Raw genomic sequence first — 121,896 nt, forward strand, 5'->3', positions numbered from 1 at the left:
CTCAACCGACCCTCATTGTCAATTGAACTGTAGGCAAGTTTTTTCCTCATTGATTTCAGACCAAAAGATCCTTTTATTTACTGAAAAATATAGTAACTATATAAGACACAAAACACGATCATCACACATTGTTCTGAAAAAGAGCAATATAAAAACCACATTACCCAAATCATAATCCGATTGGTTGAGATATTGTTGTGTTACTTTGTTGTTTGTTGCTTTAAATTGCGAGTACAAATATTTCTTCGATGCCACCCATATTAATTCAACTGTTTCAGAAGAAGGATTATGTGAAAAAAATATTTCAATTTCCACATAAGGCACCATGAAAACTTAAGTTCAATGATAGCTTTTATATTTCTCATGCTACTGTGCCTATTGTTAAAAAACAATATTTTACTATAAGCTGGTTCCAGTTGGTTGAAGATGTTTAGCTTAACAGTGTGTGACTTGTTCTAATATTTAGAAACGATAGCAATTTTGTTCGTCAGAAGATTTTTTATTCATGCTCAATCTTTTCAGATAAATGATGATTACGTGAAATTTAACACTGTGTTTTTACATTAATAATGGCCATGTTGGTATACGCAGTTTTGGCTCAGATTAATTAAACATTGAGTAAAGTAAATCACTACTCAAAAATGTACTTACTCATTATAACAGTTTTGAACAGAAAATGACAGCTTCAATGATATTATTCTTGTCAGCGCAGGATTGCAGATTACTGGATTAATGAAACATTAGAGGACGAAACGTCCAACAGCAGTGGTATATATCCAATGGGTGTAAAAACTCCTCATAGCTACCTGGTTATAATTAAGCACTCCCACCTGCGTTCACTTAAACAAAGATTATTTCAATTTTCCCATTGTGACTTTTCATTTATTATAGCAATATTCCAGCAATATGAGCATATGGCGTATATATTTCCCAATTAATTTGATAATCCAATACTTTTTCCCATCTTAATTTTGCTTGATGGAGAGTAAAATATTCAACTAAGGTGAACATTGTCTAAGTGAGTTGGAACCTTAGTTTCTTTGTAATTTCTTAATTCATCAACGGAGATTTTTAGAAAAATATGTTATAAATCATGTCGGTAACGAAACACTGACTACTAAGCTGATGATACCCCCTGGGACTAACAGTCCATCAGCTGTGATATAGACCTAGTACTCGTAAATGAAATTAACGCTTTAAAAATTCCATCCGAAGCGATGTTTTTAATATTACGTTCACCATGGAAAACTTATTAACCTTCATCATGGAAGCTATTGAACCAAGGTTTTTTAGTAGTTAAATTAAAGTTATCCCTTCAAAGATTTACAGTCGCCATCATGAGTTGGTTGACCGTTATGGAATATCTGTCACAAATAACCACAGATTTGTAGCAATTCTACCATGAGCAACACGACGAGTGCCACACATGTATAATGATCTACTGACCCTTCCGGTCACTATCGGATACAAAATTGAGAATTTTACAGGTTTTTGCAAATTTTGCATCAGAGGACATTTCTAACCAAATCGAATTAATTTGCATCTGCAAGACAATATATAGCTTCCAACAGATTTTAGGCTTGGGAAATGATTGTGATGTTAGGAAAAATCTTATCGAATAAATTCTTGGTGACAGTCGAGCTAAGGCACAGAAACGCAGCCGCCTTTGACAGAAACAAACCATAATGGTCAACAAATCAGTCAGTGAAGAAACAGTAAATTAAACATTGTGTGAATAAAATTCGCACTTGCAGTGGTAAAAATGATCCTGTATTTGCGTTCTAGCGCCACTTATAAGAAATATTGTTTCGATACTTATTAATTTTGTATGTTATATATCGCATAAAAGCGTTTACTAAATCTCCATATAATACTAACAACTTCAATATCACTAAACTAAGCAAATTCATTTCATCACAGTTGGGCATAACATGATATAATTCGGTGTACTTTATTTCAAGAATATACTTTACATGTCCAAATGTAGCTTTTGAAATCTCTTTACTTTTTCTGAAAAAGGAAGAAAAATGTTTAATGAATAAGGGGCAACAGTAGTTTACCAATGTTCAAAAATTCATTTTGAATATACAATTAATAGGAAAAACCCTGAGGGAATTGCAAACGGAGCTTAACCGAATATGTCAACAGGGTATTCGTCACCTGCTAACATCTGCCATGCGAAACAATACTCAGTCAATAATGTCTCAATAGTGAATAGGACATCACCGCTAAATTCACAGATTAGACGACTATTCTGACGTCATAAGACCACAAACACATATCCGTCGTAATTGAAACACAGACATATCGTATCGGTATATATAATCGTTATGATGACTGTAAAATATGAAAACAACACGTTTAATAATTTCATGCGTCCGAGGCGCTTTTCTGGATTTACCTTCATCAGGAAACGCTTAAAGCCAAATATTTGAAATCCAAGGATGAATAAGTACCGAAACCGTTGAAGAGCTATATGACAAAAATACCTAAAATAAACAGTCAAATTCATCTAAAGTCAACTTTGCCTGAGGGAGTTGAAACCTTAGTTTCTTAATAATTTCAAAATTTAAAAACGGACAATTTTAGAAAAGTTTGTTAAATCATGTCAGTACCGAAGTACTGACTACTGAGCTGAACTTGTGTTGTGTCGATTTAAGTCGTCCTTCTTCAGCAGGTTGACGAAGATTTTGCGGTTGGACCACAGGCAATTGGGACAGGATTTCGGTATTGTATTTTTCGTTGTTTGCACTCTCAATTCAATTATCTAATTTTGTACAACGAATACACTACTAGGTCTATCTTTCTCGTCGCGATAGTATCACCAGCCCAATAGTTAGCACCTTGTATTGACAGAACCATTTTTTGTAAATTTTCTGTTTTATCAAATTTTGATTTATTCGAAACACCAATTAAGGTGTTTCTACCGCATGTATGGATGTCCTCAACCGTATTTGGCAAAACTTTTGGGAATGTTTGGCTCGCAATGCTCTTAAAATTCGATGTTAGAATTTACTTCCAACTTTTTTATTCGAGCGGCACTGATGAGTCTTATGTAGACGAAACGCGCGGTTGGCGTAGCAAATTACAACTTGGTATCTTTAGTAGCTTTTGACAAGGCCAAAGATATCGCATAAGTTTGTTATTATCCAAGTTTTTATTCATTTAGGAATTCGTTGTTGCTCGTCATATGAAAGGCAGTGAGACTGGATGAGTTGGCTGTTAGTCTGAAGAAGTCCTCTTTGTTTGCTTGTGTATTTGAGTTGCCATCTAGTTGTAATTTAACACGCCTCATTTCATTTATATATGTTAGCGGCAATAAGTAAAATTAGGCATTAAGCTTAAATCCTACGCAATAAGCTAACGCCTAGGCATTAAGTTATTGCCTGAAATTTTCAGGCATTAAGCTTATTTCCTGAAATATAATGATGACTATTCAACCTAGCAATAAGTGAATTTTGGGATTTTTTTTTAATCTTCCAAGTAGATATACAATCGGTAAAATGTTCTTGATTTAAAGTATTTTTTAAATTGTATTCCAAATATTGATATACACTTGGTCTAATTTAACAGATTTTACAATGATAATTTTTTAACTTTTAACTTTTAGAATCCACAGAAAAGATGGCAACTATAGACTACTGCAATTAGAAAAAAAACGTATGACATTTTTTTTTTACCTTAGGGGACTTTGAAAGATTGATAAGTAGAGTAAAGGAGAATGATGAGAAAAAAAATCAAAATTTATTTTTTTCTTTATCGTGGTACTTTGGAAAGGGAACATTTAATATTTATGCAAATATTTACATCGAACAATGTTTTTCACTTTGGGAAAATTGTAACATGAAGAAAAGGTATGTTAGAAAAGGGAGTAGAATGGAAAGCCATTTTATCCGAAGAGTTCAACAGTAGAGGACAGGTTGATTTAATGGATTGCCAATTAAACCAAAATGGAAACTATAAATGTCTTAAACCATACCAAAATCAACTTACAAAAGTTTTTAACATTAGATTTTGTACGTCAAAATGTGCTTAAGTGGAGGTAACTTTTGTTTTAATTAAGGGTTTCATATTTTTAATGTTTTTATTTTTTAGTGTGTCCCATAAACTGCATTATCACAATGGTCGTGAATTTACAGCTTTGGTTATACCCGAGTTTAAAAATAAAGTGGTCAGAACTGGTGACTTTATTTCAAGGAGTTGACATTTTAAACTTCAGTTCTTATCACGTTAGTATGTACCAAATGTGTTTGAATTTTGAACAAATGTTTTTTTATTTACTCGCATTTACATTTTAGGCATTAAGATTAATGCCTGGACACATTTTTCAGGATTTAGGCTTAAATCCTAGGATTTAAGATTAATGCCTAACACTATTTAGGCAATAGACTTATTGCCTAGGCGTTAGCTTATTGACTAGGATTTAAACTTAATGCCTAATTTCACTTATTGCCGCTAACATATACACTGCAAGTAAAATATATTTGATAAAAATTCAGCTACCTATTTTCCAACTGGATCTTCACATATACAAACATGGTGTACGCAAACAGCGACCTGTCCGCTTCTGCAACTACAATCGTAGCTGATATTACAAAATCCTCTTCTCTGCTTCAGGCTTTGAAAAGAAATAAAAGTAAGGATTAACGACATACACATTAGTATTCTTTTTAAGAGAAGGCTTGGTTGTGGGTTTTGAAAGGTGTAATAGTCAAACCGTGTTGAAAGGTAAGCTTCAGTAATCTACTGATGAAACTTTATTCTAATTCAAGTCGATTTGAGGGATGCATATACCTACAATACCTCTTATCAAAACAATCAGCCTTCTGGTAACTATTGTGGCAGTTTTGCAGGCAAACTTAGAGCTTAATTTGCGGCAAATTGTTTCCATTGAAGGCGACTTTTTACCATGCAAATGAAGGTTGTTTACATTTACCGCAAACTTTTTATAGCCTTATAAAGTTTGAGGCAAACTTCTGACAAATGTTTTATAGCCTTATAAAGTTTGAGGCAAACTTCTGACAAATTTTTTATAGCCTTATAAAGTTTGAGGCAAACTTCTGACAAATTTTTTATAGCCTTATAAAGTTTGAGGCAAACTTCTGTCAAATTTTTTATAGCCTTATAAAATTTGAGGCAAACTTCTGACAAACTTTTTATAGCCTTATAAAGTTTGAGGCAAACTTCTGACATTTTTTTTATGTGAACTTACTGTGAATTAAATATGTTAATGATGCATCATTTTTAAACATAGGCTGAAAAAGATAATTATGGATATTGGTTTCAATAAAATAACAAAATATCTTAATATATTCATCTAACTAACATCTCTGCTAGTCATTGAAGAAATTTGAAATTAAAGTATTCCATTCATTAAGAAACACAAGTGTGCAGTTTGTTTCTAATTTAACTTCCGTTTAATAATTATTTGCCGGCATTCCTGAAAATACTTACAAGAGAAAAAGGGGTAAAAAGGTTGGTAACAAAAACAAAATTTTATAAATAGTTGCAGATAAGTTGATAATTCTTGCATAGTACCGTTATTTTGTATGTTTAGTATGCATCCGTCATAACATTTTAATACTGGTTTGGTTTTTGTGAAACAAAAAATGGGGGTTCATTTGACATACATGTATATATTTTGGTAACATACTATTGCTCCTCAGCTTTCATGCATAACTAAACAATAGTCATGCTATATATCAATCTACAATGACTTACAGAAAGGTGAACAAATGCATGGCCAACTCCAGGTCATATACAACAAAGATATTTATATAAATCGTTTTAGATATTCATTTATATTTTACATGAACATACCTACAAATTCACCTCCCTCCAATTTCAAATTTGATCAAACAGGATGTCTGTTTTCATTGCATAGAGCATGCTCAATATAACTAAGAGTGTTATATATTACTGTTTAAGCCTATTTCAAAATCTGGTGCAAACTTAAAACCTGCTGTAAAGTCTGCGGCAAAGTTAATTAATTTTTTAGAGATTTTCTGAGTTTGCCGCAAATTATTGCATTTGTTCGCCTATAGGTCACCGCAACCGGCGATAACTTGTGAACAATGTTTATGTATTCTGGGGAATTAAAATGTTTGAAGCAAGTACCTCACTGCAAGGTTGAAGCAGACATGCTCCGTGTTGAAGGCCGTACCTTGACCTATAATGGTTTACTTTTATAAATTGTAATATGGATGGAGAGTTGTCTCATTGGCACTCATACCACATCTTCCTATATCTATTCTCTTTTCATAAGGAAAGTGAAAAACTGAAAAAGAAAGATATCCGTAAATCAAGCAAAATAATACAAATCCATTTCACTGCACTTACATGGGACCATATGCCACCTGATATTTTTTTTAATGTACATAATCATACGTACAAATGTAGTCCGTGATAAATGATATTCAAAGGAAAGCAGTAATTTCTTTAATTCAATGTAGACTACTTTTTGAAAAGCACTTTTTCATTAATAATGTATCTGAAATTATTTTCTTATCTTATTTTTCAATTCTTCATTAAATAAATGATTCCTTCATAAAGATATTAAGCCGCAGATATTTTTCTCTATCCATCACTGTTTGAAATAAAATAGAGAGGTTTCATTATTGTGAAAGCAATGGCTATTTCTTTTGGGATAAGGTTTAAAACTTCTTAAACACTGACTGAGTAATAGTATGAAATTATATATTAACTATCATTCTAGTTCTTATTTCAGTTTTCACCTTGCTTCTGTGTCTGTGTCTGGTGTCTTGTCTTGTGTCTTGTCTTGTGTCTTGTCTAAAAAAAATAATGAAATCGCGGTGAATTCATTGTTCTTATTGTGAACTTTCATTTCTTGCAATGTTATGAAGACATCTGACTGCATAATCACTTCACAAACTATACGGTTGCAATTCTGATATGGTTGAATGTCAGATTCGTAACTATGTCCCAATTTTCTGATCTTACTGGAAAATTTAACGCTTCTATAAATCAACGTACACTGTCGTCTATCTAAAATATGTCCCTGTTTATGTAATATTACAACTTTTGTCATGTCTTTTTACTTTGACATATGATGGTTTATGACAGAATCTGGCTTAAATCAACACCTATGTACTTGGTGGTTTTTGTCGCCTTTAATCAACATTTTACTTGTTCCTAATCACTTGATAAAACTTATCAACGTATTTTATAGGAGTAACAAGACGGGTGTCTCATGGGTATGCAGTTTCTGCTCCACATGAGCACCCGTCGTTTTGTTCATACAAGTACAAATCTGATAATAAGTCTCAGTCGGTGATGCCACAATGGAAGAAAAGAGAACGGCATTCTGGTTACGACAATTGGAACACATCCTTGGTCATCACTGACACAAATATATTCCATAACGGTCAGCAAATTAGTGGTATATATTTTTTAATTTGATATATATCCAAATCATTGAATTTATTAGCGGATTACTTTTTAAGCATAGTACGGAGACATAAAAAGTATGTGCAACTACGGTACCCATTATTCGGAACTGTCATGCTCCGGAAAAACAAACTTGTCATACTCTGATTGATATGTTAATTTTCTGTAAATTTACTATTTATATAAAACGTTGAAATATTCAAAACACTAAGGTTTTTCTATCCCCGGGTGTTGATTGCCTAAGCCGGCACAACTTTTCGGAATTTTCAAAAATTATTGCTGTTCATCTTTGATTTGGCTTTCCACTCTTTTAATTCGCGCATCTGTGATGAGTCTTATGAAGACGAAACGCGCCTTTGGCATACCAAATTATAAGCCTGATATCTTTGATGAGATTTTACAACCCCAGGGTCGATGCCATTGCCGGTGGACATTTCGTCCCCGAGTATATCACCAGCCCAGTAGTCAGCTCATTAAATAGTTTGATAAAATGTTTTGGAGTGTTGGGTCAATTGCAGAAGTCTGTTTATCATCTGCTTTTATCAAATTGGTTATTAGCGTCACGGATGAGGCATTAACAGCCGACCAAATGCAGGTAGTCAGCAATTTAGTGTGTTGTGTTCAGGTCCTTTTGGTTTTAATGCTCTCTGAAAATTTATCTTTTCGGCTTTCCAAACTCTTGGTCACTAGCGTACCTGGTGAAGGTAATTCCATATATACTTGTGCTCACGGAAATCCTATCATTATGGTTAAATCGTACCATTCTTCGCGCGTTGTAAAATTACTACAAAATTTTGTTAGGAGTGTTGTGTCAACTTTTGCCGACTTAAGTAGTGCATTTAGCTTTAATATTTTAGTCTTGCATATGTGTATCACCGTGATACTTGGTCCTTTTATCTACTGCGCTTCATTTACGGAGTGTAATGGACAAGACTTGAAATGATCTATGAAAACACCATCTTTGAAGATACCATCGAGTAAATTGCTTTACGTTTTGAAAATGACTATATGAATGACCGTCATGTAAGTGTGAGCTTTAGAAAAGTGAAGATCAGTACATTGGATATTTCATATTCCTCTAATAAGTTATGATTCAATGTTTACCATTAAATCGATTAGTTATTTTCTTTACGTCCCAATTCTCGGTAAAGAGCAAAAATGTACACGAATATCGTTTGGTCATTATGTTAAAGCAATTTTGAAGTGTATATTTGAGGACTAAATCATTGAACAGTTTGATACGTTCTCAATAAAACTTACCCGGACAGCCGCATAATTTCTGACAACCAGCTCTGTAGGCTTTTAAGATACATAAACTCTTGTCTGAACAATTACCAGACAAGTCAACACAAGCAACTGCTAAGCCTATAACAGTATAAAAAAACAGTGTATAATAACAACTTTTCCTATTTTTTACTTTCTATATAAATGACTAAAAATCATTAAAAAATACATATATCAAAGTTACTTACTAATACAACAGACTAACACAAAAGTCCGCTTCATTGTTCTTCAATATTGTCCTTATTTGCGTCGTTCACTTATCAAAGTTTAACTGTCATTTACCTGATTTCTTATCTTTAAACTATGGCTCTGACATGATTTATAACAAAATTCTCTGTTGATAAAGTATGAAATTAAGTAGAAACTAAAGTTCCAAGTCCTGCAGGCAAATTTGATTTTAGAGGAATTTCTGTATTCTTTTAAGATTGATTTTGGTCATAAAACTCCTAACTACGTTTTTTTTTCATATTTATACATTCCTGGCTTTCAATCTGTGTTGGTTTGAACGTTCTTGATGAAAGTAAATCTCGAAAAGCGCTTCTAACGCACGAAATTTAAAAAGTGTTAAAAACGTTAACTGTCCTAGTTTTACAGTCATATAAAAGAATTGGGACCTAAAAGAGCCCAAAAGCTTTTATAAAAAGATAAAGAGGTTATCTCGTCCCATAGTTTCTAGAATGTGTAAATTGATATATAGAATTAAGAGATTTGGTAAGGTGGTTAATAAGACAACTATTCACCACAGTCCAAAGAACGTAAACGTAAGCAGCTATAGGTCACCTGCTAACCTGCATCAGACAGTGGTGTAACAATACAACATAAGAAAAAACTGTAAAATTCAGAGGCAATTGGCTCAATTCAAAAGATCGGTACGAGACACAAAAACAACTAACATAAAACAATAAAAACAAAGCACAGAAATAAGAGTACTCGCAGTTACTGAAGCCTGTTCACAGCCAATACAACTAGATAAAAAAAATTCCGACCAATGAAATTGTAGGATTTGATGGTTCTTAATTGTGAAGAACTAATATAAAACATGTTCTTATGAAAGGATTATCCTATAGTTTACATACAGTTCAAACAAAGATTTTGGAATTCAATCCCAAATGAGTCCAGAAATATGGCCTCGTTTGACCATATCTAGCTGGTGTGGTGGACAAAATTGTTTCTGCAGTACCAGCAAATACCAAACAGTACTGTCTCACGGCATAGTTATATTCCAGCTATCAGCTTTATCTGCCTTACATTGTTGCTATCTGCTTTACGATACTTGCTTATTGGCTAAATTTCATGCTATGATGCTTATTTATAATAGTGATTTATGTCTTGTCATGCTTAAATTATTATTTGTGTGTGTTTATGAGACATTTTAAAAGCACTTTTGGTCCATACGCTTTTCTATTTAAATCTGATGCTTATGTATGCTTATTTTATATGACGCTAATGTGTGCTAATCCTTTGTAATAGTTATGTATATATATATATATATATATATGCACGTTCATGTATGCTTATCTTTCTATGTTGTGATGTTACACTATTGTTTCAGGTAGGGTGAAGGTTGACGCCTATTAAAACGTTTAAACCTGCTGCATTTATTTGCACCTGTACTAAGTCAGGAATCTGATGTTCAGTGGTTGTCGTTTGTTGTTGCGGTTCATAAGTGTTTCTCGTTTCTCGTTTTTTATATAGATTAGACCGTTGGTTTTCCTGTTTGAATGGTTTTACACTAGTCATGTTTGGGGCCCTTTATAGCTTGCTGTTCGGTGTGAGCCAAGGCTCCGTGTTGAAGACCGTACTTTGACCTATAATGGTTTACTTTTACAAATTGTGACCTGGATGGAGAGTTGTCTCATTGGCACTCATACCACATCTTCTTATATCTATATATTATGTCTATATGTCGTTTTAAATAGATTAAACTTTGCTTACTATGATCAGAGACATATAATACAACACATGTCAGGGTTGTAAAATTTTTATTGTTCATTTCAAAGTGGAAGTGTAATGTGAACAAATAAGGTATTTTTCTTTTCTTTTCTTTTTTTTTATATTAAACTGGCTAAATATTGAAATTGTTCATGGACACATTTCCTTAAACCAGTCCTTCATTTTTGTGCACTATGAAATTTATAGCCTGCTTTTTGTGGGGCAAATTATTCATTTTTCTTTCTGTTTAGGGAAAAGTTGTTTATTTTCTTCTATTCTGAATTCATTTTTTCTTTTTCTTTTTAGGATGCCAATGATGAACGAAGGCAGTAAATTTACAAAAGGAGTAAAATTTTCATAGAAAAAGAAACCTTCTACAACTGGTCGTAATATTATGAATAAGCTTCATGCATCTGTTGTCGTTTCAGACTACGCTTCTCATTCAAAACATGAACCATATTCATATGAAGACAAATATTTGCTGAAATTAAATCGTATGAGGACATTTCAATGGTGACTGCAAAATAAATTGAATTTGTGTCCGTTGACTTACTTTTCCAGTCTACCTGACTACTATAACTGTATATATATATATATGTGATAATAAAAGATATATATATATATGTGATAATAAAAGATTTTATTTACACCAAGGATTTGTATATGTACACATAAAACAATCTTACTTTTAAACTGTCATCTCCTTCCCCCAGAAAAAAAACAAAAACCACTACACATGATTGTCCCGTGGAAATAAGGCTATAACCTTTCACAAGTAGTGTCTTCCATGTTGCTTTGATGTGTTACCTCGACTCCCACTTAAAAGTTTTGTTTTCTTTTTAGATTTTTGTTGCACAGAGGACACACATATCCATGTATGTATGCACTATTGTTCAATTCAGTGTTTTTTTGTATTTTTGGCTGGTCTCTCGCTTATGTCTTCGTCACTATCACTAGCAACAAAGAGTTCGTTATCAGTTTATTCAACTCGGAGTATATCTAAGTCATAACTATTAAGATCGTCATCCCACGAAATAAAATCGGACTTTGCCATATTGCGTGCACATGAATGAAACTTTATTCAAATGAGAAATTAATTGTAATTTTCTTTAATATTAATCCTCAATACACACTTAGAACATGTAGAAACCACACATTTACCGACAATCATTTAAAAAAACAACTCAATGCAAGCCAATAATGAAACTTTCAAAAACACTTAGAAATCATACATTTACCGACAATCCTAAAGAAAAAACTTAATGCAAGCCCAATTAATGATGAACACGTTGTTACACTCCAGGATCGAGTCTAAACTCTTTCAAAAAGTAAAATTTCAAAAATTATAAAATTAAATATTGTATTTAAAAACTGATTTTTATTTATTTGTTAATTTATTGTTAATCATGATCGGCTTTGTCTTTTATTCTTGATATTTATAAATCATTAAAATTTGATTAATTATTTTATTCCACTGTTTAAACATATTGATAGTTTAATCAATATTTGATTGGTTGAGACTATCCCACGTGTCATTGAACAAATCTTCATATTCCATTCTGAGGATCATATTACCCTCTGAAATGTTGGGATTACTTCGTGCGACGTTACGCGCGGTTAATGTACATAACGTTTTGAACTTCTTATTCTTCTTAAAATAGCGATAGCAAAAATCATCATCGTGTTCAAATTTATTTCAGACGATAAAACAAAAAGACTTATAATTAAATTTTGATCCTTACTGTTTATCAATAGGTATGTCGTGTTTAGTTTGACTTACAAAAACAAGCGGATAAGAAAAAAAATGTATGCAAAATAATATTTAATGTATTGATAGTAAACAAAGCATAGGCAGTGGAAAAAAACATGCATTTCCCTTTGCCTCGGGAGATATGAAGATTTGCTCACCCTCGAAAAATCATATTTCCCTCGGGCAGAGCCCTCGTGAAATATGAATATTCTTATGTGAACAAATCTTCATATCTCCCTCCGGCACGGGAAATAAATGTATAGTGTACAAGGTGTCAATTAAAACTCATTTTAACATGTTGTGAATCACCTGGTCATCGAATAATTCATACATGTACCTAATATACATGTCACACTGAAATTATGTCTCTGAGACAGGTGTATATTCAATAGAAGCCCATTATGAAAATATCAAATAAAAATGAACACACAATAAAATTAATCGGCTAAAAATTAATCAACTGCTAATTATTTTATGTCAATAATACAAAATTTAATTCAGAGTTATAAACAAATTAATCCAAATAAAGTAATTAGACATGAACCCAAATTATATAGATATATAATTTGATTATGATAATCTTAACACTGAAAGCCGGTGTGTTCCATAATCAGTTCATGATGTTATTTCAGAACATTCATCTTTACTTCGAGTACTTTTAATACTTTTAATTACCTAAGAAGATCTCGCGAGGATTTCCTAGTGGCCGGGAGATATTAAGTTAGTTCGCCGAGTTGCGAATCTCTTGTATTATATGTCTCTGCTATGATGTTTTGTTTAAATGTTATAGTCGGTTGTAAGGTCTTTTATAATGTCGTGTTTATTGTTTTGAAAGTGTACTGTAGCGAATATGAATAAAAGTTACTTACTTATAAATATTACAAGTACAAATCCTTGCTTATTATGATCTATTAAGGTAGATACATGGTATACCGCCATCTTGGACTGTACAATCGCAGTACAAAATCGGTCAAGTTATTTGCCCAAATCTGCAAATTTGGAGACAGATTTGCAATTTAATGGTTATATATATATAGACTGTTTATTTATATAAGGAAAACTTGGTAATTTATTGTATTATACAAAATATTTAAACAAATATCAAATTTTGTGTATTTAGAATCATTTTTTTTCAAATAAGCCATTTAAGGGGAGATAACTCTTTTAGTAAAGAATATATACTGGACTGATAGGGAAATTTTTTATTTTTACTTGAAGCAAGAAAACAAGTTCGGTGACACCATTTTTTCTTTATATTTTCTTTAAACATTTTATAAAACCTATATTCTCACAATTTATTTCAAAATTCTATCTCATAGAATTTTTTTTATGCACACAAATGCTTTTTTTCATGAACAATCTAACCAAATTTAGGCAATTTTCAACGACTCATAGCTTGGAAAATATCACGGTGACCCATACTTTTTATTATATTTGTGAAAAAAAGCATAATAAAATCTTCATTTTGGCAAAGTATAAGAAAATTCTATCTAAAAAAATATATACTTATGATCTACCTTAAACTTACTTTTTATATATCACCAAAATTTAGTAGGACAATTATCAGAAACTAGTTCAAGTTTGAAGAAGAAGAAAAAAAAACTGTCAATAAATATATATAAAACAGAGACGGAGAGTGTGATTTGACGTGAACTTATATCATGATTACAGTATAGTTTATAATTATCCATTAGTTAAATTGTCTCGACCAGTCTAGTCATTCCTGTTACCTGTTACCTGTCTGGTAGGTTCACCCTTTCTAAGGGTCACTCCCAATGGGATTTATTTAGGTTAGTATTAAATATGTACATTATTTACAGTTGTACATTTAAACGTTTTAAAATATCAATACCTGTACAGTAACACCATCAACCAAGAAACTCCTACTTTCACTTGATAGACTGATATAGTTCATATAGATAAATTTAGCTCTTGTTCACTGTAAATGGGGAGATAACTATAATTTGTCAACAACCGGTAAAGAAGTTTTGTAGTCTTATGTAATCAGGTAATTGTTTGTGTCACAGTGATATGTCTGATAATGTCATAGTTGCTAATGTCATTTATTCAATAGTAATAGTATTTTCACCATAAATAGGATCAGTGAAGCTACAATTTCATATTACTGTACAATACTGGCAACGCTTCGCTGCCAAGTACAGTGAAAGTTGCATGAGTCAAATACAAAGGCCCTTTTTCTTGTCTTCCCCGTTTGTAGCAACACATTTAAGCTTATTTTCCAATATTAAATGTGTTTTACTTACAGTTACACTCATGGTTGTGTGTGACATTGTAAGGAATTATATACATGATCACCTTGGCGATCACAATACTGGCTGGTATGTCAGTATTGTTATATAAAAGGCACTGGATACGGTTACATGGAAATGTAACAATAATAAAATAATTATTGTTACATTGGAGACTAATTGCCGGAATACAGGGTTGGGTAAGGAACCGATTAATTACGAATGTAACAATAATATTTGTGTCTACGGTTACATTGAGTTATTGTTACATTAAAGAATGCCACGATAATAAAAATTTCTTAAAACTCTAACCTCTGTAGTTTTGTTGCTTAATTCTTTGATATGTACTAGATAATATTTGTAATAATGATAATAATAATAATTTATTTATATTCAACAAAATGTGTTTAAATAGTTTTAAGTATTTTTATTTAATTGTTTTGATGTTCTTAAAGAAACTGATCCAGTTAAGTAGTGCCAGTGTCAAAGGCGAAAAATATAGTTCAATGGTTCATTGTTAAAACTTTGACTGAGAAAATTGTTCACTTCTATGTATTTAACTGCACACCTCAGTACCCTTATTACTGTCATTATACTTTGAACAATCGGAATGAAGTGATTCCTATTACCAAATTTGTTTTGGGTGAAAAATTTAAAACTTCGGATGCGTATAAATCGAAACTAAAACAATATCTAGACTCAAATTTTTATCTTCAAAAAAGTGCAGAATGGAATTGAACTATATGCAATACAAACGTATAAAATGCCGCATCACTGGTTTGTAATGGCTGCTTGGATCGAGTGGTTTCACCAACAATGCGTCGGACTAAAACATGCTCCAAAAACAACATACTGGATTTGTAGAAACTGTCATTGTAAATAAGAATTTCAAAAATTGTATGCAATATTGTAAATATCAAATAAAGATTTTAAAAATTGTATGCAATATTGTAAATATCAAATAAAGATTTTAAAAATTGTATGCAATATTGTAAATATCAAATAAAGATTTTAAAAATTGTATGCAATATTTTAAATATCAAATAAAAGTTTTCAAATTTTATTTTAATAAATATTTTTAGTCCCATCGTACATTGCAGTATATTGATGACGATGTAACAATAGCGCAATGTAACCGTAGACACAAATATTATTGTTACATTCGTAATTAATCGGTTCCTTACCCAACCCTGCATACTGGCAATTAGTCTCCAATGTAACAATAATTATTTTATTATTGTTACATTTCCATATAAATTATATTGCTGATATAAACTGATAAAATTGTTATTACAGTATTATTGGTTTTTCTCTCTCTTCAAAATATACTACAAGACTAATAATCACAAAATGACTATAGTACATGAGAATACCATGTAGTTGTTCCCATCCTTGTATTTTGGTCTTTTGTAAATAGTTATCTCATTTGTAATCATACAATGTAATAGATATCCTTATTATTATACCCCGCTTTAAAAAAGTGGGGGTATACTGTTTTACCTCTGTCTGTCTGTCCGTCCATCCGTCCGTCCGTCCCATGAATATTTTCGTCACATTTTTCTCAGGAACTACATCATAAGGATTTCTGAAATTTGGTTTCAGGGTTTATATAAGTCAGCTATACCGTGTGATGCGTTTTCAGATTCATCACTCAACAACTTCCTGTTGACAGTCAAGTATTTGGGCGGGGGTATCATCAGTGAGCAGTAGCTCGCAGTTTCACTTGGTTTTTTTTATAAGTTAGGGGAATATAACTGCCAGTATATGATGTTTATGCATTTTTTTTAAATTTCTGATTTTAGGATGAACGTAAAGTATACTCTACCAACTTCAAGTTTCCTGGATCCTGATGTATGTATTCCTGTATGCAGTATATTAACAGATTGATAAGCACCCTGTTCAAGATATTTAAAATGTCAGAACAACAGGTAAGAACATGTAGATATTTACCACATAAAGTACAACAGAAAAAAGAGTAAGAAGATACATAAACAAGAAAATCATAAGCATAAAAGATAGTCAGGGTCTTTTATAACTGACTATACAGTACGGGTTTGGTAATTATTGAAGGGTAATTATTGAAGGCTGTACAGTGACCTATAGTTGTTTACATCCAAGTCATTTGGATCTGTCGGATAATTGTCTCATTGGCAATCCTATCACTTTTCTTTTTATAATGGTAAGTTTAAAATAAAAAAGCCTAACCCTTGACAAAAAAAGATAAAGACGAAAATATAGAAATATACATAATTTTATTATACAGAACAACACAGAAAACTAAAGATGAGTAACAAAACAAAAATACAAATCCACAAATTCAATTCAAAGTGCTTAAAAAAAATGTAGGATTTGTACTATTATGAATCCCTTGTTTATCATTGACTCAGAGGTGTCGTTTTTATATCAGTTTTTTGGTTTGCATGTGTTACAGGGTTGCTTTCTCTGATGTTTACCCTATATATCCTTTTATTCATTTTCAATATTTTAATGATGGTCACTCCTCTGATTTCAATGATTCATTATTAATGAGTCAGTATTATGCATTGTTGACATGAGAGAAATACAGAGACACAACTATTACATTTTGTGTACCTTATCAGTTTGTCAAATACAGGTCAGCCCATTAACTGTAATCTTCTAATGTCCTGATAGATGTAATGCAATTATATGTTCACACTTTCTAAATATGAGAGAACTTCATTCGCTCAAAACACTAAAGTAACAAATCAAAACAATTGAGTTATTGATAAAGTTTAAGTTGCTGAGGTTGAAAAGATATGCAGTTAAGGTGGTTAACAAACTTTCAGAGTCAGCAGAAGGTCAACTAACAGGTGCTTTTACACATTTATAGGAATGTGCTTTTGACTTTAAAAATGTAATTGTATTTACACATTTATAGGAATGTATTTGTCATCAAAAGATCATCTGAAAACATATGTAAGCAATAAATGAGATTTTATAGAAAATTACAATGAATATGTGAAAAACTTTATGCTTTTGGGGGTGTAACCATTTTATATTCGGCCCAACAAAATGTAGGATATTGCAGGAAATCAGTGTGTACAAAACATGATTTTAAATAAGCTGTACTATCAACAGGTGAAAATGAATATCTCCTGGCCCCCCCAGAATATCAAATGGTCTCCCCTTTAACATTAATGATAATAATATTTTGGTTAGGCAATATCTGACATGGAATGTCATCCTCTGAAGACTTTGGAGGAAGTAAGAATTTGGACAGGTGAGGGTATTCCAAACAAGATGAAGCAGGGTACAGAATGTTTAAGAGAGAGGCCCCACACTGATGAAACAGTACCAAAAACACTTGTTTGTCATGATATGAGGGGAGGCTATCTTGAAGACAGGTATATTTTATTTCAAGGTGCATACGTCACTGTAGAAAAAAACCTAAAAATAGAATCTTTTCATCTTACATGAGTTTTTCATACATGGTTTGTTTTGTACTAAACTGATCAGTTTGTATTTGTTTATTAACATATCAGAAAATGTTTTAGAGAATCTACAAGGTCATGTAGTGTGTGCATCCAGCCATTCAGTTTTTCAGGATTGCAAAAACACATTAAATGTCAATGTTATGTAGAAAATACTTCAAAAACATGCCTAATAAAAGGAACTGAACATTGAAAGAATTTTTAAATTCCAAAGTACAATTAGAGACTAATTTTGGGCTTGAAATTGAAAAAAAATCAGTATTAGATTTGTCCACTGGTCAATAGCACATAGCGAATATCACTCCAGGTTTTATAAGGAATTTGTAGACTTTGTATGTTTGATAGAATATCCAATCAAAGTGGAATATAATTAGTTTGAAAAATTTTTATAACAAAATTCTTGTACAAAACATGATTAACACTAACTCAAATTTAACCAGGGATAATAGTGTTACTTATATATGTGTACTTGGAAGAGACACGATAAGCATTAATCTAGTGATATAGGATTTGTATTTGATCTAATAATTCAAGATTTTATCATTTTGATAATTGATATATTGAACAGATTTATCCAGGGTGACAAGAATGAGAGAAGCTATAACTTTTATCAATGGCAGCTGATTGATTCATTTGTTTACTTCAGTCATCATTTCATCACAATTCCACCAGTCACATGGATTAACGTAGCACATAGAAATGGCGTGAAAATGTTAGGTAATGTATCCATCACATGGATAAATGTAGCGCATAGAAATGGCGTGAAAATGAAAGGTAATGTATCCCGTCACATGGATTAATGTAGCACATAGAAATGGCGTGAAAATGTTAGGTAATGTATCCTGTCACATGAATTAATGTAGCACATAGAAATGGCGTGAAAATGTTAGGTAATGTATCCCGTCACATGGATAAATGTAGCACATAGAAATGGCGTGAAAATGTTAGGTAATGTATCCCGTCACATGGATAAATGTAGCACATAGAAATGGCGTGAAAATGTTAGGTAATGTATCCATCACATGGATAAATGTAGCGCATAGAAATGGCGTGAAAATGAAAGGTAATGTATCCCGTCACATGGATAAATGTGGCACATAGAAATGGCGTGAAAATGTTAGGTAATGTATCCTGTCACATGGATAAATGTAGCACATAGAAATGGCGTGAAAATGTTAGGTAAATTAAGATTGGTTAATCTCTAGGTGAATATTGGTTGCTCAAAAATCAAAAAAAAATATTTGTAACTTCTCATAAGTTAAATCTAATGAGAAAAAACAATATCCAAAAGTAAATGCTTATAAGTTAAACCCTCAAAATTTTTCTTTTATTGTTACTTTTTCTTTATTATGAATAAATATGACTGATGTATAGAAAATGACAGTTGACAGCTGTACTACTTATATAAATCTTTAAAAAAATGTTTGGACTTTCATAGTGTTTCAAAGTTATAAGCAGTGTTCTGTCTGATATTATTGCCATGCCAGCTTTTAAGTTTTTGTTATCTGTTAAAAGACCTAGCTGGCACTCAAAAGTATGAAATTTCTAATTTATTGATATATATGACAAAAAGCATAATGTTTGAAACTTTATTCAACAGGTTAAAAAAACATTACATAGTGTGAAATTGCCATTTAATTTGTCACTTATATACCTACTTTTTTTCTTACAGGAACTTTGATAACAGAATGGAATGATGGGTACAAAATATGTGAAGAATTTTTAGCATCAGAATCCTCATACCAAGCACTTGCAGATCAAATGGTCAAAATTACACAGTTTTACAGATTTGATGGATGGCTGATCAATATAGAAAATAAAATTGTGGTAATTTTCTTTAAAAAAAAGTTTATAATATTACAATTAATGCAAGTCATGCATTGTTTTAGATTTATTAAACGATATTCTTGCATATTTAAGCTTGAGTGTATGTGAGTTAAGGATAAAGTATTATTATAACTTTTGTTCTCGGCTCCTGTCTCAATTATTTTAGGTCACAGTCCATTTTTTATTTGCAGCTGAACCATTATTGTATACTTTTGATCATAATTTTAGAAAACAATATGGCTGGCAATGTTGCAGTCATTTGGCATTAAAATTTCTTTGTTTGGCTTCGGTAAATATCTATAGCCTTGATACATAATGATTTTGGGGCCTCGGTGGCCAAGTGGTCTAGGTAGTTTCTACTGTAATTACTAGCCAGTCAACACTGAGGTTGTGAATTCGAACCCCGCTCGTGCAGGTGCACTCGACTCCAATCTTAATTGACTAGGATTGTCAGTTTTCCTATCAAAGGTCAGTGGTTTTCTTTGGACACTCCGGCTTCCTCCACCAATAAAAACTGGCTGCCACGAAATAGCCCAAAAGCGGTGCTTAAAAGTGGCGTTAAAACACCAAAAATCAAAAATCAAATCATAATGATTTGTAATAATCAAGGGGAGATAATAAAATAATTTAGCTTTGGAACTCTTTCATCTTTCAGGTCTCCATTCTAATGTTGATTAGAACTATGGTAGTTTCAAACTTTCAGTGGGAAATGGGGTATCCACTATCCAGACAACTTCTGGATCTAAATATTCAACTGTACTTCAAGCTGTTATAACAGTTGTGCTACCACAAGGAAAAACACTCAACTATGCTAAAAGAGTAATTATAATAATTATAAAAGGAATTGATTTCAGTCTTCATCTTTAAAAAGTGTTTTCTCAAGGTATAACCCTCAATTTTGAGGTGCAAATTATTTTTGTATTTAAGGAAGAAAAGGTTCCTTGTTTATGTAAGTTTGTGGAATACCTGACAGCGAAGCTACATGAGACTGTACCAGGATCTGAAGTTATATGGTATGATAGTGTCATTAATACGGGAGCACTGACGAGGCAGAATGCACTCAATGATAAAAACTGGCAAGTAGTTTTAAATAAACCTTTGTAAAAGAAAATTAAGACTTCAAAAGATTTGTATTATTAAGTAATGAAAATGCTGTCTTCAATGATAGACAAAGTCGACTTTAATCTTTATAAGTTGCAAAGGAATTCAGCAAAAATAACCAAAGATCTACATGTACTGTCTACACAAAATTCCCTAAACAGAAAACTGATTGAGAACTGTAATAATTGAGAACAACTAGTTTTTTCACTTAGGATAGTCACATTAACATTTGACAGGGTTGACTATTTTTCTCTTCTTTTTAACACAGTCAAATAAGAAAAGGAACGAAGAAAATGCAAAATAAAAATTCAGATAATTTTTTTTAACTCAGTATTATCAGCATTTCCAATAACAAAACTTGAGTTGATAAAGATAATGCTAGATAATATCACAAAGAATGCAAGCCTACTCAAAGCATTATATCTGTTTATTAAATATGATTTTGTCTCATACTTAAGTATTAATGGATATTTATTGATTATGATTCTGTCTCATACTTAAGTATTAATGGATATTTCCAATATGTTTATTCTAAAAGCAGACATCTTATAATATCTATTTTAAACATTTTGGGCTCGTTTTGGACTGTTGATATGTAAAAAATGATTTTGCTAGTTTTTCTGAGAGCTTCAAAATGTATCCTTACACATAAAAATGCATGTAAAATTATTGGTAGTTTAGACATACATTAAGTTGTTTGGTATTTCAGTATGTTCTTCAATGTTTGTGATGGTATTTTTCTGAATTACAAATGGAACTCAGAAAAGCTACTCAGTTCCATGGCTCTAGCTATGTCTAAAGAAAGACCTCGTGATGTTTATGTTTGATTAGATGTATTTGGTCGTGGTTGTTTGGGTGGAGGTGGATTTAACTCCATTGAGGTTTTGATTACATATTGTATAACCATTTAGAGGAGAGCTATCATATATTTTGGTTTTTTAGTATTAATCAGTGATAAAGTAAGGTGATTCAAATGCACAATATGTAAATTGAAAAGAGAAAGATATCCTTTATTATTTACTTTAGTTCAAAATTTGTTTTAATTTTGAATTCCTCAATATGCTGACTACACAGTCAAAATAGGATTTTTTTTTTTCTGTTTTACATGCAAAAAACATTATGTAATTAAATGCTGAAACTTTTAAATTGTAGGCATTGACAGCAATAAGGCAGTATAATATGTCTGTTGCCATATTTGCCTTTGGATGTGTGTATGAGTGTTGTGGCGTTGACAACTATATTGATAATGAAAACAGGTATGAATAATCAAGAGAGAAATTAAAATTTTGTATATCAGTCAACCCAAAATTCTATAAACAGAATGATTTTAAATGGTTATTTTTTAGGGCAACCCAATTAAAATCGACAAAACACATTTTGTACCATGATAATTACTCGATGAACATGATTTGTCTTAGTATTTTTATTACTCACTTATGGCTCTGTGTCCAAATGGTGGACACATTTTCGCCTGTGTTAGATGTATGACAAAAAATAACCGAGGTAACCCCAAATCTTTTCATAAATTAATTGTAACCCTTATTAATGGATCTAAACTGATCAAAACAGCATGTGAAGTGCAGTAATAAGATTAAAAGGTATGAAGGGTTTATGACAATGAAACAGCATCTCAATGACCCAAAAACTTAACACATCAACATTATGATTGCTATTTGGATGAAATAAGTGAAAAACTGTTGATTACAAAATTAGCTGGAAAGTCACAATTTTGTAAACATTAATGATAAAAAACATGAAAGGTGTTGTTATTAAGTGGTTAGTAGTGTGCTAAAGGTGTAATACCACCAAATCATAGTACGTCACATCCGGTTGCATACGAAAATAGGTCGAAAAAAAATATTCCCTTGAATTTGACAGTTGTAGGTAATTGATCCTACATTTCATTGCAGTAAAACATTTCTGGGTCATAAACATATACTTTGGGTATTTCAAAGCACCATTATTTTTTTTATTTGGGGTTTCTATAGAATATTTTGGAAACTTGAGGTTACATGGTTACTAAAGCTTGTACACAGGTTAAAAAAGGGGGAAAATTTGATTGGTTAACTTCCAGTGATGGTTATTTTCTTATATGCAATGAAATGTTATGTGAAATTTTTTCTATAGTACTGGACAGGATAAAACTTCACTCATGCCAAGTATTTCTTTATTTGAAACAATGATAAATTCTGCACAATTTTTTGAAAAGTGCAAATTTAACAAAGACTAATAGGGGAAAATCAATGGTGGTATTACACCTAATATGGGAAGCTGTACATGCACCTTTGACCTAGTGAGTACTCTCATGTGTTAAAATTTCTTGCTATTTAAGTGAAATATTACAAATAATGAAATATTCTGAGTGGATTGAGTCTCCAAAACACATTTTATGAGAAAATTTCCTTGAAATAGGACTTTACCCTGAATATTAGTTGACAGAACAAGCCATACTTAGAGTTTTGGGGAGCCTTTTCTCCTTATTTCTTATATTCTGTTATACTAGAAAAATTTTCCTAAGAAATACTTTAAAAACTATATAGTTTTAAGTAAATGAAATTATTTTTAAAGCAGTAACAACAAATTATTCACCAAAAGAGAAGCTTTTTATGTCCCTCTCTGGAACACGGCGTAAATTTAAGTTTTACGTAAGGACTTATTGAAACCTCCTTGGAGACAGTAAACTTTTATACGGATAGTTCATTCAGCTTGAATACTTCAATTAATCATTCATTATAACATTTCTATCATAAATGAGTGAAAGTTACCCCAAAAATTTTATTTATTGGCCTAAAAAGTAGAAATTTTGAGGAAATGAGAGGTATAAATGGACCAAAAGAGACCTTATAAGGAAGACAAAGATGTCCATTAGTAGTATTTATCATCCTAAAGTCATCTTTTGTATCAATCAATTTTTTGTAGGCAGATGAGATAAATATTTGATCATTTATTGGTCCACACTATATTCTATCATGATGCGGCTTGGTTTGGATTTTTCGAAGAAATTTTGCTCGAAACACTGTAGATGTCGTCTTACATTATACTATATTTTTCTCAAACTATTGAACTGATTATGACAAAACTTGACAGGAATGCTTGAAATAACCAGTATTACAAAGGAAAAAAGTCACATTCAGTTTATTTAACAAAAAAGTCTTCTTTAAAGAGGAAAAGATTATTTATTTGTGAGTTTCAAGGTGTGTGACAGCCTGCCCATTAAATGGATACATTAAATTGCTTTTATTATTATCTGATTTAGATTTGGTATGATCTGAAAAAATTCTCAAATACAATTCCAGACTTTGCCGTAAAATCTACATTTATATATAAGATTACTTAAATTACTTTTTATAAAATTACAACAACAAAAAACTAACACATGTTACGGTAATCTTTACAGACTGTGCAAGTGCTTTATAGCCAGCCATGGTTGTTAAACACTCTCATAGTAGTAGTTAGTAATCTTTACAGACTGTGCGAGGGCTTTATAGCCAGCCATGGTCGTTAAACACTCTCGTAGTAGTAGTTAGTAATCATTACAGATTGTGCGAGGGCTTAATAGCCAGCCATGGTCGTTAAACACTCCTGTAGTAGTAGTTAGTAATCTTTACAGACTGTGCGAGGGCTTTATAGCCAGCCATGGTCGTTAAACACTCCTGTGGTAGCAGTTAATAATCTTTACAGACTGTGCAAGGGCTTTATAGCCAGCCATGGTCGTTAAACACTCCCGTAGTAGTAGTTAGTAATCTTTATTGTATTTTAAATGGCTAACATGGAAAAAACCCATAAATGATACTTCACTACTTATTTGGTTTGTTATTTGCATTAGCACAGAGATAATAGTCTTTTAGGGATTTTGTTAGACAAATGTTCAATGTCACTGACAGATAAGATTTATGTACTGGATACTGGGACTTTATTGTTTCATGGCACAAACTTGATAGTCAGAAATGTTTATTGCTTCAAAATAATGGACAATGAATACAATAACATTTAAATCATCAGGATTTGAAATATTCTAGACCAATTTTTGTCAACTCTATATACATATAAAATCTTTATTTCATTGATCACTTCTTTAATCAGCACACTAGAATTATAAGAAGTGCAGGACAATTGATAAATTAAATGTTGATTGAAATATTTTGAGAGTTTTTTTTTAATATTAATAAAACTATTTTGTTTTAGATTTTGGGATTTATTGAGTGATTTATGTCCTACTTCAGTCTGGACGAATGGTATTCTGTCATCATCATTTTGCATCGGAGCAGGGCGTAAATTTTATGTCCAAGGAAATGTAAGAAAAATGTTTAATTCTTTTCACTTTTTATCATAAAAGATAAAACTTGATTTTATACAGAAGTTGAGATCATATGTCTATTATTCACACAATAAAAATATACCATCTGTAGTGGACTATGTGAATATCATTGATTAGGTCAAAACTGATAAGTTGAGTTTTCATTTACAAGAACACTTCGATTGTGCAAAAACATTATTCAATGTTTAAATTTTTTTTCTGAATTGGTGTAATCATACGAAAACAACTTCAATATTGAAATATTGTTTGGTCAACAAAACATTTTTTAGGCAGCCATTGTATTTATAGTTTTAAATTTAAATTTCTGATATATAACTGCATGCTATAAATGAACAAATATGATTTTATACTTAATTGAATGAATTCATTGTAGGTCTGTAATGAGAATCCTTGGTATAATTTAAGTTTACAAGAGCTTCAGCCATATTATAGGAGGAAACAGATAGTGATAGCTCCTCAGGAAAACCTTGCTCTGGAGCCCTGTTTTAAATGTGCATATTTAGGAGGATGTTGTTTTAGTTACAACGGAGAGCTACCATCTACTGGAATTCCACAGTTATTCAGGTATAACTTGTTTTAATTCCTAGATTTGGTCTTTCATTAGTGGATACTGGTCATTGAATGTAAAATGACCTTTAATAGGACCAGATTGGTCAGTTTTAGATCCATATTTTTTTTAAATTGATAATGCAGGATATAATTTAAAAACACCAAGTGATTTTATATACTTCAAACATCAATTTCTAGTATTTCAGAATAAGTTTTATTATAACACCTTTTGGTTTCACTGGAGTTTAAATACTAATTATAAGGGATAATAAATGAGATGGAATAACTTGACCTTTTTTGACTGTTGTTACTCATCAAAACAAATAATTCAGTTTTGAAAGTTTGTATATTGAACAAAAAATGTTGATTTTTATGCCCCAGCCATAGCAGTGGGGTCATTAAGTTTTACCCTTGTCCGTCTGTACGTACGTACGTCTGTACGTACGTACATACGTACGTCCCAAAATTGGTTTCCGTTCTCTAACTTGAGTTTGCCTCAACCAAATGTTATGAAACTAATACACAATGCTTATTACAACAAAACACAGATCAAGTTTGAATTTTGGTGGCGTCACTGTTCTAGAGTTATGCCCCTTTATAAATGGAAAAATTGCAAAATTTTTAGTTTCCGTTCTCTAACTTAAGTTTGCCTCAACCAAATGTTATGAAACTTATACACAATGCTTAATACCACAAAACACAGATCAAGTTTTAATATTGGTGGCATCACTTTTACCGTTCTAGAGTTATGCCCCTTTATAAATGGAAAAATTGCAAAATTTTTAGTTTCTGTTCTCTAACTTAAGTTTGCCTCAACCAACTGTTATGAAACTTGTACACAATGCTTATTACCACAAAAAACAGATCAAGTTTGAATTTTGGTGGCGTCACTTTTACTGTTCTAGAGTTATGCCCTTTATAAATGGAAAAATTGCAAAATTTTTATTTTCTTCTAAATATCAAGTTATTTTTAAAATTGGAGTTATCTTCCTTTGTCCATGATTATAGTTGAATCAACTACAATCAATGCTTTAAACAATGCAATGTTTAATTTTGATTTCCACTGATAAAACACAGATCAAGTTGAATTTGGGTAGTGTCACTTTAACCATTATTGAGTTATGCCCCTTTATAAATCGAAAGATTGCAAAATTTTTAGTTTCCATTCTGTAGCTTCAGTTTGCCCCAACCAAACATTATGAAACCTATACACAATATTCATTACCACAAAACTAAGATCAAGTACTAATTTTTTGTTTCCGTTTTCTAACTTTAGTTTGCCTCAACCAAATGTTATGAAACTTATACACAATGCTTATTACTACATAATACAGATTAAGTTCGAAATTTGGTGGCGACACTTTTACCATTCTCGAGTTATGTCCCTTTATAACTATATGCTATGCAAGCAGGGACATCATCTGTGTCCACATGTGGACACTATCCACATTTTTTTTTTAAGTTTCAAAACTGTGTACCTGGTAATCTCGGTGATAGCATGTGTCCACTGCAAAAAGTTATTAAGGATGTTACTATCACTTGTTCCTTGAATCAAAGACCATTTTTATAAAAATTAGGAAATGATGAAGATTGTATATAGAACTTACAAAAATCTCATTCCTAACTGTGTCATTTAGATAGACTTTGTTTTATTGTCAGGTATCCTTCAAACTCAATTGAAGGGTTATTGTTAGGCCTATTCCAGGAAATAATTGATGGGGTTTTTGAAGGCACTTTATTCCAACCTCATCCTTCACAAGCAGAAATTTAAATATATCAGTTCCTCACCTCAAGAACCTTTTTCATCATTCCTTATCAAGACCTTCAACGAATTTCATTTTCATAAAAATTCAAAATGTAAACCCTGTGACATCCATTTTTTTTTATTGATTTAAGGGCATCGGATATGTGAGCTTATACAGATTTGCATATTTAAAGAGAGCACAGATACACACTGTTGTCATGTCAGTAATTTATAGTTTACTTGAAACTTTCCAGATCTATAGTTTCAAATATGCATTTCGCATATGAATTTTGTTATCATACATTTTCACTTTTATTTCTTGAAATAAATATATTTTTTAAATGCAAATAATTTTTTGTTGTTAGAAATGTCTTTATGTCATCCTGAATATGCATGTAATGTGCTTGATGATTTAGCAGCTTTTAATCAATCAATCTCATTATGTTAAATTTCAAGCAAGATAAATAAATGTTTCTTATAATGCAAAATTTTCTGGAATGTCTTTATTAAGATACATGCATTAAAAAATTTTTTCCATTGTAGATTATTTGACCTTGACTGTAAACCTAACAAGTCTTACATTGTGAGTTACACTTACAAAACTAAGGGAGATAATGAAGTATTTCTAGAAATAGAAAGTCAAAGACAAAATGAAAAGAAAAGTTTTATATTTTTGTCCCAAACTGAACAGAAAGTGCAGCTACCAAACATTAGAGATAGTGACACAACTAATGATTCTATCGAAAAGAAGAAGCCAAGACTAAGTGGTAAAGTGATTATAAATCCCCAGCCTGTTGAGAATGTACTGAAGGAATGTCTTAATCAGATTTGTCTTCCAGCAAAGGATTGTGATTGGACTTCTAGGTACAATTTATATGTATACACACATTTTTTGTTGTTGAAATTGATGGGTTGTATAATTACTATAGCAATATTACTACGGTAAATAAAATTGCAAAGATTTTATGCTCTCAAAAAAAAAAAAATAATTGAGAAATATGTTTAAGCTTCCATCCGTCCTTTTCCATAATGCATTTCTCACCCCTTAAAATACAAGACAGAACATACATGGCACCCATTTTTTTCTTTCTCTCAATCAATGAGCGGAACATCTGTTAACAGTTATAACTTTATACTTGTTACTATGAATATGCTATGATATTTGAATGCATAACAAGTATACATGAGTCACTAAAAAACTGGACAGTACATCAGCACACATCAAATCATTAGATATGTTAAGCATATTAGTATCTTTAAATGATTTAATTGATTGTTGGTGTTAAACACCGCTTTCAGCACTAATGGCTATATCTTGACGGTCAGTTTTTATTGGTGGAGGAAGCTAGAAAGAACTACTGATCACCGACATAAAAACTGATAATCCTAGTCAATTAAGATTATAGTTGAACGCACCTACCATGTTAGGGGTTTTAATACACCTCAGTGTTGGCAGGCTAGTGATACAGTAGATGAACTACTCAAACCACTCAGTCATAGAGGCCAAAGAATCTTTACAAGCCAAAGAATCTTTACAAACATGTCTTTTTGTCTAAAGGAATTTATGGTTCAATCAAACATATATATATATATATATAAAAATATCTGTTTTATCTAACTTACTGTTTACTTTTTTTTACAGGTGGTATATACTGGATAAGGAACAGATAGAAGACTTTTCATTAACCTCAATAATGTGTGGATTATCATCCAAATCCTCTCAAAAGGAAATCATTAATATAGGTCAAATACAGGTAATAATTCATATTAGGGACGAGTATGCAATTTCATTAAACTGGAATATCCTGCTTATTGCTACAGTGTAATTATATGTGACTATATATGTTTAAGGCAAAACATGAGTTACCAGTAGCTTTTGTTGTAAGTTGGTTTGAAAATTACATAATTGTTATTATAAATGCTATAATTAATGTCATTTTACAATGACACAATAAAGAAAGTGTCAAGATACTCCAGAAATTAAGGACCCTTTATGAGCAAGCTCACATACCCTACGACCCCACGTTGTCACTGGGCAAACAAAATCTCACTAGATTCTTAAGTTCATAGACTCATAACTCCTACAAAAGTCAACTGATAAATATTTCTGGGTGATATGCACATAAACATATTATGTCCTTATAATCTACAAGGTTTCATGAAATTCTGTTGTGTGTATTCAGAGAATTTGCGATGATAAACTGTTGCAGAAGTATATATAGGCCAAAATTATATGCTCAACGGGTATAACTTCTAGAAAAAAATTGAATTATAATTTCCTGTCGATGTGCACATCTACATAGTATGTCCTTACTATCTGCAAAGTTTCATGAAATTCTGTTGTGTGGTTTCAGAGGAGTTGCGATGACAAGAACAGGACTGACGGACTGACGGACGGATGGGTCAAAAACATTATACCCTTTGTTCTGTGGGGTATAAAAAGAGGATATCAAGGGGTTAAACAAAAGGATAAGTCAAAGAAAATAAAGAACAGCATGGGAGAAAATAAACAGAACTAAAATAAACATTTAGCAACACAACCAGTAACACCAGTCCTGTTGTTCATTGGAAGTAAAAATCTAGTGATATGTAGCAAACAAGCAAACAAAATGGATGTTCTCACTCCACACCTATTTGGTAACAGTAAGAGCTAACAGCTTGAAAATTGTGCAGAATGACAATTTAATTGGGATTATTTTTTTCTCTTCTTTGCCACCAGCTAAGTGCATGAATTACAAGAATGTTCTTTTTTCCACAGTTGTTTCCATTATCTCAACTCAGAATTCCAAGCATTTCCAACATAGAAATCTCAACACAAGCTGACAGTATCATAGCAGTATCATGGGAGTGTAGCAATCCATCAGATGTCAGTTACTACATTGTGTACCTAGACAATATATATCTTGGAAGAGCAGCTTCAACTTATTATTTTCTTGAAAATCAAAAGGCTGAGAGAACATCATTTATTATCAGTGTTCAGGCTGTTTTGAATATTGGACTTGTTACAAATCTTGAAAAATCTGAAAAATTTAATGTAAATATAGAACATTCCTAGTAATTTTGTATCTTATTTAATATAATTTTTTGTAGAGGGATTAAAAACGCTATAATAGTCAAATAATTTGCTGAAGATAGATTCCTTTGATATTAGTACTTACATTAACATGGTTCAACTGTGGAAGATATGGGGAATTTCTAACTGTTCAATAAACTAATCCTACCACATTGTTATGTATCAATCCAAGGCTTTGTTAGTGGTTATCTTTAAAGCAGAATCTGTTAAATTCTTAGTAACTTGTCATTTCTAGTGGCCATATAAATTTTACTATATAGTATCATACTATACCATTCTGCTCCAATTGAAGACAATATGTTGTCTAACACAGCTCTATTCATAATTCAGGGGAATAAAGGAGAATCTCTCTTATCTGTTCATATTTTATTTAAAATGCTTGAATTCTGAAATCACCATCAAACAGCTTACCTTCTGAAAGTATTGAAAACGATTAAAGCCAAAAATCAGGATTTTGGGTAGAGGCTTGTCCTATAAAAGCCCAACACAGAAAGTGTTATTCTTTAGTGAACATTAAGTAGACATATGCCAGATCTAAAAGGTACCAGATGTTACAGTTGACAAAAAAACCTTCAATTTCAAGTACATGCAGTTGTGGTTTTCTGTTGCTTAATACTTTCTGTATCTGTATATCATTCAAAAAGTAGATGTGTCAGAATAACACGAATGGCCCCAATAGCAAAAAAAGCTTGAAGCCATTTTTAGGAGTGTAAATTTTAAAAAGTCCAACGTCTGTAATTTTGGCAAAAATCAGCGGAGCAGAACCAAACGTAAACTTGATCTGTTACTCATCATAGTAGACTCACATACTAAAAATCAGCTCAATATGTGAAGTGGTTTAGAGAATAAGTCTGTATAACTGTTATTGTCATGAAATTTTCAAAGTCCAAAGTCAGTAATTTCAACAAAAATCAGCAGAGTGAAACCAAACGTAAACACGATCTGTGACTCATCATAGTTAACTCACATACTAAAAATCAGTTCAAAATGTGAAGGTGTTTACAAAAAAAATCTATAGAACTGTTATTTCCACAAAATTTTCAAAGTCCAAAGCCCTAAATTTCGACAAAAATCAGTGGAGTGGAACCAAACGTAAACTCCATCTGTAACTCATCATAGTAGACTCACATACTCAAAATCAGTTCAACATGTGAAGGGTTTTAGAAAAAAAATCCATATAACTGTTATTTTCATGAAAATTTCAAAGTCCAAAGTCAATAATTTCGGCAAAAAACAGCGGAGCGGAACCAAACATAAACTCAGTCTGTAACTCATCATAGTAGACTCATACTAGACATAAGCTCAATATGTGAAGGCGTTTAGAAAAAAGTCTGTATAACTGACTGATAAGGGTAAAAAAAGTCCACTTCATTGTTCTTCAATATTGTCCTTATTTGCGTCGTTCACTTATCAAAGTTTAACTGTCATTTACCTGATTTCTTATCTTTAAACTATGGCTCTGGCATGATTTATAACAAAATTCCCCGTTGATAAAGTATGAAAATAAGTAGAAACTAAAGTTCCAAGTCCCTCAGACAAATTTGACTTTAGAGGAATTTCGGTATTCTTTTAAGATTTAAGATTGATTTTGGTCATAAAACTCCTAACAACGTTTTTTTCATATTTATACATCCCTGGCTTTCAATCTGTGTTGGTTTGAACGTTCTTGATGAAAGTAAATCTAGAAAAGCGCTTCTAACGCACGAAATTTATAAAGTGTTAAAAACGTCAACTGCCTTAGTTTTACAGTCATATAAAAGAATCGGGACCTAAAAGAGCCCAAAAGCTTTTATAAAAAGATAGAGGTTATCTCGTCCCATAGTTTTTTAGAATGTGTAAATTGATATATAAAATTAAGAGATTTGGTAAGGTGGTTAATAAGACAACTATTCACCACAGTCCAAAGAACGTAAACGTAAGCAGCTATAGGTCACCTGCTAACCCGCATCAGACAGTGGTGTAACAACACAACATAAGAACAAACTAAAATTCAGAGGCAATTGGCTCAACTCAAAAGATCGGTACGAGACACAAAAACAACTAACATAAAACAATAAAAACAAAGCACAGAAATAAGAGTACTCGCAGTAACTGAAGCCTGTTCAAAGCCAATTATAACTGACTAGATAAAAAAAATTCCGACCAATGAAATTGTAGGATTTGATGGTTCTTAATTGTGAAGAAATAATATAAAACATGTTCTTAACCAGGGATTATCCTATAGTTTACATACAGTGCAGACAAAGATTTTGGAATTCAATCCCAAATGAGTCCAGAAATATGGCTTCGTTCGACCATATCTAGCTGGTATGGTGGACAAATTTTTTTCTGCAGTACCAGCAAATACCAAACATTTCTGTCTCATGACATAATTATATTCCTGATATCAGCTATACCTGCTTTACATTGTTGCTATCTGCTTTACGATACATGCTTATTGGCTACATTTCATGCTATATGACGCTTATAATGAGTGATTTATGTCTTGTGGTTGCATGATGCTTCGCATAAAAGTGCTTTATGTCTTGTTTTATATTATTATTTACGTGTTCATGAGACATTTTAAAAGTACTTTTAGTCCGTATGCTTCTCTATTTAAATCTGATGCTTATGTATGCTTATTCTATTTGACGCTAATGTGTGTTAATCTTATGTGATAGTTATGTATGCACGTGTATGTATGCTTATGTCTATAATGATTGAAGACAAACTTCGATGAAACTTTGCCGTTATTGTGATGTTTTGTTTAAATGTTATAGTCGGTTGTAAGGGCTTTCATAAGCTCGTGTTTATTGTTTAAAAAGTGTACATATGACTGTTGCGAATAGGAATAAAAGTTACTTACTTATTACAAGGATTCTTACTATACAAATCCATTCCTTGCTTATTATGATCTATTAAACTTACTTATTATAGATCACTTAATTTTAGTGGGACAGTTATTAGGGGGTGATACACTTTTGGGATGTGGGATATAGGGGGTAAAAAAAAGTGGGATCTGGGAAAAAGAAGGAAGTGGGATATGACCATAATGTGGGATGTGGAAAAACCCACAAAAAAAAAAGAATGGTGAAAATGCATGAATGGTCATGATGTGTCTGGTTGGTGGTTGTCCCCTGTCATGGAATCGAATACAGCATAGTGTATATAGATCTATATTTTTGAGTTTGCTGTTTCGTTCTCTTCAGCATGTACAGAAACCACATCTTTGCCATATCTATACTTCACGAATGCAGGTTCTTAATACGAACGCCCTGAAGGATTGGTGCCTTTTAAGGCAGTTGTGAAAATGCCAATAATCAAAGAAATCAAAATCACTCAAGCTGATAGAACACTCTTGGATGATTATAGGAAGAAATATCTGCAAATCGTAAAACAACTCTCTATTAAACAACAGAACACCAAATTCAAAGCAGGAACACTTCCATTGTATGCATATCAGAAAGAGAAACAACGTGTTGATACAATTGACTTTTAAAAATTGTTGATTGATGAAAAAGAAACTGGTGAACAAGCATCAAATATAATGTTTCCAACTTGAACATTGTTACTTCTGTCTGTTGAAGTGTGGAATCTATAACGAAAGAAGGATATGCGATTTAATCATATGCAAAACCACTATAGAAACACCTGTTGGATCGGACGATGTACGTGGGGATATGTTTGTTAATTCTCCAGGAAACCCCTTTAATTGTAAAACTATTAACTGTATGACAATTAGCATAGACCATGTGGTGAAGGAACTATATCTGAATTCAGTATAAACCCCAGGGCAAAAACAACAGTGGAGACGAACAGGATGAAGACATCAACGCAGTTATGGGGATAATACAATCTTCCAAGACACGACAAAGACGGACACCAAGTTATTTAAAAGACTATTTTGCTTAAAAAAATAATCAATGATCATCAATCAATGCTTTTTAAAATTTATTATTTAAGATCACTTTATATATTATCTTGTCCCGGAAGATTGTTATATCTCCACATCTGTGTTGCTGTCTTCGTCGTGTTTGAATTTACTGCTTTTTTGTACAGGGGTTTTCTAATAAGAGTCAATAAGTTCCTCGTAAAGAATTTTAGAAAAAACTAACAGTGTTTCATTTTAATTCACATTTAGCTTCGCATTCAGAGATAGTTCCTTCACCACATGGTCTATGCTAATTGCCATACAGTAAATATAGTGTTACAGAGGGGATTCCTGGAGAATTCACAAACTTCGTCCGATCTAAAAGGTGTTTGTTCCATGGTTTTGCATATATTTAGGTGGCATTTTCTATGTTTTTTATTGTTGATTAAATTCCATACTTCAACAGACAGTAGTATCATTCAACGTACCAATTGGAATCATTATTGGTCATGCTTGTACACCAGTAATTCTTGTTCCTCAATTAACAATTGTTCATCAATTGTATCACACTTTGTGCCTGATACGATGAAGATTCCCTGCTTTGGGTTTTGTGTTCTGTCGGTTTTGTGTTCAGTTAAGTTTTGTGTTCTGTTAAATCAGTAAACGGGCGTTGCTTTAAGCATTGAAGGCATTTATTTTCATAGTCATCCAGGAGTGCTTTATCACCTTTGGTGGTTTCTTTCCTATTATTTTTTTCACAAAAGCCTTAAATGACATTGTTTCTTGAGGTTGTAGTAAGAATCTGGACCAGTAAGGCAAATATGTGTTTATTCATAAGTTCTGTACATACTAAAGAGCAAACAAGACAAGAAAACAGCTCAGTCTGGATGGCTCCAAATAGGGCACTATGGAAAACCAAAATCTGGGATTTGGGAGAATTGGAACAAAAGTGGAAAGTGGGAAAAATGGTCTAAAAAATTTGGGAAGTGGGAAAAATTTCACCCAAAAAGAGGGATTTGGGAAATGAAAACCCCTGTGTCACCCCTTCATTTCTATATTCTTTAATTTTTTAGGCCATTTTTCTCTATTTTTATACTTTTTGTCGATTATTCTATATTCTTTATATTGTAGCACCTCATTATTCTCTATTCTTTTATTTTTTTGGTCCATTTTTCTCTATTCTTTATATTTTTTGCCCATTATTCTGTAAACCCCTATCCACACCTTCATAGTTTATAATTATCCATATTAACTTGTCTCGACCAGTCTAACCCGAATAGTGTCAGTCGTTATATTCCGCCGATCTCCGACTAATCTCCGATTGATACATTAATAGGTAGGCGCAGAATTATTCGAGTTACGACCAGTCTGGCCATTCACTGTAGAAGGGGAGACAACTATAATTTGTCAACAACCGGTAAACAAGTTTTGTAGTTGGTCTTATGTAATCAGGTAATGGTTTGTGTGACAGTGATATGACATAGTTGCTAATGTCATTTATAATTTATTCAGTAGTAATAGTGTATTCACAGTTAAGCTACAATATCATATTACTGTACTATACTGCTAACTACAGTGAAAGTTGCACGAGTTGAATACAAAGCCCCCTTTTCTTGTCTTCCGTTTGTAGCAACACATAATTTTTAAGCTTAATTATTTGCCAATATTCAATGTGTTTTACTTTCAGTTATACAGAGCTGTCAAGTTTTCAGGAAGCAAATGCGTGAGATTTGGCAAAAATTGTAAAGATCAAAGAGAAAAAACAATAGATCAAAGGAAAATGCCACTAAATAAGCATGAAAGTGCGGAGTCTCAATTTGCGTGAGACTTGACAGCACTGCAACTTATACCCAGTGTGGCAGTAAGAGTAATCCCATGATGATGCGGTGTGTCAGTGTAAGATCACCCCGATGGCCGGAGGCCAGAGGGTGATCTTACACTGACACACCAAGTCCGAATGGATAACTATTTTACATCCCAGCTGTTCTAGATTAGATAAAAACCCATTTACGCTTCATAAAATCTAGTTTAGAACACCACACAATCATTTTAATATACTATATATACATGTACGCAGTTTATAAGCCACGCACACAATGTTTAAATATGTTAAATTAACAGAGAGTTTGTATCCAGTCGTCCTGGTGTAGGGGTATGACTTGTGGGTCTATATGTTAAAGGTCTTGAGTTCAATTCCCAGCATAGATACTGGATTTTTTCTACACAAAATTTGATCGTAAGTCTTTTCCGTATAACTATTTCTCAGTTTTATTGTGGATTTGACATTCCCGCTAAAATGTTACAGAACAAAATTTAAGGAAAGCATGCAGAACAAAGAAAACTCAAGCTAGGGTGATCTGGCAGGGGTGATCCAGCTCAGATCACACTGGTAGAACAGAGGAGCTGGGATGTAATTGTAGGGAATTACATGATTACCTTGGCGATCACAATACTAGTGGTTTGTCAATATGGTATTAATCAAACATTGCTGATATAAACTGATAAAATGGTTATTCCAGTATTATGTGTTGTTTTTTACTCTCTCCAAAATATACTACAAGACTAATAATCACAAAATCACTATAGTACATGAGAATAACTATAAGCGGACAGAAAGTCACAGGACTAAAAGTCACAGGACAGAAAGTCACAAATAATTTGTTTATAATTGTTCGAATATACAAGAAAAAGTTCTTGAAATGATTTCTTTATATTACAATTTATTATATTAATTTTACAGTTTAGGAAATTGTTATTTCTAAGCCATTATGAATTAAGATTCATCAAATGTTAATCATGCAAAGGATATATTTCTTGGCACCATGAAGCCATTTAAGAACCAAGCCACTTTGACAAATTGTTTTCTCAACACTTATTTGATCATTATTGATTTTTTTTTTACAAAATTGTTTTATATATTTCAAGAAAAATACAAAAATGTTTTTTTTTTAAATTAATATTTTCTTATTCAAATATGTAAAAAAAATAATCTCAAAACTGAATTTTAACTTTTTGTCCAGTGACTTTTTGTCCTTGACTTTTTGTCTGTAACTTTTTGTCCTGTGACTTTCTTTCCTACTTTCGAGAATAACATGTAGTTGTTCCCATCCTAGCTTGTATTTTGGTCTTTGGTAAACATGGTAAATAGTTATCTCATTTGCAATCATAAAAGATATCCTTATTTTTTTATTAGTTAGGAGAATATATCTGCCAGTAAATGATGTTTATGCATTTTTTTTCAAAATTCTGATTTTAGGATAGATGTAAAGTATATTCTACCAACTTCAAGTTTCCTGGAATAGGTGTATGTATTCATGTATGCTGTATGTTAACAGATTGATAAGATCCCTGTTCAAGATATTTAAAATGTCAGAACAACAGGTAAGAACATGTAGATATTTACCATAGAAAGTACAACAGAAAAGAGTAAGAAGATACATACACAAGAAAACTATAAACATAGAAAATATTATTTTGTCAAGTCAGGTCTTTTATAACTAAGTATATAGTACAGGTTTTGCTAATTTAGGCTGTACGTTGACCTATAGTTGCTAACATCCACATCATTTGGAATCTGTTGGATAATTGTCTCATTGGCAATCCTACCACTTCTCCCTATATAATGGTAAGTTAAAAAAAAAAAAGACTACCACTTGACAAAAAGATAAAAATACAAAAATTTAAACATCACTATATTCAGAACAACACAGAAAACAAACTAAAGATGGGTAACAAAACAAAAATACAAACCCACAAAATCAATTCAAAGTACATTAAAAAATGTAGAATTCGTACTAATGTGGAGGCCCTTGTTCATCATTGACTCAGAGATGTCTTCTATATACCAGTTTTCATTTGCATGTGTTACAGGGTTGCTTTCTCTGATGTTTACCCTATATCTCCTTTTATTCAATTTCAAAATTTTAATGATGGTCACTCCTCTTATTTCACTGATTAAGTCAGTATTATGCATTGTTGACATGAGAGCAATACAGAGACACAACTATTACATTTGTGTAACTTATCAATTTGTCAAATACAGGTCAGCCCATTAACTGTAATCTTCTAATGTCCTGATAGATGTGATGCAAATAATGTTCACACTTTCTAAATATGAGAGAACTTCATTCACTCAAAACACTAAAGTAACAAATCAACTAACAGGTGCTTTTGACTTCAAATATGTCAGTATTTCCAACAAGAAATTATTTGATTCTGGAATAATTTTGAATTCTGGAAAATTGATAACAAATGTTAGATGAAAACTAACCCAACTAAATAGGGTTTATAAGTCATGCGCACATGGCTAAGGTTAATTCTACTTTCACAGATATTTCAGTATGAACTAACTAACCCCCCTTAGCCATGCCTCCTAAATTGGGTTAATTTTCGTCATATATTTCTTATCAAATTTCCAAATAATTCCTTGTTTTACACATTTGTAGTCATGTACTTGTCATCAACATTATAAAAGATCAACTGAAAACATGATATGTAAGCAGTAAATGAGATTTTCTAGAAAAAATTTAAAACAACACGTTTAATAATTTCATGCGTCCGAAGCGCTTTTCTGGATTTACCTTCATCAGGAACGCTCAAAGCCAAATATTTGAAATCCGAGGATGTATAAGTACCGAAACCGTTGAAGAGCTATATAACAAAAATACCTAAAATAAATAGCCAAATTCATCTAAGATCAACTTTGCCTGAGGGAGTTGAAACCTTAGTTTTAGAAATTACAATGAAGATGGAAAAACAGCAAAGTGAAAAACGTTATGCTTTTACATTAATGATAATGATATTTTGAATAGGCAATATCTGACATGGAATGTCACCCTCTGAAGACTTTGGAGGAAGTAAGAAATTGGACAGATGAGGGTATTCCAAACAAGATGAAGCAGGGTACAGAATGTTTAAGAGAGAGGCCCCACACTGATGAAACAGTACCAAAAACACTTGTTTGTCATGATATGAGGGGAGGATACCTTGAAGACAGGTTTATAACTTATTTTAAAGTGCCATTGTAGAAAAAAGCATAAAAAAAAAATCTTTTCATCTTTGATGAGTTATTCATACATGATTTGTTGTATACTAAACTGATCAGTTTGTATTTGTTTAGTAACAGATATCAGAAAATGTTTTAGAGAATCTGCAAGGTCATGTTGTGTGTGCATCCAACCATTGAGTTGTTCAGAATTGAAAGAACACAAAATGTCAATGTTATGTAGAAAGTTCTTCAAAAACATGCCTAATTAGAAAACTGAACATTTTAAAAACAAATGTGTTATTCCAAAGTACAATTAGAGACTCATCTTGGGCCTGAAATTGAAAAAAAATCAGTATTAGATTTGTCCACTGGTCAATAGCAGTCATGAATATCACTCCAGGTTATATAAGGAATTTGTAAACTTTGTATGTTTGATAAAATACCCAATCAAAGTGGAATATAATTAGTTTGAACAATTTTTATTTCACAATTCTTGTACAAAACATGATTAATACTAACCCAAATTTAACCAAGGAGAATAGTGTTACTTATATATAAAATTGAGAATGGAAATAGAGAATGTGTCAAAGAGACAACAACCCGACCAAAGAGCATAAAACAGCCCAAGGCCACCAATGGGTCTTCAACACAGCGAGAAAATCCCGCACCAGAGGCGGGCTTCAGCTGGCCCCTAAACAAAAATGTTTACTAGTTCATTGAAAATGGACGTCACACTGAACTCTGAAACATATAAATGAACGAAAATTATAAAAACATACAAGACTATCATATATATGTATACTTGGAAGAGACATAATACAAATTATTCTATATAGGATTTATATTTGATCTAATAATTCAAGGTTTTCATATTTTGACATTTTGATTATTTATATTTAACAGATTTATCCAGGGTGACAAGAATGAGAGAAGCTATAACTTTTACCACTGGCAGCTGATTGATTCATTTGTTTACTTCAGTCATCATTTCATCACCATTCCACCAGTCACATGGATAAATGTAGCACATAGAAATGGCGTGAAAATGTTAGGTAATGTATCCCGTCACATGGATAAATGTAGCACATATAAATGGCATGAAAATGTTCGGTAATGTATTTGTCACATGGTTAAATGTAGCTCATAGAAATGGTGTGAAAATGTTAGGTAAAATAAGATTGGTTAATCTTTAGGTAAATATTGGTTGCTCAAAAATCCATAAATTTATTTGCAACTTCTCACCAAGTTAAATCTAATGAGAAATACAAAATATCAAAAAGTAAATGCTTGTAAGTTAAACCCTCAAAATTTTCCTTTTATTGTTACTTTTTCTTTATTATGTATAAATATGACTGATGTGTAGAAAATGACAGTTGACAGCTGTACTACTTATATAAACCTTTAAAATAAATGTTTGGACTTTCATAGTGTTTCAAAATTATAAGCAGTGTTCTGTCTGATATTATTAGCATGCCAGCTTTTAAGTTTTTTTATCTGTTAAAAGACCTAGCTGGCACTCAAAAGTATGAAATTTCTTATTTATTGATTAATAGGACAAAAAGCTTAGCGTTTGAAACTTTATTCAACAGGTTAAAAAACATTACATATTGTGAAATTGCCATTTAATTTGTCACTTATATACCTACCTTTTTTCTTACAGGAACTTTGATAACAGAATGGAATGATGGGTACAAAATATGTGAAGAATTTTTAGCATCAGAGTCCTCATACCAAGCACTTGCAGATCAAATGGTCAAAATTACACAGTTTTACAGATTTGATGGATGGCTGATAAATATAGAAAATAAAATTGTGGTAATTTTCTTTCAAAAAAGTTTAAAATATTACAATCAATGCAAGTCATGCATTGTTTTAAATTTATTAAACGATATTCTTGCATATTTAAGCTTGAGTGTATGTGAGTTAAGGATAAAGTATGCTTATAACTTTTGTTTTCTCAGCTCCTGTCTCAATTATTTTAGATCAGTCCATTTTTTATTTGCAACTGAACCATTGTATACTTTTGATCATAATTTTAGAAAACAATATGGCTGGCAATGTTGCAGTCATTTTGCATTAAAATTTATTTGTTTGGCTTCGGTAAATATCCAAGCCTTGATACATAATGATTTGTAATAATCAAGGGGAGATAATAAAATAATTTAGCTTTGGAACTCTTTCATCTTTCAGGTCTCCATTCTAATATTGATTAGAATTATGGTATTTTCAACTCAACTATGCTAAAAGAGTAATTATAATAATTATAAAAGGAATTGATTTCAGTCTTCGTCTTTAAAAAGTGTTTTTTCAAGGTATAACCCTCAATTCTGAGGTGCACATTATTTTTGTATTTAAGGAAGAAAAGGTTCCTTGTTTATGTAAGTTTGTGGAATACCTAACAGTGAAGCTACATGAGACTGTACCAGGATCTGAAGTGATATGGTATGATAGTGTCATTAATACGGGAGCACTTACGTGGCAGGATGCACTCAATGATAAAAACTGGCAAGTAGTTTTAAATAAACCTTTGTAAAAAAGATTCAAAAGATTTGTATTAATAAGTAATGAAAATGCTGTCTTCAATGATAGACAAAGTTGACTTTAATTTTGATAAGTTGCAAAGGAATTCAGAAAAAATAACCAGAGATCTACCATCTACACAAATTCCCTAAACAGAAAACTGATTGAGAACTGTAATAATTGAGAACAACTAGTTTTTATACAACCGCAAAAATTTTTTAGGGTTGTATATTGCTATCACGTCGTCGTCGTCCGAAGATATTTGTCTAGTAAAACAAGCATTTTTCTAGTTTCAGGACAATAACTTGTGTATAAGTATTTTGATTGCTCTGAAATTGTACCACAAGGTTCAATACCACAAGTAGAAGGTTGGGATTAATTTTTCAGCTAATTTCTGAAACCGTTCAGGAATTAGGGACCAAAAAGGGTCTAAAACAAGCATTTTTCTAGTTTTCAGACAATAACTTGTTTAAGTGTATGGATGTCTCTTAAATTGTACTACATTTTACAAAAAGAAAATTTCTTCTTTGTATATAGTCTGAAAACAGATTTACTAAGTATTGCGCAACAGCACAGTGTATTGCACAATAACAAGAAATCTTCAATTGAATATCAATTCAAATCATATAACCAATTTCAAGTTTTTTGACTACATTTATCTGTGTCAGAAACCTATAATGTGTCAAATATTTAATTTCAATCCAAATTCAGACCTGTATCAAGCTTGAATATTGTTTCCATTTTTGCCCCAACTGTTCAGGGTTGGACCTCTGCGGTCGTATCCAGCTGCGCTCGACGAAGCAGTTTATTTCACTTTAGGATAGTCACATTAACATTTGATAGGGTTGTCTAATTTTCTGAGTACTCATACCACTTCTTTTAACACAGTCAAATAAGAAAAGGAACGAAGAAAATGCAAAATAAAAATTCAGATAATTTTTTTTTAACTCAGTATTCAGCATTTCCAATAACAAACCTTGGTTGATTAAGATAATGCTAGATAATAACAAAGAATGCAAGCCTACTCAAAGCATTATATCTGTTTATTAAATATGATTCTGTCTCATACTTAAGTATTAATGGATATTTCCAATATGTTTATTCTAAAAGCAGACATCTTATAATATATACTTTAAACATTTTGGGCTCATTTTGGACTGTTGATATGTAAAAAAAGATTTTATTTGTTTTTTTGAGAGCACCTAAAATGTATCCTTACACATAAAAATACATGTAAAATTATTGGTAGTTTAGACATACATTAATTCTGTTTGTTATTTCAGTATGTTCTTTGATGTTTGTGATGGTATTTTCCTGAATTACAACTGGAACTCAGAAAAGCTACTCAGTTCCATGGCTCTAGCTATGTCTAAAGACAGACCTCGTGATGTTTATGTTGGATTAGATGTATTTGGTCGTGGTTGTTTGGGTGGAGGTGGATTTAACTCCATTGAGGTTTTGATTACATATTGTATAACCATTTAGAGGAGAGCTATCATATATTTTGGTTTTTTAGTATTAATCAGTGATAAAGTAAGGTGATTCAAATGCACAATATGTAAATTGAAAAGAGAAAGATATCATTTATTAATTACTTTAGTTCAAAATTTGTTTTAATTTTGAATTCCTCAATATGCTGACTACACAGTCAAAATAGGATTTTCTTTTTCTGTTTTACATGCAAAAAACATTATGTAATTAAATGCTGAAACTTTTAAATTGTAGGCATTGACAGCAATAAGGCAGTATAATATGTCTGTTGCCATATTTGCCTTTGGATGGGTGTATGAGTGTTGTGGTGTTGACAACTATATTGATAATGAAAACAGGTGTGAATAATCTAAGAGAGAAATTAAAATTTCGTATATCAGTTAACCCAAAATTCTATAAAAAGAATAATTTGTAATGGTTATTTTTAAGGCCAACCCATTTAAAATCGACAAAACTCATTTTGTACCATGATAATTACTCAATGAACATGATTTTTCTTAGTATTTTTATTACTCACTTATGAATCTGTGTCCAAATGGTGGACAAATTTTTGCCTGTGTTAAATGTATGACCAAAAAAAACCTAGGTAACCCTAAATCTATTGATAAATTCATTTTAACCCTTATTAATGGATCTAAACTGATCAAAACAGCATGTGAAGTGCAGTAATAAGATTAAAAGGTATGAAGGGTTTATGACAATGAAACAGCATCTCAATGACCCAAAAACTTAACACATCAACATAATGATTTCTATTTGGATGAAATAAGTGAAAAACTGTTGATGAGAAAATTAGCTGGAAAGTCACAATTTTGTAAACATTACTGATAAAAACATGAAAGGTGTTGTTATTAAGTGGTTAGTAGTGTGCTAAAGTGGAAAAGATTATTTATTTGTGAGTTTCAAGGTGTGTGACAGCCTGCCCATTAAATGGCTTTTCTTATTATCTGATTTAGATTTGGTACAATCTGAAAAAATGATCAAATAAAATTCCAGACTTTGCCGTAAAATCTGCATTTATATATATAAGATTACTTAAATTATTTTTTAATAAAATAACGACAACAAAAAAACTAACATATGTTATGGTAATCTTTACAGACTGTGTGAGGGCTTTATAGCCAGCCATGGTTGTTAAACACTCTCGTAGTAGTAGTTAGTAATCTTTATTGTTTTTTAAATGGCTAACATGGAAAAAACCCATAACTGATACTTCACTACTTATTTGGTTTGTTATTTGCATTAGCACTGAGATAATAGTCTTTTAGGGATTTTGTTAGACAAATGTTCAATGTCACTGACAGATAAGATTTACTGGATACTGGGACTATATTGTTTCATGGCACAAACTGATAGTCAGAAATGTTTATTGCTTCAAAATAATGGACAATGAATATGATAACATTTAAATTATCAGGTTATTGAAATATTCTAATTATGATAATATACTATATTTTGTCAAAACGTATACATGGAAAACTTTATTTAATTGATCACTTCGTTAATCATTACACTAGAATTATAAGAAGTGCAGGACAATTGATAAATTAAATGTTGATTGAAATATTTTGAGATTTTTTTAATATTAATAAAAAATATTTTGTTTTAGATTTTGGGATTTATTGAGTGATTTATGTCCTACTTCAGTCTGGACGAATGGTATTCTGTCATCATCCTTTTGCATTGGAGCAGGGCGTAAATTTTATCTCCAAGGAAATGTAAGAAAAAATGTTCAATTCTTTTCATATTTTATCATAAAAGAAAAAACTTGATTTTATACAGAACATATGTCTAATATTCACATGAAAAAATGTGCCTACTTAGTTGGCTTATCTGTAGTGGACTATTTGAAAAATAATGTTGCACTATGGGAACATTATTGATTAAGTCCTAACTGATTGGTTGAGTTGTTATTTACTTAGAAACTTAGATTGTACAACGTTATTCAATGTTTAATTCTTTATCTGAATTGGTGAAATGATACGAAAACAAAATCTATATTGAAATATTGTTTGGTCAACAAATTATTCTTTAGATAGCCATTGGATTTGGTTTTATAGTTTTATATTTCTGATATGTAACTGGATGCTATAAATGAACTTCACAAATATGATTTCATACTTAGTTGAATGAATTCATTGTAGGTCTGTAATGAGAATCCTTGGTATAATTTAAGTTTACAAGAGGTTCAGCCATATTATAGGAGGAAACAGATAGTGATAGCTCCTCAGGAACTCCCTGCTCTGGAGCCCTGTTTTGAATGTGCATATTTAGGAGGATGTTGTTTTAGTTACAACGGAGAGTTACCATCTACTGGAATTCCACAGTTATTCAGGTATAATTTGTTTTCATTCCTAGATTTGGTCCTTCGTTAGTGGACAATGGTCATTGAATGTTAGATTACCTTTAATAGGACCAGATTGGTCAGTTTTATATCCTTCTAAAATTAATCTAGTATTTCAGAATAATAGGTTTTATTATAACACCTTTTGGTTTCACTGGAGTTTAAATTCTAACATAAGGGATAATAATTGAGATGGAATAACTTGACCTTTTTGGCTGTTGTTACTCCTCAAAACAAATGATTCAGTTTTGAAAGTAGGTATATTGAAATATTAATATTTTTTAATTAAATTTTCAAAACTGTGTAACCTTGGTGATAGCATGTGTTCACTGCAAGAAGTTATTAATGATGTTACTGTCACTTGTTCATTGAATCAATGACCAGTTTGTATAAAAATTAGGAAGTGACGAAAATTGTATATAGAACTTACAAAAATCACATTCCTAACTGTGTCATTTGGATAGACTTTGTTTTATTGTCAGATATCCTTCAAACTCAATAGACCACTTTCGAGTTTTGTCCTTCACTGGAAAAGTTCGTCCATTATGCACGCCTTTATGACAACATTTACCAGATAGAGGGGATCGCCTGTATCCCTGCACTATTAAAGTTTATCAAGCATCTTAGTGATTGTCATTATGCAGGATAAACTAGAAAAAATGTTTGTTCCGTAGGTACTTAATCACAATTTCCTTATGACAGCAGTGCTGATTATCAATTATAAGAATTTAATTTGCCAAATAATTCGTGCAATACAGTATTATATTTTTCAACCTTTGCTCAACATGGGAAGGAAGTGACGATGCCCCTTTACGCACGAATGATGTTCACTAAAACCAACATTTTTAAGGGAAATGCAACAAACCCGAAAGTTGTCTATTGAAGGGTTATTGTTAGGCTTGTTCCAGGAAATAATTGATGGGGTCGGGTCTTTGAAGGCACTTTATTCCAACCTACATCTTCACAAACAGAAATTTAATTATATCAGTTCCTCTCTTTTAAGAACCTTTTTTCATCAGTCCTTATCAACATTCAACAAATTTCATTTTCATAAAAATTTAAAATGGAAACCTTGTGACATCCATCTTTTCATTGATTCAAGGGCATGGGGTATGTGTGCTTATACAGATTTGCATATTTAAAGAAAGCACAGATGTACACTGTTGTCAGGTCATCCTTTTGTAATTTACTTGAAACTTTCCAGATCTATAGTTTCAAATATGCATTTTGCATATGAATTTTGTTATCATGCATTTTCACTTCTATTTTTTTGAAAAAGATATATTTTTTTAATTCAAATAATTTTTATGCCCCCTCTGTAGCGGAGGGGGCATTAAGTGTTACCCTTGTCAGTCCCATCCGTCTGTCGTGTACGTCCCCAAAATTGGTTTTCTTTCTCTAACTTTAGTTTGCCTCAACCAAATGTTATAAAACTTATACACACTGCTTATTACCACAAAACACATATCCAGTTCGAAATTGGGTGGAGTCACTTTTACCGTTCATGAATTATGACCCTTTATTAACATAAATATTGCTGAATTTTTTGTTTCCGTTCTCTAACTTTAGTTTGCCTCAACCAAATGTTATAAAACTGATACACAATGCTTATTACCACAAAACACAGATCAAGTTCAAAATTGGATGGCGTCACTTTTACCGTTCATGAGTTATGCTCCTTTATAAACATAAATATTGCTGAATTTTTAGTTTCCGTTCTCTAACTTTAGTTTGCCTCAAACAAATGTTATGAAACTTATACACAATGCTTATTACCACAAAACTCAGATCAATTTAAAATTGGGTGGTGTCACTTTTACCGTTCTAGAGTTATGCCCCTTTATAAATGGAAAAATTGCTATATCTGTCATTTCCGTTTTCTAACTTTAGTTTGCCTCAACCAAATGTTATGAAACTTATACATAATGCTTATAATCACAAAACGGTCTTAATTTCGTGAGTCCTGAACCTGCATTATGAAGTTGACTCATTCGTATTTACAAGCGGGGGCATCTGTGACCCATAGACACATTCTCCATTTATTTGTTTTTGGAATTGTCAATCTCTTTATGTCATCTTTTATATGCATGTAATATGCTTGAGGTTTTAGCAGCTTTAAATCATCTCATGTTAAATTTCAAGCAAGATAAATAAATGTTTCTTATAATGAAAAATGTTCTCAAATTATATATGCTTTAAAATTTGTTTCTATTGTAGATTATTTGACCTTGACTGTAAACCTAAGGAGTCTTACATTGTGAGTTACACTTACAAAACTAAGGGAGATAATGAAGTATTTCTAGAAATAGAAAGTCAAAGACAAAATGAAAAGAAAAGTTTTATATTTTTGTCCCAAACTGAACAGAAAGTGCAGCTACCAAATATTAGTGACAGTGACACAACTAATGATTCTATCGAAAAGAAGAAGCCAAGACTAAGTGGTAAAGTGATTGTAAATCCCCAGCCTGTTGAGAATGTACTGAAGGAATGTCTTAATCAGATTTGTCTTCCAGCAAAGGATTGTGATTGGACTTCTAGGTAAAATTTATATGCATACACAAATATTTTGATGTTGAAATTGATAGGTGGTATAATTACTATATCAATATTACTAAATAAAATTGCAAGGATTTTATGCTCTCTCTCAAAAAAAATTGAGAAATATGTTGTGGCTTCCATCCGTCCTTTTCCATAATGTATTTCTCACCCTTAAAATACAAGATAGAACATACATGGCACCCATTTTTTCTTTCTCTCAATCAATGTGCAGAGCATCTCTTAACAGTTATAACTTTAAACTTGTTACTATTCATATGCCAAGATATTTGAATGCATAACAAGTATACATGAATCACTAAAAAACTGGACAGTATGTCAGCCCACATCAAATCATTAGATATGTTAAGCATATTAGTATCTTTAAATGATTAATTGATTGTTGGTGTTAAACACCGCTTTCAGCACTAATGGCTATATCTTGACGGTCAGTTTTTATTGGCGGAGGAAGCTAGAAAGAACTACTGACCACTGACATAAAAACTGACAATCAAAGTCAATTAAGATTATAGTTGAACGCACCTACCATGTTAGGGGTTTTAATACACCTCAGTGTTGGCAGGCTAGTGATACAGTAGATGAACTACTCAGACCACTCAGCCATAGAGGCCAAAGAATCTTTACAAACATGTTTATTTGTCTAAAGGAATTTATGGTTCAATCAAACATATATATATATATATAAATATCTGTTTTATCTAACTTACTGTTTACTTTTTTTTACAGGTGGTATATACTGGATAAGGAACAGATAGAAGACTTTGCATTAACCTCAATATTGTGTGGATTATCATCCAAATCCTCTCAAAAGGAAATCATTAATATAGGTCAAATACAGGTAATAATTCATATTAGGGACGAGTGTGCAATTTCATTAAACTGGAATATCCTGCTTATTGCTACAGTGTGATTGTATGTGACTATATATGTTTAAGGCAATAAATGAGTTACCAGTAGCTTTTGTTGTAAGTTGGTTTGAAAATTACATAATTGTTATTATAAATGCTATAATTAATGTCATTTTACAATGACTTAACAAAGAAATTGTCAAGATACTCCAGAAATTAAGGACCCTTTGTGAGCAAGCTCACATACCCCACGCCCCCACGTTGTCACTGGGCAAACAAAATCTCACTAGATTCCTAAGTTCATAGACTCATAACTCCTACAAAAGTCAACTGATAAATATTTCTGGGGGATATGCACATAAACATATTATGTCCTTTTAATCTACAAGGTTTCATGAAATTCTGTTGTGTGTATTCAGAGAATTTGCGATGATAAACTGTTGCAGAAGTATATATAAGCCAAAATTCTATGCTCAACGGGGCATAACTTCTAGAAAAAATATGAATTATAATTTCCTGTTGAAATGCACATCTACATAGTATGTCCTTACTCTTTGTTCTGTGGGGTATAAAAAGAGGATATCAAGGGGGCAAACAAAAGGATAAGTCAAAGAAAATTAACAACAGCATGGAAGAAAATAAACAGACCTAAAATAAACATTTAACAACACAACCAGTAACACCAGTCATGTTGTTCATTGTAAGTAATAATCTGGTGATATGTTACAAACAAGCAAACAAAATAGATGTTCTCACGCACATTTATTTGGGAACAGTAAGAGCTAACAGCTTGAAAATTGTGCAGAATGACAATTAAATTGGGATTATTCTTTTCTCTTCTTTGCCATCAGCTAAGTGCATGAATTACAAGAATGTTCTTTTTTCCACAGTTGTTTCCATTATCTCAACTCAGAATTCCAAGCATTTCCAACATAGAAATCTCAACACAAGCTGACAGTACCATAGCAGTATCATGGGAGTGTAGCAATCCATCAGATGTCAGTTACTACATTGTGTACCTAGACAATATATATCTTGGAAGAGCAGCTTCAACTTATTATTTTCTTGAAAATCAAAAGGCTGATAGAACATCATTTATTATCAGTGTTCAGGCTGTTTTGAATATTGGACTTGTTACAAATCTTAAAAAATCTGAAAAATTTAATGTAAATATAGAACATTCCTAGTAAATTTGTATCTTATTTAATATAATTTTTTTGTAGAGGGATTAAAAACACTATAATACTCAAATAATTTGCAGACTATTTCAGTAGAAGATAGATTCCTTTGATATTAGTATTTACATTAACATGGTTCAACTGTGGGAGATATTGGGAATTTCTAAATGTTCAATAAACTAATCCTACCACATTGTTATGTATCAATCCAAGGCTTTGTTAGTGTTTATCTTTAAAGCAGAATCTGTTAAATTCTTAGTAACTTGTCATTTCTAGTGGCCATAAAAATTTTACTATATAGTATCATACTATACCATTCTGCTCCAATTGAAGACAATATGTTGTCTAACACAGCTCTTTTCATAATTTAGGGGAATAAAGGAGAATCTCTCTTATCTGTTCATGTTTTATTTAAAATGCTTGAATTTTGAAATCACTATCAAACAGCTTACCTTCTGAAAGTATGGAAAACAACTAAAGCCAAAAATCAGGATTTTGGGTAAAGGCTGTCCTATAAAAGCCCAACACAGAAAGTGTTATTCTTTAGTGAACATTAAAAGAGGGACGAAAGATACCAGAGGGACAGTCAAACTCATAGATCGAAAAACAAACTGACAACGCCATGGCCAAAAATAAAAAGACAAATAGACAAATAATAGTACAGATGACACAACATAGAAAACTAAAGACTCAGCAACACGAACCCCACCAAAAACTGGGGGTAAGCAGATCCTGCTCCACATGTGGCACCCGTCATGTTGCTTATTTTATTACAAATCCGGTTAATAGTCTAATTTGGTAGGTCACATTCGTAAAAAGGGAAGGGTATTGTAGTTACGACATAAGGAACATATCCGATATCATCTGTGAAACGGTTATTCCATAACGGTCAACCAACTCGTGATGGCGTCCGTAAAATTTACGAAGGGATGATTTCAACTTCACCATTTGGAACTCTTGGTTTAATAGCTTCCTTGTGAGCAGCAATCCTCTATCAAGGAAATCATGATAGGAAATACAAGCCCGGGAATATCTTATCAATTGGGAGATATATATACTCCGTATGCAGGCGCTGCTGGAATGTTGCTACATAGAAATGGAAAGTTCACAATTGGGAAGCTGAAATCATCTCTTTTGTCCTAAAGTTTTGTTTACAACCAACCCTCATTGTCAATTTCTAGATGGAAGTCAAGGTATGAGGCAGACTTAACTGTATCTGTAGTATCCTTTATCTCTAGTTTGATTGGATAGATTCGTTCAACATAGTCACCAAATTTTGTATTATTTATTGAGAGAACATCATCTATATAGCGAAACGTAAAGTTAAAGGATATTGCTAACTTCTTATCTTTCTTCCTAAGAAGTTCCTGTATGAAGTCAGCCTCATAATAATAAAGAAACAAGTCGGCAAGAAGAGGGGCACAATTGGTTCCCATTGGAATTCCAACAGTCTGTTGAAAAACACGTCCTCCAAACGTAACAAATATGTTGTCAATCAAGAAATCAAGCATCTTGACAATGTCAGTTTTAGAGATTTTTTTGTTTGAATCAGAGTGATTCTTTACAAAGTAGGATTTATCCCTCCCCAAGACAAGATACTTGTATCTACGTTCGCCATTCTTTTTAATGAAACAAAGTAATACCAACTCTTTCAATTTGTCTTTTAGTTTGGAATGGGGAATACTTGTGTAAAGTGTAGAAAAGTCAAATGTTTTAATACTATTGCAAGATGAGAGAGTCTTTGATTGTATGTACTCTAAAAGATCTTTGGAATTTTTTAGTATCCACATCTGATTCACGCCACCTCTAGAATAGGTAGTTTCACAATAACTTTGGAGCCCGGCTTTGATTGCTGATAAAATAGATGTTAATAATTTAGAAAGAGGTTTCGTGGAGCACTTGGAAGACCCAGCAATATACCGTTGTTTGTAAGGACACTTATGTAGTTTAGGTATCCAATACAGTGATGGAAGATCCAGTTCTTCATCTTTGGTTGAAATTCCAAAGGAACATAGAACAGACCTATGATAACCAGGATTTCCTCTTTGGTAAGTGTCATGAGGGTATATGTTGAGTTTCCAAATGAATTGTCAATACCTAATACATTTTAAGCAGTTTATGTAATGATATTCACACACGTAAACGATGTTGTTTGGGGCCTATCTAACGGGGACAACAACGTATTTGTCATGGAGGTAGGACAAGTGTTTTGCAACATTTGGGTCTTTAAAAATTGACGTAGCGTGGGTATTGATAGACCCATTTAGTTTCTTAATTCGGATTTGTATCAACGACCTCACAGCCTTAATCCATTCAGAAAGAGTATCTACGTCTTCTTTCTCGCGTTTAGCCCATTGCCTGGCATAATCCTTGACTGAATCCATCAGTATTTTGAAGTTGTAATTCCAATTGATGGATTTAGGCTCACGATATTTCGGACCTTTGGATAACAAATTTTGCAGGGAAGTGTTATTGACAATGTTGAGGTCTCCGGTAATAACGTGGCCAGCCGGATTATATGATTATAAGTAGACATATGCCTGGTCTAAAATGTACCACATGTTACATACAGTTGACAAAAAAAACCCTTCAATTTCAAGTACATGCAGTTGTGGTTTTCTGTTGCTTAGGGAGCTACCATTTGATTTTTATGGGAGGGCTAGGATGAAAAATGTTGTCCTGCCTTTTTTTTTAGTTGTAATCTCTATCCTGCCTTTTTATTTTCCTCTATTCGGTCCTGCCTTTTTTTTTAGTTTACCCTGACTTTTTTTTACCTAAATTGTCATCCTGACTTTTTTTTTTACAAGTGCCTCATCCTGACTTTTTTTTTACTCCAAACTCCTGCCTATTTTTTTCAAATTTCATCCTAGCCCCCCCCCCCCCCCCCCCCCCCCTAAAAATCAAATGGTAGCTCCCTTAAAACTTTCTGTATCAGTATATCATTCAAAAAGTAAATGTGTCAGAATAACACAAATGGCCCCAATCGCAAAAAAAGCTTGAAGCCATTTATAGGAGTGTAAATTTTAAAAGTCCAACGCCTGTAATTTTGGCAAAAAATCAGCAGAGCAGAACCAAACGTAAACTTGATCTGTTACTCATCATAGTAGACTCACATACTAAAAATCAGCTCAATATGTGAAGGGGTTTTAGAGAATAAGTCTGTATAACCGTTATTGTCACGAAATTTTCAAAGTCCAAAGTCAATAATTTCGGCAAAAAACAGCGGAGTGGAACCAAACGTAAACTTAGTCTGTAACTCATCATAGTAGAATCTTACTAGACATCAGCTCAATATGTGAAGGCGTTAAGAAACTAGAGGCTTTCAAGAGCCTGTGTCGCTCACCTGTATTTACTGATGCTTTGGAAATAATTAAAATAAGGTTAAAATCATAATTAATAGTATTAGATATTAGATATTATAATGATATCTAAGATAATAACAAAAAACTGCAAAATTTTTGTAAAATTACTAACTCAGGGGCAGCAACCCAACAACGGGTTGTCGGATTCGTCTGAAAATTTCAGGGCAGATAAATCTAAATCTGATGAACATTTTTGCCACCTGTCAGATTTGCTCTAAATGCTTTAGTTTCAGAGATATAAACCAAAAACTGCATTTTACCCCTATGTTCTATTTTTAACCAAGTCGGCCATTATGGTTGGAAGGCGGGGTCATCGGACAAATTTTTTAAACTAGATACCCTAATAATGATTATGGCCAAGTATGGCTAAATTTGTCTCAGTAGTTTCAGAGAAGAAGATTTTTGTAAAAGATTACAAAAATTTACAAAAAATTGTTAAAAATTGACTATTAAGGGCAATAACTCCTAAAGGGGTCGACTGACAATTTTGGTCATCCCAACTTATTTGTAGATCTTACTTTGCTAAACATTATTGCTGTTTACAGTTTATCTCTATCTATCATAATATTCAAGATAATAACCAAAAACTGCAAAATTTCCTTAAAATTACCAATTCAGGGGCAGCAACCCAACAACAGGTTGACAGATTTGTCTGAAAATTTCAAGGCAGATAGATCTTGACCTGATAATCAGTTTGATCATTTGTCAGATTTACTCTAAATGCTTTGGTTTCAGAGATATAAGCCAAAATCTACATTTTACCCCTATGTTCTATTTTTAGCCAAATTGGTTGGTTGGAGGGGTCATCAAACACGTTTTTTAAACTAGATACCCTAATGATGATTGTGGCCAAGTTTGGTTAAATTTGGCCCAGTGGTTTCAGAGGAGAAGATTTTTGTAAAAAGCTAACGACGACGGACGACGACGACGGACGCCAAGTGATGAGAAAAGCTCACTTGGCCCTTCGGGCCAGGTGAGCTAAAAATGTCTGTATAACTGATTGATAAGGGTAACACTATATGCCCCCTACCTAGGTCGGCGGGGCCATAAAATCCATAGATTGTCAAACAGGAAGTAGATTTGCAAAACCTACAAAACCTCATTATACAGATTAGTTTAAGAACTGAGAGGAATACAGGAGAAAATATCAAGTAGCTGCAAAATTTCACCAAATGTGCTAACTTTTTTATATATACATTATTATTTATCAGTCAGCGGCTCTTTTCACAAAAAATCTTAAGAGTAAAAACACTCGTAAGTCATACACATTTCAGTATAACTTACAATCAATTTTAATCATAAGATTTTTTGTAAAAAGAGTCGCTGATCCTGACAATGTGTCACATGATTCTTTGGTCAAGCAAAAGAAACAAATTCATTTTCTGGCAAAGATAAAAATTAAGAATCAGTTGCCAAGTCACAAAATCTCCCAAAAATAGAAATAACTTTGCCAAACATCAAACAAGGTTCATACAGATATCCTGATGCTTTCTATATAAAGATAGGAAGGAATGGTATGATTGCAAACTACCAGAGAATAAATGATGTTATAGTTAGCAATTATAGGTCACTGTTGGGCCTTCAACAATGAGCAAAACCTATACTGCATAAAAAGCTATAAAAAGCTATTAATAATTATAATAAATATTTAATAATTATGTTCAGTAAACACAAAGACTATGGATAATGAATGTTGTTTATTTACAAAAATGTTCAATAAAATATATAATTTGATCTTTTTATAAATGTTTGTATAAATTTGTGTAGATATAATAATACATATATACATATATTGTGTATTATTTGTTCATTTTGTAGCACCTAATTTTAACACATGTTTAAGAAATTTACATTACAAATTTAACTCTAAAAGAAGAGCAACGATATCTGCATTAAAAAGAAATAACAAAAACTTGACTACCTGTATTACTAGCTGACAGCTATATTTTTTACCTGAATATAAAATATAAGTATAAAGTTTTTAAATCTACTGCCGCAACTTTTTTTCCCCCTCAATTTCTTGGTCTTCATGAAAAACCTTCTGACTTAAAAGTCCGAAAACAAGTCTTTCATAAAGTTTCTTGAAATTCATATGGCTTGTGAGGCCTTCTATCGGAAAAATTTTACTGGTCCTACAACTTTTTTACCATACTTATTGGTCTGGGGCTGTAGTGCTTGTGTTTAATCTGAAAGGCTGTTCTTAATTGTGAATTGTTTGTACAATATTAAAAAAAATTATTGCATCATGTAACTTTCACATATGGATGTAATAACTTGAGCATTACACATTTCAGTTTTTGACACCTTTTTATTTTAATTGTAGAGAGTGGCGGTAGGAGAAGGTGTCATCCCAAATTCCTGAAAAAATAAATTCTTCTTTCCAGGATTATTCCTGAGTCTTCATAGGTGTAAATCATGAATTCCTGCAAAAATAAGGACCCAATCCAGAAGTCCTGCAAAAATAAAGGCCAGAACCCTTTATAGAGCTTAAGAGTTTAATAATTTAGAAATTAAAAAAAAAAAAAATATTTAGAAGGCTGATACAAAAAGGTAGACAAACTGAAGAAAAATAAATGGGGAGTGTGTCCATGGGACACAGATGATGTCCCCGCTTGCATATAACGTTATAAAGGGACTAACTCAAGAACTGTAAAAGTGAAGCTACCAAAAAATAAGGACCCAATCCAGAAGTCCTGCAAAAATAAAGGCCAGATCCCGACATCACGAAAAAGGTCCTTCAGCCCCTTTTTAGAGCTTAAGAGTTTAATAATTTAGAAATTGAAAAAAAAAAAAAATTTAGAAGGCTGATACAAAAGGTAGACAAACTGAAGAAAAATAAATGGGGAGTGTGTCCATGGGACACAGATGATGTCCCGGCTTGCTTATAACGTTATAAAGGGACTAACTCAAGAACTGTAAAAGTGACGCTACCCAAATTTGTACTTGATCTGAGTTTTGTGGTAATAAGTATTGTGTATAAGTTTCATAACATTTGGTTGAAGCAAACTGAAGTTAGAGAACGGAAACGAAAAATTCAGCAATTTTTCCATTTGTAAAGGAGCATAACTCTAGAACGGTTAAAGTGACGCCACCAAAATTCAAACTTGATCTGTGTTTTGTAGTAATAAGCATTGTGTATAAGTTTCAAAACATTTGGTTGAGGCAAACTAAAGTTAGAGAACGGAAATGAAAAATTCAGCAATTTTTCCATCTGTAAAAGGGGCATAACTCTAGAACGGTAAAAGTGATGCCACCCAAATTCAAAAAATGACCTGTGTTTTGTGTTAATAAGCATTGTGTATAAGTTTCATAACATTTGGTTGAGGCAAACTTAAGTTAGAGAACAGAAACCAATTTTGGGATGTACGGACAGACGTACGTACAGACGGACAAGGGTAAAACTTAATGCCCCCTCCGCTACGGCGGGGGCATAAAAATGTAGACTTAAAATATATATCCACTTAGTAAGTAGGGGTTTTCCATGTAAAAAATATACTTTTGAAAACTAGTAGTTTTATAAAAATGGTAAGGGAAATTTTGATCTAGGCTGGAAATTCCTGTCAGGCACTGTAGATATGTAGATTAACCTTTACCTTATTCAGATTATTTTTAAAAGAAACTATGATAGGTGTAATAGTAGAATCAATTGCTAAAAAATTCAAAATACAATATCTGCAGAACATAATGTCAAAAGTTAAAAGGTATAACAATGTATTTAGGGAATAAAATAAAAATAAATGGAGAATGTGTCCATGGTACACAGATGATGCCCCTGATTGCATATAACGTTATAAAGGGCATAACTCAAGAACAGTAAAAGTGACGCCAGCCAAATTCGAACTTGTGATCTGAGTTTTGTGGTAATAAGCATAGTGTATATGTTTCAAACCATTTGGTAGATGCAAACTTATGAAAGAGAACAGAAACTAATTTCGGGACGTATGTACAGACGTATGTTTGTACAAACATACAGACGGACCAGGGTAACACTTAAGGCCCCCTCCCCTGCAGCGGGGGCAAACAACTTAATTTGATAGACTAATGTTAGCAATTTGACATTAAACACAGATGCCAACCTGAAGTAAAAAAATAAGTAGTTATATGACCTAAACAAGAAAAGAAAAAATATAAAACACAAGAGAATGTAGGAAGTACATGCTATTCATGTGAGATCATTTATAAAAAGCTCACAAAACAAATAAAATTGTAAAAAATCTCGGAATGTATCATCAAAGTGGAAGACAATCAGATATGGCATTAAAAAATAATCTGAAAACATCAGAGTTCAATATAACATTATTTTTAAAAAAATACACTCTTAGCATAAAATGTATTATCTCTCAGTATGGTATGTCTATGAGTACAATGATCTATTCATTTGTATGTTTACTCAGCATATTCTTAAGATATCAAAAAATGTCACCAATAACTTGAAGTGTTTTGAGACTGTAACCCATTCATCAAAAAAGCAGTTGTATCATGAGATAAGTATTTTTTTTGCATAGGGTGACTTGTTTTTTTTTTATCAATATTTAAATCAATTATTAACAATTAGTTACAAGAATTTTCAAAATTCAGGAAACCCTAACCCAGAGATCATTTATTCTCTGGTCCTAATAGCTGTCATATTTTGTTTATATCTTAATTTAACAGATCTCTTTTTCCCAGATCTTGATTTTATTTTGATCATGTGTTTCAATTCTTAACAAAATATTACATAGTTAAACCTGTCTAATCTGACATGCTGGACAGTTGTCTGCTCAGTATTGACAGGTTTTAATGACTTGTAAGTAAAACAAATTCAACATTTACAGTACATAAATTAACTTAAGGTTTAAATACCTTTAAAAGAAAATTAATACATTCATTTCCTATTCCTGAACAACACATTTTCTTATAGTAATTGTTAAATGAGTGTTCAGAAAATGTTTGCTATCACAAAAACATACAGACAGGTAAACAATTACACTTTTCGATTTATTCTGCTTATATGTGAAATGATTTCATGTCAAACTGCATGGACCAATATTTCTAATACTTGGTGACTTGCATTTGTCTAGATGATGATCTACTCCTAAAGATGCAACTCTGTACAACTTAATATGATCTTCTTACTTATAGGTACCAAAATATGAACTAGAAGTAACACAAGTCAATGGCACATAAAATGTAGGTCACAGTGACATTCTTTTCCTGAATATACCTATGTATTCCCCTATGTCCATCTTTGCTAAATGTTAGATGATCCTATTACTTATAATCTCTGAGATATGAAATTAAACTTAAATCTAAACAAAGTCAATGAAGCATAAACTGTAGGTGACAGTAACCTATGTTTGCCTGGATGCTGATATTAAACTTTAACAAATTCAACTTGAAAATGAACCATAACCTAAGACATTGAACCATGAAATATGGGTCACAAAACCTTCTTGCAACACAAAATTTGTCTCCCTTAGCTGTTTTTACATACCTATTTGAATATTCATTGGCAAAGTAATACCCAAGAAACTCTTAATAGTTCTTCCTCAACATTATTGTAGTGAACTAAAAATGTATTTGTAACTTTCTATAGCTTTATAGAATGTTAAATCATTCTATAAAGCTGCAGTATCTTAGCTGTTAGTCTACACCATTTCACTCACCAAGCAGCCATCTGCTGCCATCATGGACTGAATCAGAATTTCTATTTTCTTCCTATCATCAATTCCCAACCCATCATCTACTCTGTTTTAAAATTATCAAAACAGATATAATAAAATGCTCCGCAGGGCGCAGCTTGATACGACCGCAGAGGTCGAACCCTGAACAGTTGGGGCAAGTATGGACACAACATTCAAGCTTGATACAGCTCTGAATTTGGATTGTGATTAAATATTTGACACAGCATAGGTTACTGACACAGAATGAATGTGGTCTAAGAACTTAAATTTTTTTATTAAATTGGACATTCACCTATTATGGTCCAATATCCAAAATCTAAATACATGGTTAGATTCAGCATATCAAAGAACCCCAAGAATTCAATTTTTGATGAAATCAAACAAAGTTTAATTTAGGGCCCTTTTGACCTCAATGTGGACAAAGTTGATAACAGGGCCCAAAAATCAAAAATCTAAATACATGGTTAGATTCAGCATATCAAAGAACCCCATATATTCAATTTTTGTTGAAATCAAACAAAGTTTAATTTTGGACCCCGATTTGGACCAACTTGAAAACTGAGCCCATAATCAAAAATCTAAATACATGTTTAGATTCAGCATATCAAAGAACCCTAAGAATTCAATTTTTGTTAAAATCAAACTAAGTTTAATTTTGAACCCTTTGGACCTTAATGTAGACCAATTTGAAAACGGAACCAAAATTTAAGAATCTAAATACACGGTTAGATTCGGCATATCAAAGAACCCCAAGAATTCAATTTTTGATGAAATCAAACAAAGTTTAATTTAGGACCCTTTTGACATCAATGTGGACAAAGTTGATAACGGGGCCCAAAAATCAAAAATCTAAATACATGGTTAGATTCAGCATATCAAAGAACCCCATATATTCAATTTTTGTTGAATCAAACAAAGTTTAATTTTGGACCCCGATTTGGACCAACTTGAAAACTGGGCCCATAATCAAAAATCTAAATACATGTTTAGATTCAGCATATCAAAGAACCCTAAGAATTCAATTTTTGTTAAAATCAAACTAAGTTTAATTTTGAACCCTTTGGACCTTAATGTAGACCAATTTGAAAACGGAACCAAAAATTAAGAATCTAAATACACGGTTAGATTTGGCATATCAAAGAACCCCAATAATTCAATTTTTGATGAAATCAAACAAATATTAATTTTGGACCCTTTGGACCTCAATGTGGACCAATTTAAAATCGGGGCCCAAAATCCAAAAACTTAATACACGGTTAGATTCAGCATATTAAAGAACCCCAAGAATTCAAGAATAAAACCCCATTGAAATTGGTCAAGAAATAAGCAATTAATACTGTGCAATTGAATATTTCTTGCTATTGCGCAATACTGTACAATTGACAATTTCTTGCTATTGCGCAATATTGTGCTATTGGATATTTCTTGCTATTGCGCAATACTGTGCAATTGAAGATTTCTTGCTATTGCGCAATACTGTGCAATGAAAGATTTCTTGCTATTGTGCAATACTGTGCAATTGAAAATTTCTTGCTATTGCACAATACTTATTATATAATAATTTACACATCCTGTTTGGTGTGTATCTCCTACCATATCATTATTATTTGCTTTTAAATATAAATCAGAAATAACCAACTTAAAATGGAAAATTTTAAAAGAAAAAAAAAGGAAAAAAAGAAAAAAAATGAAAAAAAAAAAATCCCCCCCCCCCCCCAATTTTTTGAAACCCCTTATGATTCATCACCCCCAAACTCAATCCCAGCCTTCCCTTTGTGGTATGGTACCTTGCAGTACAATTTCAGAGAGATCCATACACTTGAACACAAGTAATTGTCTGGAAACTATAAAAATGCTATTTTTGGCCCCTTTTTGGCCCCTTATTCCTAAATGTTTTGGGCAATTACCCCCAAACTCAATTCCAGCTTTCCCTTTGTGATATGGAACCTTGTAGTTCAATTTCAGAAAGATCCATACACTTACACACAAGTTATTATCATGAAACTAGAAAAATGCTTGTTTTTTGCCCCTTTATTGGCCCCTAATTCCTAAAATTTTGAGGCAATTACCCCCAAAACCAATCCCAGCAATCCCTTTGTGATATGGAACCTTGTGGTACAATGTCAGAGAGATCCATACACTAACACACAAGTTATGTCTGGAAGTTACAAAAATGCTTATTTTTGGCCCCTTTTTGGCCCCTTATTCCTTAACTGTTGGTACCATAACCCCCAAAATCAATCCCAACCTTCCTTTTGTGGTATTGAACCTTATGGTAAAATTTCACGGAGATCCATTCACTTAAACTAAAGTTAGAGTGCGAAAACCAATGTGTCTTCGGACGACGCCAGACGACGACGACGACGACGACAACGCCGACGACGACGCCAACGTCATACCAATATTCGCCAAAAAATTTTTAATTTTTGCGGTCGTATAAAAACTAAAATGTTTACATTCAGAAGGGACATTACACATTTGACAGAAACCTATTGCAAATTTGTCAATGCCCTTTTATACCAAATTAGAGATTTCAAGCCTTGGTAAAATGACAAATTACACAATTTTTCCACAACACATAAACATACATAAGGGAACAGATACAAATTTAAGCAAAACAATTCTCAATCTGATAACACAAAATATTTTGAGAGTAGACAGGCTTATATCATTCTCATTTGGTAATTAGATTTAAATATATGTAAATTGACCATTTAAACATCCATTTACAATGACATTTGTAATTTTAATGTCTGTTCAATAGTTTCAATAGTTTAAGCAGCTTTTTTACATATTTTTCAAGATGATTTTTCCAATCAATACCTTAATCAGTTTTAAAGGGGAGATAACTTAAATCATATATATCAACACTGTTTTTCTTATTTACACAAGCTATCAAATTAAAATGTAGTTTAAGGTCTTAAAACTTCAGAACTCAATTTGATAAATAAAATGATTTAAAGTATGAATTTGATGAAATTAAAAAAATAGTAAAAATTGTCTTTAAAACTTAGAAATTGCATACTCTTAAATACAATGTATGTATGACTGTGATTTCAATGATTTTTTTCTAATACTTCTGTCATTTTTTCCGATGAAACAGTTATCAAATTTCAATTTCTCATAAATAGTTTTACAAGTTTACAATATATATATAAATTAAACATTAACAACAATATTTCAATCAGTAACTTCTGACCTATTTTACAGATTTGTCCTGTTATTAAGGAAGTGGCTGAGTTTTTTTTTTTGGAGTGTTTTTACAAAATAAAATTGTTCTTTATCTTGCACTCATCTTTTAAACTGCATTGAAAAATAAAAATACCATGGAAAGTTAATTATCTGATTAAGGATCATCACAACTAGAACCTATTCCTTGCCACTCATTCCATGATAAGATTGAACATGTTTTATTTGTCTGGTTGCCAGATGTGTCTATGGAGCCATGTGAAATCAGGCATGTCAGAGCACATGTCAATCGAATACACACAATAAAAACTCATTTGAGATAACTATAGAAACAAGTGGCCAAAAGTACAATTGCCACAACTTATACAGAAACAAGGAGATAGTCTGCTTTTCAGGTATTATCTCATTTTACACTCACCTGTCACATGATTACTTCAGAAAGATTGTCATAGTAACTGTCAACAAGGCATAGTCTGCACTAAATATCAACTTATGGGTAATGTCACCTCCACACAGGGGGAGGAGGGTGGGGGGATAGAATGTTTGTCAATTTTTTTCAATGAACATCTATTAGATTTTCAACTGTCCCTATCCCAGAAGTCCAGTATATTTAATCAGATAATGGCCTTCAAATGGTATTTTTAAAAGCAGTGCAAAACTACTTACTTATGCGTCTGCAAAAGCAACATAATTTATACTTTAACAAAGTATAGGACCAACCAGACATACACATTTAATAAATTTGTTGTGAGGAAAGGAACATACATAGGTTTTAGTAGAGATTTTCTATGCAGAACAAGAGACAATTCGAATTAAACCATGTTCCATCACCCATTATAAATACACTATATGTCCAATAACTAGGTTAGGTATAAAGTATGTAGAACTTGTGTTGCTTCTCCAGACATCTTTTATAACAACAAAACCAACATTAAATAAATATACTGTTTACAAAAAGATGACACTTTGTACATATGGATTTTTATAATATGAACACATTATTATACATAATCGTCTATCTTAATTGTCTTTTGTAAAGCTGACGTCTCTTTCATGAATTATTGTTCAGCATTCGTAACACTGCAAAACAAACAAAAAATAAGTAAACAAATACAGTTATTTTAAATTATTTAAGTTATAGAACAGTACAAAGAAAAACATACTAAGCATACTTTTAAAATTTAACTACATATACACAAATTTATTGTTAATACTAAGAATAATTTATAAGTGCAACAAACAAAATTGAAATTTGGTCAGCTAAAGCAGACTTTGGATTAATCACATTGAATTTATGAAGAGCAAAACAAGAAAGGATTGATGGGATAGCTATTGGAAGCTGGGACTATTACACTAACATAATATATTAGTCTTTGTTGGAAGGAACATTATTGTAATTTCAGAAAATATTCCATGCATTTGTTAATGTGGACAAAAAAGCCAAGATTAATAAACATGATTTCTTAAAAAACAATTTTAAAATGCATACAAATGATACTAAAAGAATTGAAAATGCAAATTCTTACTTATGTAATGCTTATTCCATCATATTTTTGCAACAAGAAAAACATTGAAATTTTTTTTTTAAATTTTCAGTAATTTTCAAAAAAAAATGTGTTCTTTAAATAAAAAGTTATCCTAAAAAGCTGACTCGTTTATTCATATTCAAAACAGTATTCCAATGTTTCCGAAAAATATTCTAGTACTAAAAATGATGAATTTGGTTACCTTGTTATCAAAGTTAAATGTGGAAAAAACATGCACACTAGTATCAGCAGGATTTTCTTTTATTTCGAAGAAATTTGTAAAGATCTGTTTAAACCAAAATTGTTTAATTAAACATAACAGAGGACACCTGTAGCACAGATACAGTCTAGACATTTAAATCATCTGAGTAGTATGTAGGGTTTTGTTTCTAGTCTCTTTAAATACAATGGTGACAGGAAGCTAAGACAGCAACATAACAATTTAAGCTTAATCAGATATACCAGGCTTTGCAAGTAACATATCATATCATGGATTACTTCTGATCAAAGAAAATGCATGGACATAACAGTGATAATCATTACCTGTACCTTGTAAATAACTGCAGCCATATATTATAAGCCAAATACAATTCACATCCCATCCAGAAAAAAATATTTCTGATTTTCTTATGTTTTTGTAAACATAAACTAGAGGCTCTAAAGAGCCTGTGTCGCTCACCTTGGTCTATGTGCATATTAAACAAAGGACACAGATGGATTCATGACAAAATTGTGTTTTGGTGATGGTGATGTGTTTGTTAATCTTACTTTACTGAACATTCTTGCTTCTTACTATTATCTCTATCTATAATGAACTTGGCCCGGTAGATACAGTGGAAAATACTTTGTAAAAATTTACAAAAATTTACAAAATTTATGAAAATTGTAAAAAATTGACTATAAAGGGCAATAACTCCTTAAGGGGTCAATTGACAATTTTGGTCATTTGCCTTATTTGTAGATCTAACTTTGCTGTACATTATTGCTGTTTACAGTTTATCTCTATCTATAATAATATTCAAGATAATAACCAAAAGCTGCAAAATTTTCTTAAAATTACCAATTCAGGGGCAGCAACCCAACAATGTGTTGCCTGATTGGTCTGAAAATTTCAGGGCAGATAGATCTTGACCTAATGAACAATTTTACCCCCATGTCAGATTTGCTCTAAATGCTTTGGTTTCAGAGATATGAGCCAAAAACTGCATTTTACCCTATGTACTATTTTTTAGCCATGTCGGCCATCTTGGTTTGCGGGTGGGGTCATCGGACACATTTTTTAAACTAGATACCCTAATAATGATTGTGGACAAGTTTGGTTAAATTTGTCTTAGTAGTTTCAGAGGAGAAGATTTTTGTAAAAAATTACAAAAATTTACGAAAAATGGTTAAAAATTGACTATAAAGGGCAATAACTCCTTAAGGGGTCAACTGACAATTTTGGTCAAGTTGACTTATTTGTAGATCTTACTTTGCTGAACATTATTGCTGTTTACAGTTTATCTCTATCTATAATAATATTCAAGATAATAACCAAAAGCTGCAAAATTTCCTTAAAATTACCAATTCAGGGGCAGCAACCCAACAACGGGTTGCCTGATTGGTAAGAAAATTTCAGGGCAGATAGATCTTGACCTAATGAACAATTTTATACTCATCAGATTTGCTCTAAATGCTTTGGTTTCAGAGATATGAGCCAAAAACTGCATTTTACCCTATGTACTATTTTTTAGCCATGTCGGCCATCTTGCTTCACGGGCGGGGTCATCGGACACATTTTTTAAACAAGATACCCTAATGATGATTGTGGACAAGTTTGGTTAAATTTGTCTTAGTAGTTTCAGAGGAGAAGATTTTTGTAAAAGATTACAAAAATTTACGAAAAATGGTTAAAAATTGACTATAAAGGGCTATAACTCCTTAAGGGGTCAACTGACCATTTTGGTCAAGTTGACTTCTTTGTAGATCTTACTTTGCTGAACATTATTGCTGTTTACAGTTTATCTCTATCTATAATAATATTCAAGATGATAACCAAAATCGGCAAAATTTCCTTAAAATTACCAATTCAGGGGCAGCAACCCAACAACAGGTTGTCCGATTCAGATAGATCTTGACCTAATAAACAATTTTACCCCATGTCAGATTTTCTCTAAATGCTTTGGTTTCAGAGATATAAGCCAAAATCTACATTTTACCCCTATGTTCTATTTTTAGCCATGGCGGCCATCTTGGTTGGTTGGCCGGGTCACCGGACACATTTTTTAAACTAGATACCCCAATGATGATTGTGGCCAAGTTTGGTCAAATTTGGCCCAGTAGTTTCAGAGGAGAAGATTTTTGTAAAAGTTTACGGACGACGGACGACGGACGCAGGACGACGGACGCAAAGTGATGAGAAAAGCTCACTTGACCTTTCAGGTCAGGTGAGCTAAAAATGTTCTGGTAGAATCAATATTATAGGTTAGTTTTGCTTTGATCTGTGTTTTACAATAGCTCATTTTACAGAAGACCAAATACGACTAACATAATGCTATAATTAATGTTAATTTATTAAAAAGCTTATATTTGTGTTAGTATTTACAATAACATAGCAATTTTCAGCAAGAGTGGTGTTAAAGAGTGAAGTGTGATGGTTAATTTTTTGCATACTTATATCTACATAATAAACTGTTTTAACATGTAAGTATAATATAGTATTTTCATGCATATTCAATTAAAATCTTATCATCGATATTCACTGTAAGGATGCATTCAATCAAATTCTGTTTTTACTATTTTCATAGTATGGGACTATGGGTGATATTTCTTGGCAATTTTCCAGGAACACTTACCAGGTAGCTACCTGCATTCTTTGATTATATATTAAAACAGGCTCTTCCATCAATCAATAACTCATTCTGTTAGCTTCTACTTTTATTATGTTTATGTTTAATTGTATTATTTTGTTGTTGTCTTATTGATTGAGGAACTGGGGTTACAGAAATTAGGTTACCTGGACTTTCCCTGTCAGGAAGCAATACTCATTCTGAGGGAGTATCAGTTTAGTTGTGATGGATGTATACATATGCAGGAATAAGGAATGATAATTTCAAGACCCCAAGTTAAGAGTGCCCCGGTATCATGATCTCTGCATGTAAAAGGAACCTTGCAACTCATCTGAGGAGTTTGTAAGAGGCCAAAATTCCAATTGTTCAGAAGACTGCAGGAATGTATGCCCTCTTTTTCCAGTGGCAGTCCAAATATCAAGTCCTCTAACCTGCTTGATCCATTATGCAGTACCCACAAATCTCATGTATTGTTTAATTTGTGTATTTTTTTTCCTGAACATGCATGAAATATTTGCCACAGGACACCAAGCAAGCATCAAACAATCAATCTATTCCTATAAAAATATCATGAATTCAATCTGAGAAACATTCTCAAAAAAGAAGCTCTTTCCATATGTTCCCAGAGATTTTTTGAAGAATTATTTACCTTTAACAAAGCCTGCATTATCAAATTTTGAATGAACCAATAAAAATCTAAAATTCAATGGAGATAAGTAAAAGTGTATAGATTCTTAGCATGAATATAATTTCCCATTTGTTCTATATAAGTCTTTAAGACTTTAGATCAAAACCGAATAGAAGCAATTAAACTTTCAAGTGCTTCTAACGTGAAACTATTTTCTGTTCTTAATGATTAGATTGACATGAATATTAAAACCTGGAAAAGGACAATCAGTTTGTAATCCACATGGAATAGCGTCATAATATGCTAGTGATTTCTGACCAGTTCTTTGAAAGATGGCAAACTACAATGTGGGTCACATTGGGGTGTAAGTGTGATTCGGGCTTGGCCGATTTTTTTGTAAGCGTTACACATGAAAGTCAAATTATTTGCGTGAAAACATGAAATGATGTCGGGCAGGAGACATGAAGTTACAAGAGTTATTATTACAATGATAAGCGGGATACAGGATTCTGACAAAGCAATAAGTGGGATCCGGGATCACACCCCCCAATGAGACCCCCTACAATAGACAAATTTTAAATTGTAATCATTCATTGGTGATAAATCAAAGCCAACCAACTTTACCTTTTTTTGAAAATTAAGGGATGTTCAATCATATTAACTTTTTTGTGCCAATATTCTGAATGTTTAATGATAAAAGCAAAGACATTAACAATGTGAAAAACAAGTGTTCTGCCAAGCAAACATAAATTGTGTTGTGTTGTATGTGAAGATCTATACATAAATGCATTAAATAGGGGAATGCATAATTAGCTATATATTGAGTATGGGTATTATACCTATTTTCTCATGGCTAAAGTTTGATCATACATCTTTTTCTCTGTAATTTAATGAACTAATTTATTAACTTATTCACTTTACTTTCACTATTGAAGATCAACACCTCACAACAAAACAAAAATTAACTTAAAGAAGGTTATAAACACCTTTTATTAATTTACATTTTTTTTTTTTTGTGAAACTACATTTAGCTGTTGAAATCATATAATTTTTATAAAAGGTCACAAAGTTGCAAAAGTTTAAAAAAATCAGATTTATCCAATAAATATACCGAGGTATTTATACAAATCTTATAATTGAAACACTATAGCAAGCAAAACATTTTATTACTACATATACAGTAACACAGTGAGATATAAGTGGTGATATTAATTCACAAATCACAAACTACATACAATTCTCCCGTTATACAAAGCATTGACAAAAACAAAATCTTGGAATTTATATACGTACGTCTTAAATCCTGGGAAGTTGGTTCTGTTGTTTGTATTTCTTTGAATGCATCTATCCATTGGTTCATATCTTCCCTGGTGTCAGCACTAAGTATAAAGTCTCTTTCTGGAGTATTAAGAGTAAACACGTATACCATACTCGACCTCACATCACGGGCCCCCATTGTTACCCCATACCCTCCATCAGAGTGGCCTATATAAACTTCTCCTTTTGGGAAAGGGCTCTACAAATACAAAGTCAAAATAAGAATATTTAAAAATAAATAGTCACTTATAAAAATACAGAATAACACTGATTTTTTGTTTAACAAATAGTAACATCATAAAATAAGAATAGTTTTTATGTAAAATTCTTGAGACACAACTTTTCTTGTACATGTATTAAAAATATTTAAATGTCATATCCAAAGCTAACTTATTAAATGGAAAATAACTTGACAATTAAAAGATTTCTATGTCATTTCATCATAACCAAGAACAATTGTTAAACATCAAAACAGACAACTGCATGAGTTTTCAATAAGTGATCGAGAAACAAATTTATTTGGCAGATTAGACATAATCAAAGTGTATGTAAGCGCTGAAGGGTAAAGATTGCTTTATTAGTGGGAGGTAAAAATAAACATTGCACAGTGTTCTCCCCAGGCGGATATGACGCTGCGGTCCTGCAGCGCCTTCAAAATATTTTCATTGATCCCGCAGCGCCTTAATTGGCCGTTGTCCCTTAATACTTGATCCCGCAGTGTGTTAATTTTCACATTTTAATTATAAATGTTGGTTAAAATTGTCAAGTTGCTGATCACCACTGAGAGGTCGGTCAATGTTGCACAATAACTGATAACTAGCAAAAGTCTCTGATTTACCTGTTCCAGCCTTAACAGAACATGTAATCAGGTTATAGCGTAAATGATCATCAAGAAAACAGATATTTATAGTAGAAACTTTAAAAACTTCAGTGCAAAAATTGAAGAAATAGATCGCAAATACATTGTATTTACGCATCGTCTGTGTGCGATCACTTGGCCATTTAAGTAACGAATTTTTTCATTGGTCGAGAAGAAGAATCTATTTAAACATGACCAATGAACATGATGAATACACGTGATAAATTTGAATACACATTACTAAAGAAATTTACGATGAAATTTATGAATGAGAGTATTTGTATGTCAAAAAAGTAAAATAAACTTTTATCAAAGATAACGAGGAGTGATTTATTTTATTAGAAAGTGAACAAGAGGCTGTCAGAGTGACAGCAAACCGAATTTTCCTGCAGAGGTCAAACCCTGAACAGTTGAGCAACTATGGACACTTCATTTAAGCTTAAAACTGCTCTGAATTTGGATTGTGGTTGAATATTTGACACAGCATAGGTTTGTGACACAAAATGAATGTGGTCAAAGAACTGAAATATTTGAAATTGGACATTAATTTAATTACCTACTATGGTCCAATATCCAAAATCTAAGTACATTGTCAGAATCAGCATATCAAATAACTCCAAAAATTCATTTTTCAATGAAATCAAACAAAAGTTTAATTTAGGACCCTTTGGACCACAATGTAGATCAATTTGATAAAGGAGCTCACAATCCAAAATCTCTCAAAACATGGTAAGATTCAGCATTTCAAGGAACCACATAAATTCATTTTTTGTGAATCAAACAAAGTTTAATTTTGGACCCTGATTTGGACCAACTTGAAAACTGGGTCCAAAAATCTAATATTTAAATACAGGTTTAGATTCAGCATTTGAAATAACCCTATATATATTTAATTTAAGTTGAAATGAAACACAATTTAATTGTATCCATATATTTTCTGTGCAAAGGGAACTAACTCAAACTTGATAAATAGATATGATTATAATGAATAAAGTGATGACTAAGTTCTATAAAATTAGATATGATGTAATTTTTCAAATTATAATCAATAGTATAATAACAACAACCAGTGATGACTAAGTTCTCTTAAATTAGATCAGATTTAACACTCAAACATTGTTAAAATCAGCATATCAAAGAACCCAAGAATTCAATTGTTGATTAAACAAAAGTTTAATTTAGGACCCTTAGTACCTCGATGTGGTTTTATCTAACTAATAATAAAAATAAATACAGGTTTAGATTCAGCATTTCAAAGAACCCTATATATATTCAATTTATGTTGAAATCAAACACAGTTTAATTTTGGACCCTAATTTGGACCAACTTGAAAACTGGGCCCAAAATCAGAAATCTAAATATATGTTTATTAATAGACAACCTAAGCTAAGTTTTAAAAGGAGTTCACCTAATCCAAAAAATATATATAGCATTCAGAAAATTAGTTTTTACAGAATAACAAACTTATAAACAGGTGAAAATTATCTATAAAGGCTTAGTGTAATCAAACTTAATGCATATAATTAACAATTTCTGTTCAAAGGAAAATAACTCAATCACAAAAAAGACCCCAGGGGACTCGACTTTTATTTCATTTGATTTGTTTTATTGTAATATACAAGAAGAAAAATGGTTTCAGGGTGGAGATCTTGACTCTTTACAAGTTTTCAAAAAAAAGGGGGTGGGGGTTACCCCAGGGGACTCACCTTTTATTTCATTTGATTTGTTTTATTGTCCCATAAAAGACTATATATGGTTTAGGGGTGGGGATCTCAACCGTTTACAAGTTTTCAAAAAGAATGGGGTGGGGTTTACCCTCATGGACTTCCCCTGAATTTCATTTGATTTGTTTAATTGTCCCATACAAGAATATATATGGTTTAGGGGTGGGGATCTCAACCGTTTACAATTTCTCAAGCAGAAGGGGGTGGTGGTAACCCCAATGGACATACCCTATATTTCATTTGATTTGTTTTATTGTCCCATTCAAGAATATATATGGTTTAGGGGTGGGGATCTAGACCGTTTACAAGTTATCAAAAAGAAGGGGGTGGGGGTGACCCCCATGGACTTCCCCTATATTTCATTTGATTTGTTTTATTGCATACAAGAATATATATGGTTTAGGGGTGGGGATCTCGACCGTTTACAAGTTCTCAAACAGGAGGGGGTGGGGGTGACCACAGGGGACTCACCTTTTATTTTTTATTTGATTTGTTTTATTGTCCCATACAAGAATATATATAGTTTCAGGGTGTGGATCTTGACTGTTAACAAGTTTTCAAAAAGAAAGGGGGTGGGGGTGACGCCCATGGACTTCCCCTATATTTCAATTGATTTGTTTTATTGCATACAAGAATATATATGGTTTAGGGGTGGGGATCTCGACCGTTTACAAGTTCTTAAACAGGAGGGGGTGGGGGTGACCCCAGGGGACTCACCTTGTATTTCATTTGATTTGTTTTATTGTCCCATACAAGAATATATATGGTTTCAGGGTGGAGATTTTGACCGTTTACAAGTTTAAAAAAAGGGGGGTGGGGGTGACCCCAGGAAACTCCCCCTCAAATTCATTTGATTTGTTTTATTGTCCCATTCAAGAATATATATGGTTTAGGGGTGGGGATCTCGACTGTTTACAAGTTATCAAAAAGAAGGGGGTGGGGGTGACCCCCATGGACTTCCCCTATATTTCATTTGATTTGTGTTATTGTCCTGTACAAGAATATATATGGTTTAGGGGTGGGGATCTCAACCGTTTACAAGTTCTCAAACAGGAGGGGGTGGGGGTGACCCCAGAGGACTCACCTTTTATTTCATGCGATTTGTTTTGTTGTCACATAGAAGAATATATATGGTTTCAGGTTTAAGATCTTGACCGTTTTCAAGTTATCAAAAAGAAATGGGGGTGGTAGTTACCCCAATGGACTTTCCCTATATTGTCATTTGATTTGTTTTATTATCCCATAGAGAACGAAAAACCAATTTTGGGACATACAGCATATGTACTTACAGACAGACAAGTGTAAAACTTAATGCACCCTCAACTACAGCGCAGGCATAAAAGTGTGGCAAATTGATTTGCCAAACTGAAGGACAAACAGACAGAGAGACAGACAGACAGACACACACACACACAGCCTACCAAAAAAGTTTCAAACATTTTACCAATGATATTTCGCCAATAACTCAAATTTATTTCCATGAACCAGTAACAAAACACCAAAATAATTCTCTACAATTAGATATGACTTAACCACTCATAAATCTCTAAAATTAGATATGATTTTATATCTATCAATTAAACACATCACTTTTCAAAACAAATAACTCAAACTTATTTCCATAAACCAGTGAAAAAACAAGCAAAATACTTCTCTAAAATCAGATATGATGTTATATCTATTTCCATATTATAATCAAATTTAATTAATAGTTGCTAATATTGTTTCTTTCATGTGTCAAAAAATAATACAGATCTGCAACTTATCTATCAATGTCAAAAACTTTATCTCATAATAAAAATAGATTATTATCTAATTAAAAACAAGTTTAGATTCAGCACTTAAAGAACCCTATACATATTTAATTAATGTTCAAATATAACACACACAAACTGATTAATTTTTCCAGGGGACCTGCCCTTTATTTCATATTTGTTTTTTTGTCCCATACAAGGATATATATGGTTTAGGGGCGGGGATCTCTACCATTTACAAGTTCTTAAACAGGAAGAAGGTGGGAATGAACCCAAGGAACTCACCTTTTATTTCATTTCATTTGTTTTATTGTAACATACAAGAATATATATGGTTTCGCGGTTGGGATCTTGACCGTTTACAAGTTTTCAACAAAAAAGGAGAGTAGGGGTTATCCCAGGGTACTTCCCCTAAATTTAATTTGATTTAATTTATTGTCCCATACAAGAATATATATGGTTTAGGGGTGGGGATCTCAACCGTTTACAAGTTTTCAAAAAGAATGGGGTAGGGTATACCCCCCGTTGACTTCCCCTATATTTCATTTGATTTGATATATTGTCCCATACAAGAATATATATGGTTTCTGGGTGGGAATCTTGACCGTTTACAAGTTATCAAAAAAAAGGGGATAGGTGTTACCCCAATGGACTTCCCCTATATTTCATTTGATTAGTTCTATTGTCCCATACAAGAATATATATGGTTTAGGGGTGGGGATCTCAACCGTTTACAAGTTCTTAAACAGGAAAAAGGTGGGGGTAGACCCCAGGGGACTCAACTTTTATTTCATTTGATTTGTTTTATTGTAATATACAAGAATATATATGGTTTCAGGGTGGGGATCTTGACTGTTTACAAGTTTTCAAAAAAAAAGAGGAGGGGGTTACCCCAGGGGACTTCCCCTAAATTTCAATTGATTTGTTTTATTGTCCCATACAAGAATATATATGGTTTAGGGGTTGGGATCTCAACCGTTTACAAGTTTTCAAAAAGAAGGGGGTGGGGTTTACCACCGTGGACTTCTGTTAAATTTCATTTGATTTGTTTTATTGTCCCATACAAGAATATATATGGTTTAGGGATGGGGATATCAACCGTTTACAAGTTTTCAAAAAGAAGGGGTTAGGATTTACCCCCATGGACTTCATTCATATTTCATTTGATTTGATATATTGTCCCAAACAAGAATATATATGGGTGGGAATCTTTACCGTTTACAAGCTATTAAAAAGAAGGGGGTGGGGGTTACCCCAATGGACTTCCCCTATATTACATTTGATTTGTTTTATTGTCCCATACAAGAATATATATGGTTTAGGGGTAGGGGATCTCAACCGTTTACAAGTTCTTAAACAGGAAAAAGGTGGGGTAGACCCCAGGGGACTCAACTTTTATTTCATTTGATTTGTTTTATTGTAATATACAAAAAGAAAAATGGTTTCAGGGTGGAGATCTTCACTGTTTACAAGTTTTAAAAAAAAAAGGGGTTGGGGGTTACCCCAGGGGACATCCCCTAAATTTCATTTTATTTGTTTTATTGTCCCAAAAAAGATTATGTATGGTTTAGGGGTGGGGATCTCAACCATTTACAAGTTTTCAAAAAGGGGGTGGGTTTTACCCTTGTGGACTTCCCCTAAACTTTATTTGATTTGTTATATTGTCAAATACAAGAATAAATATGGTTTAGGGGTGGGGATCTCAACCGTATACAATTTCTCAAACAGAAGGGGGTGGGGGGTTGCCACAATGGACTTCCCCTATATTTCATTTGATTTCTTTTATTGTCCCATACAAAAATATATATGGTTTAGGGGTGGGGATCTCGACTGTTTACAAGTTCTCAAACAGACACGCTGGGGGTGACCCCAGGGGACTCACCTTTTATTTCATTTGATTTGTAACATACAAGAATAGATATGGTTTCAGGGCGGGGAGCTTGCACATTTACAAGTTTTCAAAAAAAAAGGAGGGTAGGTGTGAACCCGAGGACTATCCTTATATTTCATTTGATTTGTTTTATTGTCCCATACAAGAATATATATGGTTTGGGAGTAGGGATCTCGACCGTTTACAAAATAAAAGCACATTATCAAATTGAAGGGGGGTAGGGGTAAGAATATATATGATTAACGGACACTTAATTATCTACAAAATGTCTAATAATGAACAGAAAATTCCAAACTTCATTTATACAGTAATACTAGTAAGTTTCAAACTTTATATATACACTCCTACAGATCTTATCAGAAAACAGAAAATTTTCGAATAAATCTGTCACTCCAATGATTATCATATGCTAAAATATTTCCAAGATCTAATTAATAATGAAAATAAATCATTATCATATGCTAAAATATTTCTAATATCTAATTGAACAGAACTATGGTTGTTTAACATAGTACTCTAACATAATTAATAATGTAATAATATTCAAAATGTCTAATGATATAGCTTATAATCATTACCACTTATGAAATAGATAATTTTCAAATAAATCTGTCATTCCAATTTTTATTCTGAGATAAGACAAATCATAACATGATAACAAGAGTAAAATATTTAATCAAAGCACTGTAAGCGCTGTAGGCAGTTAACCAAAAACCAAGGCAAACATAATTATGAAAACTGTGGCTATGTTGCTTCATTTTTTTTAAGATTTAAAAGAACAAACATTAAACATTCATATATTGTGCATTTATGTTCATTTAATGAATTAATTATTAAGGCAAATAATTCATATTTTATCAAGGTTTTCCAAAGCAATGCATATATCAAGTATATTTTTAATGGTCAAGTGTCTGCAGTGGTACAAGTTCGAAATGATTGCAGTTGTTCTAGTTGATAGTTAACGTTGGTATTAGTTGACTGTTAGTAGTTCAAGTTGACTTAGTACGAGCTTGTAATAGTATGCATGGACTTGCTTCCCTGGAAAGAAAACTGAGTTTGTGTTCTACAGTGCAAAAGTTATGAGACACAAATCAGACAAATGTTTACTACTACGGGGATCAAAGGTGAGGTCTGACTGACCTGCCCATAGTAAATGTAAATAACCCCCGCCTTCACCCCAAGTCCATGATGTCTAAGTTTGGAATAAAATGACAGGTGATTATAATAAAGTTGGTCAAACATTCTTGGGCTTGAAAGATATGTTTTCTTTAAAATGAGCCATATTAAAATGAAATTTTTTATAGAACCAGAAATTATTCAAAATATAATTAAGGTAAATTCTTTAAACCTACTCATTTTTTGCATCAATAAAATTTTATAATAAACAAGAAATAATTGTAACAGAATGCTGTTACGAAGTCTCCCAAACAAAGCTCCCATAATTATTCATTCCCATGGTCGCCTGACATTGGGCAAAGTCTAGTACACATTGATTAGGTCTAGTAAAGTGATATGCATATGTGATGCCTATGAGATTGACCTTGTATGTCATTCAAATCTGTTTGAAATGACGAACAGGAATGAATATGGTTTAGGAGTTGGTATCTCAAACTTTTACAAGTTCTTAAAACACACACAAGAGGGGATGGGGTGACCTTAGGGACTACCCCTATATTTCATTTGATTTTTTATGTTGTCCCATACATGAATATATATATGGTTTAGGGGTGGGGATCTCGGCCGTTATCAAGTTTTCAAACAGGAGGGGGTGGGGTGACCCCAGTGACTTCCCCTATATTTCATTTGATTTGTTATATTGCCAAATATATGAGTATATATGGTTTAGGGGTGGGGATCTCATCTGTTTCCAAGTTATCAAACAGGACAATATTTCATTTGATAAGTTCTGCTGTCCCATACATGAATATATATGGTTTAATTTAGAGGTCGGGATCTCGACTGTTTCCAAGTTCTCAAACAGGAGGGGTGGGGTGACTGCAGGGACTCCCCTATATTTCATTTGATTTGTTATATAGTCCCATACATGAATATATATGGTTTCGGGGTGAGGATCTCGACCGTTTCCAAGTTCTCAAACAGGATGGTTTACAGTGACCATAGGAGCTGCCCCTATATTTCATTTGATTTGTTATATTGTCCCATACATGAATATATATGGTTTAGGGTGGGGATCTCGACCGTTTTCAAATTCTCAAACAGGAAGGGGTAGAGTGGCCCCAAGCACTCAACCTATATTTCATATGATTTGTTATATTGTCCCATACATGAATATATATGGTTAAGGGGTGGGGATCTCGACCGTTTCCAAGTTCTCAAACAGGAGGGGTGGGGTGACCCCCAAGGACTCCCCCTATATTTCATTTCATTTGTTATATTGTCACATACATGAATATGTATGGTTTATGGGATCATTATTTTTTTGTATGCTCCAATGAACAAATTATGTCTTTAAGAGAAAGGTATATACCTACATATTACACACAAAATCCTTCCCAATTGAAACTTACTGGTCTATTATCACACTGTAACGTGCCACTGCTAACAAAAGTGTGCATGTTTCTAAGACATATTGAAAAAATATTTTCATAATACAAAGCATGTTACAATAACTTCATATCCACGTTGCAATTAAGAATTTTGCAAACAAATCAACCAAATATGGTTTATTTCAATTTTATTGTATGATATCACTTATTTATTTATTGTGTGTCTTGCTTGTAAATGTATAAGTATATATGTAATTGTTAATGTATAATTGTTATCCTCTTGTAGCACCATACGTGTGCTTAAGTTTAAATAAATTGTCTTGTCTTGTCTTGGGATCTTGACCGTTTCCAAATTCTCAAACAGGAGGGGTGGGGTGACCGCAGGGACTCCCTCTATATTTCATTTGATTTATTATATTGTCCCATACATGAATATATTTGGTTTAGGGGTGGGGATCTCGACCATTTCAAAGTTCCCAAACAGGAGGGTTGGGGTGACCCCAGGGACTCCCCTGTATTTCATTTGATTAGTTATATTGTCCCATACATGAATATATATGGTTTAGGGGTGGGGATCTCGACTGTTTCCAAGTTCTCAAACAGGAGGGGTGGGGTAACCCTAGGGACTTCCCCCTATATTTCATTTGATTAGTTATATAGTCCCATACATGAATATATATGGTTTAGGAGTGGGGATCTCATCCGTTTCAAAGTTATCAAACAGGAGGGGGTAGAGTGACCCAAAGGATTCCACCTATATATCATATGATTTGCTTACATTCAGGTATCATATAATCTAGTTGCACTATTTGTGAAAACAAAGTAAGAAACTTCCAGCTATTTTAACTGACCCTTCAAAATTGAGAAAAAAATTGCAGTTATATGTTTACACTTTAAAAGCATCTTACATGCATTATCAACATTTATCACTGATAAAGAAGATTTATACTGTCACCAGGAACATATATATTGTTAGATATACTGTTCCCAGCTGTCACATTGTATTGGATTTGGACATTAAAATTTGTCAGAAAGTAATTTTGAGTTTCTGTATCAAATATTTTTTGCTTTTTCTTTCTTTTACATATATCTTTTGGTTTCCATTTCTAGTGTTTATATTTATTTACCATGCATAGATGTATTTTGTCACCTGCCTGAAATTTTTTTTTTTTGTAGTTGATCTCCAAAACCCGGAATTACCCTTATCCGCTTCCGGAATCGGACCCGATATTGTAATTGTCTACACGGCATCCATTGTTTTTCTATGTTGTTTTTGTCAGTCAGATACGATTTTACTCGAATTTACACATTACTTGTCGGCGATTATCTGTATAAAGCTAGCGGTTGAACAAAATGAACATCGCTGTTATGAATAATAAAGATGAAAATACGTTTTGAGATCGTTTATTTAGAGACTTTGGTAAAAAGGTTTGCAAAGTTATTTTTAATTTCTTTCAAGTGAAAGGTCCGTCGGGCGTAGCTAGTAACCAAGTCGAGAGTCCGATTGCAAAAGTGGAAGGTCGCGGACCTCGGACCACCGCTAATTTGAACACCTGCCTCCAAATTGAAATGATACGAAAATTTCGTCTTCTAATTTGAAATTGCCGCCAACAGCATGAACAGTTGAACTTATTAATAGACTACTGACGTAGTTGTACCACGTATTGACAACAAACAATATTCCTACGACTTTTGCCATTTGGGAAATCTAAACTTCTTGTCTTTAAAGATTTTCGGCGATTAAATATTTCATACAATTGTTCTTTGACATCTTAGCCAAAAGCACAGGGGATAATAAACTACATAAGGATTCCTAATGTGCTCTACTTCCTATGTGCAACTTCAAAACTTTTGGGTGGTTCGACGATCATTTAAGGTTTTTTCTGGTCATGTTTTTGTAATCCAGAATTAAAAGTATGAAAAAACTATTCAATTAGTTATAAATAACATTATATCCAGCTAGATAATAACAATGGCACGTATATCAGCATTTATTGGGTAGAACACAAATCTAGGGTGCTCGCATAAGGCAGCTTAACTGCCTAAAAATTCTACTTTTGGATATTAAAAATGGCGATAACTCACAAAGGAGATAAACTAAAATCTTGAAAATTTATACAGACCTTCATAAAGTCCCAGGAAACAACATATTCAAATTTGAAAAAAATTTGTTAAAGTGTTTTCTTGGTATTCTGCTGACAAGCTGTTTGGCAGCAGCCAGTAGATCCGCCCAGCCGCCCCCCGTATGTCACCATTTTAATAACCGATATTTCCTTCGAAAATCCGGTTAAAAATTGTTGCTTGCAAATAAGATTAGTCTGTCAACTGTCACGTTTTAGAAATAAAATTATTTTTTAACAAAGATAGTTAATTCGTCCATCGGGAAATATATGTACGGAATCGCTGCAGCATTTGTATAATGTCACTAGAATTTCACTGGTCTTAACTTTGACAAATTTGTCAAGTTTCGTTTATATCTACCTGCCAAAGAAATGTTTTGACAATTATACACACAGAAGCGTAATGTCAAACTACGGACACTGGTCAGCTGGTTCATTACATTTTTTTTGTTTTAAAAAGTTGTATACCAAACATCTTAAACATAATCAATTTTAATTTTGAATCAACATGTTCTTTGCAAAGAAGAAATGGGTTAAGCGAAAGGCAGATGATGTTTGCAAACCCTAAAGAGGATATAGACTGACTGAAGAACAGGCTGTCCAACAAAATTACAAACTGTCTTGTTACTATATCTCTAGAAGGAACAGAGAGTACAGAAATAAATATTTCTGAAGCTGTTCAGCATTGGAAGGCCCAGAAGAACATGAGGATTTTTCTTGAACTATATATACATTTTGTCTTATTTAATTAACTGTGATATTTAAATGCTTTTTGTGTTTAAAATGAATTTATTTCATATATATATTCTTATTCTTTATCATGTATATTAATACTGTGCATTATTGCATATAATGATTTATGACCTACTGCTTCAGGTCACAATAGTTCACTCTAAAATAGAGTTACGCACCCTTGAAATTTTGTGCCTTAAAAAATTTCTGGGTAGAACACTGTTGCATTGTATAAAGCATTGGTTGTAGCTGATTCAACTACAATCATAGACAAAGGAAGATAACTACAATTTTAAAGATTACTTTAACAATGACATCATTGATATTTTTAGAACAGATATTAGATTCCTGCACCTTGCACAAGTTACGTAATGTTCATGACAAGTATATCATCATTTTGTAACTTGAATATCTGAGCATATATTTCATTAATAAATTTCTGGAAATGTTCATGGATAGGATGTTTAGGATGTTTAGGATGTTATCATCAATGCACTATATTTTGTGTATCTAAAGAGTAGTGATTAACATTGGAATATTTAGATATCAAGTCAGTACCATAGGGTTTTGATTGCATTTCATGCAATCTTTACCAAAAAATATTTTCATTTCAAGGGTTAATGAATTTCAGTACCCAAAGAAATACTGTCATTTCATGCAGATTTCAACCTGTTATAAAATGCTGCATTTTGATTGGAATATATAATTTTATTTTTTTTCATAAATTAAATGGATTTCATTATTTAATTGTATCTTTGGCATTTGGAATTATATATTTTCTGTGGAGCATTGTATTTGAGTGTTGTACTGTTATACTGTCCCCAAAGTAAAACTAAAGGTCCAGTTGTGTCTGGTCTAGAGGCATGTAAGGCCAGACTTTTTTTATTATCTGTTTAACGAGATCCTCCGACTCCAATTTCCCGATTTCAGAATAAAAATAAAAGAAGTGCTTTTTACTTTTATTTTATTTTTCCCGCTGACTGTAACGAAATCCTCAGAACAAAAATAAAATCTGTGGTTTACGATACCCGCTTTTGTCATCAGTAATATTTAATTTTTTAAAGTCGATGAAACAGCAATTTCAAAGTAAAGAAATTAAAGGCATAAACGATGTATGACTTCAAAAAAGAGGTTAAAGCATTGATTTTTTAAGCTGGTGGCATGTTTTTTCATAAAAACAATTTGTTTAAAACCACTTTCGCCGGTACTTGTTACGCGAGAGAGTACATCAAATCATTTTAACTTTCGGCTAAATAAGTTATTACTTCATTTGAACTTGATGAAATTAGCCTGAAGTAAATTTGTAATCTATGTATTGCATTAAAAACGTCCTATTCCTTTCCAAAAAGCATATCAAACATCGTTTATTTTTTGTAAAGTTTTCTCCTACATTTAAATAATTGGGTATATTTTTGAAGAACTACGGATCGGAGTCGGGATTTCATCGGAAGCGGACCCCCTATGACCGAAATCCGGATTCTTGCGATAATGACTACAGACGCATGAATGGCACTGCTGACAGACAAAAATTGATCCCAAAAGGAAAAATTACACATTCCACACGCATTAACGTACTTTTGGTTAGATATTTTTTATTAATGTTTATATTTCCTTTTTAATGCATTGTTTCAATTTATAAGTTAATGTTGCTCAATCATGTCTATTACACTAATATAAAATAATTATATAATTTCCAAGCTTAACAGTTAAAGTCGACTGGACCAACTTTGCACTTTTATTATTTTTTTTATTTCGTCCCCTCGACCCTAATTGTTTACAAATTTTCTCGTTTTACAGATAAAATAAAAAGTCTGGCCTAATGGTATGGCTCAATGAAATAATCATTGAAAATAACTAGAGTTTTTCATGACTTACCAAAGGGTCTTCAGAATACATTAGTTTTCTGTTATCTAATGTAAACCATCTCTTCTTAAAACCATCAGTTTTTCTTGGTCCCATTTTCTGTAACCATCCTTCTAACGTGAAATCAGTGGTCAAACCTTCAGCTAACTGTTAAATACAATCAACTTCATACAATTATACAAATTTAGGCCACACCAATTTGATTAATAGTTCTTTGGACTTTCCCGCTCCTGTTTTGGAGAATTTGACTTTTCAATAAAAAAAAAAAAATTACCGCTTCCGCTAACTTTTGGTTCCGCATGGCGCTCCTAAATTAGTTTCTCCTTGAAAATTTTTTTTCAAACAGACACTTTTCTCTTGCATATAATGCTCCTATCGTTTTAAACGCTCGTGTGATAAATCAATTTGTAAATAAAAGGTCAAAAATCTGGATGACAACATGTAGTCTTTGTCTGTGTAAATTTTCATTTAAATCCATATATATATTTAGGAAGCATAGCAGATGCAGTTTTACTAGAGGAAGTATGTTAGTGAGGTTAATGACACATGTTTAATAAAATTAAAATATGTGTATGCATCCAAAAAAATGCCCTGAAAGATATTTGATAGTTTTCATTATATGGTAATGATTGTTTATTGTTGTAGTTCAGTGTTTCTGTTGTTCCATTGTTTTCCTTTTATAGTTGATGTGTTTCCCTCGGTTTAAGTTTGTTACCCGGATTTGTTTTTGCCTAATCGAATTATGACTATTGAACAGCGGTATACTAATGTTGCCTTTATTTATTGGCTGCTTGACATCCAGTAGGAAACTATTTATGTATATTTAGGATCAAAATAATGAGTGAGGTGAATATTTCTTGCTTTGTACTAAAACAACATCCTGAGTAAGATAGTTATATTGCTATACATGTAGATCCAAATGTATTAAAATATTTCCTTAAAATACCTGTCACCCCATTCACATGCATTTTTCTTACTGAGCAAAATACTCTTTCCTTTTGCTCCTAAAAGCTGTTATGCATTTAAAACTCTTTAGCTTGACTAGAAGTGGTTGAACCAATTACACACCACCTAATTATTATGAGCATGCCAATCACAATACGGCATCACCTTGGTCTCGTTGGAACTCTTTATTAGACTTTAAATTCCCCCCAACAAAAGAAGAGTTCATGCTTGCACGCCAAAAGACTAGCAAGGGGATATGGGGTTTCATGAACATCAAATACTTCTGTGATTTTTAAAAAGTTCATGGGAATTTACAATTAAATGCATTTCATCCAAAAAATATATAGGTCTATGCCTGTTGAAACAAGGATCGGGGGTGACGATGGTTCTAACAAATATTGATGTGTTTGTGGTAATATAAAGAAAGATTTTTAATTTTTGCATCCTAGAACAGGTCTTTAAAGGTAAAACGAGAAGCATTTAGGATAACTGTTTGTTCAATAACTACTTGTTCACGGCAATGAGCTGACACAAAAGAAAATAACCAAAATTAACTAAACCACAGTGAGACAAGAAAGTCTGATAAGGTACAGGCACCAATAAATCAAATTATATGCATTTGAGCATCTGTTGCTACTTGTTTTTCTATGAAATAACCCAGTTATAACATGTACATAAATTGTACAACTTCTAAATCACACAATTTAAAAAAAAAATTATACCGCTCGCTTCACTTGTAGAGCACTTGCCTAAAAAAGGACTAATTTTCAAGAAATATATATAAAAACAAAAAATTTTGCTCGCTCGCCCCATATTTTTTGGAGCTTTTGTCCGAAGAACTATTAATCAAATTGGTGTGGCCTTACATGTAATTTTTTTTTAATTAATGTTTTTTTTTCATGTATGCAAAAAGAGCTGCTAGAAATTACCATATCAATGTCAACCAATTAGCACAAATTAACTCTGACCAAACCAAAGTTGCCATTTGTTTTCTTTTTATTCACCTCCACTGTTTGGCATATATTTTTTTTAATCAAAATAACAATTTCACTAACTGTCACAGACAAAACACTGACTTTTTGCAGCCTCTTCTTCTTTCAAACTGTATTTTTTTATTTTCACCAGATTTTGGTATTCTCACCTTTCAGAACTGTTTAAAAAAAATAAATGGGGAATGTGTCCATAGGACACAGATGATGCCCCCGCTTGCATATCATATAAAGTTATAAAGGCATATAACTAAAGAACGGTAAAAGTGACACTTTCCAAATGTGTACTTGATCTGAGATTTGTGGTAATTAGTATTGTGTAAAAGTTTCATAACATTTGGTTGAGGCAAACTTTAGAGAATGGAAACAAAAAATTCAGCAATTTTTCCATTTGTAAAGGGGCATAACTCTAGAACTGTTAAAGTGACACCACCAAAATTCAAACTTGATCTGTATTTTGTGGTAATAAGCATTGTGTGTAAGTTTCATAACATTTGGTTGAGGCAAACTAAAGTTAGAGAATGCCATGGAAACGAAAAATTCAGCAGTTTTTCCATTTGTAAAGGGCATAACTCTGGAACAGTTAAAGTGACGCCACCAAAATTCAAACTCGATCTGTGTTTTGTGGTAATAAGCATTGTGTATAAGTTTCATAACATTTGGTTGAGGCAAACTAAAGTTAGAGAACGGAAACGAAAATTCAGCAATTTTTCCATTTGTAAAGGGGCATAACTCTAAAACGGTTAAAGTGATGCCACCAAAATTCAAACTTGATCTGTGTTTTGTGTATAAGTTTCATTACATTTGGTTGAGGCAAACTAAAGTTAGAGAACGGAAACCAACTTTGGGACGTACGTACGTACGTACGGACGGACAGACAAGGGTATAACTTAATGCACCCTTCGCTACGGCGGGGGCATAAAAACTATTTAAACAGGGATCTGGACTGCTGTCATAACATTTTCTCTCTTTAAAATTCCAAAGAACTAAGAATTAAAGTGATGCGGCCTTATAAACTGAATTATTAATTGTTACAGGAAGCTATTTAATAACAGTAAAGATGACTTTAGTTAAAAGAAGATTACTATACCGTAGCAAAATGTCCCTAGAGCTGTATAAATGAGGAATTAAATTATGTGTCTCAATGTGTCGTTGTGGTACAATAGTCCAAATATGGTAAAAGTCCTGTAACTCCCATAAAAATGGTCAACAAAACATGATGGCAATTAATCCCAAAAAGTATGAAAGCTTTCCGTCAAATGGTCTCATAGGAGTTGCATTGACCACATGACACTATTACAATACTGCCTAAAAATTGTCAATTTCCCGTAAAAATAGTCTGATCAAAATGACGGTATAATCAGGCCAACTACACATGATGGCAAACAATACTATGTATGAGAGCTTTCTGTAAAAGGGTCTCAAGGAGTTGTGTTCACAAAGTGTTGTTGTTACATACTCCAACAAATGGTCAAAGTCCCTCTTAGGTGTTGGAGTAGATGTGCACTATATATAAACTATAAACCCTTTGATGTAAAAAAATATAATTTTTTGGCATTAAATTTTCCATTTTTGTTTATTATTACAGACAATTACACACTATTTCCTTTAACACTAGATCTGCTACTGCTTTCAGGAACATTTCGGTCAAAGTTTGTTTTAATCTGTTCTGTGGTTTTAAAAAAGAAGCACAAAAATTAAAAAATAAAAGATGGACAAACACTGATGGATGTCAAGTGATTGCGATAGCTCACATGGCCTTTGGCCTGGTAAGCTAAAAACATAACTTTTTGTAAAAAAATACCTCTATCTCATCTTGTTGTGGGTGAGCTATTCGTCGCCACTCAAACTTAGCAGCTCTGATAGCATAATACCAATCAACAATTTCCTGCAAGAGAAAAAAAAAGTAATGCTATATAATGCCTGTATTGCCCAGATCTGTTTGTGAGGACCATTGATTATTTTTCATTTTCATTGTTTCACTGGTTCTTTGGAAAATCTTTAAAAAATCCATCCCAATCAGACACTTTTTTGCACCCTCAGATCATACTTGACATTTCTTTTAATCTGGACCCATTATTGAGTAAAAATGAAACTTCTAAAGAAAATTCTGGCTTATTTTTTTATCATTATGTTTCAAATATTGTTCCAAACATGGTTTTCATAATAAAAGCCCATAACTAACAAAATCACAAAAAAGTAAACATTTCAGGAGCAATAACTCCTAAAACAGTTGGTCAGATATTTTTGATGCAACCAGGGTAGATAGATCTTGTCCTGGTGGTCACGTTTGCAATTTTTGCTATAAACCTAACTCCTTAGTAGATAATAATTGAAAACTGCAAAAAACAGTAAACACAGATATTTCAGGGCTATAATAGCCCTGAAATAAGTTGTTAGATTTATTGAAAATTTTTAGAGTGGATAGACCATGTCATGCTGATAATTTTTGCAATTGACACTTTTAACCTAGCTCCTGTACATTCAAGATAAAAGCCATAAATTGTGATAGTTGTATAAAATTACCTTTCAGGGACAATGACTCACTGGATTTACAAAATGTTTTTTAAACTTAAGTTAGAGAATGGAAATGAAAAATTCAGCAATTTTTCCGTTTGTAAAGGGGCATAACTCTAGAACAGTAAAAGTAACACCACCAAAATTCAATTTTGATCTGTGTTTTGTGGTAATAAGCATTGTGTATAAGTTTCATAACATTTGGTTGAGGCAAACTAAACTCAGAGAATGGTAATGAAAAATTCAGCAATTTTTCCATTTATAAAGGGACATAACTCTAGAACGGATAAAGTGACGCCACCAAAATGCATACATGATCTGTGTTTTGTGGTAATAAGCATTGTGTATAAGTTTCCTAACATTTGGGGCAACTAAAGTTAGAGAACGGAAACCAACTTTAGACGTACAGACGGACAAGGGTAAAACTTAATGCCCCCTCCGCTACAGCGGGGGCATAAAAAAGATTTAGCCAACAGTAGTTTACCAATATTCAAACCTTGTGAGTTGATTAAAAAAAGTCAAGGTAACAAACAAAAACAGAGGCTATTGCATGAACTCTTAAGGAGGGTGTGTCAACAGGGTAAGCGTCTCCAGCAACTCAACCATCACCCTCCATGCCAATCCACATTCAGTTAAAATGTCACAATCGGGAATAGGACACAATAGGACAGTAATTACACAATTTTGATAGTAGATGTCTAAATCTGATAACAGGAAATTTTAACTTTAACTGACAAAGCTTTGTTGTTAATGCACTCTCTCACAAGCATTACTATGCCAGTTAGTATTTTGGATTTTGGTTATAATAATAGGATGGGTGGTGATCGCCATAGACTGATTTCTGACAAATCTTGCTACAGTAGGTTAAATCAGTTTTATCGTTAGTATTTCAATTCTATCTGTAAATAAGAACACCTTGTTTTCAGTTGTCATCACCTTTGGATCATCTGCATACACAAACAAACTACGAGTCTGACCATTTACAAAGTATGTGATCTGCAGGCCGTTGGGATTTACACCAATTTTGTCTTTAGCAAACACAACATTTACACTGTCTAAATCTATCTCACATTTTGGTGCTGTCTGGAAAAAAAAGGAACACAGATTGAAATGGACAATGTAAGAGATCGTAAGGACAAAAGTTGATTTAAATTGTATACCATTTGCTTTTGTGGTAAAATATATATAAAAGTTGTATCGGAGTATAAAACTTATGAAACATTTTGGACCTAAAATGATATATATAGTGTATATATTATGTCTTGTTTATACTTTGTATGTCAGACACTTTGTGAATTGTGACTGTAAACAATAACAGTATTGGATGTGTGGGAAATATGTGTAAGAATACATTGTTGTGTATACATCACACATATAAACTTTATCATGTTGTATATACATCACACATATATACTTTATCATGTTGTATATACATCACACATATATACTTTATCATGTTGTATATACATCACACATATATACTTATCATGTTGTATATACATCACACATATATACTTTATCATGTTGTATATACATCACACATATGAACTTTATCATGTTGTATATACATCACACATATAAACTTTATCATGTTGTATATACATCACACATATATACTTTATCATGTTGTATATACATCACACATATAAACTTTATCATGTTCATTGTTGTATATACATCACACATATGAACTTTATCATGTTGTATATAAATCACACATATATACTTTATCATGTTGTATATACATCACACATATATACTTTATCATGTTGTATATACATCACACATATAAACTTTATCATGTTGTATATACATCACACATATATACTTTATCATGTTGTATATACATCACACATATATACTTTATCATGTTGTATATACATCACACATATATACTTTATCATGATCTTGGGAATGAATAAATATGAGTAATAGCAGATCAGAGATATATATATCAAAATGACAGGAACCAAACAACACCAACAACCAACAAACTGTGTCAAGGTCATTCCTTACTTAAAAACAAACTACAATTAACACAAAACTCTCCAAATAAACAAAACATTAACATATATAACATTTGACAATCACTAACTATGTTCCTGAATTAGGACAGGCATTTGAATATGTGACAGCATCAAAATAGTTTTTTATATGTTTACCCTCCCCTTTTTAATCTAATTCAGTAGACTAGCAAAAGGCACATTCAAGAGCATATACAGGAAAAGAACTTACATGTAACTCTTAAATATATGTATAATAGGTAAACAAAACAATAGCAAAATTATCAAACCAGTGAAAGTTAATTTCTCATGTGAAATTATGATGTTCTTAATTTTAATAGGTGGCTGCATTTCGTGAAAGGTTCCATACAGCAAAACCATAAACAGCAGAGGAAGACACGTTTTTTGTGCACAGAACAAACTTTACAGAATATTTCAATGCAGAAAAACAGAAATATTTTAGTATTGATTCAAACTATACATAAGCCATTTGACCTCTATCCTGAAAAATACCAGATGGTGTAAATGAATAGAATTATATTTATTATTTTTAGTTAGGTTTGTCCGAAAAGTTTATTAAATACCTGCCTAAATTTAAAAAGACAGGTACCTATACTGAGGGCTATTTGGGACAAAAACCTTTTGTAAAATCAAGCTGTTGTCAATTTCTTATATTCAATTGAACAACAAACATTTATCAAGGAGCATTAAAAATTCTTTTTCTTTTCTCCAAAACCTGCAAAAATATACAAGATCATATAACATATCTATCATTGCTAATAGTAAATACTGTGATAAGTAAGGTATTTTTTTTTCTTTCTTGCAACCAGATTTCAGAAAAAAAAAATCTTACATGGGTTGATCTTTGGTACAAGACTAGGCTGTCAACTTACTGAAAAAAATACTGACTTATATAATACAGCCGACCATATGGTAGGGTTTTTCTCATTGTTGAAGGCCGTAAGGTTGCATATAATTGCTTCCTCAACTTCATTTGAACTTTGGTGGATAGTTGTCTCATTGGCAATCATACCACATCTCCTTATTTTTTATATCATATTCTGGGAAATATGGTAGTAAGTTATTTGGATTTTATAAATAATATAAACTATCAAAAACTAAGGTTTTATGCATTGTCACATAAATCCTATAGTCAATTTCTATTTTTAATTGTATAAACAAATTCAAATCAGTACTATGAAGACCTAGCTGCAGAAAATTTATCATACATAATATGTTAACAGGAATTACAAAAATATAAGCGTTATAACAGATAACACCAACCACTAATTCTCAACTTAGCATAAGGAAACTTTGCTTCAACATATTCATATTAGTACTTTCAGACATAATACACAATATTAGTACTTTCAGACATAATACACAATATTAGTACTTTCAGACATAATACACAATATTAGTACTTTCAGACATAATACACAATATTAGTACTTTCAGACATAATACACAATATGAGCTATTTAACCTTCACTTACATCTTTTTCTTTTATAAAATATAATAAACTATGTCCATTCAGTTTTCTTGTTAAACAAAATCGTCTTCTTTTAAAGCCTTTATCATCTCGGCCACGTTTATATAAAAATCCTTCTTTAATGCCTGAGCAGTATGCAGTTTGTCTGTCAGGGTATATAAACTCTTGCCTTGAATATTTAGCTTTGACAAATTCAGATCTTAGGAGCCTGAAATAGACAAATTGTTTCTAAATTATATCTATCGAACATGAATGTTGCCAATTATCTACCTTGACCCTATTTTCAAAAAGTCTCCTTTAATTTTTGCCTTAGGTTGGTGGTTATCTTCTCCGGGCACTCAGGCTTCCTCCACCAATAAAAACTGACAGTCACAATATAACCAATAGTGCTGAAAGTGGCATTGAACACCAGTAATCAACCAAACAATCAATTTCTAAGGATTAAAGGAGGAACAGTTAACTGACTTCATGAAACTACCATTTTTCCTTCATAGAACTAAATCAAAGTGATTGTGAGCACTGAAGGGTGAAGATTGCTTTCATTTTGTAGATATAGATATCAAGTCAGTACCATAAGATTTTGATTGCATTTCATGCAATCTAAACCCAAAAACATAAATTCTACATTTCTCATATAATTAAAAGATGTTTAGCTATAAAAAAATTTGTTTGAAGAATGTATCAATATTGAAAGTCTTTTTGTATATGGATACATTTTGCCATGATGGATGTTGATATTCAAATATATCACCATACACCAGTAATGACATAATAAGTGCTAGGGTGTGAAAAGGTGCAGTTGTAATGGGAACATCTGACTTTGGTTTTACACAACTCTTTCATTTGGAATCCTCAAACTAAAGTTTCTGTATATTATACAATTTCAACTGAAAATTATCAATAGTTATATCTGGTCCTGTTGTCTCTGCACTGAAAAGGATATAATGCGGCAAATTAAATATACAAATATGCTTTCCATTTTTAGTCAAATGCCAACATTCCACACATGTAAGTTATTTATTTTTAGCAAAATGTTTCATTCAGTTTTCCAAAAAATATTTCTCTCAAGATTTCCAGTTAAATTGTATATTTTAAACTTCTTCTCAAACTGGAATTTATTGTGTTATTCCCTTTCCAAACTTCTAAGACGGAAAAATTGCTTTTATGATTGACACTCTTTATATAAATATATATATTTAGATATTTAAAAAATGTGTACTTAAGTTAACTTCTACTAAGAATTACATTATATACATGTATATGGTAATCTGAATATATAAATTAAACAAGTTTGAGCTTTCTAAAAAGCTGTGGACTGCTTCACTCTATCCTAATTTAAGGTAATATGTGTGCATGTGGTTGTTGATTTAGTATTGGAAATGTGGTATTTTTAGATATTGATTGATATAAAATGGATTTACTTTAAGAGTGTGCGTTATACACCCATGCTTTTAAAATTTTGTTCACTTTACTTGTTGAAAATTAAAACATTGACAAATAGACACGACTCTGGAAGTGTGCCTCTCTGGAGGTGTGCCTAGATTGGCACAGAAGTTGCAAAATACAGATAATGCATTTTTGTAAACATTGTATAGGAACATTGTTTAGCAAAACAAATCGTGCAAATTGCAGATTAACAAAGCAAAAAAACACATATTAATAATTGATATTTCAATATTTAATTTCAGTGTGCAATATACGCATAATAAAACGAAAATGAATTAATGACAGTTGATCGGAACTGAAATACACATAGTTAATTTTCCGGCATTTGATGTCTAATCCTGAGACCAGAAAAGTCTGCAATTCTTTATCTCATTTAAGCCAATAGCTGTTGCTGTATCTCAGCCACATCATAAAGCAACCAATCAGAATCTATATGTGATAAGTAATTATTTCAAGATGGCATGTATGTCGACTGAAACTAATAGCTCCGCACCATGATGTGAAGCAATTAGAACATCATTTGTTAATTTGCATTTCTTGTAAAAAGAATTAGTACAATGTTTACTGTACATAAACATTATGTTCGAAACAGTTGACTAATTTGCTTTTGCATCAATTTGCATATATATGTACTTAATTCTAATGACTAATCCACAAATACATCTGTACAAAAAACTTAAGTGGTGAAATAAAAAAAATGTTACTACCAATAAAAGCAATCTCAATATACTTGTGATGTGTGTTATGAAAAACTTGTTAAGCATGCATGTTGTTAGGATACTCTATGTGTTTGGATTTCATTCAATAATCACAAGATCCACACACGTGACTGAAGGGTGATTGTATGGTTAGAAGAAAGCCTGGTTGAGCCACAAATTTAAATATATTTGTAGCATTTGGTAAAACAGTATCACAATCAACTTACTTGAATCTTTTGTCTTTTGGTAAATCTTTTTGTGTGTAATACCAGCTATGTTTTTGTTAATAAAAGTAGTTGGATTAGTTTTAAGATACTAGTTGGGACAGGTCAATACATTTACTAGATTCCTTCGATTTAGAATGGTCATTTCAATACTACTATGGATTTAAAAATTCAGTTACAAATGAGTTAAAATATTTCTCTTCTTCAGGAAACACTGTCAACATTGAAAACATTTAACAAACAAAGATAGAGATAGTCACTCAGACACTGTCAACATTAAAAACATTTGACAAACAAAGATAGACATAGTCACTCAGACACTGTCAACATTAAAAACATTTGACAAACAAAGATAGAGAAAGTCACTCAGACACTGTCAACATTAAAAACATTTGACCCACAAAGAAAGAGACAGTCACTCAGACACTGTCAACATTATAAATGTTTGACTAACAAAGATAGAGACAGTCACTCAGACACTGTCAACATTAAAAACATTTGACCCACAAAGATAGAGACAGTCACTCAGACACTGTCAACATTATAAAAGTTTGACTAACAAAGATAGAGACAGTCACTCAGACACTGTCAACATTACAAACGTTTGACCAACAAAGATAGAGACAGTCTCTCAGACACTAGCAACATTATAAATGTTTGACTAACAAAGATAGAGACAGTCACTTAGACACTGTCAACATTACAAACGTTTGACCAACAAAGATAGAGAGTCACTCAGACACTGTCAACATTATAAACGTTTGACTAACAAAGATAGAGACAGTCACTCAGACACTGTCAACATTATAAATGTTTGACTAACAACGATAGAGACAGTCACTCAGACACTGTCAACATTATAAATGTTTGACTAACGAAGATAGAGATAGTCTCTCAGACACTGTCAAAATTATAAATGTTTGACTAACAAAGATAGAGACAGTCACTCAGACACTGTCAACATTATAAATATTTGACTAACAAAGATAGAGACAGTCAACATTATAAACTTTTGAATAACAAAGATAGAGACACTGCCAACTTATAAACTTGTGACTTACAAAGATAGACCCACTGTCAACAATTTAAACTTGAGACTAACACAGATAGAGACACTATCAACATTATAATCTTGTGACTTACAAAGATAGTGACACTGTAAGCATTATAAACTTGTGACTAACAAAGACAGAAACACTGTCAACATTATAAACTTGTGTGACTTACCAAAGATAGACACTGCCAGCATTATAAACTTGTGACTTACAAAGATTGAGACACTGTCAAAATTATAAACTTGTGACTTAACAAATATAGAGACACTGTCAACATTACTAGCTTGTGACTAACAGAGATAGACACAATAACATTATAAACTTGTGCGACTTAACATAGATAGAGACACTGTCAACATTAAAAACTTGTGACTAACAAAGATAGAGACACTGTCAACATTATAAACTTGTGTAACTTAACAAAGATAGAGACACTATCAACATTATAAACTTTTGACTAACAAAGATAGAGACACTGTCAACATTATAAACTTGTGACAACCAAAGATAGAGACACTGTCAACATAATAAGCTCATGTGATTTAACAAAGATAGAGACACTATCAACATTATATACTTTTGACTGACAAAGATAGAGACACTATCAACATTATATACTTTTGACTGACAAAGATAGAGACACTATCAACATTATATACTTTTGACTGACAAAGATAGAGACACTGTGAACATAATAAGCTCATGTGATTTAACAAAGATAGAGACACTATCAACATTATATACTTTTGACTGACAAAGATAGAGACACTGTGAACACCATAAACTTTGTGACTAAGCACTATCAACATTTAAGTGTGTTTGATGCTATTACAAGTAGCTAGTTGTTTTTTATTGCTGGCATAACAGTGGTAAAATATACTTACTCTGGATCATCTTTGGTTGGACGTTTGTAGTATGCTGGTAAAAACTGTTCATATTTCTGGTTCACAACCTCATTACCCAGTTCTGCCACAGCCTGAAAACAGATAGAATGTTGACAATGTAAAATATATCTAAAAAGACTGTACTAAAAACATGATACCACTACATGACATTGACAAGGAAAAATTGAACAAATGTATATTTCAAACTCATCTGGACATACATGTACATGTAGTTTTGTACTAGATGCCGGATAGGTGCATGAAGCAGATGTCTGCTGGACAATAAATCCAGTGATTCCAATCTCCCTTTAAGCACCATGATATTGTAATGCTATTTTTCTTTAATGTGAAGCTATCTGAAACAATTTTTTGACAGATTGTGTTATGGATGTGATGCTTTAATTTCTAGAAACAAGACTAGCCTGTCAACACTGAGGTTGTGAGTTCAAACTTCGCATGTGGCAGGTGAGATCGACTACAATCTCCATTGACTAGGATTATCAGTTTTTAACTGAAGGTCAATGGTTTTCTCTTGGCATTTGAGAATCCTCCACCAAAAAAACTGACTGCTATGATATTGCCAATAGTGCTGAAAATGGCGTTAAACAAAAACAATAAATCAATCAATCTAGAAACAAGATATTCCTTTTTTACTAGGACGCTGTATGAAATTTGTGGGGATATCCGATAACAGTAAACACTGATATATCAAAAACAGTAAATTACTATACCCAGTACATTTAAGGCATGAACTATTCAAAACTGATTTTCTGCTTTTTTGCAACATTTCTACAAACCATTTAAAGAGTGATTTTAAGCTATTGGTTCCCAAAAAATGCAAAACCATTTGAGCTAGCATGAATCAGGTAGAACGAAAACAGGGCTTTTTAATGAAGAATTCAAAAGAAAATCACTAAGTTTAAACTGAAAATAAAAGATCAGAAATTTAAAAAATGAAATTTTATGAACTAGAACCCATTTTATCTCTGTACACATTCAATAAAAAGTTCTTGACTGGTAAATCTTATCAAACTAGGAAAAATATGAATTCTGTGTCAATCATAAAAATAGGACTTTTTAACCTCTGTTGCCCCTATTTGAGTGGAAGCAAAAAAAGTCCACTACAAATATAACTTGACTTTTCTAAAGGTCAACATATTATCAGATATTAATGCAATTTGTCAAGATCTAAATGGCAGAAAGTCCAAAAAGGTTCTGATATATGTCATCAAAGTTTTACATGTCAAAATTGTAAACTATTTTAATATGACATATATTTTTTTTTTAAGTTGCTGCCACTTTTAAAAAATAAATGTGGATAGTGTCCACATGTGGACACAGATAATGCCCCAGCTTGCATATCATATAGTTATAAAGGGACATAACTGAAGAACAGTAAAAGTGACGCTACCCAAAGTTGAACTTGATCTGAGTTTTGTTGTAATAAGCATTGTGTGTAAGTCTCATAACATTTGGTTGAGGCTAACTTAAGTAGAGAACAGAAACTAAAAATTCAGCAATTTTTCTATTTGTAAACACGCATAACTCAAGAACAGTTGTGTATAAGTTTTATAACATTTGGTTGAGACAAACTAAAAAATTCAGCAATTTTTATGTTTATAAAGGGACATAGCTCAAGAATGGTAAAAGTGTGGCCACCAAATTTCGTACTTAATCTGTATTATGTAGTAATAAGCATTGTGTATAAGTTTCATAACATTTGGTTGAGGCAAACTAAAAGTTAGAAAACGGAAACAAAAAATTTGTACTTGATCTTAGTTTTGTGGTAATGAATATTTTGTATAGGTTTCATAATGTTTGGTTGGGGCAAACTTAAGTTACAGAATGGAAACTAAAAATTTTGCAATCTTTCGATTTAAAAAGGGGCATAACTCAATAATGGTTAAAGTGACACTACCCAAATTCAACTTGATCTGTGTTTTATCAGTGGAAGTCAAAATTAAACATTGCATTGTATAAAGCATTGATTGTAGTTGATTCAACTATCATCATGGACAAAGTTAGATAACTCCAATTTTAATAAAATGCTCCGCTGGGCGCAGCTTGATACGACCGCAGAGGTCGAACCCTGAACAGTTGGGGCAAGTATGGACACAACATTCAAGCTTGATACAGCACTGAATTTGGATTGTGATTAAATATTTGACACAGCATAGGTTTCTGACACAGAATGAATGTGGTCTAAGAACTTAATTTTTTTTAATTTACCCATTGAAACTATATCATTATTATTTGCTTTTATATATAAATCAGAAATAACCAATTTAAAATGGAAAATTTAAAAAAAAAAAAGGAAAAAAAAATCCCCCCCCCCAAATTTTTTTAACCCCCTTATGATTCATCACCCACAAACTCAATCCCAGCCTTCCCTTTGGTGTATGGTATCTTGCAGTACAATTTCAGAGAGATCCATACACTTGAACACAAGTTATTGTCTGGAAACTAGAAAAATGCTTGTTTTTTGGCCCCTTTTTGGCCCCAAATTCCTAAACGTTTAAGGCAATTACCCCCAAACTCAAACCCAGCTTTCCCTTTGTGATATAGAACCTTATAGTACAATTTCATAAAGATCCATACACTTACACACAAGTTATTGTCCTGAAACTAGAAAAATGCTTGTTTTTTGCCCCTTTTTTGCCCCTAATTCCTACAATTTTGAGGCGATTATCTCCAAAATCAATCCCAGCCTTCCCTTTGTGGTATGGTACCTTGCAGTACAATTTCAGAGAGATATATACACTTGAACACAAGTTATTGTCTGGAAACTAGAAAAATGCTTATTTTTGGCCCCTTTTTGGCCCCTGATTCCTTAACGTTTTGGGCAATTACCCCAAACTCAATTCCAGCTTTCCCTTTGTGATATGGAACCTTGTAGTACAATTTCAGAAAGATCCATACACTTACACACAAGTTATTGTCATGAAACTAGAAAAATGCTTGTTTTTTGCCCCTTTTTTGGCCCCTAATTCCTAAAATTTTGATGCGATTAACCCCAAAATCAATCCTAGCATTCCCTTTGTGATATGGAACCTTGTGTTACAATGTCAGAGAGATCCATACACTAACACACAAGTTATGTCTGGAAGTTACAAAAATGCTTATTTTTGGCCCCTTTTTGGCCCCTAATTCCTTAACTGTTGGTACCATAACCCCCAAAATCAATCCCCACCTTCCTTTTGTGGTATTGAACCTTATGGTAAAATTTCATAGAGATCCATTCCCTTAAACCAAAATTAGAGTGCGAAAACCAATGTGTCTTCAGACGACGACGACGACGCCAACGTCATAACAATATACGACCGCAAAAATTTTTTGCGGTCGTATAAAAATTACTTGATATTAAGAAGAAAATTAAAATTTTGCAATTTTTCCATTTATAAAGGGGCATAACTCTAGAACGGTTGAAGTGACGCCACCAAAATTCAACCTTGATCTGTGTTTTGTGGTAATAAGCATTGTGTATAAGTTTCATAACATTTGGTTGAGGCAAACTTAAGTTAGAGAACGGAAACTAAACATTTTGCAATTTTTCTATTAACAAAGGGGCATAACTCTAGAACGGTTAAAGTGACGCCACCAAAATTCAAACTTGATCTGTGTTTTGTGGTAATAAGCATTGTGAATCAGTTTCATAACATTTGATTGAGGCAAACTCAAGTTAGAGAACGGAAACCAATTTTGGGACGTATGGACGGACGTACGTACGTACGTACAGACAGATAAGGGTAAAACTTAATGCCCCCACCGCTACGGCGGGGGCATAAAAATCTTACTCAATAATATATAGCACAAGCATGATACATTTGTAATATTGCATATATATCTACAGGTACACACCTGAACTTGATCATCTTCCCAGTTGTCTAACTTTATAGATCTGACTCGACTGATATGTGTTCCTAAATTTCTATGACATCCGGCACATTCTGGACATAAAAAGGCTCCCAAGTTCACTGAAACCCATTCTGGATCTGTAAGATTAAAATTAATTTGTTTAAATAATCTCAATTTTATGTACATGAAAACTAAATAAACTGCTTCGCCGAGCACAGCTGGATACAACGGCAGAGGTCCAACCTTGAACAGTTGGGGCAAAAATGGACACAATATTCAAGCTTGATACAAGTCTGAATTTGGATTGTAATTTAATATTTGACACATTATCGGTTTCTGACACAAAATAAATGTGTCAAAGAACTTGAAATTGGTTGTATGATTTGAATTTATATTGAATTGAATATTTCCTGCTGTTGTGCAATACACTGTGCTGTTGCGCAATACTTAGTAAATCTGTTTTCTGACTATATACAAAGAATTAGCAAAAGAAATTGTGACCCCCAATTTTTTTCTGTGGAAAATTGACAATTTCTTAAAACTTGAGGGAAAAAAAAATGTTTACCCCCCAAAAAGTTTTTGTTTACCCCCCCTCCAAAAAAATAATATTTGAAGAGAAGTATCTTTTGAGGAAAACAAATTGCCCCCCCTCCCCCCCAAAAAAAATTTGTTTTACCCCCCTTCCAAAAAAAATAATTTTGAAGAAATTTTCTTTGTAAAATGTGATACAAATTAAGAGACATCCATACACTTAAACACAAGTTATTGTCTGAAAACTAGAAAAATGCTTGTTTAAGACCCTTTTTGGCCCCTAATTCCTAATTTCCCCCAAAATGAATCCCAACCTTCTACTTGTGGTATTGAACCTTGTGGTACAATTGCAGAGTAATCAAAATACTTATACACAAGTTATTGTCCTGAAACTAGAAAAATGCTTGTTTTGGCCCCTAATTCCTAAATGGTTGGGACCATCACCCCCAAAAACAATCCCAACCTTCCTTTTGTGGTATTGAACCTTTTGTTAAATTTCATAGAGATCCATACACTTAAACTAAAGTTATTGTCCCGAAACCAAATGTCTTCGGCCGACGACGACGTGATACCAATATACTACCACAAGGTCGTATAAAAACATGAAGTCACATATGACTATTTAAGTATACTGCCAATAATCTCTATCTTGATAAGTCCAAGTTCAAGTTATGATCCAAACATTACTGTGGATGTAATATAGGAAGGTTATGGAAACTAAATTCATGCAGACTGAGTCAATAAAATAAAGGAGTAATTTTGTAACAGGAAATGACTCCCCAGAAGATCTGAAAATAGTTTACACAGTACAACTCAAGATTTCCAAACATCAGGGATTCAGACTAAAAATAAGATCCTTTCATTGAAACCCAAAAAGCTTTGACACAAAAATATTCAGTGCAGATGCGGATCCAGGATTTTGAAAAAGGGGGGACCGCAGGCCCCCAAAGTAGACAAAATTTGTAGTGAAATCGGTAAAAAGTCTGGATTAACCATAAATGAATCTCCATAAGGGGGGCGTTCATTGTACTGAGACATAGTTATATTATAATGTGGTAATAGCAAAGCTAACAGTTCTATAAGGAGCTTGCTGTGTGTCAAAGCTTGTTATATATGTTTTTGACATGCATTACACAATTACACAATAGGGAATACAAATTATGATTACAATTATAATTTATAAATCTCTGAATTCTGAGAGAAAAGTGTACGTCTTCTGAGATCTCTAAATGGAAAGATTGGAAAAACAGTGTGCAGAATTTCAAATCATTTTCTCAGGTATGATGGTGAACCAAAAAAACTTGATACAACACTAAAATTCATTAGTCTAGAAAGATAATCATTTTTTTTTTCAGTTGATTAAATGTGTTAGGGCTGCTAGTTTTCTTGTTTGAATTGTTTTACATTATCATTTCAGGCCTTTTTTAGCCGACTATGCGGTATGGGTTTTGCTAATTGTAAAAGGCCGTACAGTGACATATAGTTGGTAACTTCTATGTCATTTGGTCTCTGATGGAGAGTTGACTCATTGACAATTGTACCACATCTTCTTATTTTTATATTAATGTGTGTCAATGTCTGAGGGTCACTGCATTTGTATCAATTGCAATTTAGTATTTTCGTGAAATTATGTTCACAGGTTCAGGTGTTAAGTTTACAGTTTTTAAACAAAAGAAACTATCGAATAAAGCTTAATCTAAAAAAGTTTATACTTGTAGTTCCATAATCAACAACCTTGGTCCAATATTGTCTTCCTTTATTTACTTGTATAAATGGTTGCTTTTGGGTGTATTTCTATGTTCAAACATAGATTTCCCAAATTTTGACTCTTTTTAGATTGTTCATATATATTTGCTAAAAATTATATGACACCTTTGATGAACGAGGGTGGCATACGGTTATTTTGATTTCCATATTCTTCATGATCTTACTTTATTTATATTCAATTGCCCAAAGATGGAGAATTTTTCAATTATTGATACAGAAGAATCTTCAAAGGAGGATGAAGTATCTTTTTTTATTGAAGTTTGACTCATTATTTTTCAAAAACAGGCATTGAAAATCTACTTTTTCAACAAAAACAAAATATTAAGAAACAATTTTTTTTTAAACATTTAAATGAGTCCTCATTCTTCATTGGAAAAAAACACAAAATGATTAATAAACTGTTATCACAGAGATATGTGTAAACTAAGTAAAAGTTTAATAGTCAATAGACCATGAATGAGAGGATGGGCCAAATAATCTCCATAGAAATGAGATGTGCCAATGCTAATACAAAGTAAAATAACAAAAGCACCTAACTCCAAGGAAAACCTAAAACGGAAATTCCCTTATCGAATGGCAAAATCAAAAGCTCCAAACACATCAAACAAATGAAAAACAACTGTCATATTCCTGACTTGGTACTGGCATTTCCTTATGTAGATAAAATGCTTCGCTGAGCGCAGCTGGATACGACCACAGAGGTCCAACCCTGAACAGTTTGGGCAAAAATGGACACAATATTCGCACTTGATACAGGTCTGAATTTGGATTGTAATTAAATATTTGACACATAATAGGTTTCTGACACAGAATAACTGTAGTCAAAGAACTTAGAATTGGTTATATGATTTGAATTTATATTCAATTTTTTGCTTAAGTGCAATACACTATGCTGTTGTGAATTGACCCCCCCCCCCACAAAAAAAAAATTTACCCCCCCTTTTTTTTGCTTTAGTGCAATGCACTATGCTGTGGCATATTGACCCCCCCCCCCCCTTTTTTTGCAAAAAAAATTATTCGAAGAAATTTTGTTTTTAATTACTGAAATCTGAAATGAGAAAAGATTGCCACAATTTCTTTTTTACCCCCCCCCCCCCCCCTTTTTTTCCAAAAAAAAAATTCTTTCCCTCAAGATATGGTCATAATCTCAATTCAAATTTCCAATGGAGTTTGCAACCATAATTACCAATTTAAATACATCATAAAAGTCCTAAAATAGAAAATGACATACATAATCATGGCTAAAATTAATATTCCTTTAATAGTAACTTCTAAAAATAAATTGACAGCTAATCACCTCAAGTTCTTTATACATAATTTAAAAGAAGTGTAAGGGAGGTAAATCCAAACATACACAACATTGTACTTTAAATGTGTTTGAATTACCTCCCTTACACTGCTTTAAAATTGTCCATTAACCAGGAAACCCTTGTTTTTCCCCCTTTTTTGCCCCTTATTCCTAAATCAATCCAAACCTTCCTTTTGTGGTTATAAACCTTGTGTTTAAATTTCATAGATTTCTATTCACATTTACTAAAGTTATTGTACGGAAACCAAATGTCTTCGGACGACAACGACGACGACAACGTGATACCAATATACGACCGCAAAATTTTTTGCAGTCGTATAAAAATGGTGGATTAAACCTGGTTTTATAGCTAGCTAAACCTCTCACTTGTATGACAGTCGCATAAAATTCCATTGTATTGACAACAATGTGTGAACAAAATAAACAGACATAATAGGTAAAAATGTCAAAAATAGGGGTACAGCAGTTAACACTGTGTTATAATCTAAATCACTACAAAAACAAATAAATATGTCAACAAAGAAAACACAAATCTCTATGGAAATGATATGTGCCAATGCTTACTTACAACTGCATACCAAATACCATTGATTAACCAGCAGTGGTTCCGGTGTGGTCACGTTTCTCCAACATATGATATTTTTGTATTTCTTGTTGGAGAAACGTGATTTGTTTACATTAGGGATTATCAGAATTTACCTGTAATTTGAGCTACAGTAGATCCGGCTGAAATGAACTTTTGAATAATATAATAATAATACCAAATAAAAAAGTCAAAATTTGAAAAGTATATAAATTTATTGCACCAAAGAGCACTTATATCATAAAACAACAGAATAATTTTTTTGATAAACAATATAAGCACTATTAGACAAATACTTCTTGAGTGCTTCTTGAGTTTGGCCAATAACATTACTATCTAATTTAGGTAAAATATTTACGTCCATTTTAAGCAGTAGACTTTTTGATTATTTAGATGAGTTTTTTAATTTTACAAGAAAATCATCAGGTTTCAGACCAGGATACAACACAAACTATCATATTTTTGTTCTGTATACCGTTTTTGAACTCATGAAATTGAAAAAGAAGCTTTATTGTGCATTTTTTGATTTTCAGAGAGCCTTTGATTCTATTCAAAGAAATCTCTTTTTATTTAAACTTTTGAATAATAATATAGGGCAAATTACACAGATGATTAATATTGACCATTTGGTACATGGCCGTGTTCTAAGAAACACGTACATGCATGAAGGTCATAAATTAGTTTCTTGAATGAAATCAAATCTTTATCTACGAATGGGTGCCGTATGAGGTTCACCAGAGTTTTGAGCGATGATTTCTTGGCATGGCATATCCGGAAGATGAACTAGATGTGTATTTGAAGATTTTCTTACTGTTATACGCTGATGACACTGTGTTATTAGGGGATAGTAACACTGAATTACAAAATATGTTAAATAAATTTGACAAATATTGTAACAAATGACAGCTTAAGGTAAATGTTTATAAAACAAAAGTTATTATTTTGCAAACGGTAGAATTCCACAAAATTTGAAATTTTGTTATAAATGATACTGAAGCTGAGATTGTTAAACATTATAGATATTTAGGAATATTTTTCACAAAAAGAGGTTTAGTTTCATAATCTTAACCTAAGAAAATACTTACATACTTACGAGACCAAGGAATAAAAGCTATGTATTCTATCTTGAAGAAGAGAAGAATTAATAATCTATATCATTGAATGTCAAATGGATATCTTTGATAAGGCTGTTGTACCTATTTTATTATGTGGGTCAGAGATTTTGGAGTTTTGAAAACTTTGATTTATTAGAGTGTGTGCATGTTTATATAGAGATATATGATATTGTAGATATATATTCTCTTTGTAATTATGACATGTAGTTTTGTGAGAATGAAGTTCATTCATTCAGTTTTGCTGTCCCATTGGCTTTTCTGCAATTATGAGATTGAAATAATTATTTCGTAAAATATGTATTAATATAGTATTAAGTAAGAGTCATGTTTAATCATTATATACATTAATCTTAATTCATAAATAATTTTATTATCACAATTTTGACTTATTTCTTTAACAAATGGTTAAACGAAATATCCTCTTTTTACTTTTTAAAATATAAATGCTTTTCAAGCTAATAAATAATTTAATGAAAGATAAACTCAGCAAAAAACACCAATACGTAAGATTTTTTTTACTTAATTCCATTAATATTTTTATTTTTCTGAATTTGCTTATTATTTGACATTTCTTACCAAAAATTTTATGTATGAAATTAATGTTATAAATCATAAACAGGTCTCACTTTACCTTCTTAAAAACAACAATTTTAATTGTTATATAAACACCAAGCCATCTATTGTTTTGAACTTGTTGGACAAACGTGAGTTGGATATTTCAAATGTTGGAGAATAGTGACTAAACCTTGGTTCCCAATAAAATTACCTAATCACAAACTAAAACATTGTTGATGTCGCCGCCACCACTGCCGCCATGTAACCTTAATATTAGATCTTGCTGATCTTTTTTGCAATATACAGTTTCTCTCTTTCCACTATAATTTCCACAAAATAACACACAAATGGATAATAAAAGGCTCTGCTGGGGCACAGCTTGATACGACCGCAGAGGTCGAACCCTGAACAGTTGGGGCAAGTATGGACACAACATTCAAGCTTGATACAGCTCTGAATTTGGATTGTGATTAAATATTTGACACAGCATAGGTTTCTGACACAGAATGAATGTGGTCTAAGAAAATTTTAATTTACCTATTCAAACCATATCATTACTATTTGCTTTTATATATAAATCAGAAATAACCAATTTAAAATGGAAAATTTCAAAGAAAAAAAAAGGAAAAAAAGGAAAAAAAAATCACCCCCCAAATTTTTTTAACCCCCTTATGATTCATCACCCCAAAACTCAATAACAGCCTTCCCTTTGTGGTATGGTACCTTGCAGTACAATTTCAGAGAGATCCATACACTTGAACACAAGTTATTGTCTGGAAACTAGAAAAATGCTTGTTTTTTGGCCCATTTTTGGCCCCAAATTCCTAAACGTTTAGGGCAATTAACCTCAAACTCAAACCCAGCTTTCCCTTTGTGATATGGAACCTTGTAGTACAATTTCATAAAGATCCATACACTTACACACAAGTTATTGTCCTGAAACTAGAAAAATGCTTGTTTTTTGCCCCTTTTTGGCCCCTAATTCCTAAAATTTTGAGGCAATTACCCCCAAAATCAATCCCAGCCTTCCCTTAGTGGTATGGTACCTTGCAGTACAATTTCAGAGAGATCAATTTACTTGAACACAAGTTATTGTCTGGAAACTAGAATAAAATGCTCTGCAGGGCACAGTTTGATATGACCGCAGAGGTCAAACCCTGAACAGTTGGGGCAAGTATGGACACAACATTCAAGCTTGATACAGCTTTGCATTTGGATTGTGATTAAATATTTGACACATCATAGGTTTCTGACACAGAATGAATGTGGTCGAAGAACTTAAAAATTTTAAATTGGACATTCACCTATTATGGTCTTATATCCAAAATCTAAATACATGGTTAGATTCAGCATATCAAAGAACCCCAAGAATTCAATTTTTGATGAAATCAAACAAAAAAAAAAGTTTAATTTTGGACCCTTTTGACCTCAATGTGGACAAAGTTGATAACGGGGCCACAAAAACAAAAATCTAAATACATGGTTAGATTCAGCATATCAAAGAACCCCATATATTCAATTTTTGTTGAAATCAAACAAAGTTTAATTTTGGACCCCGATTTGGACCAACTTGAAAACTGGGCCCATAATCAAAAATCTAAATACATGTTTAGATTCAGCATATCAAAGAACCCTAAGAATTCAATTTTTGTTAAAATCAAACTAAGTTTAATTTTGGACCCTTTGGACCTTAATGTAGACCAATTTGTAAACGGAACCAAAAATTAAGAATCTAAATACACGGTTAGATTCGGCATATCAAAGAACCCCAATAATTCAATTTTTGATGAAATCAAACAAAGTTTAATTTTGGACCCTTTGGACCTCAATGTGGACCAATTTAAAAATGGGGCCCAAAATCCAAAAACTAAATACACGGTTAGATTCAGCATATTAAAGAACCCCAAGAATTCAAGAATAAAACCCCATTGAAATTGGTCAAGAAATAAGCAATTTATACGAAGTATCTTCTTTTTCACAATACTGTGCAATTAAATATTTCTTGCTATTGCGCAATACTGTACAATTGACAATTTCTTGCTATTGCCCAATATTGTGCTATTGGATATTTCTTGCTATTGAGCAATACTGTGCAATTGAAGATTTCTTGCTATTGCGCAATACTTTGCAATTGAAGATTTCTTGCTATTGTGCAATACTGTGCAATTGAAAATTTCTTGCTATTGCACAATACTTATTATATAATAATTTACAAATCCTGTTTGGTGTGTATCTCCTACCATATCATTATTATTTGCTTTTAAATATAAATCAGAAATAACCAACTTAAAATGGAAGATTTTAAAAGAAAAAAAAAAAGGAAAAAAAAAAAATCCTCCCCCAAATTTTTTGAACCCCCTTGTGATTCATCACCCCCAAACTCAATCCCAGCCTTCCCTTTGTGGTATGGTACCTTGCAGAACAATTTCAGAGAGATCAATACACTTGAACACAAGTTATTGTCTGGAAACTAGAATAAAATGCTCCGCAGGGCGCAGCTTGATACGACCGCAGAGGTCGAACCCTGAACAGTTGGGGCAAGTATGGACACAACATTCAAGCTTGATACAGCTCTGAATTTGGATTGTGATTAAATATTTGACACAGCATAGGTTTCTGACATAGAATGAATGTGGTCTAAGAACTTAAAAATTTTAAATTGGACATTCACCTATTATGGTCCAATATCCAAAATCTCAATACATTGTTAGATTCAGCATATCAAAGAACCCCAAGAATTCAATTTTTGATGAAATCAAACAAAGTTTAATTTTGGACCCTTTTGACCTCAATGTGGACAAAGTTGATAATGGGGCCCAAAAATCAAAAATCTAAATACATGGTTAGATTCAGCATATCAAAGAACCCCATATATTCAATTTTTGTTGAAATCAAACAAAGTTTAATTTTGGACCCCAATTTGGACCAACTTGAAAACTGGGCCCATAATCAAAAATCTAAATACATGTTTAGATTCAGCATATCAAAGAACCCTAAAAATTCAGTTTTTGTTAAAATCAAACTAAGTTTAATTTTGGACCCTTTGGACCTTAATGTAGACCAATTTGAAAACGGAACCAAAAATTAAGAATCTAAATACACGGTTAGATTCGGCATATCAAAGAACCCTAAAAATTCAATTTTTGTTAAAATCAAACTAAGTTTAATTTTGGACCCTTTGGACCTCAATGTGGACCAATTTAAAAACAGGGCCCAAAATCCAAAAACTTAATACACGGTTAGATTCAGCATATTAAAGAACCCCAAGAATTCAAGAATAAAACCCCATTGAAATTGATCAAGAAATAAGCAATTTATACGAAGTATCTTCTTTTGCACAATACTGTGCAATTGAATATTTCTTGCTATTGTGCAATACTGTACAATTGACAATTTCTTGCTATTGTGCAATATTGTGCTATTGGATATTTCTTGCTATTGCACAATACTGTGCAATTGAAGATTTCTTGCTATTGCACAACACCGTGCAATTGAAGATTTCTTGCTATTGTGCAATACTGTGCAATTGAAAATTTCTTGCTATTGCACAATACTTATTATATAATAATTTACACATCCTGTTTGGTGTGTATCTCCTACCATATCATTATTATTTGCTTTTAAATATTAATCAGAAATAACCAACTTAAAATGGAAAATTTTAAAAGAAAAAAAAAATGAAAAAAAGAAAAAAAAAAATCCCCCTCCCCCAAATTTTTTGAACCCCCTTATGATTCATCACCCCCAAACTCAATCCCAGCCTTTCCTTTGTGGTATGGCACCTTGCAGTACAATTTCAGAGAGATCCATACACTTGAACACAAGTTATTGTCTGGAAACTAGAAAAATGCTTATTTTTGGCCCCTTTTTGGCCCCCAATTCCTAAATGTTTCGGGCAATTACCCCCAAACTCAATTCCAGCTTTCCCTTTGTGATATGGAACCTTGTAGTACAATTTCAGAAATATCCAAACACTTACACACAAGTTATTGTCATGAAACTAGAAAAATGCTTGTTTTTTGCCCCTTTTTTGGCCCCTAATTCCTAAAATTTTGAGGCAATTACCCCCAAAATCAATTGCAGCCTTCCCTTTGTGATATGGAACCTTGTGGTACAATGTCAGAGAGATCCATACACTTACACACAAGTTATTGTCTGGAAGTTACAAAAATGCTTATTTTTGGCCCCTTTTTGGCCCCTAATTCCTTAACTGTTGGTACCATAACCCCCAAAATCAATCCCAACTTTCCTTTCGTGGTATTGAACCTTATGGTAAAATTTCATAGAGATCCATTCACTTAAACTAAAGTTAGAGTGCGAAAACCAATGTGTCTTCGGACGACGCTGGACGACGACGACGCCAACGTCATACCAATATACGACCACAAAAATTTTTTTGCGGTCGTATAAAAATGCTTATTTTTGTTTTTGGCCCCTTTTTCCTAAACGTTTTGGGCAATTACCCCCAAACTCAATTCCAGCTTTCCCTTTGTGATATGGAACCTTTTAGTACAATTTCAGAAAGATCAATACACTTACAATCAAGTTATTGTCATGAAACTAGAAAAATGCTTATTTTTGGCCCCTTTTTGGCCCCTAATTCCTTTACTGTTGGTACCATAACCCCCAAAATCAATCCCAACCTTCCTTTTGTGGTATTGAACCTTATGGTAAAATTTCATAGAGATCCATTCACTTAAACTAAAGTTATTGTGCGAAAACTAATGTGTCTTCGGACGACGACGACGACGCCAACGTCATACCAATATACCGCAAAATTTTTTGTGGTCATATAAAAAGAGTCTTTTAAGTGTAATAATTCCTATAAGGAGTTGGGAGTTGACCGTCGATTTCAACTATATGAAGATTTGTCCTGCTGATCAATTTTACTCTTCACATTATCCATCTATTTACTATAGTTTCTGAAAAAAACTACTAAAATGGGTAAAAATCTTCTTTCTTGGGCTATAACTCCTCTAAGGAGTCATTTGACAATTTTGTCAAATGAATTTATTTGTAGATTGATATGTCCTGGTGATCATTTTTGGCGTCTGCAGTTTTCCCTCTATCTATTATAATAGTTTTTAAAGATAATAGCCAAAATTGCAAAAAGATTATAAAAATCGTGATTTAAGGGCATAAACTGCCATAACATGTTGTCTGACAGTTTTGGTCTAAATAAATGAAAGGGAGATCTTGACAGTCTGAACATTTCTGCCATGTCAGATTTCCTCTTCTGGTACATGTAACAGTTAACAAGATAAAATTAGACAATACTTTCATTTTACCCTTATGTTCTATTTTTAAAAGGAGATAAATGTGTAGAAGGAAGAAATATTTTTTTATCAGTTTTCTAAAAGCAAATTTTCTTTACCAAATATGAATATCTAATCTATCATTTACTTTCATTTTCATTAAATAATAAAAATGAAATAATGAAAACTTCCCAAGAAACAGGAAAATCAACCTTAATTCCAACATTACTTTTCATATAGCTCATTTACATACATGTATCTAAGTTTTAAAAGTATATGAAACTAAAGGCTCCTATTCTAAATAGAATGTTTATCCCTCTTTATTTTTCAAGCATAAATTTACTCTGTTAGTAATGAAAAATAATTCTATACTATTTTAAAATCTCATAAATCCAATTTGAAGGAATATTTGCCACTTGATATTGAGGAAACAACAGTCAATCACCTTTTAATTAAGCATAAAATATAGGACAGAGTGACTTACTTTTAGGAAGAGGCTACTTAACTCAACAAGATGTATCCATAAATCATATTGTATGACTGTTGGTTAGTTAGTGTCCGAGATCTGATGTAAACCTTGGAGTAACCTACTTTGCATCCATACATCATCTTGTATGATTGTTGGTTAGTTAATGTACGAGATCTGATTTTAAACTTCGAGTGACCTACTTTCAATGGTGGCCTACAGGTGCAGATCCAGGATTTTGAAAAAGGGGGCTTCCAAGCAAGTCAACGTTTGGAGTTATACTTGTAAAATGTCTATGCATTTATCATATACGTAGCTCCATAAGGTCCAATATTTAAAATCTAACTACACGGTTAGATTCAGAATATCCAAGTACATGTACACCAAGAATTTATTTATCTATTTATTAATGGACTGTGAATATTAGCTAAGTTTTTAAAGGGGTTCGCTTCATCAAAAAAAAAAATATATATATATATAGCATTCTGAAAATTGATTTATACAGAATAACAAACAAACCTACACTAAGTTCTTCAAAAAATTTACTTATTTTCCAAAATATCATTATTCCTCAATCCTCATTAATACAATGTCTTTAAATTAAACAAATGGGGAATGTGTCCATGGGACACAGATGATGCCCCAGCTTGCATGTCATATAAAGTTATAAAGTGGCATAACTGTAGAACAGTAAAAGTGACACCCCTAAAATTCAAACTTGATCTGTATTTTGTGGTAATAAGCATTGTGTATAAGTTTCATAACATTTGGTTGAGGCTAACTCAAGTCAGAGAACGGAAACGAAAAATTCAGCAATTTTCCAATTGGTAAAGGGGCATAACTCTACAACGGTTAAAGCGACACCACCAAAGTTCAAACTTGATCTGTGTTTTGTGGTAATAAGCATTGTGTATAAGTTTCATAACATTTGGTAGAGGCAAACTAAAGTAAAAGAACAGAAACGAAAAATTCAGCAATTTTTCCATTTTAAAGGGGCATAACTCTAGAACGGTTAAAATGACCCCACCAAAATTCAAACTTGATCTGTGTTTTGAGGTAATAAGCATTGTGTATAAGTTTCATAACATTTGCTTGAGGCAAACTAAAGTAAGAGAACGGAAACCAACTTTTGGACGTACGTACAGACGGACAAGGGTAAAACTTAATGCCCCCTCTGTTACGGCAGGGGCATAAAAATCTATAAAACTTACCTCTAATTATTTTTCAAAATATCTAATCATGAACAGTAAAATTTCAAACTATATTTAACCATAACTTCTTCTCTAAAATTAGATTTGTCGCTGTATCTATTTTTAACTATGACTCTACTTACAATTTCGATTAATATGCAATACAGCTCTAAATTTGGATTGTGATTAAATATTTGACATAGCATAGTTTCTGACACTTTGGACCTCAATGTGGACCAATTGAAAAACCGGGCCCAAAATCCAAAATCTAAATATGGGGTTAGATTGGGCATATCAAAGAACCTCAATAATTTCTTTTTTTAATGAAATCAAATAAAGTTTAATTTTGGACCCTTTGGACCTCAATGTGGACCAATTTAAAAACAGGGCCCAAAATCCAAATCTCAATAAACTGTTGGATTCAGCATAATAAAGAACCCCAAGGAATCAAGACTTTGAATTAAACCACATTGAAATTGGCCAAGAAATAAGCAATTTATACAAGGTTTTAGAAAAGTATTGTTTTTGGCCCTTTTTTTGCCCCTGATTCCTAAACGGTTAGGTCATAACAACCACACCTTCCTTTTATGGTATGGAACATTGTAGTACAATTTCATAGAGATCCATACTCTTATAATCAAGTTATTGTCTGGAAACCAAATGTCTTCGAACAACAACAAAGACAACAACATCGCCATACCATTATACCAGTGCAGAAATTTTGGGCTTGTATAAAAATTTGCACAGTTGTTTCAGACAAGAAAAACACGTAATAAGTTGGCATTGTTAAATGATGCTACCTAAACAGTGAAACTGCACATTTATTTAGAGAAAAAAATTTAATTCAAGGGTTCAAAACACTAGAAAGCTTGGATTTGATTTGATTTTTGGTGTTATAACGCCACTTTTCAGCACCGCTTTTGAGCTATTTCGTGGCAGCCAGTTTTTATTGGTGGAGGAGGCTGGAGTGCCCAGAGAAAACCACCGACCTTAGATAGGAAAACTGACAATCCTAGTCAATTAAGATTGGAGTCGAGTTCACCCGCAACTCACAACCTCAGTGTTGACTCGCTAGTTATTACAGTAGTAACTACTTAAACCACTCGGCCACCAAGGCCCCATGGAAAGCTTGGAGGAAAATAAATTTAATATTATTTCTTCTTTTCATCTGAATAAAAGTGCTACAATTATGACTATTCATACTGGATAGTGGATACCGTCTTGAAAACAACTTTAAAAAATATATTTTTAGTAACAGTGACTTTGATCTTTAACCTCAAAATGATGTCTCCCCTTCCGTATATTTTCCATCTGTATAAGTATCATTCTGATCTAGCAGGAGAAACTGAAGTTTCCATACGGAAACATTTTTTCATAATTTTGTTCTATTCATAACCGTGACTTTGACCTTTGACCTATTGACCAAAACATTAATAGGCTTCTTTCCATTGTCTATATTTTCTATCTGAATAAGTCTCATTCCAATCAAGCAAGGGAAATTCAAGATGCCATCCTAAAACCTTTTTTTTTTTAAATTATATCATTATTAACAGTGACCTTGACCTTTGACCTTTGACCAAGTGACCCCAAATCAAAACAACTTATTCCCATTTTCTACATCTTTCATCTGTATAAATTTCAATCCAATCAAGCAAGGTGAACTCAAGTAACCATCCATAACCATCAATAACTCGCTCCACTAAGCATAATAAATTCAATTTTTAACAATAAAGCCCCCTCCCCTTTTTCAAAAATCTGGATCCGCCCCTGGACAGTCCAACAATGAAAGAACAAACTTAGGTTTAATATTTTTACATGTTTTGATAGTTAAACCACAAACAGAAAGCAGACGGAAATTACAATTACTTTATCAGTACAATGAAAGATTGTTTGACAACAGGTTGACAAATTAAAGATCATACTTCCTATTGAATTATATTTCTTCCTCTTCCTAGACAAAAAAAAACGTTTATCTTATAAAAGTCAAAGTAACCACATGTATACCAAATAAGTACAAGTTACTGTTATAAAATTACACACCACTTTAAGTGTTTTATTGACCTAGAAAAAACCTCTAATTTTTCATGCAATAATGTAATTAGAAATTCAAATGTATTTGGGTTATCATAATGACTGTCAATTGACATTATCATATATATTAGTAATTATCTTGTGATTAACCTCCCAAATTACAATCATTAAAAAAGGTTCACCTCAAAGAAGTTGAAAAAAGGGTTAAAGGTTATACGTCAGCATCCCAAAGACTCAAAACCAAACATCATAAATATACATGTAGTATTTTTAGTGGAGAAAAAGTAGCTGAATATGAGATTCTCCTCAGACCCTGATACATGTATATGGGTCACTCGTCTGATGAAAAAACCTAACGTTTCTTGATATTTTGTTCTAGTTCTTATTAAATGCTTATCATGAAATAAAGTACAATGTATTAGTCTTAGCAACTGTTTCTGAAGAATTAAAACATCTGGGGTCATTAGCCATTACGCTTTAATAGATCATACATATTCAATGAAAAAAAAACAGGAAATAACTGAAAAAAGTAATATGTGATATATCAAAAGATGTTGATACACATCATTTTGTGACAAGGAAATTACATGTATTCTACACATTTTTAAAGTTTATTAATGAACCGCACATAGTTTAAGTGATTGTGTTAGAAGGTTAGACAGAAAATAAACAGAGAGTAAATCTTACGTATATCAGTCTTTTTTTTACAAAATTAATCAGCATTTATATCAGTGCACATGGTCCCTCTTACTGTCGGCATATTTAATGGAAGGAAATGAAACACCAGTGAATTTTGCCCTCTAAGGAATTAATTCTATTTAAATTTGTTAAGAGTAATGTTAAAAGTATAACTAACTCAAAAGCAGATCAACATCAATAAATACTTTCAAAATATTAACAGACAAATGGACAAATATAGATATCCTTTATAAGCAATAATTATTTTTAAGATTCTGTATCAACATGATCTTTAATCATTTTCAAGATATGGACAGACAAATATAACCTACTTTTCACTTTTTTACTAATAATTCCAAATGACATTTTGAAAAACTCTTAAATAAAAAAGAATGCTTGATGATATGCTTTTTGAAATATAAAGTAAGAATATGTTTTTTTTCTTTATATTCAATATATATATTCTTTAATACCTCTTGTACAGAGGTGTGAAATATATGACATTTGTATAATTATAAGATCAAATAATTCATAATCATTGTTTTTGGCAAGTAAAAGAAAAATATTTAATCGTCTTCAGAGAAAAACATAAGAATGTAAGGCATGTTTACAGAGCTTGTTTATATCAAATTCCAAATCTTGTTGACCTTTATAAGGTTACAGTTACACTTAATAAGATACTGGTAGATACTATAAAGTAATACAAACCTCTTTGTTGAATCTACAAAGTGTCTTATGTTTTTCCTGTAATTAAATGTGGACAAACCCAGGCTGACACCAGGATGTAAAGAAATTAGGTTTTGACAACAAAACATTCATATTTTTTAAGAGAAACAACTTCTTATAGACAAATAATTGATATAAAGTGTGTGATTTAGTCTGCACAATGGTAAAGTTGACCTCTGTCTCAGGCAAAAGATTTTTTATTGAATATAAGCCTGCCCCAACCTTAATCTGAAGAGTTGACACCTATGTTTCATGTAAAGTTTTTTTTTACACTTCACTTAATCAGTACAGCATTTGGTAACTACATGTGCATCAAAAGTCATACCTTCATGTACATGTACATGTACATGTATGTCATAAGAACTTCAATTTGATTTGTATTTGTCTAAAGGCAGAAAACTGGGTAATACAACCCCTTGTGTTGCATTATACAACACACTAAAAGGATAACAATCTATCTTGACTATATGTTGTCAATATGTGAAAATAAAAGACCACCAATAATTTGGAACGCAGAGTCAAAATGTACTTGAAAATTACTAAAGGAAGCTATGTACAATGTAGCTATGGTAGCCTCAGCTGGTGAAAACTGATGCTCAAGAAAACAAGAGTGCACACGCTGAAATGTCTCCCCTTCTTTACAAAACCATTGATTTTATGTTGATAGTCCTAAATATAAAGCTTTACTACAAGTAACACATAAACTTAACATGATCCAAGAAAATGAGGTCAAGGTCAGATAAACCAAACGAGAAATACATGTACACCTTACAATCATTCAATAAACCAAACATAGTTGACCTATTGCTTATAGTTTCTAAGAAGCAGTCTTAACCAAGAAAACTTAACATTGACCAATGAACCATGAAAATGAGGTCAAGGTCAGATGAACCATGCCAGACAGACATGTACACCTTACAATCAATGTATGCATTAAATATAGTTGACCTATTGCTTATAGTATCTAAGAAACAAACTTAACCATGAAAACTTAACATTGACCAATGAACCATGAAAATGAGGTCAAGGTCAGATGATACCTGCCAGACATACATATACACCTTACAATCATTCCATACAACAAATACAGTTGATCTATTGCTTATAGTTGAAGAAAAACAGACCTAAACACAAAAACTTAACACTGAGAAATGTACTGTGAAAATGAGGTCAAGGTCAAATTAAACCTGCGAGACTGACATGTACATCATAAAATATTTCCATACACCATATATAGTTGACCTATTGCATTTAGTATTAGAAAAAAAGACCAAAACTCAAAAAACTTAACTCTGACCACTGAACCATGAAAATGAGGTCAAGGTCAGATGACACCTACCAGTTGGACATGTACACCTTACAATCATTCCATATACTAAATATAGTAGACCTACTGCTTATAGTATCTGATATATGTACTTGACCACGAAAACTTAACCTTTTTTCACTGATCCATGAAATGAGGTTGAGGTCGAATGAAAATTGTCTGACGGGCATGAGGACCTTGCAAGGTACGCACATACTAAATATAACTATCCTATTACTCATAATAAGAAAGAAATAAACATTACAAAAAATTTTGACTTTTTTTTCAAGTAGTCACTGAACCATGAAAATGAGGTCAAGGACAATGGACATATGACAGACGGAAACTTCATATCATAAGGCATCTATATACAAAGTATGAAGCATCCAGGTCTTCTAGCTTCTAAAATATAAAGCTTTTAAGAAGTTAGCTAACGCCGCCGCTGCAGGATCACTATCCCTATGTCGAGCTTTCTGCGACAAAAGTCGCAGGCTCGACAACAAACAAATCAGTCAAAAATACTCCTAACAGGTTTCATTGAGTCTCATCATAAAAGTTAATTGAAATCGGCAGTATTTGTGAGGGGCTAGTAAGTATTCCAAATTATCAGATCATTTGAAGAAACAATAACTTTTACTGAATTAGTTATCACACCTTGCATTTTAAAGATGTTACAACTTTCTATACTTTAATCCTGCTTTAAAGATGAACTTTGCAGACCATTGCATTGTTGGAAATTAATTATAATCTGTTTTGCAAGTTAACGGCAGTGTTAGAACTAATTATAAATCACAATATCATATGTTACAGTGTTAGAACTAATAAATTACAATGTTATCACAAATGTATCAGTTGTGCAAGAAACCTGTAGTGTTAGAACTAATTATAAATTACAATGTCATTCTGTTTTGCAAGCAAACTGCAGTGTTAGAACTAATTATAAATTACAAAGTCATCTGTTTTGCAAGAAAACTGCAGTGTTAGAACTAATTATAAATTACAATCAGAATGTCATCTGTTTTGCTAGAACTAGTGTTAGAACTAATTATAAATTACAATGTCATCTGTTTTGCAAGAAAACTAGTGTTGGAAAGCAATTATAAAATACAGTGTCATCTATTATGCCAGACTCCTATTATAGAGCACTGATTGGTCATAAATTATGGCAAATTGATGTCACATTATCTTAAAACTGTTAAAACTTTTCAAATGACTCACTAGACAAGTCTATATATTGTCATTGTTGTTTCAAATCAAAACCTTATCAACCCCATACAAAATGAATTCATAGTTTTATGCGTACATCTTCAAATAACTTTATTTTGTTTATCAATCTGTTAGTACTTGTCGTACTACACTCAAGTGTACTGTCATCCTGGTTTATACTTATGATTAAACGTGTGTGTTAAATTGATGTTATAATACAATATCTTGTATATAAATGATCAGATGATACAAACATACAATATTCTTGCAATAAATACAAACCATGACTTTTACAATCAGCACAAACATTATTTCCCGGTTTGTTTAATAACTCCAGAAGTGTGGCTCTATTCCGATCCGCCATCTTGGCAGGATTAATATTGTTCTAAATTTAGTATCAGGTGATTTTTACGCCCAATATAGTTCATTGGCGGGAGTGTTTAAATCATCAGGGAAAAGTTCAATATAGGGTCAATTATTTATTGTAATTAATTTATTTATAAATTGTGTTTTTTTATCTTGATGTATGGTCGTCTAATTATTTACGATTCGAGTGCATCTGTTTTGTTCTAAGGTCAAGGTTAGTCCTATAATATAAGACTTCGGAGTTTCATATCATTTACATTGAACGTTTTTTTATCGGATATTTATTTTTTTACTATCAATGTTGACTAAGGTCAAGGTAAACTTTAGACATGCTTTTAAAAGAGGGACGAAAGATACCAGAGGGACAGTCAAACTCATAGATCGAAAACAAACTGACAACGCCATGGCCAAAAATAAAAAGACAAACAGACAAATAATAGTACAGATGACACAACATAGAAAACTAAAGACTAAGCAACACGAACCCACCAAAAACTGGGGGTGATCTCAGGTGCTCCGGAAGAGTAAGCAGATCCTGCTCCACATGTGGCACCCGATGTGTTGCTTATGTTATTACAAATCCGGTAAACTAGTCTAATTCGGTAGGTCACATTCGTGAAAAGGGAAGGGTATTGTAGTAACGACATAAGGAACATATCCGATATCATCTGTGAAACGGTTATTCCGTAACGGACAACCAACTCGTGATGGCGTCCGTAAAATTTACGAAGGGATGATCTCAACTTCACCATTTGGAACTCTTGGTTTAATAGCTTCCTTGTGAGCAGCAATCCTCTATCAAGGAAATCATGATAGGAAATCCGAAATACAAGCCCGGGAATATCGTATCAATTGGGAGATATATACTCCGTATGCAGGCGCTGGTGGAATGTTGCTACATAGAAATGGAAAGTTCACAATTGGGAACCTGAAATCATCTCTTTTGTCGTAAAGTTTTGTTTTCAACCGACCCTCATTGTCAATTTCTAGATGTAAGTCAAGATATGAGGCAGACTTACCTGTATCTGTAGTATCTTTTATCTCTAGTTCGATGGGATAGATACGTTAAACATAGTCACCAAATGTTGTTTTATTTAGTGAGAGAACATCATCTGTGTAGCGGAATGTAAAGTTAAAGGATATTGCTAACTTCTTATCTTTCTTCCTAAGAAGTTCCTGTATGAAGTCAGCCTCATAATAATAAAGAAACAAGTCGGCAAGAAGAGGGGCACAATTGGTTCTCATTGGAATTTTGACAGTCTGTTGAAAAACACGTCCTCCAAACGTAACAAATATGTTGTCAATCAAGAAATCAAGCATCTTGATAATGTCAGTTTCAGAGAATTTTTTGTTTGAATCAGTGATTCTTTACAAAGTAGGATTTATCCCTCCCCAAGACAAGATACTTGTATCTACGTTCGCCATTCTTTTTAATGAAACAAAGTAATACCAACTCTTTCAATTTGTCTTTTAGTTTGGAATGGGGAATACTTGTGTAAAGTGTAGAAAAGTCAAATGTTTTAATACTATTGCAAGATGAGAGAGTCTTAGATTGTATGTACTCTAAAAGATCTTTGGAATTTTTTTTAGTATCCACCTCTGATTCACGCCACCTCTAGAATAGGCAGTTTCACAATAACTTTGGAGCCCGGCTTTGATTGCTGATAAAATAGATGTTAATAATTTAGAAAGAGGTTTCGTGGAGCACTTGGAAGACCCAGCAATATACCGTTGTTTGTAAGGACACTTATGTAGTTTAGGTATCCAATACAGTGATGGAAGATCCAGTTCTTCATCTTTGGTTGAAATTCCAAAGGAACATAGAACAGACCTATGATTATCCAGGATTTCCTCTTTGGTAAGTGTCGTGCGGGTATATGTTGAGTTTCCAAGTGAATTGTCAATACCTAGTTCATTTATCAAGCAGTTTATGTAATGATATTTACACACAAAAACGATGTTGTTTGGGGCTTTATCTGCGGGGACAACAACATATTTGTCATGGAGGTAGAACAAGTGTTTTGCAACATTTGGGTCTTTAAAAATTGACGTAGCGTGGGTATTGATAGACCCATTTAGTTTCTTAATTCGGATTTGTATCAACGACCTCACAGTCTTAATCCATTCGGAAAGAGTATCTACGTCTTCTTTCTCGCGTTTAGCCCATTGCCTGGCATAATCCTTGACTGAATCCATCAATATTTTGATGGTGTATTTCCAATTGATGGATTTAGGCTCACGACATTTCGGACCTTTGGATAACAAATTTCGCAGGGAAGTGTTATTGACAATGTTGAGGTCTCCGGTAATAACGTGACCAGCCGGATTATATGTGAATTGGGAACTAGCACAGGTGCAATCAGGAGGTTTAGACTTGAAGTCGTCAATGTTGAGATCCTGCAAAACGTGTTTGTAATTGAAAATTTTAGTTGCAATTGGTTTGGTATAGGTATAAGAAATTATTGGTATGCTAGTGTTGCCGGACTAATGATAGTCTAAAATTGACGAAACTGAAACTTTGAAATTTATTATTTCTCACCATCAAAACAAAGGATAAGCGAACAATAAAAAATAACATTTATACAAGAGGGTGTGGGTAGGGGTTTACAAAATAGAGAATAATGGGCAACAAAATATAAAGAATAAAGAAAAACGGACCGATAAATATAAAGACTGGAGAATAATGAGTGGCTTAAATATAATGAATAAAGAATAATTGGCAAAAATTATAAAGAATAGAGAAAAATGGCCTAAAAAATTAAAGAATACAGAAATGAAGGACCCCCCCCCTTCCCCCCACCCTCAAATCTAGACCCTCATACAACAGTAATGGATGAAATAGAGTGACTGAAGAGAATTTGTCAAATCTAGAGACATTCCATGACTTCCTATCTTCTTGGTCTAAATAAACTCATTAGATATACCAGGCTAATAATTGTGTACGACAGACTTGTGTACAAAAGACTCATCAGTGACGATCGAATCAAAAAAGTTATTAAAAGGACAAATAAAGAGTGAAGTTAAATAGCATCGAGGATCCATAAGTCCGTAAGATTTTGCCAAATACAGCTAAAGTAATAGATAACATTAAGAGGTCAAGAATACATTTCACAACGGGCTTCTATCAAGATCATGTTTATTACGATCCCTCAACTATTTCGACGCATAATTCGATCTCACGGCTAAAGAATAGTTGATGATAGTTCGTAACAAACGTCACCAGATGCCAAAGTAAAAGTCCTTCAGATTATTGTTGAGATTGAACAACATTCATCAAGGTTTATCTTCTTTAATAGCTCTGTTCTAAATGGATTTTTGAGAAAACGCAATTTTGATATAGCCCTTCAACTGTTTCGGTTCTTATACATCCTTGGCTTTCAAATGTTCGGCTTTCAGCGTTCCTGGTGAACGTAAATCCAGAAAAGCGCTTTGGACGTGAAATTTAAAACGTGTTGTTTTCATTTTTTAAGTAAAAATGTATTCTTTTGGCCGCATTTTATAAACATTCCATACATAAACAAGTTGATAACACTGTTTAATGTTAATTATTTCATCTTGTTTATTTTTTTCATAACATTATATGCAGTTTTATTAAACATTATCATTATACCTGACTAATGTCATCTGACTAATGCCATCTCAGTGAAGATAAGTCATGTAACTATAACTGTGTAACCCTCTTAAAATGAAGTATTGTTGTTGTTGTTATTGCTAGACCTATTTCACAATTTTGTAATTTTTAAATAATCTGTTGATAAAGTAATTGGGCGATTATTTCGGATCTTGGTAAAAGTTTGTATGTATTTAGAACTTGAATCCCATCAAAATGATACTCAAATTTGACAATTTTCAAACTTTGGTTACGGGTTTCAGCTATCGCCAATCGTTTATAATTTGGTAATCTGTTTAGAAATAAACAAAAAAAAATATTGTTAAAACCTAACAGTACTCAAACGGAGCTGTTATATTGCAAATTTAAGTAAAGATTGAAAGACTCTGAAAATTATCCTACTGTGAAATAAATTCAGGAGAAATTGGCCCTACCTCTTTCTTGCTTGACAATAATTTTATATAAGTAAGGAGATGTGGTATGATTGCCAATGAGACAACTATCCATCAAAGTTCAAATGAAGTGGATGTAAGCAATTAAACCAACCGTACGGCCGTCAAGAATGAGAAAATCCCATACCGTATAGTCGGCTATAAAAGGCCCCGACGTGATAAATATGAAACAATTCAACTGAGAAAACTAACGGCCTAATTTATAACAAATCAGTTTA

At 32.3% G+C, this 121,896-nt stretch overlaps 2 protein-coding genes and 2 long non-coding RNA genes across 16 annotated transcripts; 2 read left to right on the forward strand and 2 right to left on the reverse strand.

Annotated features, from left to right (window-relative positions):
• Positions 1–1,888: 1,888 nt before the first annotated feature.
• On the reverse strand, positions 1,889–14,841 carry LOC127708827 (uncharacterized). 2 transcript variants are annotated; one of them, XR_007985397.1, is made up of 6 exons: positions 14,226–14,302; positions 13,243–13,362; positions 8,668–8,772; positions 6,735–6,789; positions 4,504–4,618; positions 1,889–2,010 (listed from the first exon to the last, which is right to left on the reverse strand). It is a non-coding gene; the product is annotated as an uncharacterized LOC127708827 (long non-coding RNA). The 2 variants fall into 2 exon arrangements; XR_007985396.1 differs by lacking the exons at positions 13,243–13,362; positions 14,226–14,302 and adding an exon at positions 14,638–14,841.
• On the forward strand, positions 14,104–50,857 carry LOC127708815 (cytosolic endo-beta-N-acetylglucosaminidase-like). Of its 7 annotated transcripts, none has more exons than XM_052213960.1 (13): positions 14,104–14,163; positions 16,425–16,550; positions 39,348–39,532; positions 40,427–40,575; positions 41,184–41,338; positions 41,880–42,028; positions 43,327–43,498; positions 43,769–43,872; positions 45,144–45,252; positions 45,679–45,869; positions 48,096–48,416; positions 49,161–49,272; positions 50,173–50,857. In XM_052213960.1, exons 2-13 carry the CDS (start codon positions 16,476–16,478, stop codon positions 50,467–50,469), a joined length of 2,019 nt encoding a protein of 672 aa, XP_052069920.1. In that variant the 5' UTR covers positions 14,104–14,163; positions 16,425–16,475; the 3' UTR covers positions 50,470–50,857. The 7 variants fall into 7 exon arrangements, with proteins under 7 accessions (XP_052069920.1, XP_052069917.1, XP_052069918.1 ...); XM_052213957.1 differs by lacking the exon at positions 14,104–14,163 and adding an exon at positions 14,324–14,381; XM_052213958.1 differs by lacking the exons at positions 14,104–14,163; positions 16,425–16,550 and adding exons at positions 14,367–14,381; positions 37,793–37,917.
• Positions 50,858–56,197: 5,340 nt separating this feature from the next.
• Positions 56,198–56,743, forward strand: LOC127708829 (uncharacterized). Its single transcript, XR_007985399.1, has 2 exons — positions 56,198–56,372; positions 56,639–56,743. It is a non-coding gene; the product is annotated as an uncharacterized LOC127708829 (long non-coding RNA).
• Positions 56,744–62,742: 5,999 nt separating this feature from the next.
• Positions 62,743–117,623, reverse strand: LOC127708818 (arf-GAP with dual PH domain-containing protein 1-like). 6 transcript variants are annotated; one of them, XM_052213967.1, is made up of 11 exons: positions 117,533–117,616; positions 98,536–98,669; positions 94,678–94,769; positions 92,742–92,786; positions 90,374–90,578; positions 87,811–87,957; positions 86,162–86,245; positions 82,436–82,570; positions 68,950–69,172; positions 68,496–68,536; positions 62,743–63,754 (listed from the first exon to the last, which is right to left on the reverse strand). In XM_052213967.1, exons 1-10 carry the CDS (start codon positions 117,612–117,614, stop codon positions 68,496–68,498), a joined length of 1,188 nt encoding a protein of 395 aa, XP_052069927.1. In that variant the 5' UTR covers positions 117,615–117,616; the 3' UTR covers positions 62,743–63,754. The 6 variants fall into 6 exon arrangements, with proteins under 6 accessions (XP_052069927.1, XP_052069924.1, XP_052069929.1 ...); XM_052213964.1 differs by having other exon boundaries at positions 87,790–87,957; XM_052213969.1 differs by lacking the exon at positions 92,742–92,786 and having other exon boundaries at positions 117,533–117,623.
• Positions 117,624–121,896: the final 4,273 nt, after the last annotated feature.

The sequence above is a fragment of the Mytilus californianus genome, unplaced genomic scaffold (genome assembly GCF_021869535.1).
Source record: "Mytilus californianus isolate M0D057914Y unplaced genomic scaffold, xbMytCali1.0.p SCAF_7, whole genome shotgun sequence".
NCBI lineage: Eukaryota > Metazoa > Mollusca > Bivalvia > Mytilida > Mytilidae > Mytilus > Mytilus californianus.

Bases quoted from the DNA above. Each gene is read 5' to 3' on its own strand.
- LOC127708815 (XM_052213960.1), top strand. From the start codon at position 16,476: ATGTATTCCTGTATGCAGTATATTAACAGATTGATAAGCACCCTGTTC. The intron at 43,499-43,768 runs GTTTTGATTACA...TTTAAATTGTAG, and splicing joins GTGGATTTAACTCCATTGAG to GCATTGACAGCAATAAGGCA. The intron at 43,873-45,143 runs GTGTGAATAATC...ATTTTGTTTTAG, and splicing joins TATATTGATAATGAAAACAG to ATTTTGGGATTTATTGAGTG.
- LOC127708818 (XM_052213964.1), bottom strand. From the start codon at position 117,614: ATGGCGGATCGGAATAGAGCCACACTTCTGGAGTTATTAAACAAACCG. The intron at 92,787-94,677 runs GTAAGTATATTT...ACAAAAACATAG, and splicing joins CCAACCAAAGATGATCCAGA to CTGGTATTACACACAAAAAG. The intron at 82,571-86,161 runs GTATTTTTTTAC...TGTATTTAACAG, and splicing joins CACAACAAGATGAGATAGAG to TTAGCTGAAGGTTTGACCAC.